This window comes from Magnolia sinica, chromosome 17, assembly GCF_029962835.1.
Source record: "Magnolia sinica isolate HGM2019 chromosome 17, MsV1, whole genome shotgun sequence".
NCBI classification, from domain to species: domain Eukaryota; kingdom Viridiplantae; phylum Streptophyta; class Magnoliopsida; order Magnoliales; family Magnoliaceae; genus Magnolia; species Magnolia sinica.
Window position 1 is genome coordinate 5,161,426 of NC_080589.1, and position 144,179 is coordinate 5,305,604.

A 144,179-nucleotide genomic window follows, 5' to 3' on the forward strand; every position below is an offset into this window, starting at 1 on the left:
TAATAAGATGCTCCTGTGTCAAGTATCTACTCATCTTTATGATTGTCATGTAAGTGACCAATCATGGAAACAGACAGAATTTCACCACCACTTGATTCTTCATCAGATGTGACCACATTGGCCTCCTTGGAAGAAGCCACTGAATTTTCTTTCTTCATTTTAGGATTTCTACAATCCTTCTTCATGTGTCTAGACAATCCACAATTCCAACACTTTAATTTTCCTTTACTCTTGCCCTTGGATTTGGATCTAGGCCTTGAGGATCCTGTACCTCGCTCAAAATCTCTGCCCCTCGTAATCAGTGCATCGAAAGATGCCCCCATGTTGCCATTTAACTTTCTTATAGCCTTCCCTTGAATGGCTGAGATAACGGTGTCAACACTTAGGATTTTATTTGCGGTGCACATCATGTCCCTGAAAGACTCATATGATGCAGGAAGAGAATTTAACAATATACATGCCTGTTCCTCGTCTTTGGCCACTTCCTCCATATCCAGCAATTTGCACATCAATTTATTAAAGTTGCTGATATGGGCTTCTAGATCTCCACCCTTTGCCATCTTGAAGGAATAACACTGTAGCTTCAAGTGTAGGCGATTTTCAGAGAACTTCTTTGCATAGATGTTCTCTAACTTCGCCCACAAACCAGCCGCAGTTTTCTCCCTCAAAATATTATAGAAAACCTCATCCGTTAGACATGAACAGATAGAGGCTAAAGCATTACTATTAAGGTTTTCCCATTCATCATCTTTTATGGTAGATTTTTGCTCATCAAGAGCCTTAATTTCGCCTTGCTTGGTTAATAGGCTAATCATCTTAACCTTCCATAACTCAAAATTATTTTTTTCTGAGTACTTCTCAATATCAAACTTGTTGTTTCCCTTTATTACTAATCCTTCAGATTCAGATCTGTGCCCCAACGATTACTCTGATACCACTTGTTGGGGATTTGTGCTGCGGAATCACACAGATCTAGATCTAGGATAGCAATTCAATAGTAACAAGCAATCACAAGAGAACACAAAGATTTAATGTGGAAAACCCTTGCGGGAAAAAACCACGACACAAAGGGACAAAAATCCACTATGAGATAGAAATTACAAGAAAGAGAACTTACCAGATTCGAACTACCTCGAATCTCACCCTTGTTACACCCTTTGATAACCCTAGAACCCTTTTACAAAGCTTTAGAATACCCTTGAATTACCCTAATCCCGCATACACCCCTTTATATAAGTTTAGAAAGAAGTAGACTTGGAATAGGAAACAAAAAATCACAAAATCTGAGTTTCCGCAGAAAATCTGCGTAACATCTTCGATGTCATCGAAGAGCCATCGATGTCATCGAGAATGGACCAAAACTGTCCAGCGACTAGGGATGAAAAATTCTGTGAATTATCGATGGCATCGAGCAACCGTCGATGTCATCGATGTCATCGAAACCCTGTCGATATCATCGACAGACCACCAGACAGATTTAAGACATTTGTCCATAACACTAAAGCCTTTGGAAAGTTCATGTGCTGCAATGCTATATGGGGCCACCGTGATGTTTATGAAAAATTAGCCCTGTTCATCGACTTTTTCAGATCATTTTAAGAGATGAGAACAAAAATCCGGTGAATCAAAACTCAAAAAGGCCATGCAAAAAGGAAAACCAGAGAAAAAGTTCTCCAACGTTGATACCTTCCTAGGCTCCATCTTCATGTTTATATGCCATCCAAACTGTTTATAAGTTCATTCCCATGGGATGAAGTGAAAATACAAAACTATTAGCTTTATAAGAAAATTTTGTGGCCATACAAATGAAAGAGAAACTGCTTTAAAGAGGTTGCTATAAAAAGAGAGATAGGGAGACGAGAGAGAAGGGAGAAGGGAGACGAAAAAGAGAGAAGAGGGCAGGAAGAGGAAAAAGAGAGAGAGGGAGAAGGGAGAGAGAATGAAGCACCTCGAAAAGGAAAGCCAAGCGTTTATCAAGTGAAATATATAAATGAGGAATAATATTTTTGCCGCCATATGGTGTCTATCATGAAAGAAGTAAATTTCCACAACTAACGGATCTAATATGGCAAAAAAATGAAGTCGAAAGAGCATATGTGTGAATGAGGATATAGAGGCAGAACTGAATATCCATCGCTACTAACTAGATCTCAGGGCAAATAACATAATCGACCTCTATATGGTTGAGTACACAAAAAATAAACGATGGAAATGGTGGTGGTGGTAAGAAGAAGGGGTACAATGGCGAATCATAGAATCCACCACTATAGGTCTGTAACATATAGCCGCAGATAATATGATGACGTGGAAGTTTTGGTGTTAAGTTGATTGACCCCATGTTGGTGGGTACTACACATACCCTAAGACGGTAGCCTCATGGGTTGGGGATGGTGGCCATGGGACACTATGCCCGAGCCGTCGACCTACGCTGGGCCATGCGCTCCCCGTAGTGATCGTGAGCTTATTTAAAAATGGCTGTGTAATTGGAATAATAATAGACTGACTAATCATGCATACATCGCACAAACTAGCATCTATTGCCATCGTACGTGATGTACGTATTGTTCCGATTGGATGATGTACCCAAGTTCGATGATTGTATGGGTGACGAGCCCCCTGTTCGTACGGATGAGCATCCCCAGGGTGATGATTGCATTCTATACATCCATACACCTAATAAGATTGCCTCCACTGTGTTTTGAATTACTTGTATGTTTTTGTTATTTCTTGTTTAGGGTGGCGGTGTGTAATCTTGAGGGGAGATGACATTGAATTAGCCACTCATTCATGAATGTTCAACCGTACAGAGAACATAGGTTCAGGAGCTGATGAGTATGTGTCAGACCTAGAGGATGTGGCGGTCGAGGAGGAACTCTAAGACGAGGAGCCGCAACAGGAGGCGGTTGTCTATTTTGGGCTAAATAGTAGATTACCCATTTATCTTTATTTCAGTACATTCAGGATTCGAGAAACCTGAGATTTTGTAATTGGCCCCCAGCTGAGTGGGCCAGAATATTGTTTGTATGTTGGTTCAAATATATATATTATGTCCCTTTTCCCACTATCTGAACTTTTATTTACACATTGATTACCATTATCCTTAACTAACTCCTGGGTTCTTGGAATTCGGGTCGTGTACTCGGGTTCTGAAAACCAGAGTGTTACACCATAATATTTATTTTCTATCCAATCTATTCATAAGGTCACAAAGACATGGATGAAGAGGAAAAACAAATTTCATAATGATCCAAAACTTTTGTGACCGCTTAAAGGGTTTCAATGGTAAACGTTCAATCCTCCACTGCCTTTTAGAGTGTGTTCCACTTGATAGCTAGATCTATCTTATTTTTCGTCTCAGGCCTTAATACAAGTTCGCCAAATAGATGGACGGTTTGGATATAACACATACCTCATAATGGGACCCACAAAAAGTGGTGGGGATTGCAACAAGGAAAAAAAAACAGCTAACGAATTGGAGTCGACCAGGTTGGGACCTGGTCGACCGGGTCAGTGGATATGGATTATAACCATAACCATAACCATAGTAATCCCCACCGTTACGGTTATGGCTACGGTTATAATCCGTAGCTACTGACCCGGTCGATCAAGTCCCAACCCAATTGACCCCGACTCGTTGGCTGTTTTTTTTTTCCCTGTTGTAATCTCTACTGCTTTTTGTGGGTCCCATTATGAGGTATGTGTTGTATCTAAACCGTCCATCTATTTGGCGAACTTGTATTAGGGCTTGAGACTAAAAATAAGATAGATCTAGCTATCAAGTGGACCACACTGTAAAAGGCAGTGCAGGATTGAACATCTACCATTAAAACCCTTTTAGGGGTCACAGAAGTTTTAGATCATCATGAAATTTGTTTTTCCTCTTCATCCAAGTCTTTATGACCTTATGAATAGATTGGATGGAAAATAAATGTTACGGTCACCGTGAAATGCATGGAAATGACCGTGAAGTGAAGGGGAATCGTTGGGATTGACCGTGAAATGCATGAAATTGACCATGAAGTGATGGGGAATCGTCGAAATTGACCGTGAAATGAATGGAAATGACCCTGAAGTGAAGGGAATTGAACATGAAGTGAAGGGGAATCACTAGACTTGACCGTGAAATGCATGGAATTGACCGTGAAGTGAAGAGAATTGACTGTGAAATGCATGGAATTGGCCGTGAAGTAAAGAGAATTGACCGTGAAGTGAAGGGAATTGACCGTGTAATGCTTGGAATTGACAGTGAAGTGAAGGGAATTGACAGTGAAATGCATTGAATTGACCGCAAAGTAAAGGGAATTGACCATGAAATGCATGGAATTGACCGTGAAGTGAAGGGAATTGATTGTGAAATGCGTTGAATTGACCGTGAAGTGAAGGGAATTGATCGTAAAATGCATGGAATTGGCCATGAAGTGAAGGGAATTGACCATGAAGTGAATTGAATTGACTATGAAGCGAAGGGAATTGACCATGAAATGCACGGAATTAGCTGTGAAGTGAAGGAAATTGACCATGAAATGAAGGGAAATGACCGTGAAGTGAAGCGAATTGACCCTGGAATGTATCGAATTGACTATGAAGTGAAGGGAAATCGCCAGAATTGACCGTGAAATGAATGAAAATGACCGTGAGTGAAGTGAATTGACCGTGAAATGCATTGAATTGACCGTGAAGTGACGGGAGTTGACCGTGAAGTGAAGGGAATTGACCATGAAATGCACGGAATTGACTGTGAAGTGAAGGGAATTGACCGTGAAATGAATTGAATTGACCGTGAAGTGAAGGGGAATCGCCAGAAATGACTGTGAAATGCATGGAACTGATCGTTAAATGAAGGGAATTGACCATGAAATGCATGGAATTGACCATGAAGTAAAGGGAATTGATCGTGAAATGAATTGAATTGACTGTGAAGTGAAGGGAAATCGTCGAAATTGACTGTGAAATGCATGGATGAAATGAATAAAATTGACTGCGAAATGATTGAAATTGACCGTGAAGTGAATGAAATAGATTTTCAACCATCGACCTGATGGAATCTTGGAAAATAACTAGGTTAGTTGGCTAAAGTAGCTTCTCCTACCCCAAAATCATATAGGGTACGTCAAGTAACTAATTTTGTTTTAGAAGATATTCTTGTTAAATGAATAAAGAAAGAAATGAAAAAAGAGAGGAAAAAAAAATTGTATATGCTTATATATACATATTTATATAAATATGTATTAGAGAAGAATGTAGGTAGATTAAAGTTCTCCATGTAGAAAGAAAGAGAAAAAAAAAAGTGCATAAAACAGCTTGACTTGGTTGATCCCGTGGCCCGATTATTGCTACGGTTATAATCCGTAGCTAGAGTGAACACCAGCTTCCAGTAGCCCTTGTTTTTAAAAAACAGGGGCATTTTCGTAACGTGAAAAGGCAGCCCTTGTTTTTAAAAAACAGGGGCATTTTCGTAACGTGAAAAGGCTACCTATACGTTAGAGGAGTACTCTTGGGAGGTAAAAAGCAATTGGTAATTGCCCTGTTTTGCCAGCTTTTGTCATCAGTGATGACGTGGGATTTTCCAGTGCCCACGGAGCGGGAAACGGATTGGCTACTCCCCCTGACACCAACCCCCGGGCTGGTGGTCGGTGCTCTGTGGGCCCATCATGATGTATATGTTTCATCCATTCCGTTCATCTATTTTTCTAGATCAATTTATAGTAATATACAAAATATGAGATATATCCCAGCTCAAGTGGACCACATTACACGAAACAGTGTTGAATGAACTTCGACTGTTAAAAACTTTTTAGGGGCCATAAAAGTATTGGATCAAGTTAATATTTGTTTTCTCCCTTCATCTGGGTCTTTATGACCTAATCAATGGATTGAATGTCAAATAAACAGTACAACGAGCCTTAGGAGGATTTAAATGATGGATATCCAATCACTATTGTTTTCCTATGGTGTGATCCACTTGAGATTTATATCCCTCCCAATTTTGGGATAAAAACATAAAATGATATTTAAAAATGGATGAAACACATACATCATGGTGAGACTCACAAAGCACGACCACTAGCTCTGGGGCTGGTTGGCTACTCCCCCTGACACCAGCCCTGGAGCTGGTGGTCCGTGCTCTATGGGCCCATCATGATGTATATGTTTCATCCATTCCGTTTCCCATGAAGCGTAAATATGGGGACATGGGGAACCTATGTGGGGCCTACTATGATGTTTTTTATAAATCCACCGCGTCCATCCATTTTGTGAGCTCATTTTGGCATCAGAGACCAAAAATGAACCGGATCTAATACTTAAGTGGCCGAAAACATGAGAATTAAATGTCCACAGTTGAAACATTCGTGGGGCCATAGAAATTTTGAATGAGGTTAGTATTTTTGTTTCCAGTTCATCTCAGCAGGAATGACGTATGAACAGTATGGACGGCATGTAAGCATCACTTTTGATCTCAGTGAGGTTTCAACTGTAGGAATTTCCTTGCCCACCTTTTACTTTATTGCAGCCCACCTGAGTATTGGGTCCCGCTTATTTTTGGGCTTTTGTCCTAAAATGAATTCAAAAAACATATAGCCATTGTAGATTAATCAAAACCATCATGGTGGGCCCACGTAGGTTTCCAGTACAGGAGCTTCCTGCGAAAGCCTTTTGCCGGAAATCCGCGTCCTAAATATGGGGAGCGGATTGGGGAACGGAATGGCTACTCCCCTGTCACCAGCCCCCTGGCTGGTGTTCGGTAGTCTGTGGGCCCCACCATAATGTATGTATTTCATCAAATCCGTTCATCCATTTTTAAAGAACATTTTAGGCCTCCATCATAAAAATAAGAGGAATATAAATATTAGGTGGACCACACCACAGTAAAAAAATAGTGATTGGATATCTATCATTTAAATCCTCCTAAGGTCCATCGTACTGTTTATCTGACATCCAATCTGTTGATTAGGTCATAAAGGCCCAGATGAAGGTAAAAAATAAAGATCAGCTTGATCCAATAATTTTACGGCCCCCAAAAATTTTTTAATGGTCGACGTTCATTCAAAACTTTTTCTTGTAATGTGTTCCACCTGAGATTGGGATGTAACTAATTTTTTGTGTAATTTCATAAAATGATCTATAAAAATAGATGGACGGAATGGATGAAATACATGCATCATGATGAGGCCCACAGATCACCAAACACCAGCCATTGGCTGGTGGCAGGGGGAGTAGCCAATCCGTTTCCAGCGGATTGCCTGTGACCTGGACACAAAGGACTGCTTGGGTTCCACATAAATGTCCTTGATAAATCCACTCCGTCCGTATTTTTTAAAAGATCACAATAGAGCAGGATTGTAAAAATTATGTAGATCCAAAGCTCGTGTGGGCCATACCACACGAAACAGTGGGGATTGAACGCCTCGTGGTGGCAAAAGTTTTGTATTGGGATGATATTTGTTCCTACAGTTTATCTGGATGGTAAAAAATCTATGAACGGTTTAGATGGCGTAAAAAAAATCATGGTCAGCTCCAAGAAGGTTTCAACTGTAAATGTTGTTGTTTCCGCTGTTTTGTTGTATGGTATTTCTTAGTTTTGGATCGGATTGAGTTTTAGTATTATCTCCTACTGCAGTCTTTCAAGGACGGAGTGGATTTGTCATCAACATATATGTGGACCTCAAACAGCCCTCGGTGACTGGTTCAGAGGAAATACCCTGAGGTAAATATGCATGCATTTTTATCAGCTTACATGATCATGAAAAATGACGTGGACCAATAAAAGAGGCAGCGATGGAATTCCCTTGCTTCGAACACACGCAGTTCCTAATCTAATGAACGAGAATTGCATCATGCCAACTTGCCAAGCGTAGAAAAAAGGCCTTGACAGGACAGGGGCTCTGCTGGGCCCACCTTGATATTTATTTGTGATCCAACCGGTTTAAAAGGTCACATGGACCGTAAGAAGGAAAAACATAAATATTGGTTTGATTAAAACATATGCAGCTCTCAAATAAGGGGTTTTTATTTATTTATTTTTATTTTTTACCTACAGCAGCATAAGTAACTTATTTCACATAAGTTTATTTATTTATTTTTTTTAAATTTTCTTTTAACAAAGGCACGTGCACACACATATTCATGCCGTAGTGGAATTTCACCACCTATGGTACCCTCAACCAGGTGTTGAAACTCTTAAGAGTCTACCACTGGAGTATGAGTGAGGACCTAGTTAAGTTTAATTTAAAGTAACTGTTTTTACTTAAAATTACTTAATTACTTCACCTTCATCGTAATGAGTAGAAACCAAAAAAGTTGCTTAAGGCATAAGTAACTTACTTCAATCACTACTGTTTTCATATGGTGTGGTCCAAATGAGATTTTGATTTGGCTCATTTATGATGTAAGGTATTAAAATGATGTGTTAAAATGGATGGACGGTGTGGATAAAACACAGATTATGGTGGGACCCACAGAGCACGGACCACTAGCCAATTCATGTTAGTGGCCCCTCAGAACTCTTGCGAGCATGGAAGCACGGGTTATATAGCTGCTGTGGGTACGTATCATGCGAAGATGACTGATTGATGCTCCTCGAGCTTTGAGTTATGCGAACGATTCAAAGGAGATCAAAGTTATATGGCCCCACAACGATGTATTTATTATATTTACACTGTTCCTCCATTTTTTGAGATCAATTTAGAGAATGATTTAAAAAATGAATCATATTCAAAGATCAGCTGGACCACACCACAAATAGCAGCAGAGATCATGATTTTCATCGTTGAAAAATTTGTAACGCCCACCATAACATTTATTTTCCATCCAATTTATTCGTAAGGTCACGGAGATTTGGACGAAGAGGAAAAACAAAATTCATATTGATCCAAAACTTATGTAACCCCAAAAGGGTGTCAATGGTAGACGTTCAATCCTCATAATCTTTACATGAGCTCATAAAACGGTTGAACCATTTGAATATAACACATGCCTCGCCATAAAACTCACAGAACTTGCTAACGCCGATACAGCAGTTATATAACTCTGTGGTACACCAGCCAATCCGCTACCAGCGAGAGCTGTAGCTGTAGCACGAGAATCCTCGTCAAGGAATCCAAAAGGCCTTAAAATCAGAAGCACACCCTGCATTTACGTGTATGTGTTATAAAACTGTCCATCCATTTGTTGAGCTCCTCTTAAGTCTTGTCATGAAAAATAAGATATGTCTAACTATCAAGTAACTATCAAGTGGATCACACTGCAAAAAGCAGTCGGGGTTTGCATTGGGGCATTGGACGTCTATCGTTATAACCTCCTTTGGAGTCACATAAGTTTTGGATCAATATGCAATTTGTTTTTCCTCTCCATTCAAGGTCTTTGTAACCTTATGAAACGATTGGCTGGATAGTAAACGTTATTGAGGGCCTTACGAATTTTTTTAATGGTGAAAATCAGTATCTCAGCTGTGCTATTTGTGGTGTGCTCGAGATGATATTTTGATATGATTCATTTTTTAGATCATGATCTAAAATGATCTCTAAAAATAGATGATCAGTGTAGATATAATAAATACATCACCGTAGGGCTACGTAACTTTGATATCCTTTGAACCGTTCGTACAACTCGGAGCTCGAGGAGCGTCCGTGCTTGTCTTAGAACGTACCTACAGCTGGTGTGTGGTACACCAGCCAACTCGCTTCCAAATCAGATGTGAGGTCACGAGAGACGCTCGCAGGCGGCAAGGACTAAAACCAGTGTATCGGGAATCGTATCATTCGCTGACGATACGAAGGCTGTAGCTGCATCGTTCAGGATGCTTGAAATAGAAGAGGAAGCCTCGAGACAGTTTTCTGACCCCAGGTAGGCAAACAGTAGCCGATCACATGATGAAATCGGTCAAAGCATCCGTTTCAATCGGCCCCACGGTAATAAACACATTCCGACAAGCAAATGAGGTTGCCTATGAGCCTAAGATAGTGTCAATCGGCCCATACCATCACGGCAATAAAAGCCTACAAGGAATGGAAGAGAAAATATGGTTGTACCTACATTCGCTCCTCTCCTAGAATCCCAAACATTGGTTGGAAGACTACCTCAAGGCGATGGAGGAATTGGAGGATAAAGCCGGACGTTACTACTACAGCAATATCGGCCCCAGGTCGGCAACGAGTTTCTGAAAACAATGGTGCTTGTGTTGAGAATAATTCAAACTTAATGGTTATGAACGTCTGAAATTTTACGATTTACTTTCTGCTTGTTGTAACTAAGTTGGATGTGGTCAAGCCATATGTCAGTAGTTGCTCAAGTCTCTTAAGTGTTAGGTGCCTCATCATGTCTATAAAACAGTCAACTATGTGGTGTAAAAGAACTGCAACAAATTGAATATACTCTGTTATCCTACAATTCAAAGAAAACAACCCTTATTGCTTACGTGTGTTATTTGTGAAGTTTGTGTTAAATGTGATTGAGTTGCTGTTACTCCAACAATTTTGGTATCAAAGCCAGGTTCCGCAGCAATCAAGAGCACGGTAAAAGGTAATGGCAACCACAAGTAGCACGGTAAGTGTTAATAAAAAATTTGATCCCGTTTTCAAAGGAGAAAATTATCCATTTTGGGCTATTAAAATGAGAACGATATTTATGTCTCACGATTTATGGGAATTGGTAGAGACTGGTTTTACAGAGTATAATGATCAAGAAGGAAGGGTGACCGCAGCTTAAAAAGCGGAGATGAAAGAAAATAGGAAAAAAGATGCAAAGGCCCTGTCATATATCCAGCAAGCTCTGGATGACACAATCTTCCCAAGAATAATGTGAGCTAAAACATCTAAAGAAGCATGCGACTTGCTTCGAAATGAATTCCAAGGGTCAAGTAAAGTAATCACTATAAGATTATAATTTCTCCGTCGTGAATTTGAAACCTTATTGATGAAAAATTCAGAATCGGTTCAAGAAATTTTCACTCGAGTCAACTCAATAGTAAATCAAGCTAGGTCTCTTAGTGAAGACCTATCTGAACAAAAAATTGTTGAAAAGTTGCTTCGGAGTCTTAATTCAAAATTTGATTCCATTGTTCCTGCAATAGAGGAATCTAAAGATTTAAGCACTTTGCCTTTAACTCAATTAATGGGATCTCTTCAAGCTTATGAAGAGAGGTTACAAAAAGACACGGAAAATTCTGTTGAGCAGGCATTGCAGACAAAACTCACTGCAACTCACCCATTTAAAAAGGGTCATGGTGGTGAAGCTCGGTCAAACCAATCCTTTAAAGAGAAAGGAAAAGGCCACTACAACAACTCTAGAAACTCAAACTCCAATCAAGGTAATTGTAAATCCCCTATTCAATGTTACAAGTGCAAAAAGAAATGGCATATTGAAAGAGACTGTTGGTATAAAAATAAGGATTTCAATGTGCCACATTGCTCAATTTGTAAAAAAATTGGGCATGCTGGAAAAGATTGTTGGTATAAGCTAAAAGATAGGGCAAATTTCCATGAAGAAAAATGTGATGATGAAAAAGCTGATGAAGAAAGCCTGTTTCTTTCATATTTTACTGCATGTACTGAAAATGTTTGGTATCTAGATAGTGGTTGCAGTAACCATATGACAGGTGATAAATCATTATTTGTTGAGATGGATGAGACTATTAAGTCTCAAGTACGGATGGGAGATGATAATCAAGTTCAAGTGCGAGGTAAGGGAACTATTTCCATAGACACCAAATCTGGTAAGAAGTTTATTCATGATGTTATGTATGTTCCTGGCATTGCTCAAAATTTAATCAGCTTGGGATAATTGATGAAAATAGGACTTTATGCTATTTTTGATGAAAATAAATGCATGATATTTAATAAGAAAAACAAGGAATTAATAGTTTCAGTTGAAATGACTGATACTAAAATGTTCCCTCTTAAATTTTCTGATCTCACCATCAATGCTTTTAATGTTGAATCTAGTGATGCCTCTAGGCTATGGCATAAACGATATGGGCATCTAAACTTTGGTGGGCTAAATTTACTACATAAAAATGTAATGGTTGCTGGTTTACCCATGGTGACAAATGATGGAACGTTGTGTGAAGCATGTGTATATGGAAAACATCATAGAACTCCCTTTCAAGTGGGTAAATCTTGGAGGGCAACTGAACCTTTGATGCTTGTACATGCTGATATCTGTGGTCCTATGAGTACATCCTCTTTTGGTGGATGTAGATATTTTCTATTATTTGTTGATGACTTTACTAGAATGTAATGGGTGTATTTTCTTGAAAAAAAGTCTGACGCTCTTTCACTTTTCATACAATTTTGAGCTTTTGTTGAAAAACAAAGTGACTATTCTATTAAAAAATTGCGTACTGACCGGGGCGGTGAATTTACATCCAAAAAATTATTTATGATGTGGCAAGCTTTACCCCACAACAAAATGGGGTCGCGGAACGAAAAAATCGAATAATCGTTGAAACTGTAAGGTGTATGCTGAAAGAAAAGGATCTACCAAAGACTTTTTGGGCTGAAGCCGTCGCAACTTCAGTTTATTTATTAAACCGATTTCCTACCAAGGCTGTAATAAGAAAAACCCCATATGAAACTTGGTTTAGGAGAAAACCAAATGTGAGCCATCTTAAAGTATTTGGATCTATAGCTTATGCTCATATTCCTTCGCAAAAAAGACAAAAATTAGATGATAAGAGCAAAAAATATATTTTTATTGGTTATAGCGATGAAACAAAGGGTTATAGGCTCTATGATCCAAATAATAAAATTTTGAATATCAGTTGAGATGTTATCTTTAATGAAAATGGTGTCTGGAATTAGAAAAATAGTGCCGAAAATACTCATTTGGCTGTTGATCATGAAGAAACCACATCTTGTGTACCACCAAATGAGTTTCATCCACCACCTTTACCACATATTAAATCAAGTGAATCGCCTCCAAGAAGGGTAAGAAGTCTTACTGAAATTTATCAATCATGTGATTTTGCCTTCTTTTCTTCAGAACCCACAAGTTTTGAAGATGCAGTGATAAAAGAAAAGTGGTATGATGCAATGAAGGAAGAAATTGATGCTATTGAAAAAAATAAACATAGAGATTAGTTGATTTGCCCCCAAGAAAAGAAGTCATTGGACTGAAATGGATTTATAAATCCAAATTCAATCCCGATGGATCTTTGAAAAGGTATAAAGCTTGTTTAGTTGCAAAAGGCTATGCTCAAATTCCTGGTGTTGATTTTTTTGAAGCCTTTTCTCCTGTTGCTCAATTAGAAACTATTAGAACTGTTTTATCTTTGGTATCTCAAGAAAGTTGGCATGTTTATCAATTTGATGTCAAATTAGCTTTCTTAAATGGTGAGTTACAGGAAAATGTATATGTAGAACAGCCTACAGGATTTAAACTCAATGGGATGGAAAATAAAGTTTACAAATTGGAGAAAGCTTTGTATAGACTCAAACAAGTTCCAAGAGCATGGTACAGTAAGATCAACAGGTACTTCCTTGACACTAATTTTAAGAGGAGTGAAAGTGAACCTACTCTTTATGTGAAAACTCAAGGTATATGGAAATCCTTATAGTTTGCTTGTATGTTGATGATATGATATATATAGGCAATTCTATAAGTTTGATGAAGCAATTTAGAGAAAAAATAATGTCTAAATTCGAAATGACCGACTTGGGCGTTTTACATTATTTTTTAGACATGCAAATTATTCAAGATTCCAATGGTATTTTTGTATGTCAAGAAAAGTATGCTCATGATATATTAAAAAGATTTTATATGATTAATTGTAATCCTGCAAAAATTCTCATGAATACAAATAATAAACTTATGTTAGAAGATGTGGTAGATAAAACTAATGGAAAAGACTATAAAAGCTTAATTCGTGGACTAATCTATCTCACTCATACAAGGCCAGATATAATGTTTGCGGTGAGCCTTCTATCCAGATTCATGCAAAATCCAAGTAAACAATATATGGGAGCAGTAAAAAGAGTCCTACGATATATTCGTGGCACATTAAACTTTGGAATCATGTATCGTAAGGTGAGTGATTTTAAACTTGTGACTTATACTGATAGTGATTGGGCCGGTTGTGCAGATGACAGAAAAAGCACTTTGGGATTTTCGCTTAGTCTTGGATCCAGAATGATATCATGGGCAACTAAGAAGCAAGAAACTACTGTACTATTAAGTTCAGAAGCCGAATACATTGCTACCATAAGTGCCGCTTGCCAAACAGTATGGCTTAGAAGGATCTTATCCGATTTGAAGGCAAAACAAGAAGAAGCTACGGTAATCTACTGCGATAACAAATCTGTCATTGCAATGACAAAAAATCCCGCATTTCATGCAAGGACTAAACACATAAAAGTACGTCATTACTTCATAAGAGAACTCGTGGCGAAAGGAGAAATCAAGTTGGAATACTGCAACATCGAGGATTAAATTGCAGACATTTTCACTAAAGCGCTTTCCTGGCGCTTTTCGCTGAAGCATTTCCTTCCCTAAAGGTGTGGGAGAGAAAATGATCTAGCCTCTTAACTTTAGCCTATGGAACCTCTTTACCCATGGCTCCAGTACCTTGTGTGTATGAAAGCTAAAATATTTATAACTGGTGTGGCATCTAACAAAGTTGTAAGGGGTGCTGGTGGATTCCTAAATCCACCATGGTGGGTGGCTCCTTGACTTTGAGGCCCACCATGATGTATGTGCCTTACATCCATGACGCCCATTTGTCTTGACAGATCCTTTTTATATAGAGCACAGTCCCAAAATGAAGTAAGTAGATCCAAATTTCAGGCAGAGCTCACCACACCAAAACCGTGGTGAATGATCATTAAAAACTTTTGTGTGCCACTAAAGTTTTGGATCAAGCTGATGTTTGTGTGGTCCTCTTATCCAGGTCTTTGATATGTTATCAACAGGCGGATGGAAAATAAACACTCCGATGACCCCTAGTAAGTTTTTTTAAAGGTGGGTTTTCAACCATCACAATTTCTTGTGGTGTGGTCCACCTAAGATTTTGATTTAATTCATCTTTTATATCATGTCTTAAAATGATCTTGAAAAATGGATGTTTTAACTAAGGTGATTGCCAAAGAGAAACTAAGTCATGCTTAGTTTCTATTGGTCTTCAAGTTTGAAGATCAATAAACATTGGCGTGGGCTTTTATAAATTCACCATTCTCAGTAGGGGATTGCCTAAGATTAGTCTTCAAGTGGGACGTTGTTAGGATCTGTGGAACTTGACCATCAGATGTGTATTGTTCATCCATCCATCACTTTTGTGGGTCGAGCTAAGCTCGCCTAAAGAAAAATTTTGTAATTTCACATGGAAATTTATAAGAACCCTAGTTCATTTGGGTTAAGATATATTCTGTAGTGAGACAAATAGTCGTCATTGTATTGAAAGCCGCTTATTCATTTTTTGCCTTTGAGCATAGTGAATCGGTGTGAATATGTGGATGTATTAAAAGGTAACCATGTAAATCGTTGTAGTGTGGTTTGCCTTTTTTCGCTTAATTTTAATTATGATATTGTTATGTGTGTGGTTGGGAATGGATTTCTTCTCCCAACAGGATGGATGGCATGATATAAGGCAGCTACATCATGGTAGGCCCCCCAGTCAGGGATTTACTGACCTTAGTGGATCCGAGATCCATCGAAAGCCTTGCCCATTTGCAAGATTTTCGCTAATGGTCAGTCATAGAGTTGTACACGAGTCAAGCTTGGCCCAGCTCGACTCAGGCTCAACCAATAGCTAACCCTAGCTCGAACTCGGCTCTGATCGGTCCTCAAGCCAGTTCGGTCAACAGCTCGGGCTAGTTCGAGCCAAGTTCGAGCATATGTGACATTTTCTCAAACACTTAAAGGGTATGTTCAAATTTTCACATAATGCAAAACAGTTGGATTGGGTGCGGGTTGAGTTAGTTAGGTCGGGTGGCGAAGTTGAATCTAGGATTCAGGAGTCTAGGTAAGTAGCATTTTCATAATTATTGTTGATCTAAGAGTTTTGTGAAATCTAATAGTTTTACATGGTTATATGCACCTTTCCAAACAATTATTACAAAAGAACTTACTTATAAATCATTATGGATAAGGACTTATTTGCCAATTCATTTAAATGAAGGTACACACGTCAAATCACATGATGGATGGTCTTGTCTCAAAATCAACGGTCAGATTTGCTGGATCTATGAATGGAGATCATTCCTAATATTTAGATTCATGTCAGGGAATAGATGTAAGGTTAGGATAGCTAGATTGATATCATACACATGTACATTTGTTCACTCCCCGAGTATAGGGTTATGATGTAGTAATAAACTCGGTAAGACCGAGGTCGAATCCCAAGGAATAGAACCTGTACATAATCTGAAAATAATCAGAACTAGAACCAGAATAAGATGGAATCTAAATCGAATGAAATTTAAGGAATAATGGTGAAATATTTATCTAAAATTTAGAGAGATCAGAAGTAGAAAACTAGGGATTCGGAGGATCCACTTGTACAGATCAGAGAGATCTTAAGCTTGATTCAAGAACTCAATTGGACTTATAGTCCCATATTCATCCAGTTGGAGGGTGTAACCATGGAAATCAAGACTGAACTTTCTTTGATGTAGTTTTCAAGAGATGAAAGGTATATATATTAGAATGGATTCCATCACCAAACCATGCCCAAGAGATAAAGTAAACAATAGAATTAAATTAATTACCAACCAATCAACAATGTATGAAGGTTAGGAAGGGTACCGTCATTTGACCATGCCCAGGAGACGATAGTGAACAACAGGGCTTCCTGACGTCATAAACATAAAAAGGAAAGGAACATGCTCAAAGCTATGGCAAATCCATTGTAATTTTAGTCACAACGGACTATTAAAAACTAAAAAATATTTCTTTAATTCAACCAAAATCAACATCGGTTCAATCTAAAAAGGCACAAGTAAAAAGTCTCCCATTACGCTATAAGCTTCACCTCTTAGCCCTAGCTAAGAGGTTTAGTTAACCACGGGCATGATTAACTAAATCTTAAAGAAAACAGGAAACAAAGAAAACCAAAAAGAAAGAAAAAAAAAAAAATCTAAACTACTTCTCTCCCTCTCTGGTATCCATGTTGAAGCTCAACCCAGATTTTTTTCTTCTCTCACGTACCCTCTTTCTTTTATAGGATCTACTGACGGTGGCTGAGTTGGTGGAGTGCGTGACAAGCAAGTCGGTTTTCAAAACTGACTCTGTTTCGCAGCTTCTTTCGTAGTGCGTGCGAAGAAAAAATCGAAAAAGCTTTTGCGTAATACAGAGCTTCCACAAATCACTGCTTGTTGCAAGATCTGATCTGACCAGACTTCTTGGCATCGGTCAGACCCACCTTTAGAAGATTTTGAATGGCTAGGATCATTGGACCGATCCTGGCCATGAATGCAAAGCTGTCTGGATCGTCCGGGTTTCCTTCGGACGCACGTCTGCGTAAGTCCTGTGAAAAGTCTGATTTGCGTTAACTGTGGGACCCAGAATTGATGTCGACAGAAAAATCCAATCCGTCCATTGACCTATCCTAGAAAAACCGGTTGGAAATGGAAGGTTTTGGATCGGATTTGGTGTTGCTCCACGGAATCAATCATGCTGTACTGTTCTGAATGCTGCAAAACAGTCCTTTTGTGACCTCTGCAGTGGGCACGTGCGCGTGTGATGTTTCCCAATGTCAACATGGATTTGACTGGTTTTCGCCCCTCTGCATGATGGACAACTTGGATCATTCGTCCGGATGATGAAGATGGGCCGCTGATGGAGCAGTGGACGGACTGCGCACGAAAGATACAGAGAGCTTCCATCTCTGCTTAGGAAGTCGGGCGGGTGCGGATCAAACGCAGTCAAACTGCGTGTTTGGCTCGGTGTGATGTGAGTGCACATCCAGTGCGTACTCTCTCTCACAAAAATGGATCCCATCTTGATGCATATAAGAAATCCTCTCCGTCCATCTCTTTTCTCACAATATTTAAACGGTTGGGACCAAAATTGGAGCATAACCAGATACTAGGTGGGCCCTAAATCGATGGTTTATAGTCTGATCTATCCATTGGGACACTTCAACAGGGATATAGGGGCTAAAATTTGACGTGTACAGTTAATTTATGATCCTCAAGTCATATATGAAGTTTCAATCCGAATGTATGGTGGTAACTCTATGATCTTGCATTCTGGACCAATTTCGGGCCACTTGAGCTTCAGTTTCTCGATTTTCTAGGATGTCTAGTGTGTAAATCCTTCGATCTTGGTCCCCTGGAGTTCATCCCTTGCCTTGGTGATTCTAGAGTGTCAATTCCATGCATTTAACATATTTTTTCAGTCCACGCTTATAAATCCACCTTGCAACATAAACATGATTAAAACATGCCGTTAAACAGTATCATGTTCGTAAAATCAGGTAATAACTGAGGTCTAATATGCAATATTTGACCCTGAACAATATTTTACATTAAATTTCATTATAACACTTGAGAACTTTCAATACTCGGGTATTAAAAAGTTCGGGGTGTTACAAAAGGCAACTAGTGCCCACCATACAACCAGTCCACCGGACCGCGTAATAGCTTGGACCGCGCAACAGTGCCCATTGCATAATAAGCATATCTACGCAATACATTCCTTGCACAATGGAAAGCCTTCCAGAATTTGTATAAATGAAGCTTTCAGTGGTCTTTTGCGGTATAGTTTGACATGACTTGTTTTCCTACATGCTATGTGCATACGAGTGAAGAACCAAGGATATCAAGTCCGCACAACTCATCTGTCTTTGTGATGGACATCTCATACGCCGGAATGCTGCCGAAATTGCCATTGAATTATTTCTCATTTCATTAATTGCAATATTTCTCACTTTGTTTCAGAATCAAGGGAGAAATGAGGATGTAACGAACTCATAATTAATGAAATCTATAATGATAATTGTTCTTTTTATCTTTTCTTTGTTATTATTAAGTAAGATAATCCCTAAGTTGAATACCTTCATTTCTTGTCGAAACAGGGCTAGATCTCTTTGAATTCATTTAGCAACTACCTTAAACTTGGAGGAATGACTAAAGGCTCCGATTCATCGCCCTTTACCACCATGGTGTACACCTCGTTGATTTTATTGGATTTCTCTACAAAATCCCGAATAGTCAAGAGGGATCTACTGTCCACTTTAGAAGCATCGAGGTGATTCTCTAGTGTCATAAAGGCAATGATCTTCTTTTGACACTCCTTGACGAGATGTAAACATTATCTCATTCTCGGAGGGTCGCATCACAGTATGATTTCCATGGTCAGCCAAATAATATATGACATGCTTTCATGTCAACCACGTCATAAAGTGTTTGATCCTTATAATTTCTACCAAATGAAAATGAGACAGTGCATTGTTCAGTTACCTTGGTCTCGTTCACTTTTTTTTTTATTCAGTCAATTGAGTAAGGGGAATGATGTTTTGTTGTAGGTAACCGCAATTTACCCACCATTACCTTGGAGACAATGTTCTCGTTACTGCCACTGTCTATAATCACAGATCTTGCCATTAATAATACATCGTGTACGAAATATATTGTGCCACTGCTGATGAACCTCCTTTAGAGTGTATAATAATTGTCTCACAATCATTCTTCGTCACCAACTCCTTCCTCAACAACTTGTTCTGTTTCATCAAATCGAGGGCCTTCTTCCGCTCCCTCTTCTTCAGTGTCCCCTTTGTTAATGGTCAAGTGGGTTGCGGGGTGTTGTGCGCAGATGTTTGATAAATGGCCCCAAAATCATATATAATATGTCCAAAATCTTATCATCCCGATTTGTGAGATACGACTGTTTTAAGGTTTTGATGGTCTAGATCATTTCTGCCTCCGATCGGGCCTTTTCTGGTTCATCTTTCCAATAAAATTGTCTATGACCCGCTCTACATCATAACCTGAGAGATATGATGTGCATGTGACATCTAACCTGTCCAATTGGTTGGTCCTACCATAAGAATTACCTTGTACCAAAATTATAGCAAGCCACTCATTAGGTAGGCCACAACTTAGAAAATAAAATAGACGCTTCCATAAATAATAAACTTCAAGTATGGTACATATAATGGATGTATTACAATGATTTTGCACAAGGCATGGCCCTCACGGTGAGGCCAATATATTGGACGGTTTCCACGTCAGATGCACATGACAGGTGTGAAGATATCAGCTTGGATAGTCCAGTTGGTTGGACTAAGACTTTTCTCTCCCGGAATTATTATCTACTAAAGCACCTAAGTCTACAGGTCATCATCTTTCACATGGGTGTGTAAAGCACCCTAGTTTGCTGGGCCACCATTTTGCATAAGCAAAACCAATCCACAACTCGATTACTATATGGAATAATGAGGATGGGGCCAATAATAGGTCTCTTGTGGGGCCAACGTGGTGTCTTTTATCAAACCTGTTAATCACATGAAACTCACTAAGATGTATTAAATATATACAAAAATCAACCTAACATAAAATTCAGCCATATAACCTCCACAGGAAGGGGGAAAAAATAATAATAACAATAATAAACCAATCCAGTCATCAAGTGGGCTACAGGTAGAAAACAAAATAAACAGCCCAAAATCCGCAAATGTGGCCCACCTGATGATTGGACTGCCCTATTTTTTGGACGCCATACTTTGATGGTGGTATACGCCTCTTGGATTGCGTAAGTTTTAGGGTGTGTGCAATTTATAGTTGGGGGTTCTTGTGCAATTTATAGTGGGGGTTCTTACTCATACCTGAGTGATCATATACTCTCAAGAGTTTTAATATCATGTTATAAGTTCCGGTACCCATCGTGGTGAAAAACCATTATGGTGTAAGTGCATGGATGTATACCCATTGTGGTGAAAAACCCAAGTGCATGGATGTATGTGGGGTGTGAGTGCATATGTAAAATAATAAGTGAAAAAAATATATATATAAAAGAAAATTCATGTGGGCCCACTTCTTGGCCAGGTTGGATGTGGTCTATATATAAGTCCCATGGAAGCCACCGGAGAGTACCACTAAAGCACTCTGATTGCTGTGCAATCCGTGGTGTTAATTTGGTAATGGTGAAAGTGGCCGAATGGCTGGACCTCTACTGCAAGTATAGGATGGAATGAGCATGTGTTTGACGTTCAATAACAAATTGGGCTGGCTTTGGGGTGATCGGAGCCATTATCTGGTGGGCCACCACATGCACAAGTGATACAAGCATCAGGCACCATTTGACTGCCCTCTTGCTACTTTATTTATATATACCATGACACCATGTGTCCCAAGCTAGTTACTTCCATCACATAGCTGGGCCTAGCAAGGCTGTAAGTGGGCCGCACTTGGGTGTCAAGTGCTGGCCTGGCGTAACTCATTTAAAATCAGGTGCTAGACCAAGGCCAAGCCATTTAAGTTCTATTACCATAGGTACGGTAGGTACCGCATGTGCCTGCTATTCCATCTGTAGACATGGTACCGTCTCCCTTATCTCCACCACACACGACACAATGTTGCATGTGACCGGAACCATCTTCATAATTATTTCTCTGGTGGGCCACACTTGACAATTCGTAGGCACGAAAAGATAAAAGACCGTGATTTGACAATTTTCACCGGTTGCAATTTTTTAACTTGGAAATCCTTGTCGGACGCGGTTTGGCTAGTGACCTAGCACCTGCAAGCTGGCTGATGTCAAAGCTTTGTGTCCCACCATATGGTGTATCTGTTTTATCCACCACATCCATCTATTCGACAAGCTCATTCAAAGCAACACAGAAAAATGAGGTAAATATAAATCTCCAGCGAACCAGGCCACATGAAATAGTACGGATTCATGGATAATAACAGTGCGTACCGTCCATTGTGAAAAGTTTTGAGGATCAAGCTGACATTTGTCCTTTCCTTTCATCCAGGTTTGTGTCATCCAATCAACAGGTTAGATGGCAAATAAACACTATAGTAGACCCCACTTTGGAAACTTCAATGGTGGTTGCCCAGTCAGGACTATTTGCTGCAATGTGGTCTGATATCTTATTTTTGGGTTGGCGCCCTAAAATGAGCTGACAAAATGGATACGTGAATTAAATACATACACCATGGTGGGTGATGTAGAGTGGGTCGCATACACTTTCACAGTAAAGATGTACTAGATAATGCTCGATTATGTGCACAAATGATTATGACAACCAAGCCCTTAAATCAGACAACCTCACAAACGAGGATGAGCTTTTCAACATATTATATATGATTTTGGGTTAGGAGAACTACTTAAGCCAACTAACCTAGCTATGCAAGGTTGTGATGCTGGATTTGCAATATTCCATTATATCCACTGTGAAAAGTCCTATTTAAATTCATTTTTATTATAAGTAGTAAGATTTAGTTAAGTATAACTTTTGATCCTTTGATTTGTAGTAGTTGTGTCCAACATGAAAATTGTCGAATTGGACACTTAGTATTTCTGACCTAAAACCATGAAGTTTAGTAGGAATGGAGGCCATATTTAAGTATACTGTTTATAGTAATTCACAGGGTGTTAGAGTTGGAGTTGTGGGTTTGAGGGAGCTCTCTCCGGAGTCCAGATAGCTCTGTCTTTTCTTTTCGCAGTAGATATCAGCACTTAGTTAAAGAGAGCTGCGCCATGATGCTGCGTACCATCCACTCCTTCCATCTGTTAATGCCAACTAATGTTACGACGTGTTTATAAATAAGAACATCCAAAACTCAAGTGAGCTATACCACAACAAAGAGTGAAATAAAGATACCTACCATTGAGCCATCCTTGACACAATCATGATGTAGAGTGGGTTGCCAACAGTTTCATGGTCAAGATGGACTAGAAAAGACCTGATTAGAAGCGGAAGTGATCTGGACTGTTCAGAGCTTAAAACAGATGTATCTCACAAACTGGAATGAGTTATCCAATGTGCCTTATATGATTTTGGAGTAGGACGAACTACTTTAGCCACCCAACCCTCCTACACCGGGTTATCCACTCCTAATTGGTGAAATACCATCAGATCATGATCGAATTCCTGTTTTAATTTTATTTTTACTATCTATACTAAGTTTTAGCTTGAATATAACTCTTCATCCGTTGGGCTTTAAGAGTCGCACCCAACATGAAACAAGAACAACTTATCAACTATACTTGAACTGTTAGATAATCATAGTCGATGATAACGTCACTGTTTCCATCGCTATTCTAGAACCGTACATGAAACCTCAGCTTCATACGGCTCCTCGATGGCCACAAATAAATCGAAGGACTGGTTTGGTTTGTTATTACCTCGGTATGTTTGTAGGGTAGATAGAGTAAACATGCATCGCATCGGAGAGTCCTCAATTAGACCAATGAAATTATATCTGCTATAATAACAAATAAAAAGCGCCTTCGAATTGATCTGATTCTTTATATTATAATAAAAAATTTTGCTTAGTAATAACTTAATCCTTTAATAAAATACTCATTGTATCAATAGATATTTCGACCCATATCTTTCGATTACGAAAAATAATTAAACACTACACTAGTTCATGAATCATGATAAAAATTCCATCTGCATGAATATGAATGGGATGGAGGAAAGAATAAACAAGGATCTTTTATCATTAAGTTGTCCTATTGCATTTCATTTCTTTCGTTCCATTCAGCTCAATAGGACACTATTTTTGGCGAAAACCATGCGCACTAGTAGGAAGGCTTAGTATCCCTATTTAATTGGGTGTAAACTCGTTTATTCTTTCATCAATTAATTTTCTAATTTTCTAAAATATTATATATATATTGTTATGAATCCGAGAATCAGAGTTGAGAGAAGCTTGGTAGATTCGAAATAGTTATCCTTGAGGAAGCCGTTGGTCAACCTCCCTGCATCAAAGGGTCATGTCAATATGCGATTTAAACCATCGATAAGGTCCATCTCACCGGATAAAGCTAAACACAAATATCAGCTCGATTCAATATTTCTTTGCCCCCAATAAGTTTTCAATGGTGGGTGTTCATTCCCCCACCGTTCGCTGTGGTGTAGTCTAATTGACCTTTGGATATGCTTCAATTTTGAGCTCATGATCTACAATAAGCCGACAAAACAGATGGACCGTGTGAATAAAATCAATGCATCACGTTGTTCTCGGAGGGACGCGGATTGGATCCTACCCTGTGATGTAAGTGTTTTATCGATGCCGTCATCGCTTTTCTCGTATCATTTTTAAGCTACGATCCTAAAAATGAAGCAGGTCCACAGCTCCAATGGACCACAACGAAGGAAGCTAGCTGCAGTGAAAATGACACCCACACTTGAAACCTTTCTAAGGGTCACCGTGATGTTTTTTTCCCATCCAACCTATTCATAAGGTCATGTAGTTGTGGATGAAGTGAAAAACAAATATCAGCTTGATCCGAAACTTCTCCATCCCCCAAGAATTTTTTTAATGGTGAAAGTTCAATCCCCACTTTGTGGTCCACTTAATCCCTATACCTGCCTCCTTTTTTTGATAATACCTTAAAATGATCTGATAAAAACGATGAATGGCGTGGATAAAAGAATTGCATCAAGGAGGGCCCCACAGAGCCCTCCCTGGACCGATTACTGTCCAGGCGGGGGTAGGACGCAATCCGCGTCCTTCTCAGAGAGTTCAGCGACTACGGAGCTCGGTGGAGGCAGCTTCCCAGCACACTCCGCGTCCCTTGTCCGCACATTCCTAGCCCAAAAAACTCTGGTACACTGGCAGAGTATGATGGTTGATACACAGGCAATGAGGAAATCCAAACGCCTCAAATTCACAGCAAGGACTAAAATCAGTGTATCGGGTATCGTATCTTTTACTACCGATACAAGCTTGTATTGAGTTGTTTTAGGCCGATACAGCCGCATCGTTCATGGGTGATATCGAGATGCAGCAGGAAGTGAACACTTCAGGTAGTCATACAGTAGTCGATTCCCTGAAGAAATCGCTCACAGATGTCGTTTCCAAGCGTAGACGTAGAGATCCGCCCACCATTTACAAAGTCCCACAAACAATCCGGCATGTAAACGAAGGTGCGTACGAGCCCGAGATCCTGTCGATCGGCCCATACCATCACAGCAAGGAGAAGCTACAAGGCATGGAAGAGCACAAATGTTGGTACCTAGATTCGTTCCTCTCCCGCAATCCCAACCGTTAGTTGGAGGACTACGTCCAGGAGATTGAGGTATTGGAGGATAAAGCACGAAGTTGCTACTCGGAGAATGTGGGCCCGGTTAAGGAGTTTGTGAAAATGATGGTGCTTGATGGTTGCTTCATTGTCGAGCTCTTTCTCAAGCTCAACCAGGTCAAGGAAATACAGGAGGAGATGGGTAAGGTAGATGATGGTTTATTCAATGTCGAGCTCTCTCTCAAGCTCAACCAAAAAGAGGAGCTCAAGAAAAAAGAGAAGCTCAAGCAAAAAATGGAGGAGCTGTCTCTCAAGCAACAAAAGCTATACCAATCTTTCGACGGAAGCTATCTTTCGAATCTAAAAGACAATGTGCAAAAACATTACGAGAACAAATGGAACATGTGGTGGGCAAGCTTGAAGCGCGATTATTTCACCAATCCATGGCCTGTCATTTCTTTTATCGCGGCTTCGATCCTCCTCATATTCACTAGCATCCAAACGTTCTACACTGTCTTTGCCTATTACCGACCGCGGTCCTAGTTCTTGATCATCATGTTTTAATGGTTTAGATTATTTTGATTTTTCTCATTTGTGTCTCTACTTGTGTGTGAAAAACATCACTGTAGAATATAAATCTAACTTCATTTTCTTTTAAATCTGCTAACTCATCCCCACTCGTTCAGGTTCAGTCAACTGTACTGATCCCTAGCACGTTCAAATTGACTCAGATCAGTTGCATATGATGACTAGCAATTGTTGAAGTCCCTTCATATACATTGATACGCTATCTCCTGAAGCCTTAATCTTCTAACGAAAGTGATGATTTGACATGGCACTGGCTTTAACATTAAGTGGTTGTTTGATTTAGTATTATAGCCAAAGGTCTTCGTTCAGGTTTCAAGAGCAGCAAATATGCATTGATATTATATTCTCCCATGAGAGGCCAGGAAAATAAAGTCTGGCTAAAGGATCGGGAAATAAATGTTGGGATGTGCAGAAGCAAATACAAATTCAATCAAACAATGCTTAATCAAAAGCAAACAAAATATATAAAAACACACAAATTTTACGTTAAAAATAATAATAATAATAATAATCCTCATGAGAAAAAGAAATGACAGACCAAAACCTTAGCTTTGCTCTGGAATACCTTAAAAACGTATTAACATTCACTTAGAATACCTTAATCCCGATTACACCTAATATATATACTATCACGACCAAAATTAGAAACAAATGACGCACTTATGTAGCTCTGTGTGCGTCGTCGATGGGACCTTCGATTGCATCGATAGCTATCGATGACCAACCAATGACATCCAAGACACATTCAACCGCATCGAGTAGCAACTCTAAAACTATACAGCAAGCAACTCGGATTTTTATTTTTATTTTTTATTTTTCTGGATAGCATTAATTGGTCTATCAATGACATCGAGAGTCCCTTTAGCTCAATCAAATTGAAGACATCTGACAACAAGCCCAAAATAAAACAGACCAAAAACTGCATGTAAGGCCCACCTAATTACTGGACTAGCAAGATTTTTTGGTCCCCAGACATTGACGGTGGGGTACAATTCTTGGATTGCATGAGTTTTACGTTCGTGCACATCATGGTGGGACGCACCTTTTGGGCAGGTTGGATGTTGTCCACATTCCACGCGGGGCCCACTATAGAGTACCACTAGGTGTTATTTTGGTGAGGGTTGGAAGTGAGCCAGATGGCTGGACGTCACCTCTGATTAGCCTGCTTTAGGATGGATTGGGCATGTGTCCGGAGCTTAGGAACAAATTGGGCTGGCCTTTGGGTGATCAAAGCCGTTGATCTGGTGGCCCACTAGATGCACAGGTGATTAATAACCAAGCACTGCTACTTTATCAATGCATACCGCAGCACCATGTGTCCGAAGTTAGCTCCATCATATTGCGGGGCCCGGTAGGGATGTAAGTGGGTCGGGCTTGGACATCAACTTGCGGCCTGGCCTGACCCGTTTAAAATTAGGTCCTGCGCAAAGGCCTGTCGCAGTAACAGTCCTGTCATCATAGGTTCCATCTCTCTTCGGGGCACCACATGCCCCTACGTAGCCATGGTACAGTAGCTCCCACATCTCCACCACACACGTGACACTGGCCCATGTGTCTAGAACCATCTCCAGGGAAATCAAAACTATTTATGTGGTGGGCCCCACTTGAACAAGCCATAAGCGCGAAAAGACTAATTTGACAATCACAACCCATCGGTTGGCGCAATTTTAAACGTGGGTTTCATTCTCCTGATGGCCCACTGGGTCAATGAATATCAGGACTGCTGCCATCAAAGCATGCCACATGTATGGTGATGATGAAGGACATGAACGTACTAAATGTACCTTTGGCCCCCATGGCTCCCCTACCTTGTGTATATGAAACCTAAATTATAACTAGTGTGGCCTCTAGAGTTCTATTTATAAGTGAATGTTAAGTGCATTGTCTTGACATGTGGGAGTGTGTTAAATGTGTAACGGACTGCCTGATTTTGGTTAAACATGTGGGAGTATGTTAAATGTCGAGCGTGCTAGAGTTCCATTTAACTCAAATCAAGTAAATTGAACTCCTTGCAACCCTAGGCATTGAGATCGACAAATTAAAACCAGATTTGAGAAATCATCTGTCTATTCAATCACCGTTTGGCAAGGTGATGAGATGATTTGTGAAGGGGAGAGTAAGTACAGATGAATTCCTTTTGCCTTGAAAGCATTTCTAATAATAATGATAGTTTAGTTGTGTTTATTAATAAAAGCAATATAAATGTAGAAAAATTTAAAAAGAATACATGCTGATTTTATTAACCTGAATATAGATGAAGTATAATTGACAATAATGTTAAAAAAGCAGAACGACGACAATTCAAACTGAAGAAATGACTGTGATTCAAACAGTACTCCGAACATGGATGGTAATGAGATATTTAAATAGTCATGGGTCTAATTAGCAAGTCATGGCTAGAGAATCACTAAGTAAGAATTCAATCAATAATTTGAGGGGATCCAATGGCGAGTTTGTGGGATATTTAAATTGACTCATATACTAGATAGAAATGAAAAACTAAACTAGGTTGAACTATACTACTCAATCTAAGCTCACTGCAGTATGGTGCTGGACAGGAGTTGGGAGATATAATCTAAACTAATTGATATGAGTGTCCATGATGTATGAAAGATAGGCAACATTGAGCTGAAAAGGAGATGGGTAGTGTTGAGCTAAACAAGATTTGTTTGTTAATTATGTTGGTCTAAAAGATTTTTATTATTTTTATTTATTTATTTATTATTATTTTTTTTTTGCGCTGCTTTTATAGGATTAATTGGATGAGGCGGTGGTCGTGCATAGCCCTTTGTAGTTTCCGTGAGTAATCTTCCATTTGAATAGGACACTATTTTTGGCAGAAAACTATGAGGTCTGGTGGAAATCACGACCATCTATAAATAGTAAGTTTATTATTTATAGTAAGTAACGATTTCTAGGAGTTTTGAGTTAGAGAATGATTCCAAAACTTCTTAACAGGGTGTATGTTATTATTTGAGAGGTTGTAAGCTCGTCTTTTCATTATCGATCAATTTATTACAAATTTCTATAAATTTATGAGTAGTTCAGATAAACTCCATGGTTTCAGAGTTATTATGCTCATGAGGAAGATGGTTCTTGACCTCAACATGTCCTTCCCTATGTCATGATGGCAACCGTCCATCTAACCAACTCGATTTCTAATCAGATCCAAATCTGTGAATGCAAACCTGACCACTCATGGACCCAACCTGGATCCGAATTTGTGACCTTTTAAAACAGTCCTGAACTACTCTGCATCCAGATATTGAGGCTGTCAACAGGCCGGTTCGAATTGGATCCTATAATAACCATAACCAGGCTAACCGGTTTTGGATCTCGCTGGATTAGTTCTTGAAGTCCCTGACCGGGATTTAATTGGGCTTAGGTACCATCGAGCCTTTTGATCTAGGTTATAAATATGAGCATTGATATGGTTGGGACTACCCAATGGATGGATTAGACCCCACATTTCTGCTTCTTTTGAAATGCATGATGTATAAACAGGCTCCATTACATGTGTCTGGAGCTTAATACAAAAATTGGGCTGGCCTTTGGGTGATTAAAGCCGTTGATCTAGTGGCCCACGACAGGAATAGGTGATAAATAACCAAGCATTGCTACTTTATCTATGCATAACGCAACACCATGTGTCCCAAGTTAGCTCGTTCATATAGCTGGGCCAGCAAGGATATAAGTGGGCCGAGCTTGTGCATCAACCGCTGGCCTGGCTGACCTGTTTAAAATCAGGTGCTACACAAAGGCTTGGCCCATTAACAGTCCTGTCATCACCCGCCTCTACGTAGCCATGGTACAAACTCTGGCATCTCCACACCACACGTGACAATGGCTCATATGTCTAGAACCATCTCTAGGGAAATCAGAACTATTTATGTGGTGGGCCCCACTTGAACAGTTCATAAGCCCAAAAAGACTAATTTGACAATCATAAGCCATCGGTTGGCGCAATTTTAAGCGTTGGTTTCATTCTCCTGATGGCCCACTGGGTCAATGAATATCAGGACCTCTGCCATCAAAGCATGCAACATGTGTGGTGACGATGAAGGCCACATGAACGTACTAAATGTACCTTTGGCCCCCATGCATGGCTCCCCTACCTTGTGTGTATGAAAGCTAAAATTATAACTGGTGTGGCCTCTAGCATAAGTTGTAAGGGGTGCGGGTGGATTCCCGGATCCACCATGGTTGGTGGATCCGTGACTTTGAGGCCCGCCGTGATGTACGTGCCCTACATCCATGACGTCCATCTGTCTTGACAGATCATTTTATATTGAGCACGATCCCAAAATGAAGAAGGTCCAAATTTCAGGTAGAGCACACCACACCAAAACCCTGGTGATTGACCATTAGAAACTTTTTGTGGCATAATTCCACTACAAGAAAATTGGGTATGGACGACGGTGGAGGATGTGTTTTGCCAGCACTGAGTAACAACGGGCAGCGCTGGCAAAAGATTAGCCATATATACATAACAAAAACTCTCTCGCCCCCGATTCCCTTCCCCCTCTCTCTCCCGCCCCCTACGCCCCCGATTCCCTTTCCTCTCTCTCTCTCTCTCTCTCTCTCTCTCTCCCGGGCCCCCACTCCCCTGATTCCCTTCCATCTCTCTCTCAGCATCTCATTCCTCTCACGAATCTCCCAAAACCCAATCTCTCTATTTGAAATCTTCTCTACCTAAGGCTGCCTGAACTGAAGAGATTGCTCCAGGTTTTGAGAGAGCGGCGAGCGAATAAGGTCTCAATGGTTCTCTCTCTCTCTCTCTCTCTCTCTCTCTCTCTCTCTCTCTCTCTCTCTCTCTCTCTCTTTGAATCTTTAATGGTTTTGTTTACGTGTCTGGATTTGGAGTTTTACAGGAGGAGATTCACTGGATCATTCGCTTCCTTGGATTTCTACGGTTTTGTTGTTTCTATGCTCTGTTTTGCACAGGAGGGAAGGTACCAAGTATACAAGTTTTTCATTTGCTTCCTTTGATTTTTAAAGCTTTGGTACATGATCTATAGTTATCTTCATTCTTATCAGCATCATTTGTTAGATTTCTAGGGTTTTTTCCTTATTTCATTTTGAGCTCTGTTTTTTGTCTCAACACCACAGAAAACATTTCGAACTCGATTTCTGTGGAACTAAATAGTATTAACTAGTATCATAAAAACTCACAAACACTAACTTCTTCTCAACAGATAATTTAGTTCATCATTAGGAAACTCTTTTGGGTGTATTTTGTTGGGGAGAAACCATGATACATTAAACGGTTAGAAGCAACCGGATAAGCAGATGAAAAAATTAGAAGGTTCGAATTCAAGCTTGCTGTTGAAAGCTTGAGAGTAATGAGATGAAGATAATGAAAATCTGAAGGAGTGAAGCAGTGGGTGTTTATTTTTCATTTTTCTTGCCTGCAGGTCTACTCAAATTATCTACTGAGGGAAACACTGCCTAGTTTTGGGCCCCACTTCTTGATTTTCTGATCAGGACCTTTCAAATGTTTTTGTATAGAGTATATCATTTGAGCAATTTGCTAATGAACTCATCTTTTATCCTTGAAAGGATTAATTTTCATCTCCTGTAGCATCTCCGTGGGGCCCAATGGACCCGCCTAATTTTAATGGGTCTGAATCCAATTTTTTGGACCTGTTTAGAAATGAGACCAGGTTTGGGTCCAGCATTTTGGATCCAGTTAAAAGTCAGGTCTAGTCAGGTTTGGGTCTGTCTAGCATCATGGACCCTGTTAAAATTTGGCCGGGTCTAGTTAATTTTACCAGTAATGTTGTGTATATTAAAAGTACTTTATTTATTCTAGTAACAGAATATGGTCCACATGCATGTGAGAAAGCGGAATGCGCATGTGCGTGACGTAACACATCCAATATCCCTTGACCTGTACCCGGCCTGAAAGTAAGGTCCAAAGAGTCGATGGATACCCAAACTTGATCGGTTCCTGGCCCAGGTCCTAGCAAATGACACCCAAATCCAAACAGATCCAGAGTAGGCAAGACTGGAAACTGATCAAACCAAATCTGAATTGTAATAAATTTTAACTGTCTGTGTGATGGGATCTGTTGGGTCAGTGGCCTGCAAGTACATGGTTAAAGCATAAGCCATTTTTTTTGGCTCCTCTGCATTTTTAACCTTGCCAGTCTCTTGATTGAATCTTGGCCAGAGCAACTGTCTTTCATGGTGCACAGCTCATGTGTCCTCTTCTTGTTCAATTGGTCTTGAAGAATATTTCAGTTACTGCCCATCACACTAATCATATGTTTAATCTCCTCGTTCTCTTTATATAAACGCTGTAACTTGGCTTCTAGAAATTGCACCTGAATAAATTCAGATTAAGTGTAATTATGATTCTTTATTTTATTTTACATATGCACTCACCCCACAGTGGGATTTCACCACAATTGGTACTCGAACCAATGACCTCTATTGAAACTCTTGTGAGTCTACCACCAAAGCATTAGTAATTATGATTCGATGAACTAGAAATTAGTGTTCTCCCCAACAAATTCAATTGCCATAGACTTAAGAAGAAAAAAGAAGAAGAAGAAGATAAATATTAATTGTCATAGATATGATATTACTTTAAATAGAACTTTAGCAGTGTGCACTCAAGAGAACAAAATTGACATGGGTACATCTAAGCAATTTCAAGATTTTTTTTATTTTTTATTTTTTTATTTTTTTTCAGAAAGGTTGGAGCACACTGCCAATAACTTTGTTGATAATGAAAAAGAAAAGAAAAGTGCATATTCATATGGGTGGGCTCCACAAAAAAACCAGGCCACGGCTATACATGATTAATCTAGTGAAAATTTTCAAGAAATTTGCATTAATGTGGTGAAAATTTTATGAGTTTCTTCTTCTTCTTTAATGAAGTTTAATCACTCTATTAAAAATTAAAATGCTTTTGGTAAGCTGGTTACATCAATTCCTGCCACTTAGACCAACCTAATGTTGTATTTTATGCTTTGCAGCAAATGGGTGCGTTCTTTGGTTAAGAGAACTAAAATAGTCAACAGAAGAAGATCATCACCAAGGGAAATCTCTTTCTTGGAAAGTTCTGCACTACCACTAGGTTATTTCTATTGTATATAAGAAGTATATCTCGATATACTTGAATTTGTCAAAATTGTTAAACTATCTCTCTTTCTTAATTATTTTTAATCTCTCTCTGTTAAAATTGTTAAAACCTTTATCTATCTATTTATGTTTCTTTCTTTCAGATATAAAAAAATAAAAAATTATCTAATCTATCTATCTATAGGTAAATTAAAATTACTAGCAACAAAACCATTTAAGATAACTTCATATTAATCAAATTAGAACTGCATCTCTCTCTCTCTCTCTCTCTCTCTCTCTCTCTCTCTCTCTCTCTCTCTCTCTCTCTCTCTCTCTCTCTCTCTCTCTCTCTCTCTCTATCTATCTATCTATCTATCTACCTATCTAGCTAGCTAGCTAGCCAGCCACCTATCTACCTAACTTCAGCAACAAAACTATTTATGATGACTGCTACTAATGAAATTAGAACTATCTCCTTCGTGACACACGTGTCAGGATTTTTCTCATGTTATGGTATTTGTTCCCATTGTCATTAGGTTCTATTCTGGCCCACATGTCAGGATGGCGTCTTATGCATTTTATGTTGAGATTAGACCGTTGGTTATTTTTCATCTTGGCCATCATCCGTGTGGCCCACCTGATCATGGGCTTGTGCACATTGATGAATGGCCCTGATCTAAATTTCCTACAACCCTTGTAAAACTTTGTTGGACCATGCAGTTATGCTGGCTAATGTTGTTACAAATGAGAGATGTAAAACTCTAAGATCACTAAATATGAGAGAATATGGGCCCTTTTGGATGGATTGCCAAACCCAGGGTTGAAGATGAAACCCTCGGTTTGTTCTGAAACTAGGTTTTGCAGCATGTTTGGATCGCCACCCACCCGATTGGTTGGTTTCCAAATTGGCCAACAAAGTACAGTTAAAATACAGCTCACCAGAAACCAATCCGATTGTTTTTAGGCTAGTCAGACGTTTATCTTTTAAAAAGAAGACTCTTGCAGAAATTGCATCTAAACGGGCCTAAGGTTATTAAGTTGGCGACTCTAATAAACTTGATTTTTACTTGCTAATTGTCAGCATTTGAAGGCTAGGGAATTAGACTTTCCATCAGCTAGCTAACTATATTGAATGATACATGAGAGAGTAGTGAGGCATCCTGATTTTTCATTTGGGTGGGCTTGACTCGTTATCCATGCCTCGCTAATTTGGCCAGCCACAAGTACTTGGCACAGATGATCCTAACCAGTGATCAGTGGATTGGTAATAGATGGTTAAAAAGTCTCTGCTGATGCAACCGACATTAGGTCTAAAGGTAACCATGGGAAGACATTGGTCCAACTCAATACTAATTTCATCTTCTTTTGTTTCGAATGGTGGAATAATTGACAGTGCAAGTGATGAGATTTGAGTTGAAAAACAAGTGGTGAGATTTTATAAGACAGTGTAAGGACAGAAACGGCAGCTTCTGATTCAGTTTCTTAAGAAAAGTTCATCAGCTTATTTGCTAATTGTGCAATAATTGGAAGAAGATCCAAGATTCAGCTAGACCATTTCTCATTTTTTCTATTTTTTGTTCTAGATGTCCATGAATTACTCAATATAGTGTTCACTAAATCTGTTCTTGATTACCATCGTAGGAAAATGTCATTGCCCTATTTTGAATAGTCTTTACTGAATATGCACACATAATTACTGTCAAAACTATAGTAAACGTGTTTTGTTACGAGGTTTGTTGTTATTCTTGATTGTTGTTCCAAATATCATTTTGTAAGAAGTTTCCTTACTTAACTTGGCTTCCACATCATCGAATTGATTTGAAAAATTTAGCATACATATATTGCCATCTAATAAGTGTGTATGTCACCAAATGTAACATGAAGCGTACTTAGCTACTACAGAGTCATATGGCACACATTGTCCAACAGCTTCTCTCATGATAATTCAGTAAGACAGTAACTAAGAGCTATCCTATGGTATAATGGAGAACAAAAGAATATGAAACATACCTTGTAGGGATACTACACGTCCTCAGGCAAACACTTTAGCAGTGAAAGCTCTATTCACCGTCTAAGCTCTGTGAGTTGGGGTTAATTGGCTGAAATTGATGGATGATAGGATATTATCTGATTGTAAGTTGTGATCTAATTATATCTTGTCAATCTGTAGATCTTATCTGTATCCTTTTAAATCCTTTTAAAACTTCTGATTAATGAATTTACGTATGTAGAAGTTTACAATGTTTATCCTAATAAGAATAGAAAATCTTGTCCAGAAACAACAGAGAATCTTCATGGTCATAGATGTTGAAATGGTTCAAGAGTAATCAAGATAAGTTGGTCCCAGTACTTGGCCATTCGGATGAGTTTTTTAGTTTCTTCTTAACTATGTAATGTCTATAAATCAATTTATACAGCTGCATTCTTGATCATGTTATGTTTTCCTAGGTTTCTCTTGTTCCCTGATTTGCTATAATTCTATTTTTTTCCTCATTCTTACCATTTCTAGTGCAGGGTGTTGACCCAAGAATCAAGGTGGAGGTTTGGCCTTTCCTACTTAAGAGTGTAAGATTTTTCAGCCTTTAGACTTTTACTGCATGTCTGTTTTCAATTAGTGGGGTTTCCGCTGGTGCTATGTAGCTTATAATTTTCTACTATCATTTTGAATTATCTGCCATAGTTTTTATTGTATGTCAAGAATAAGATTTTTAAACCCAAATCCCAAATCGGAGCTGCTCTCCCTTGAAATGACAGACTCGCTAATTGTAATTTCTGAGTTCAAGGGTGAACAACCCATCCAAGAACTAACAACTCCGCAGAAATTTATTTTTATTCATAATATATAACCATTCCGGCCAATCCACTTGCTGTTTTCTCAAGATTTTCAACTTCTAAGAACTCCGGATTGCTAGTTCACTTGATAGGATCTCAAGAAATAAAAGACGTCGTAAACTAAAATTTTTGGCAACCAGAGGATGATTTAGAACTTGCCTAGTGGTGAAAATTCTTTGCTTTGGATGGTTGAAAAGGCTGGTTCAAGCACCACCTATATGAAGCATGAACCAGCAAGTTATTACAGTTTCAATTATCTTCATGCTGTAAGAATTAGTTTCCTTTATCTTTAAATTTTGCCATACATAGATTATTGTTATCACGCATATGCATTTGATCTTAACCAAGAACTGCCACCCAATGGATTTTCATGCTTCTTACATCCAGTAGAGTGCAATCAATTCACATTGATGGTTCTATTTGTATTATTGCGAGAAATCCAACATTCTCATTTAATATAAGATGTTCACACTTTATTCCATCTCCCAGGACCCCACGACAAAGTAGTTTGGACAACTAAATAAAAACTCTGATATAATGTGTTGTTACAAGCAGGTTACATTTATGTAGACTTTTGACAGCTAAATAAAAACTCTGATATAATGTCTTCCAGGTAAGCAAGGGTTGTGGTTATCATTTTTTTGTCACGTAGATTTAACTTGCTTGGGGAAGCATCTGATATGATTGGTGTTGAGAAGCTGATCATCAAGTCCCTGATTTTCGTCCCCTATGCTGACTTATCTACTATCAATTCAGAAAATTTATTGTTTCAGAAAATTCATGTTCTCTCTCTTTTAGATGTTGTCGATGGCTTTCGAGTCGAAACTTAAGATTTTTTAGTTTTCTGGCTCTTAGATTCTCTGAGAACCTCTTTTTTTGTTTGATTTTCCCAGATTCTACAGCGGAAAATCGGAAAATTTTCTTGTAGGATTTCCAAGGTGTAGGGCTCAACAGGAGGCATTTCCAAGGTCTTGTTGTCAGGGCTGCTACCGTTGATGCCCCAGAGGTCTTTCTTAATTTTCCTTTTTATGTGAAATTTTCTGCATTTCTTTTGGATCTTTAATTCGTTGTTGAGGTTGTATTTCTGATTGTAGGTTGTTGAAAGCAAAGTACCTGAAAATCTTTGTAGGTTTCCATTTTGAAGTGAAATGTATGATTGCATTGTATTGAGGAAAAAATAGGGGATATAAATGTAATATTGAAATTATTCTGAAGAATTTATTTGTTTGCAAAATGAGTTTTGCTTGAACCCAAGGCAAGGCAACAATGCAGTAGTGAAACACAGATTTTTGAATTATGGATGAGTAATGTTTTATATAGGGTTACGTTGTCCTTTTTGCTGCATTTCATCTGAATAAACCAACCCCTGTTGTTAAAACCCTACATTAATCAATAACAATGCTATGGGGTTTCAGTGAATCATCATGATGGAAATTAAGTTCACTTTATAAGATATGACTACTTCCCATTTGAAACTCGAAATCCATCTTGAATTGCCACAAATTAGATAATTCACTTCTGTTGCAGCGAAGTAAAGAAGATAGGGAAGAATAATAGGATCATAGGATAAAGAAGGATAAATAAACACATGGAGTCTTGATACAAGAAGCTGGAGGAATTTTGCCCCTAGAGTTAGAAGTGTCCCAATTCTAAGAAATTCCAAATGTAGGAACTGAAAAAAGGTTCTTCATTCAATTGATCTGTCTTCAATGCTTCATACGAATGACAATATATCGCATTAGTACATAAAGCTGCAAAAGAGACCACGACTCAGATCCTATTTGTCCTTGCTCCCCATATCTATTGCTTGATTCAGTCTACCCTACAAGTAGTTAGGATAATGTTAAGAAGTAGATCAAATGAGGAATAATTTCTTCCTTTTCTATATATAACTGGACAGCCAATAGGGGCTGTGCGGCTGTAGGTAGGGTTGTCAATGGGTCGGGTCCTATTGCACCCATATCTGGGCTAACCGAGTTTGGTTCTTGCCGGTCTTGGGTCCTTTCAGGTCTGCATCTAGATCTTGAAGACCTAGACGTGAATCAGATCAGTTTTAGGTACACACCAGTCTTTGGATTGAGGTGTCGGGAAAAATAAGAGCATTCAAATGGTTAAGCCCACCCGATGGATGGATTAGATCTCACACGCGTGTGCCAATTTGAGACACTCATGGTGTGTAAAACCTTATTTCTTTTGCTTGAATTCAACCTCCTCAAATAGACCACGACTCAGATCTATTGGAGGAGCTGAGCAAGTAGAGAGAGATTGAGAGCCTTAATATCTGTGACAATTTGGCTGACCACATGGTAATATACTTAGAATTGCAGTTCTGTAGTATCTGTTCAATTCAATTCTTTCCATTGCTGAACTTCTTTTGGCAGGTGGGTAATGTATATTTCCGTTTAGAGAGGAAGAACATGCTGCTAATGCTTTACTGCAATCTGAGTGGAAGGTTCTATGCTTGTTAGTCTTTTACCTTTTGTCCTTGAATGTTGTATTATTGTCAAATCTGATTTTCCTTGGTTTAGTACCTTTGCTTCCCAGTTTGGTCCTCCGGATTAAATGGCATGAAATTGCATTTTATGGAATTAACACTGTTATCGCATAATAATTGCATGTCTGGAAATATTATGGTATTTACCATCCAATCTTTATGTAGATCATATTCTTCCCATGAAAAAATATTGAATTAAGTAAAACTGGTATTTGGTAGAGATTCACAATTGATATTGGTCACTTGTACACTTGAACGTCACATGTGAAGGGTGCATATGGATGGACAGGCGTGGATAAAATACATGCATCAATGTGGGGCCAGTAGATGTAATGGAATTCAAGTTACAACATTTGTTGCCTTATAGTTTTTTGACTTTTTAAGGATAGGATCAAAAGATTGATTGTTTTCCATGCATCAATTTGTTGAATGCTACTTTTTGACCTTTGTTTTTTTTACTTCATCTTTTATATCATGTCATAAAATGATATGAAAAAATAAATGTGTTGACCAAGGTGGTCACTAAAGAGAAAGTGAAGTCGTGCTCAGTTTTTATTAGTCTTCAAGCTTGAATACCATAAGGAGATTCACATTGAGTTCTCTACATAAGCATGGGCTTTTATAAACGCAGCATGCTTGGTACAAGATTGCTTATGATTAGTCTGTAAGTGAGAGATTGCTAGGATATGTAGAACTTGACCATCAAAGGTGTACTGTTCATCTATCCATCACTTTTGTGAGTCGAGCTCAGCAATGAGGTCGCCCAAAGGGCAATTTCATAATTTCACGTGGAATTTTATATGAACCCTAGTTTGTTTGGGGTGATATATATTTGAGAGAGAGAGAGAGAGAGAGAGAGAGAGAGAGAGAGAGAGAGAGAGAGATGTCATTGTATTGAGAGCTACTTCACTTTTTACTTTTGAGCATAGTGGATTGGTGTGAATATGTGAATGTATTGAAAGGGAACCATGTAAATTTTTGTATTGTAATATGCCTTTTTTCGATTTCTTTTAATTTCATTATTGTTTTGTGTGTGTGTGGGGTTGAGAATGGATTTCTTCTCCCAATAGGATGGATGGACCACCGCCCCCCCCCCCCCCCCCAAATCAAGGATCTACTAACCTTAGTAGATCTGGGAGCTATCAAAAGTCTAGCAAATTAGCACCAATGGTCAACTAATCTCAACAATGTATATGCCAATGTGAAAACCAAGGCTAAATGATTAGGTGGGCCATATATGCAGAAAACAAATCAAAGTAATAAAAAAAAAATAGTTTAAATTCTATGCACATGTGTGGCCCACTCTTGTTGTAATTTGATTGGAACACATGGCCACATGTGTAACGGATTGTCCAATTTCGGTTAAATGTGTGGGATTATGCTAAATGTTAAGAGTGCTAGAGTTCTATTCAACACGAATCAAATTGAACTTCTTGTGACCCTAGATGTTGATATAGACCAATTAAAACTGGATTGGAGAAGATTGGTAATCTATTCAACCATCGATTGACAAGGTGATGAGACAATTTGTGAAGGGGAGAGTAAGTCCCTTCAGATGAATGTTTTTTTACCTTGAAAACAGTCTTTTCTGATAATAATGATAGTTTATTCACTTTTATCAATAAAAGCGATATAAAGATAGAAAAATTAAAAATGAATACATGTTGATTTTATTAATTTGAAAATGGATGAAGTATAATTGACAATAAAGTTTTTTTTTTTTTTTTTTTTTAAAGCAAAATAAATTATTGACGACAGTTCAAAATGGCAAAATGACCTTGGTTCAAATGGTACTCCAAACATGGATGGTAATGATATATCCAAATAGTGGTGGGTTTGATTAGTAGGTCGTGGTTAGAGAATCACTAAGTAAGAATTCAATCAATGATTTGAGGAGATCCAATGATGAGTTTGTGGGATATTTAAATTGACTTGCTACAACGAGATGTTAGACAGAAATGGAAAACTAAACGAAGTTGGACTACTTTTCAATATGAACTCGTTGCAGCATGGTGCTAGACAGGCGGTATAAGGTAAACTAATTGATATGGTTGTCTATGATGCATGAAAGATAGGCGGTAAACTAATTGATATGGTTGTCTATGATGCATGAAAGATAGGCGGTAAACTAATTGATATGGTTGTCTATGATGCATGAAAGATAGGCAATGTTGAGCTAAAAATGAGATATGTAGCATTGTGCTAAAAGAGATTTGTGTGTTGGTTATGTTAGCCTGAGGCCTTGAGCTCTTCTTTTTATGTTGCTTTTATAGGATTAATTGGATGAGGTGTGATTGTGCGTAGCCCTTTGTAGCTTCCATAAGTGGTCTTTTGATTGAATAACGATCTTGTTTTGTGTTGTGTTATGTTTCATTAAGATTTGAAGTTTATTTGGCATTACGTTACTAAGAGTGACAATGCTTCTTTTACAGACGACTTTCTTATTAGGATCTATGAAGCCTAATCATCATAGGTGTACTATTCATCCAGCCAACACTTTCACAAGTCAAGCTCAACATTAAGCTAACTGGGGGTCAAGGGAGCAAATGCCCCTTTGCTTGGGGGTTTGGGTGCGAGCCGTAGGTCCAAAGGGCAATTTTATAATTTTAAATGGAGTTTTATTTAAACCCTAGTTTGTTTGGGGTAATATATATTCTCTCGTGAGAGAGAGAGAGAGAGAGAGAGAGAGAGAGAGAGAGAGAGAGAGACTGTCATTGTATTAAGAATTACTTCTTCATTTTTTAAAAAAAAACCTTTGAGCATAATGGATAAAGCTAGGCAAAACAAATCCAATCCGGTGGATCTGACTAGATCCTGCCCAATCCGACTCGATCCAAACAGAACCGACGGCCTAGATCGGGCAGGTTCGAGTAGGATCAGGCAGATCCGACCGTTAATCGGATCAGGTTCGGGTCAATGGCAAATCGGATTGGACCGATCTGAAATTCGATCCGATTGGATCCGATCTAAGCCCTACATTCTAGTAAATTTTATTTTATATGTATGAACACTGATGAACATATGAGAGATTAGTATTGGGTATTAGAAAGGGAATGGGATTTTTGTAATTTTTTAAAAATAAGTTTTCCACAACTAGTTACAAGTGCACCGATAAGCTCGGTGTTCCAGTGCTGTGGAAGCATCTTCGTCTCTCATGGGATTCCTTGTAGCAGTCGGAAATCACTACACCTCCGTTTGGATGGTTTAGATTTGCATTGTGGTTTCTATTTCGGGAGTTGTGGCGCCATTCTCCAATAATTTCGTGTTCACCGTCCGCGGTTCGAGCATGGTGGGACTCCTGTCTCTCTGAAGTCCGTTGTGGGCAGAGTTTTACCATGAGAGTTGCACACACACACACACAGAGAGAGAGAGAGAGAGAGAGAGAGAGAGAGAGAGAGAGAGAGAGAGAGAGGTTGCTTGATATGCAAGGCAAATGAGACAGAGAGGTGCAGGTTGCTTGATATGCAAGGCTAATGAGACCCAACGAGAAAATATATAAATCTAATAAAAAGTTACAAAACTTCTTCTAAGTAAACTATGTGGGGCCCGCCTTGAATTTTTTTGGTTTATATACACCGTCCATCAGTTTTTCCATATCATTTTATGAGTTGATACTAAATTCTAAGTATATCCAATGATCAAGTAGATCGCACCATAGGAAACAGTGGGAATAATGATTTCCATACAGTTAAAAAAATGGACCGATCCGAACCTTGCCCAATCTGATCCCACTTGGTTTTTCTGACCGAGTCGGACTCGGATTGGTTCAGGCCAGTAGGGGTTCGGATCAGTTCGAGTCAGATGACCCGGACTCGGTCCCGGATCGAGTTCGGGTCAAGCCCTACAGATTTCAGACCGGGTCGAGTTGGACCCAATCCAATCTGACTCGTTCCGATGCCCAGCTCTAATAATGGATTGGTGTGAATTCATGAACATATCGAAAGAGAACCATGTAAATCTTTATATTGTTCTTTGTCTTCTTCTTTTTTCCCTAGTTTCTTTTAATTATGATATCGATATGCATGTGGTTAAGAAGGAATCTTCCCCCCTACATTTCTACTCTCAAAATACAGTTTCGTGGCCTTTTGGATATCATGTATGCTCTCCTAGTACATTCTCAATGCAAAGAGTCCTACCATACTTTGTAAAACTGAAAATGCGGAATTAAAAGGATCGAATAGTGTATTAGAGATGTGTCGAAAATAGGGATCAAGAAAACCAAACTAAAATTTGTCCCTAGTTGAGATGTCATTGTTGTAATCTGAATGTTGTAGCCTTCTGACCTTCCATCCTATGAGAAGTATCGAGATGATAAAATAACTTCAGATGTGTGTAGGCTTGAGATCTAGCCGTGTTTATATACATATTAAGGGAGGAGTTTGAAACCTATCGAAAACTCCTCTTGTAATAACTCCAAATTTTCCAGTTCCTTAAATTTTAAAATTTTAAAATTTTGTTTTTCTTAAAGGGGATCAAATCGGTTGCAACCTTCTTCATCATTATCTTATTCGTGTTATCTGAGTAACTCTCTTTTCTTTATAAGGACAGACATTTCTCGCCGATCATAAAGAGAAAAATGAAAATAAGAGAAAAGATAAAAGGAGAGAGATTAGTGGAAGAACCGCTTGCAAAGGTTAGTACTTATTTTATTTTAATTTAGATTTTTATTTTAAATATGTTATTATGCTTTGGGTTTGCGTGATGGACGGTGTGGATCTACCATGGGTGCAATGCATGTGCACACATATCAATATGTGAGCATACGCATGATGCACCTTGGAACACCTTACGTATGTAAAAATAAATAAAAGGAAACACATGAGTTCTTTTTGTTTATTTTACTTGAATTACATATTTGACTTATTTTGCATGTGGGGCCCGATCAATTTGGCCCATTAGGTTCTAAGGCCCAAAATATAGAAAACCTCCAAAAAATATGCTAAATTAACATTATGGTAGGCCATAATATTCAAAATAGAATTCATGATGCATTTGCCGTTGGAATATCCATCGAGGCCGCAGGGAGTTCCAATGAAGATACTAATTATTTTGACCATTAAAAAATAATTGGGTGGACCAATGAACAACTCGGATCTTACATAGACAGTTAGGAGGGTCTGAAATAAGAAATGTATATGTTTTAATGGTGGAAGAACGGTCGGTATTCTTCATGGTGGTATGGCCCACCAGAATAACAAATCTACCTCATTTGTTTACTAATGTCTTAAAACGATGTTGATAAAATGGTGAATGAGATAGATCTTATGCACATATATTATGTATGGACCATCAGGAAAAAAATATAATAATATAAAATGGGTGTAAAAACACTCCAGCGTGCAAAAGTGAAGTTAATCTATTCACAGTATCGAAATTAGTCCGGATTGATGGGCCTTCTATGCAGGGCTTTCTTGATATAAGTATCAAATTCGTACCATCTAATAATCTTGTCACTTAATAAGAGACACGTGATTGAAAAATTTATTCGAAAGAAAACTCATGTGGACCACAGCGCCTTAAACAGTGAAATTAATATTGTCGCCATTGAGTATTTGTGTGGGCCACAAAAGTGTTGTTTTGAGAAGATTTTTGGGCTCGTCTTGTATGAGGATGTTACCTATCTCACCCATGGTTTAGATTATTATGGGACCTATCAAAAATTTAAATAAATAAATAAGTATTAAAAAATAAAGTTTGGTTTCCAGCGTTGAAACCAAGTGCGGTTTCTAACGTTAGAAACCATTTTGGGTCATCAGATTGTGGACTCACAATGATATATGTATTGTATCCACTCTATCCATTTAATTTGGAAGGTTACTGTGGATTAAGAGTGTAAATTTAGGACATATCCAAAATGTGTGCGACCCATACAGAAAGAAAATAATGGCAATTGTACAATAATCATTTAGGTTATTATAGGTCCCACAGATTTCAGATTTGATTGAAATTTCCTCCCAATGATAATATAGTGTTGTTAACCATGTAATCAGTCCAGATCCCTATAAGTAGGACCTATATAAAAAAGTGTGTTAGATATATATAATTTAATATATTTCAGCATTCAGATGTACGACTAAAACTTATATAAGGTATATGCATGTTTAGGACAATATATACATAGGTTAAATTATGTATCATTATGGCATGCTATTAGAAGATCCAAGCCATCCATGTGGTGGGTCATCTTATAAGATATTTAGCCTGCCCTTTTTGGCTGAGATAAATAAGATAAACCCTATCATTAGGTATGTTACTTTGTAAAACCTAAGTATCACTCCCGTGTATGACCTTAATTAGTAATCAAAATAAATCAAATACTTTATGAACTTAATATATATATTTTTAATATTATGATGTACTGCATATAGATTATTTATAGGTATTATTTGATCTGCTCAATCGGATTTCTTCATAAATTATCAGGTGAGTAATCCCAACATGTTTCCTCTCCATATGATTAAAATAAACTGTTGTGTTGGTTTGATTAATTGTATTATGATTTTTGATATACTAAATATTTGTGCCTTGCATCGTTAACACTCTTATACAATTAGCTAGGGGACAGCCCATTGTACTCACTAGAAGCCCGTTATATGTGGAAGCCTACCCAATGGGGGGATGTAAGCCTTGCCCATGCCTAGGTAAAAGCCTGCCAAGTGCATATACGAGTTGTCGATATCCAATTCAAGCAAGTGAGCGGTTTCTATTTATACCCACTTGATGTATTATCAATATCATTCACAGAATTCGCTTTAATTACATTATTTGCATTGTATTTCTGATTTTTATGCTTTACTTGTATGTATTATTTTAATTGTATCATGCACGAACCATGATGGATTCACTCACTGGACCTGGACAGTTGACGGTTTATTGATGGAAAAGCCATACAGATGGAATTGAAGCAGATACAATGACTCAAGAGAAAGAACATGAAGCCAAACCAGTGGATGATCCACATGATCAATGGCCGTATTTAACCAAAGACGAGTTTACTTCTTTAGATCAGTAGAATAATTAAATGGGACGTGTTTCCTATTATTATTTTGTTTCTGTTTTAAAATGACTTCAAATTTAGATTTATTATTTTTTAAAAAAAATTTGAATCACTTCATGACTCTAAAGACTTGATAAAAGTATCAATTTAGTTTTAACTTGTATTCTTGTTTTTTTTTTTTTTTTTTTCCTTTTTTAATATGTGGTGGTGAATGTTTGTAAATGGATTAAGTTGATATGAATGTATTGATGGAGGTTAATGAGAACATAGAATTTAGATTTATATTGTACCTTTATTAAATAATGTGACTCCTGGCTAATCTGCTCCCTCAGAGAACTTTGAGGGATACACAATCGATTCCCTTTGAAGAGAAAATCGTCCCGTATATGAAGGTCACTGGGGTGTTCTTCTTGGCACTTCATCCAAGAATCTTTGAAGTCCTCATCATTGGCATACAGCTCCTTAAGACAGTCGAAGCCGATCACCTCGTTGCTCATCATAACTAGTGATGCACGACGGCAAAGTGCATCAGTCACCTTGTTCTGCTGCCCTGACTTGTGCTTCAGAACGAACGTGAACTCCTGTAAAAACACAACCCATCTAGCATGCACACGATTTACGTTAGTCTGACTATTAATAAACTTTAATGCTTGATGGTCAGTGTACAGAACAAATTCTCTTTGAATCAGATAATGCCGTCAATGTCACAGCGCCTGAACAACTGCGTACAACTCAAGCTCATAAGTCGACCACTTCTTTTAGGCTTTGCTGAGCTTCTCGTTGTAGAAGGCTACCGGCCTGCCTTCCTGTGATAATACTTTTCCAATTCCGACGTATGAAGCGTTACACTCAACCTCAAACAATTTGTCGAAATTAGGAAGCACCAAAATCGGTGTTGTAGACAAACAATGCTTGATCTCATGAAAGCTCTTGTTAGCTTTATCAATCCACTGGAACAGTCTTTTTTTAATACAATCTGTTATAGGCGAGACTATGGTGCTAAAATCTCGTACAAATCAATGATAAAAAGTCGCCACCCCATGAAAACTCCTCACCTCATGAATGTTTGTCAGGATCGGCTATTCCTTAATAGCTCGCACCTTTTCATCATCCACACAAATGCCTGTGGACATTACAACAAATCCTAGAAACAGCAGACTGCCAATTAAAAAACTACACTTCTTCAAGTTGAGGTACAACTTGTTAATTTGTAGGACCTGCATCACCTGCCTGAGATGTTTCCTGTGCTCCGCCTCATCCTGGCTATATATCAATAAGTCATCAAAATATACTACTACAAATTGGCCAGTGAACGGTTTTAGAACTTGATTTATCAAACGCATAAAAGTACTTGGTGCGTTCGATAGGCCGAAGGGCATGACCAGCCACTCATACGACCATTCTTTAGTCTTGAATGCCGTTTTTCACTCATCACCGGGTCGGATACGAATCTGATGGTACCCGCTCCTTAGATTTAATTTAGAGAACACTTTGGCCCCTTCTAACAAATCGAGCATGTCGTCCAACCATGGTATTGGAAATCGATATTTGATGGTAATTTTGTTGATTGCCCGACTGTCGACACACATGCGTCAGCTTTCATATTTTTTTGGCGTTAATAATGTTGGTATGGCATATGGGCTCATGCTTTCTCTCAAGAGACCCTTACGGATCAATTCCTCCACTTGCCCCTGAAGTATCTCACACTCCTTCGGACTCATCTGATAATGAGGGCGGTTGGGCAGGCTAGCCCCAAGGACGAGGTCTATGTGATGTTGGATGTCCCTTATGGGGGTAATCCATCAGGCAAATCCTCAGGCCAGACTTCTTTGAATTCGTTTAGCAACAGTCTTAAACTTGGAGGGATGTTTGAGGGTTCTTCTTCCTCGCCTTTCACCACTACGGCGTATACCTCACCGGTTTCCTTGGATTCCTCCATGAAATCCCAAATGGTCAAGAGGGAACTCCCCTCCACTTTAGAAGCTTCAGGGTGGTTCTCTAGTGCCATAGGGGTAAGGATTATCTTTCGACTATTCTTGATGAATATGTAGACATTATCTCATCCCCGATGGGTCGCATCACGGTCCGACTGCTAGGGTCGACCGAGTAGCATATGACAAGCTTCCATGTTGACCACGTCACAAAGTATTTGATCCTTATAATTTTTGCCAATTGAAAATGAGATAGTGCATTATTCAGTTACCTTGGTCTCCTTCACCTTTTTTTATCCAGCTAATTGAGTACGGGGAAGGATGTTTCGTCGTTGGTAGCTGCAACTTGTCCACCATCACTCTTGAGACGATGTTCTCACTACTCCACTGTCTATGATCACATCACAGACCTTTCCCTTGACAGTGCACCGAGTAAGAAATATATTGTGTCACTGTGGATGTAATTCCTTTCGTGGGGTATACAGTAATCGCCTCATAATTAGAAATTCGCCACGATCCTCGCCCGTCACTTCATCGCCACCTGCTATTTGTTCAATTGTTAATTTGTTCATGTTCATCAAAGCCATGGTCTTTTTCTGCAGCCTCATTTTTAGTGCCTCCTTCGTTTATAGTCAAGTGTGCCGTGGGACGTTGAAGACAAGTGTTTGATAAGTGGTTTGGTTGGCCACAGTGGTAACAATTGTTTGACCTTAGCCGAACATAAGGATTTGGAATCTTACTCGAGCCCACTGTTGTGGTTGCTGCACGTTGAGGTCTGGATGAGCCGCTCCCCGTATCACGGTTTGCGGTTGTAGGAGGTTGAGGACGTTCTCCTACTGGGTCTTTTCCTCATGCCAGCACTAGATCCTGCGTGGGACCCATCATGGGGGGTCGAGTTGAAGGATATGGACGAGCAGGAGCTCTTGCAAGTTGTGTTTTTGCCCTACCCGCCAATTGAACTGCTTCATCCATGGTCCCGATGGGTACATCTGAATTCAGTCCTGAATTGTCGGCCGTAACCCACTTATAAATCGTGCCACCTTCTGTGACTCAGATTCTGACAGATCATTTCGTGTAGCCAACCGCTGGAATTCTTCCATGTAATCTGTGACGGTTCAATTTTCTTATCGGCAATTTTGATATTGCTGGAATAATATTTGCTCATAATCACTGGGGAGAAATCGTGATCGAAGAAGACGTCTCATCTGTGGCCATGATGAGATGGGCATCTTGTTCTGACGGGCTCGTGAGAGTTATAATTGTTCCCACCATGCAGAAGCACCAGATTTTAATTTAAACGCTACCAATTTTACCCGTTTATGATCTGACATGTTCATATAACCAAAATATCTCTCTACTTCGGTTAACCAATCGAGAAAATCTTCTATACGTAATAAACCATTAAAACTAGGAAGTTCAGCCTTACCTTAATAGTCTCTTTCAACACGATCTAGATGATCACTTCCATGGATTGGTCATCGGACAAAACCCTCATCAAGGTCCTCGTTGCTAGAACTTGAATCATCTGGTGTAGCCCTATGGTTTGTCATTGGTAATGCTCTATGAAAATCGGGGTTGCATCGTACAGCAACCACGGGTGGTGGAGCAACCATAGGTGGTGAAGCACCGCTTAGGGCTCGGGGTGGAAGTAGCGTATCCGCAAAACAGTCGAGGGTTACTTGCAGCCCTTGTGTGGTCAACTGACTCTCCCGATGGAAAGCTTTCATTCTTTTCGAAAGATAACGAATCCTTGGATCACCATCCATAGGATTTTGATTCATACCTTCATTGTTTGCCATCGGCCTGATGAGAATCCTGGCTCTGATACCAATTGACGTAGGGATGAACGTGACGAGGATAGCTACTTCGAATCCACGGAGCTTATCTGGACTCCTCACAGAGACTTATCGAATCCACGAGGAAAGAAAGCAGAAAATATAAATAAATTCTAATAAATTTGAAATTGATTAATTGATGAATAAAAAAGAGTTCACAACCCTTTAAATAGGGGTACCAAGCAATGGGAAAGAAATCAGAATCGAACTACAACTAAAACTCCTACAATCCGCGACTTACTATAAATAGTAAACTTTCTATTTATAGACGGTCGTGATGTCTACTAGTGCGCAAGGTTTTTGGCCAAAAATAGTAAGTGTCTTATTTGGCGTCACCAAACCGTTCTCCTAATTATTCTAAGCTCTTTTCACGTTGGAGCCCAACGGATGAAGAGTTATAATCAAACTAAAACTTACTATTTATAGTAAAAATGAAATTAAAACATGGAAATGACCATCAATCCAGGGGTACTTCGCAAATCCGGGCTGTATAACCTGCCATAGCTGGGTTGGTTGGCTAAAGTAGCTCGTTCTACCCTAAAATCATATATTTTACGCCCGATAACTCTTTCTGAATTGTGAGATACGCCCGATCTAAGGTTCGACAGTCCGGATCACTTTTGTTATCGACCGGGCCTTTTCTGATCCATCTTGGCCATGAAATTGTCCGCGACCTGCTCTACATTAGGGGCCCACCGAGAGGAACAAATTCCAGGCAGGCTGGCTCAATCCGCTTCTTCTGCAAATACTTTTCTCCTAGTATCGATGAATTGCGACGCGGATTGCGTCCCAGCATGATGTAGAGCGGGTCGGGGACAGTTTCATGGCCAAGATGGATCAAAAAAGGCTCGGTTGACGACAGAAGTGATCCGGACCATCGGACCTTAGATCGGGTATATCTCGCTATCCGGAATGAGTTACCTGACGTAAAATATATGATTTTGGGGTAGAACGAGCTACTTTAGCCAACTAACCCTGCTACGCCAGGTTGCGCAGCCCGGAATTGTGAAAAACCCATGGATCGATAGTCGTTTCCCTGTTTTAATGTCGTTTTTACTATAAATAGTAAGTTTTAGTTTGATTATAACTCTTCATCCGTCGGGCTTTAGGAGTTGCGCCCAGCGTGAAAAGAGCTTAGAATAATTAGGAGAATGGTTTGGTGAAGCCAAATAGGACACTTACTATTTTTGGCCAAAAACCTTGCGCACTAGTAGACTTCACAACTGTCTAAAAATAGTAAGTTTACTATTTATAGTAAGTCGCGGATTCTAGGAGTTTGAGTTGTAGTTTGATTCTGATTTCTTTCCCATTGCTTGGTACCCCTATTTAAAGAGTTGTGAACTCTTTTTTATTCATCAATTAATCAATTTCGAATTTATTAGAATTTATTTCTATTTTCTGCTTTCTTTCCTCGTGGATTCGAGAAGTCTCTGTGAGGAGTCCAGAGAAGCTCCGTGGATTCGGAGTAGTTATCCTCATCACGTCCATCCCTGCGTCACAGCAGGGGCAGGACTTGGTCTTGGCAGAGACTCTTTCAAGCCCACCGTGATGTGTGTATTTAATCCGCGTCCAAGGAATTCAAAACGCTTCATCAAAATCAGATATGAGGTCATGGGATATGCCCATAGGCAGCAATGAATAAAATCAGTATCAGGTTTGGTATCGTTCAATACCCAATACAAGAGTGCCTATAGACGCATCGATGGAGAAATTATGAGCATGTAGTAGAAATGGAAGGAAGCAAACAGGCGTTCATGGGTGATATCGAGATGTGCCAGGGAGCGAACACATCGACCAACGACTCAGGTGGGAATGCAGTAGCTGATTCCATGATGAAATCGCTCAACACATCGACCAACGCCTCAAGTGGGCATGCAGTAGCCGATTCCATGATGAATCGCTCACAGATGTCATTTCCAAACCTAGACGTGGAGATCCGGCTACCATTTACAAAGTCCCACAAAGAATCCGGCAAGTAAACGAGAGTGCATATGAGCCCTAGATAGTCTATAGGCCCATATCATCACGGCAAGAAGACGCTACAAGGAATGAAAGAGCACAAAATGGTGGTACCTACAATCTTTCCTCTCCTGCAATCCCAACCATCAGTTGAAGGACTACGTCAAGGCCATCGAGGAATTGGAGGATAAAGCACGAAATTGTTACTCCAACAATGTGGGCCGACAGATGGGTAATGAGTTTGTGGAAATGATGGTACTTGATGGTTGCTTCATTGTCGAACTCTTTCTCAAGCTCAACCAGGTCAAGGAAATACAGGAGGAGATGGAGAAGGTAGTTGATGTTTGCTTAATGCCAAGCTCTCTCTCAAGTTAGGAGAGCTATGCAAGGTGGATCCGATGTTTAGAACGATTTGGATGCTTCCTCTTATAGGGTATGATTTGCTTCTACTCGAAAATCAAATTCCTTTCTTCATTCTGCAGCGTATTTTCAAAATGGTTAGTCCGGTGGATGGTTCACTTACCGAGTTCGCCCTTGATTTCTTCAAAGACTTCTTGCAAAGAAATGAGGAAATTCTGCTCATGGATTCCTACCATCATCCGCTCCATTTGTTACATTCGCATGTGATACCTAGCGAGGAGTCCTTTCCACGCAACCCCAACAAGTGGAAGAAACAGCTCATGTTCTTGCGCTCAAGAGGTTTCTTCCCAAGTTCAAATAAGCCCCATTTGCCCATTAGTAACAATCCATCTCCACCATTGGCACCCAAGATAATCCCTTGTGCGGCTGACCTCCATCTTTGCAGGGGTCAAGTTCAAGAAGAAAGAGATATATAGCAGCATCTTGGATGTGAAATTTAGTAATGGGGTGTTGGAAATCCCTCCGTTGGTGATAGATGACTTCGCCAATACTCTCTTTCGGAACCTCATAGCTTTCGAACAATGCTACCCAAATGCTAAAATTTGCATCACGACTTACCTTTCCCTCATGGATTGTCTTATCGACACGTCTAAAGATGTGGCCTTGCTCCATCGAAATAGGATCATAGATCATTTGCAGGGAAGAGATGAGGATGTGGCCACCCTATTCAACCAACTTGGCATTGGTACCATCGATTCCTACGATGATAATTACCTTTCGAATCTATACAAGGATGTCGAAACACATTACAACACCCGATGGAACATGTGGTGGGCGAGCTTGAGGCGCAATTATTTCACCAATCCTTGGTCCGGCCTTTCTTCAATAGCGGCCATGATCATCCTGGTCACCATCACCCAAACGTTCTTCACTGTCTTTTCATATTACCGAGCCCGCGGTCCTGGTTCTTGATGATCATGTTTGAAGGGTTTAGATGAATTTGATTTTTTACTTTTATTTTTCTCATTTGTGTTTTGCTAATAAAAAGTATCTCTTGTGCGTATGAAAAACATCGGTTTTCTTTTTAATCTGGTAAGTAGTCCTAACTAGGGTTGTACACCAACCAAGTTAGCTCAGTTAGCTCACTCGACTCGACTCAAAAAAGCTCGATTTGACTCGGTTCGAAACTGAGTTAGAACCGAGTTGAGCTGATTTTTTGAGCTCGAAAAAATTTCGAACCAAGTTCGAGCTTGCCCGAGCTCGACTCGACTTAGATCAAACCCTAGCTCAAATCGAACTCGGATCGAACCAATTCAATGACTCGGTTACTTTGATATTGATGTTGCTCACCAAGTTTTTGATGAAATGACTTAATGAAGTGTTGTCTGATATTAAGGAAGGTATGTATATGAAACAAATACTATTTTTTTCTTTATTTTGATGTTGCCTATAAGGTGTTTGATGAAATACTTGTAAAACCATTGTTGTTGTTTTACACGCAACGAAAATTTGAAAGTGCAGTCCATGTATTTGTGAAAATGCTGCACAGGCGAATTCAGCTCGATCTCGGCTCGAACTGGTCCAAGCCGTTGACTGAACCGAGCTGAGTTGGCTAGTTAGGCTCGAGGACCGAGCCGATCCGAGTTGGAGCTGGGATTGGCTAATGGCGGACCCGAGTGAGCGGTGCCAAGCTGAACTTGGATAGACTCGTGTCCACCTCTAGTCCTAACTAGTACAGGTCCAGTAGACTATACTGATCACTGTCAAGTTTATGTTGACTTGGACCATCTGCATGTGACTTAGACCAGTTGCCAACCTTGAGTAGGAATGGTCAAGATCCCTATGGGAACCGTACATCTAACGAACCTAATTTCTAATCAGATCTGAATACGTTGACTCAAACCTGACTAGTCATGGACCCAATCCATGGACCTGAATTCGGGACCCTTCAAACCAGTCCTGAACTTTGCAGAGAGATATTAGTGCTGTCAACAGATTGGGTCCTATAATAATTATAACCGGGCTAACCAGTTTTGGATTGGTGGCGGATAGGCTGGTGTACCACACAGTGTGGGTACATGGCGTGTGAAGACGAGCGCTGAAACTCGAGCTCCAAGTTCTATTAACGATTCAAATGAGATGAAGGTTACATGGCCCGACAATGATGTATTTATCATATCCACACCGTTCATCCATTTGGCTAGATAATTTTAGATCTTGAACTCAAAATGAATAATTTTAAGGCTCAAGTGGATCACGAGACAAATAGCAGTGTGGACAATAATTCTCATCGTTAAAACATTCATAGGACCCACCATAGCGTTTACTTTCCATCCATATTCATAAGGTCACGCGGACCTGAATGAAGAGAGAAAACAAGTATTATATTAATACGAAATTTCTGTGAACCCTAAAAGGGTTTCAATGACGGGTGTTCAATCCTCCACTGCTTTTTAAAGTGTGGTCCAATTGATTTTTGGATTTGTCTTATTTTTCGGCTCAAGTGTTATGAAGATCTCACCAACTGGACGAACGGTTTGGAGATAACTTGTACCTTATGATGGGACCGACAGAACTTGGTAACTTCAACACACCAGCCACATCCATAGTCTGGTATACCAGCCAATCCGCTTACTTTTGGATCTTGCTGTTCAAATGAGATGAAAGTTACATGGCCCGACAATGATGTATTTATCATATCCACACCGTTCATCCATTTGGCTAGATAATTTTAGATCTTGAACTCAAAATGAATAATTTTAAGGCTCAAGTGGATCACGAGACAAATAGCAGTGTGGACAATAATTCTCATCATTAAAACATTCATAGGACCCACCATAGCGTTTACTTTCCATCCATATTCATAAGGTCACGCGGACCTGAATGAAGAGAGAAAACAAGTATTATATTAATACGAAATTTCTGTGAACCCTAAAAGGGTTTCAATGACGGGCGTTCAATCCTCCACTGCTTTTTAAAGTGTGGTTCACTTGATTTTTGGATCCGTCTTATTTTTCGGCTCAAGCATTACGAAGATCTCACCAACTGGACGGATGGTTTGGAGATAACTTGTACCTTATGATGGGACCCACAGAACTTGGTAACTTCAACACATCAGCCACATCCGTAGTCTGTGGTATACCAGCCAATCCGCTTACTTTGGGATGTTGCTGTTCTGGTCTAGCTCTTGAGTGCCTGGCCAAGGTTTAATTAGGCTCGACTAGCCATCAGACCTTTAGATCTGGATGTGGTCCACACGTTACATGGGGCCCAATGGATGGGATTAGTTACTGAAAGGCTTCAGTAGCTATCTTGCTACTGAAGTGACGTCACCAAGTTCTGTGGGGCCCACCGAATGGCTCTCAGGTCAAAGGTGACTCGGACCAGTTTCATATGATTATGTACAAGTCCAATCATGACTAGGAATGTTTAAGTATCCTGATGGGAATTACCATTCATCTAACCAACCCAATTTTTAATCAGATCTGAACCCGTGAAGCAAACCTGACCAGTTATGGACCCAATCTGTAGACCCAAATTCGTGACCTTTTAAACCGGTCCTGAACTCTGCATCAAGATATTAGGGCTGTCAACAGGTCCGGTTTGGATCTAGTCCTATAAGAACCATAACCAGGTTAATCAGTTTTGGATCTTGCTCATTTGGTCCAGTTCTTGAATTCCCACACTGGATTTAATTGGGCTGAGGGTACCATCAGGCCTTTTGATCTAAGTTTGGAGTTGGGTTTGAGACAAATACGAGCATTGACATGGTTGGGCCTACCCATTGGATGGATTAAAGTACCATACATATCTGCTGCTTTTGACGTCTATGATGTATAAACAGGCTCTATTACATGTGCGCCCTCTTTTTCTTTTTCTTTTTTCAAATCAAAATATATTTGTAAAGAGGGAACCATGTACAGAGACCACAGCCACTTTCGGGCTGCCAGAAGAAAAAAGACCTGGGAAGCCTATCATGTAGGGAAAACAGAAAATAAAGCTATGGATGGGCTAGGGCTGCACTAGACTGACAAAATCTCCTCCCTAAGATTACCAAGGCCCACTTTATCCAGAAAAATCAGCCCCCTGACATGAGGAGGAAGGTCCGATGAGTCCTTTGCAAATAAGGAGAGTTGCTGATCGGACCCCATTCGGGCTAAACCATCTGCTGGACCATTTCTTTGCCTAAGAACGTGGGAAAAAATTGACCTGACTTGCGGCGCTCAATCTTTGAATCCTCCGCATCCAATACATCCAATGCCAGCTCAACTTGAGAGCCCCGTTTAGGAGGCCCACCACTAACAAAGAATCCGACTCTATCTCCACGTTGACGAAGCCCAAAGCTCTACAATATGCAAGACCGTTGTAGACAGCTCGAAGCTGGGCTCTAGTATTGGATCCACACCCATAGGCCACCGAGAAAGCAAAAAAGAAATCACCAGAAGCTTCTCTGCACTCGTGTGTGCGCCCTCTTTTATTAGAATAGAATGCCTAATATATATCAAATTAACAAAAATTTAATATCAACACTCCCCGGAACGAACTGAACCCAAGTAGACCTGCCCCACCTGACTTTAACCAGGTCTATTACATGGACCCGACTTGAACACGACTAAGCCTGATTTTTAATTGGGCTAAAAGGTGAGACCCATGCTCAACCGATTTCTCAGTGGCTCTATGAATGGTTGGGTCAATCAGGTACCTTCAATTACGAGTAGCCATCCACCCCTGTGGATATGATTATAAGAGTGCACTCTGGTGGTAGCACCATAAGTAATGGTGGTACCAAGCTACTATGGACGCCTCGTGATGTTTGGATGATATCCGATCCATCCAAGAAGTGCGCCCCACCATGATGAAAATCTACCCCACCCAAAACCAAAATAAAACAGACCAAAGAACTCATGTAGGGCCCACCTAATGAATGGACTGGCAAGTTTTTGGGCGTTAGCTACAGTACTTTGATGGTGGGTACACTTATTGGATTGGGTGAGTTTTGACGTTTGTGCGCATCATGGTGGGACGCACCTCTTGGGCAGGTTGGATGTGGTCCACACATCACGTGGGACCCACTACAGAGTACCACGCAATATGATTGGTAGGTGTTATTTTGGTGAGGGTGGAAGTGAGCCAGATGGCGGACGTCACCTCTGATTAGCTCGCTTTAGGATGGATTGGCTTGTGTCCGGAGCTTAATAACAAATTGGTCTGGCCTTTGGGTGATCAAAGCCGTTGATATGGTGGCCCACCACATGCACAGGTTATAAATAAGCAAGCATTGCTACTTTATCTATGCATACCGCAACACCATGTGTCCTAAGTTAGCACCATCATATTGCAAGGCCCAGCAGGGATGTAAGTGGGCCGGGGCTTGGGCTTCAACCGGTGGCTTGGCCTGACCCATTTAAAATCAGATCGTGAACAAAGGTCTCGCCCATTGACAGTCCTGTCATCATAGGTCCCATCTCTCCTGGGGGCACCACACGCTCCCTACGTAGCCATGGTACAGTCTCCTGCATCTCTATTACACACGTGACTAGGGCTGTACACGAACCGAGTTAGCTCGGTTAGCTCGCTCGACTCGACTCTAAAAAGCTCGATTCAATTCCGTTCGAAGATTAGTTCGAGACAAGTCGAGCTGAGTTTTGGAGCTCGAAAAAATTTCGAACCAAGTTCGAGCTTGCCCAAGCTCGACTCGACTTGGATCAAACCGCAACTCGGATTGAACCAGTTTGGTGACTCGATTATTTTGATATTGATGTTGCTCACCAAGTGTTTGATGAAATGACTCGATGAAGTGTTGGTTAGTGGCAAGGAAGGTATGTATATGAAACAAATATCATTTTTTCTTGATTTTGATATTGCCTACAACGTGTTTGATGAAATACCTGTAAATCAGCAGCTGCCGTTTTACATACAGTAAGAAATTGAAAATGCACTCCATGTGTTTGTGAAAATGCCGCACAGGCTCGATCTTTGCTCGAACTCGGCTTGAACTGGCCTGTGCTGCTCACCGAACCGAGCCGAGTTCGAGTTCAAGCTGGGGTCAGCTAGTGGCAAGCCAAGTCGAGTTGTGCCAAGCTCAACTTGGTTCGACTCGTGTACACCTCTACACGTGACCATCTATAGGAAATTCAGAACTATTTATGTGGTGGGCCCGTGCAAAAAGACTGTGATTTGACAATCATAAACCCATTGATTGGCTCAATTTTAAATGTGGGTTTCATTCTCCCGGTGGCCCAGTAGGTCAATCAATACCAGGACCGCTGCCATCAAAGCATGCCACATGTGCAATGACGATGAAGGACGCGCATCGCGCTAAATGTGCCTTTGGCCCCACCATCGCTCCCTTTACCTTGTGTGTATGAGAACTAAAATTATAACTTGTGTGGCCTCTAGCAAAGTTGCAAGGTGGGTCCATCATCCTATAGTCACCTTTAAGCTTTTTCTAAATGGTTGTTTCACTTTAGGTAGTTAACCACTATTCAACAAACTCTTAAAAAATTATACATTTTTTTTATAAATTCCTGATTAAATATTAATTTAATATCGTGGGAGTTTGCCCTTAAGATTGAAGGGGTTATTTACTTCTTTAGATCAAGTACAAATTAACCGTCCATTGGTTTCCACTTAATTAATTGATTTGAGGAAAAACCAATATGAATTATTTAGATGTAGACAGTCTAAGTTTAGGTGATTGAGACATATTAAATGGATGGTTAGATGATTGAGTGCCTTGGTGAGCTTAGATGAAAAGTTAGGACGATCTAGATCTGAGGGTGGAAGGTATTTCCTAATGATCATATATATTAAAAGATGGGTGGTTGGAAACGACACTTGTTGCGTAGGCAGTCTGATGATTTCTCAAAAATTGAGAAGGTTTTCAAAATGGAAGCGAGAAAGAAAATTTCATCCTGAAGTATAAACTGTGGGGTCCATTATGATAGTTTACGAGAAATCCTATCCGTTCATATGATTTGCAGGGTCTTGATAAGGTAGAGTTTAAGAGATGGAGCAAATCAAATATCCGTGTGGGCGGCATGACAGGAATAACATAGTTTCAATCCTCGGTCTTCAGAACAAAAGAAAGTATTATTGGCTTCTTTGAATTACTAATAGGAGTCGTAGGGTTTTTCAGAGCGGCTGAGATCTAAAGTTTAATATCTCTCTTGGTTTGTGGGTGAACAGTATCTAGTTTTAAGGAGGGGTGAAAATAGTCCAAACGCTGAGTGTCAACGGAAATCTAATTTTTTGAACAGATGATAGTTGGCATGGTCCTTTGGATTTGAATGGTTGAAATTCTTTACGCGGAGGAGTCAAAAACCTCTCTTGAATTGGAAAAGAATCTAACTAAAGGGAAAAACAAAAACTAACGGTCTTGAACACGTTCATGTGCAGTATAAAACAGATTACGGTTTATTGTTTGAAAGTGAAGCGTTGAATAAGCTATATGTGGTCCACTGTTACGTTTATGATAAATCCACTCCGATCATCAGTTTTTTCATGTCATGTTTAGCCATGGACCCTAATGGTTAGTAGATCCAAATCTAAGGTGTGTTACACATTACAGTGCAATGCCTCCGGTTGAAACCCTTCTTTCTTTTCTTTTCTTACTTTTTCTTTATCTTTTTCTTTATCTTTATCTTTATCTTTTTCTTTTTCTTTTATTTTCTCTTTTTGTTTTTTGTCTACCAAATTCCTTCACACATGTATGTGCACACGTGTGAATATGGGTCCAATAGGTGACGTGTGCAGGTGAAACTCAATCAAAATATGTTTAGTTTTTGGGCTCAAGAATCCCCAGTGTGGTCCACTTGAGCCTTGAATCTTCCACGTTTTTGGGTTCATATTTTTATCCTAAAATGTCATGGAAAAATGGACGGACGGAATGGATAAAACACATGCATCACGGTGGGCTCCACAGAGCCCCAGCTATCGGACGCGGATTTCCTGCCAAAGCCTTTGGCTGCGCTGGGAACTTAGGTGGGCCCACTGTGATGTTTGTGAGAAATCCTCCCCCTCCATCCGTTTTGTGAGTTCATTTTAGGACATTTTACCAAAAATGAACCGTTTCCACAGCTCAAGTGAGCCTCGCTAAAGGAAAATGTGTTTAGGAAAATTCCTACCGTTGAAACCTTCCTGGGTTCAACAGTGACGTTTAGATGCCATCCATACCATTAATAACATCATTCCCATTGGGATGAACTGTAAACAAAAATATTAGCATGAATCAAAATTTATGTGGCCCCACTAATATTTCAACCGTGGACATTTAATTATCACTTTTTCGGCTCACCTGAGCTTTGGATACGGTTCATTTTTTACAACATTTCCTAAAATGAACTCACGAAAGGGCTTGACGGGCAGGATTTTTCACAAACATGTATTTTTTATATTTTGTCTAATGTCCTAAAATGATCTCAAAAATGGACTAACGGTGTGAATATAATAAATACATCATTGTGGGCCCATGTAACTTTGATCTCCAATTCGTACAACTTGGAGCTCCCAGAGCGTCGGCGCTCAGCTTTGCACGACACGTATGTACACCAGCTATATCTGCTGGTGTATTAATGTCAGCAAGTTCTGTGGGTCAAATCATGGGGCATGTGTTATATCCAAACCTCCCAACCATTTGGCGAGCTCATCTTAAGGCTTGAGCTGAAAAAATAAGACATATATAAAGAACAAGTGGACCACATTGCAAAAAAAAAGTAGGGGATTGAGCATACGCCATCTAGAGCTGGGCATCGGACCGAGTCGAATCCGATTGGGCCCAACTCGACCAGGTCCGAGTTTTGCATGGCCTGACCTGAACTCGGTCAGATCCGGGACCGAGTCCAGGTCCTCTGACCCAATCCGATCCTAAACCCTGCTGACTTAGACCGATCCGAGTTCGACTCGGTCAGGAAACCGAGTCGGATCGGGTTGGGCAAGGTTCGGACCGTCCATTTTTGCCAACGGTGTGGAAATCATTATTCTCACTGTTTCTTATGGTGAGATCTACTTGATTATTAGATATACTTAAAATTTAGCATCAATCCCTCAAATAATCTGAAAAAACTGATGGACGGTGTGGATAAATCAAAAAAAAAAAAAGAAGATGGGCCCCACATAGTTTACTCAATGGATAAAATATCTCACCGTGAAATCAGCTTCTCGAAGAAGCTTTGTATGAAGGGTAGTGGATTGTGTACTGAGTAACTCAGTACGGTAAGCATACTGAGTAACCTCCATGGGCCCCAGTGGCATTCATGCATTTTATCCACTCCGTCCATCTCTTTTGAAACATAATTTTAGGGCATTATCCCAAAAATGGAATATATCCAAACCTTAGATGGACCACACCACCGGAAACAGTGTGAATTGAACATCTACCATTGAAAAATTCTTGGTGACAACAGAGGGTTTAGATCAAGCTGATATTTGTGTTTTCCCTTCATCCATGTCTTTCTGATCTTATGAACAGGTTGGATGATAAATAAACATCATTAAGGGCCTTAGAAAATTTTCAACGGTTGAAATCAATACTTCCACCTTTTTCAGTGGTGGTCCACTTAAGTTTTGTATATGCATCAATTTTGGGTTGAACCCATAAAATGATCTGGCAAAATGAATGGACTGCGTGGATGAACTACATGCATTCGCGATGGGCCCAACTGAGTTTACTCAGTACGATGAGAGCGTAGTAACTCAGTGCGCAATCCAAGAAGTATTGCCTAATATAGGCTATATAGCTAACCCCAGCTATACGTAACTGCTCTAGGTATGTGTCGTGGGAAGACGAGCACTGACGCTCCTCGAGCTCCGAGTTGTACGAACGGTTCAAAGGAGATCAAAGTTTTATGGGCCCCACAGTGATGTATTTTTTATATCTACACCGTTCATCTATTTTTAGAGATCGTTTTAGAGTATTATCCAAAAAAAGAATTATGTCCAAAGATCATCTGGACCACACCATTATATAGCAATGGAGATAATGATTTTCACCATTAAACAAGTTATAGATCCACATAATGTTTCTTTTCCATCCAATCTGTTCATAAGGTCACAAAGACTTGAATGAAGAGGAAAAACAAATTTCATATTGATCCAAAACTTCTATGAACCCAAAAAGAGTTTCAATGGTGGACGTTCAATCCCCACTGCCGTCTGTAGTGTGGTCCACTTAATAGTTAGATCTATCTTTCTTTTTTCCCTCAAGCCTTAATAAGATATTGCCAAATGGATGGACGGTTTGGATATAACACATACCTCGTGATCAGACCCACAAATCTCACTAACGTTACACCAGCTAATCTGCTTCGTACACCACCCAATCCCCTTCTATCAGTTTGGGTCTGACTGACAAGACGACAGCCTGTAAATACCTGCTTCCGCCAACCATCCTTCAACGATTCGGATTGCGTACTGAGTAAACTTTGTTGGGCCCACCGTGAATGTATATGATCTATCCACGTCGTCCATCCGTTTTTCCATCTTATTTTAACGGTTGAGACCAAAATTTAATCATACCTAAAGATCAAATGGACCATACCAAAGGAAAAAAGTTGGAATAATGATTTCCATTGTTGAAACCTTTTTAGGGCCCACAATGATGTTTATTTCTCGTCAAACCTGTTCATACGATCATACAGACACGGATGAAGGGGAAAAAGCAAATACAAGATTGATCCAACACTTCCGTGGCCCTAAAGAAATTTTCAATGGTAGATATTCAATTCACACTATTTCCTGTGGTGTGGCCCATTTGAGGTTTATATATACTTCATTGTTTTGCTCAAGCCTTAAAATTATCTGGTAAAGTAGATGAATGGTGTGGATAAAATACATAAATCACAGTGGACCCCACAGAATTTACTCAGTACGCTTAGGGTACTGAGTTACGCAGTACACTATCCGCTTCCCTTCTTCAATCAACGCTACTACGACTCTCTTCCGTACACAGCTATACACCATTTCTCAATATATGTACCTCTCTCCAACAATAAATCACATGAAGCTTCTGAACCCAATGGCAGAAAATGAGGGATTTGATCTACCAGAAGATATCCAGCTAGCCTTCTTCTTCAACAGAAAGGGAGAGACGTATATATAGACAAATAAACAGATATAAAGAGAGAGTTGGGTTTTTTGGCGCTGAATGAAAAGGCTAGGCGGTAAAACTTTTTTTTTTCGAAAATATGTGTGGGCGGTAAATCTTTATAGAGAAAGAGAATTTTGCGAAAATAAAGAGATATTTACATCCCAGGTCGAGTCGGGTCAGGTCGGTTCAGACCCTTTCGGTCCGAGTTTTCGGATCAGTTCTGTCCGGATACACCATTATCCAAACCCGACCCGAAAAAAGATCGGATATAGATTTACAGACTCGATCAGGCCGATCTAGGCCGTCGGTTCTATTCGGAACAATACCGAGTCGGGTCGGATTGGGTCAGACCCACCGGATCGGGTCCAACATGCCCACCTCTAGTGCCATTAAAACCCTTTTGAAGGTGACAGAAGTTTTAGATCAATATGAGATCTTTTTTCCTCCTCTTCATCTTTGTATTTTTTAACCTTATTAACAGATTGGATGGAAAATAAACGTTATGGGGGCCCTACGAATTTTTTAACGGTGAAAATCATTATCCTCATTGCTATTTTTGATGTGATCCATTTGAAATTTCAATATGATTAATTTTTTGTATAATGCTCTAAAATAATCTCGAAATATGGATGAAAAGTATAGATATAATAAATACATCATTGTGGGGCTCATATAATTTTGATCTCATCTGAACCGGTCCTGGAGCTAAGGCGCGCCGGCGCTCGTCTCACACAATATTTACACCAGCCTATATAGCTGATCTGTGGTACACCAGCCAATCCGCTTCCCCTTGGAAATGTCCACTAGCAGCAGGGACTAAAATCAGTGTATCGGAAATCGTATTATTCACTGACGATTCATGATGGATGATGATACGCATGAAATAGAAGAAGCGAACACATCGACCAACGCCTCCCCCCGACAGAGTTGCCTAACCCCGCGTAGGCAAGCACTAGCCGATTCCATGATGGAATCGGTCAAAGCATACGTTTCCAAGCTCAGACCTGGAGATCCACCCACCATCTACAAAGTCCCACAAATAATCCGGCAAGAAAAAGAGGTTGCCTATGAGCCTCAGATCGTGTCAATCGGCCCATACCATAACGGCAAGGAGAAGCTACAAGCCATGGAAGAGCACAAATGGCTGTACCTACATTCGTTCCTCTCCCACAACACCAAATATAAGTTGGAGCACTACCTCAAGGCGATGTCGGAATGGGAGGATGAAGCGAGAAGTTGCTACTACGACAATGTCGACCTGCAGGTGGGCAACGAGTTTGTGAAAATGATGGTGCTTGATGCTTGCTTCATTGTCGAGCTCCTTCTCAGGTTCCATCAACTGTTGTTACTTCTCGAGGAACATTGGGAGGAGTTCGAGGAAAACGAGGAGGGTCTCGGTCTTATTTCTGCAATAGATAAGTTCTTTTTACATTCAAATGGCTTCAAAGACCCGGTACTTGATTCGATTAGGATGGTGTTCCTTATAGCGTTTGATATGCTCCTCCTTGAAAATCAAATTCCTTTCTTCGTTCTGCAGCGTATTCTCGAAATGGCTTATCCAAATAAGGAACCACATTTCCTTGCGGAGAGCGCCCTCCATCTCTTCGATCAAATCATGACTAGGAATAATGAAATTCAGATCAAGGATTCCTATCATCATCTACTCCATTTATTCCTCTCGCATTTGAAACCAACACTAACTCATAGTAAGGAGGAGCCCAACCTTTCGTGCAGTCCTAAAATCAAGCTCAAGCCCAACCTTTCGTGCAATCCTAAAATCAAATCCGTCCTCAACAAGTACTTGAAGAATCTACTCATCATCTTCCTCCCATGTTCAAATAAGGCCCCGTCGCCTATTCCTGAACGGGCGAGATGATCCCTTGCGCGACTGACCTCCAACTTGCGGGGGTCAAGTTCAAGAAGATTAAGAAATCGAATAACATCTTGAACGTGAAATTTCGCCACGGGGTGTTGGAAATCACGCCCTTCAAGATACATTACTACAGCGAAGCTCTCTTTCGGAACCTCGTAGCATTCGAACAATGCTACCCAGGAGCAGATACCTACTTCACGACTTACCTTATGTTCATGGATTTCCTTCTCAAGACGTCCAAGGATGTGGCGCTGCTCCATCACAATGGGATCATAGATAATTATTATCACGGAAGCGATGATGATGTGGCCAATCTATTCAACCGGCTCTGCACTGGGGCATTCCATACTTTCGAGGGAAGCTATCTTTCGGATCTACATGACAATGTGCAAAAACATTGCGAGAACAAATGGAACATGTGGCGGGCGAGCTTGAAGCGCGATTATTTCACCAATCCATGGTCTGTTATTTCTTTTATCGCAGCTTTGTTCCTCCTCCTGCTCACCTTCACCCAAACGTTCTTCACCGTCTTTCCTTATTACGGACCACGGTCCTAGTTCTTGATCATCATGTTTTAATGGTTTAGATTATTTTGATTTTTCTCATTTGTGTTTCGCTACTTGTGTGTGAAAAACATTACTGTAGAATATAAATCTATCTTCATTTTCTTTTAAATCTGGTCACTCATCCCCACTCGTTCATGTTCAGTCAATTGTACTGATCCCAATCAGGTTCAAATTGACTCAGATCAGTTGCATATGACTCAGACGAGTTCCCTATCATGACTACCAATTGTTAAAGTCCCTTCATATACATTGATAGGCCTTCTCCTGAAGCCTTAAGCTTCTAGAGAAAGTGGTGATTTGACGTGGTTACCAGCTTTTACAGTAAGTGGTTGTTTGATTTAGTATTAGAGGCAAAGGTCTCAGTTCAAGTTTCAGGAGCAGCAAATATACCTTGATGTTATATTCTCCCATTAAAGGTGCGCTAGGAAAATAAAGTCCGGCCAAAGGAATAGGAAATCAGTGTTGGGATGTTGGGAAGCAAATATAAATTCAATCAAATAATGCGAAATCAAACACAAATAAATCACATAGAGAACAGCCAAATTTTACATTTAAAAACAAAAAAAAAAAAAATCCTCATGGGAAAAAATCACGACACAAAGCATTAAACAATTTACTATGAAAATGATATTATAAGAGATGGGTTGGACTCACCGATTTAAATTACTCCAAAATTATTTTCCAAAACCTTAATTAGCTTTGTTCCGGAAAACCTTAGAAATGTATTAACATTCACTTAGAATACCATAATCCCAATTATAGCCGATATATATACTATCACGACCTGAATTAGAAACAAATCACGCAGTTATGCAGTTCCGTGTGCTTCGTCGATGGAACCTTCAATGGCATCGATAGACATCGAATCCCAACCAATGACAACGAAGACCCCTTCGATTGTATGAGTAGCAACTCCAAAACTATACAACAAGCAATTCAGATTTTCTTGAATTTTCTCGATAGAATTAAGTGATCTGTCAATGAGATCGACAAAACCTTTATCTCAATCAGATTGAAGACATATGACAACAAACCCAAAATTAAACAGACTAAAAACCACATGCAGGGCCACTATAGAGTACCACTGGAGCGCATTATGATTGGTTAGTGTTATTTTGGTGAGGGTTAGAAGTGAGCCAGATGGTTGGACGTCAACTCTGATTAGCTCGCTTTAGGATGAATTGGGCATGTGTCCGGAGCTTAGGAACAAAATGGGCTGGCCTTTGGGTGATCAAAGCCGTTGATCCGGTGGCCCACCAGATGCACAGGTGATAAATGACCAAGCATTGCTACTTTATCTATGCATACCGCAACACCATGTGTCCCAAGTTAGCTCCATCGGATTGCTTGGCCCAGGATGTAAGTGGGCCGGGTTGGACATCAACTGGTGGCTTGGCCTGACCCGTTTAAAATTAGGTCCTGCGCAAAGGCCTGGCCCATTAACAATCCTGTCACCATGGTGCAGTAGTTCCTGCATCTCCACCACACACGTGACAATGGCCCATGTGTCTAGAACCATCTACAGGGAAATCAGAACTATTTATGTGGTGGGCCCCACTTGAGCAGGCCATAAGCGCGAAAAGACCAATTTGAAAATCATAACCCATCGGTTGTCGCAATTTTAAACGTGGGTTTCATTCTCCCGACGGCCCACTGGGTCAATGAATATAAGGACCGATGCCATCAAAGCATGCCACATGTGTGGTGACCATGAAGGACACGAACGTACTAAATGTACCTTTGGCCCTCCATGCGGGTGGATCCTTGACTTTGAGGCCTACCATGATGTATGTGCCTTGCATCCATGACGTCCATTTGTCTCGACAAAACATTTTATATAGAGCACGATCCAAAAACGAAGTAGATCCAATTTTCAGGTGGAGCACGCCACACTAAAACCGTGGTGATTGACAATTAAAAACTTTGTGGGCCACAAAAGTTTTGGATCAAGCTGATGTTTGTGTGGTCCTCTCATCCAAGTCTTTGTGATGTTATCAACGGGCAGATGGCAAATAAACATTCCGATGACCCCCAATAAGTTTTTAACGGTGGGTATTCAACCATCACAATTTCTTGTGATGTGGTCCACCTAAGATTTTGATTTACTTTATCTTTTATATCATGTTCTAAAATGATATGAAAAAATAGATGTGTTGGCCAGGGTGGTCAGCAGAGAGAAACCAAAGTCATGCTCAATTTCTATTGGTATTCAAACTTGAAGGGCCGTGTTTGTTAACACTGAATTTTTGCACTTACCGTGGAATGAGAAAATTTTCCGTATTTAGTGGTGTTTGTTAATGCATTGTTAACGCGGAAGACGGAAAGCGCTAAATAGTTTTTCACTGAATTCTTTCAGTGATAGGAGTCTGGCTTAATGGTGAACATGGAATGCGCTCCGTGATTTTTCATTAAACAAAAATTTTTTTACTTCCAAAAGTATCCCTTTTTAAGTTACTATGAAAATTTTTTTCTTTTAAATTATTCGCGCAGTACAAAATTAACCTTTAACATGTGAAACTTCTTTATGCCCCACCATGATTTGTGTGTTTGATCCACACCATCCATCAACTTTTTCAGATAATTAAAGGGATTGAGTTCAAAATTGAAGCATATCCAAAGATCAAGTGGATCATACCAGAGGAAACAGTGGGGATAATGATTTCCATCGTTGAAACCATTCTAGGCCCCACATTGATGTTTATTTGTTATTCGACCTGTTCATTATATCCATACGGGCATGGATGAAGGAAAAACACAAATATAAGTTTGCTCCCTAACTTCCATGGCCCCCCAGAAAATTTCAACTGTAGACCTTCAAATCAACTGTTTCATGTGGGTGTGGTCCATTCGAACATTCTATATACTTCATTTTTGTGCTCAGGTCCTAAAATTATATGATAAAATTAATGGAAGGAGCGGATCAGATACATAAATCATGGTGGACCTCACAAATTTTAATTACTACGCAATCTGCTTCCGTCGTACACCAGCCAATCTGCTTCCTGGATGGACGTGGATATTCTTTGAAGGCATTCCGCATGAGGTTCCTGCGAAACCTAGCTGAGGCTCAATGTGATGTTCGTGAGAAATCTACCCCGTCCATACATTTTATCAGCCCATTTTAGAATTTTATACAAAAAGTGAGTAGGATCCAGGACTCAAGTGGGCTCCACTGAAGGAAAAGGTGGGTATGGAAATTTCTACCGTTGAAACCTCCCGGGGGTTAACAGTGATGTTGACATGCCATCCATACCGTTAATAACGTCATTCTTGTTGGGATGAACTGAAAACACAAATATTAAAATATTAATCTGATTCAAAACGTCTTTAGTCCCACGAATATTTCAACTGTGGACGTTCAATCATCACCTTTTAGGCCAACTTGAATATTTGGATACAGTTCTTTTTTAGTCTAATGTCCTAAAATGAGTTCACAAAGGGGATGGACGGGGTGGATTTCTCACAAAAGTCAGGGTGGGCCCTAGATAGGTTTCCAGCGCAGGAAGCCTTTAGCAGAAATCCACGTCCGGATCTGGACGGGATTGGGAAGCGGATTGACTGTTGTAACTGCCGTCAGCAAATTCTGTGGGTCCCATCATGAGGAGGTATTTGTTATATCCAAACCGTCCATAAATGTTTTGAGGTGATCAAAAGTCTGGAGCCCAAAAATAAGACAGATCCAAAGATAAAGTGGACCACACTACAAAAAGCAGTGGGGGATTGAATGTCTACCATTGAAACCCTTTTGGGTCATAGAAGTTTCAGATCAAGTGGATATGATTCATTTTTCAGATCATATTCTAAAATAATCTCAAAAATTTGATGAACGGTGTAGATATAATAAATACATCATTGTAGGGCCATGTAACTTTGATCACCTTTGAACCATTCGTACAGCTCGGAGCGGCGCTGTGTCTTCGCACGACACGTATCTGCACTACCTATATAGCTGGATGCGGATTGCGTCCTACCCCTAATTCGTCCGGTCAAGGCTCGGTGGGGCCGACTGTGATTTAAGTGTGTTATCCACGCCGTCATTACTTTTCTCATACCATTTTAATTTTTGATCTTAAAAATCATGTAGTTCCACAGCTCCAGTGGACCACACCAAAGGAAGCTACAATGATAATGACACCCACCGTAGACACCTTTCTTAGGGCCATGATGTTTTTTACCATACAAGTTATTCATGAGGCCACGTAGAACGTGGGTGAAGTTAAAACACAAATATCAGCTTGATCCAAAACTTCTCTAGCTCACGAGAAGTTTTTAATAGTGGACATTCAATCTCCACTTTATGGTCTACGTAAGCCTTAGACTTGGCTAATTTTATTTTCATTTAATAAAAATAATTTCTTTATAATGTAAAGTATTTCCAAACAAGAGATAGATAGGAGCAAATGTGCTAAATTAACATATTTCAAACATTTTAGATGTTTGTTAACAAATAGATTGTTTCAAATTCATTACTTAATTTTCAGACTTCAGCCATAGTTACCTAACAAGTTTCTTGACTTCAGATTTCAGATTCAGTCTTCAGGATTCAGATTCAAGCTTTAGACTTCATATTTAACAAACGGAGCCAGACGAGAAGGAAAAAAAAAACAATAAAACAAAAAAAACTAAGAGGAGATTCACGTCAAGTTATTTACATAGGCATGGACTTTTATAATTGCAGTATTCTTAGCAGGAGATTGCCTATGATTAGTTTCCACGTGAGAGATTTTTAGGATATGTGGAACTTGACCGTCAGAGGCGTACTGTTCATCTATCCATCACTTTTGTAGGTCAAGCTCAACACTGTGCTCGCTCGAAGGGCAACTTCATAATTTCATGTGGAGTTTTATATGAACCCTTGTTCATTTAGGGTAATATATATTATGTCATGAGATAGAGAGCTATTATTGTATTGAGGGCTACTTTTTTCTTCTTTTTTTTTTTTGAACATAATAGATTGGTGTGAATATGTGGATGTACTAAAAGAAAACCATGTAAATTTATGTACTGTAGTTTGCCTTTTTTCACTTTCTTTTAATTATGATATTATTGTATGTGTGGTTGAGAATGGATTTCTTCTCCCAACAAGATGGATGGCGTGATTTAAGGCAGATAGATCACAGTCGGCCCCCTAGTGAGGGATCTATTGACCTTAGTGGATCTGGGATCCATCAAAAGCCTTGCTCATTTACAAAAATTAACGCCAATGGTCAACCAATCTCAACAATTTATATGCTATATGTGAAAACCAAGGCTAAACGATCATTAGGTGGGCCATATATGTAGAAAACAAATCAAAGTAATAAAAAAAAAAATAGTTTAAATTCTATGCACATGTGTGACCCACTTATGTTGCTATTTGATTTGAACTTGTGATCACATGTATAATGGATTGCCTGATTTCGATTAAACGTGTGCAGTATGTTAAATGTTGAGCATGCTAAGGTTCAATTCAATTAAATTCAAATTGAACTCCTCAACACCCTAGGTGTTGAGATAGACCAATTAAAACTAGAGTTGAGACCATCAACTATCTATTCAACCACCGATTGGCAAGGTGATGAGATGATTTGCAATGGGGAGAGTGAGTCCTTCAGATGAATTCTTTTTGCCTTGGAAACAATGACTTTTCTAATAATAATGATAGTTTAGTGGCATTTATCAACAAAAGCAATATAAAGATAGAAAACTAAAAATTGGTACATGCTGAATTTATTAATCTGATATAGATAAAGTATAATTGACAAAAAAGTTTTTTTTTTTTTTTCTTAAAGCAGAATAAATTACGGATGGTAGTTTAAATTGGCAAAACTACCATGATTCAAATGGTACTCCAAACATAAATGGTCATGAGATATCCTAATAGTCATAGGTTTAATTAGCAAGTTGTGCCTGGAGAATCACTACAAGTTCGTGGGATATTTAAATTGACTTACTACAATGATATGCTAGACAAAAATGGAAAACTAAAATAAGTTGAACTATACTACTTGATCTAAGCTCGCTGCAGCATGGTATTGAACAAGAGTTGAGCGATGTGAGCTAAACTAATTGATATGGGTGTCTGTAATGTTTGTAAGATAGGCAGCATTGAGCTGAAAAAGAGATAGATTATGTTAAGCTAAAAAAGATTTGTGTGTCGATTATGTTGGTGTGATGCCTTGAGCTCTTTCTTTTGTCCTGCTTTTATAGGATTAATTGAATGAGGCGATGGTCATACATAGCCCTTTGTAGCTTTCATGAGTGGTCTTTCAAATGAATAACGACCTTGTTGTGTTGTGTTGTATTTCATTAAGATCGGAAGTTCTGTTAGCATTACGTTACTATGAGTGACGATGCTTCTTTTATAGACGGCTTCCTTGTTAGGATCTATGGAGCATAAGCAGGTGTTTGGCGCAGGAATTAGATGGGATTAGGTGGGATATAATTGCATTTGGTTCCATGCAATTCCATCCAGCATTTAGAGATGACGGGAAAGGTTGGGATTAGGTGGGATGGAATTGCATTTAGTCTCATGGAATTGCATTTGGTCCCATGTAGGATTTCTGTGGATTTTGAAATCCACTACACATGTGGGCCCTTCATTGATGCAGGGGTTTATCCATGCCGTCCATCTATATACCCCATTTACATGTGATATTCTAGTTATATATGTGTACAAGTAAACAACATCCATTGTGAATTTGGTTCATTGATTACAATTCCATGGTCCACTAAATATGACTTTGCATAATCTTGTGTTTTCTTGTAACAAAAGTTTTATCCGAAACATGGGATTGGATGGCTACAATACCATGGTATTTCCAGGCATACGATCATTTTGCAATAATGATGTTAATCCCATCTAATACAGTTCAATACCATTCAATTCCACAGACCAAACATGCCCTAATCATCACAGGTATATTATTCATCGAGCCAACACTTTAATGGGTCAAGCTTTGCATTAAGCTAACTAGGGGTAGAGCAACGCCTCTTTGCTTGGGGGTTTGGGAGCATGCCCCTTGTCCAAAGGGCAATTTTGTAATTCAAATGAAGTTTTATGTAAACCCTGGTCATTTGGGGTAATGTATATTTTATTGTGTGTGTGTGTGTGTGTGTGTGTGTGTGTGTGTGTGTGTGTGAGAGAGAGAGAGAGAGAGAGAGAGAGAGAGAGAGAGTTTATTGTATTAAAAATTGTTTCTTCATTTTTTACATTTGAGCAAAGTGGATTGGTGTGAATCCATGAACGTACTGAAAGAGAACCATGTAAATCTTTATGTTGTGTTTTACCTCTTTTTTTTTTTCTTTTTCTTTTTTTAAACTTTTTTTTTTTTGATATTGATGTACTTGTGGTCAAGAATGGATCTTTCCCCCAACATTTCTACTCTTAAAATATGGTTTCATGGCCTTTGCGATATCATGTATGCTCTCTTGGCATGACACTCTCAACGCAAGAGTCCTATTGTACTTCATAAAATTGAAATTACATAATTAAAAGGATCAAACATTGTATTGGAGATGTATCCGAGATGAGGATCAAGAAAAGGGAATTGAAATTCCTACCTACCTATTTGAGATGTCATTGATATAGTCTGAATGTTGTAGGCTTCCACATGATGTAGAGCGGGTCGCGGACAGTCTCATGGCTAAGATGGATCAGAAAAGGCCCGGTCGACGACAGAAGTGATCCGGACCATCGGACCTTAGATTGGGCGTATCTCGCAATTCGGAATGAGTTACCTGACGTAAAATATATGATTTTGGAGTAGAACGAGCTACTTTAGCCAACCAACCCTGATAAGCAGGGTTATGCAGCCCGGAATTGCGAAAAACTCTTGGATCGATGGTCGTTTCCCTGTTTTAATTTCGTTTTTATTATAAATAGTAAGTTTTAATTTGATTATAACTCTTCATCTGTCAGGCTTTAGGAGTTGTGCCTAACGTGAAAAAAGCTTAGAATAATTAGGAGAACAGTTTGGTGAAGCCAAATAGGACACTTGCTATTTTTGGCCGAAAACCTTGCACACTAGTAGACATCACGACCGTCTATAAATAGTAAATTTACTATTTATAGTAAGTCGCGAATTCTAGGAGTTTTAGTTGTAGTTTGATTTTGATTTCTTTCCTATTGCTTAGTACCTCTATTTAAAGGGTTGTGAACTCATTTTTATTCATTCATTAATCAAATTCGAATTTATTAGAATTTCTTTCTATTTCCTGCTTTCTTTCCTCGTGGATTCGAGAAGTCTCTATGAGGAGTCTAGAGAAGTTCCGTGGATTCGGAATAGTTATCCTCTTGAGGAAGACGGTGCTCGACCTCACGTCCTCCCCTGTGTCACCGCACCATACACCTTAAGAGAAGTATTAGGATGAGAAAATAACTTTGGACGACCTAACTGTGTTTATAAAGTTATTAGGGAGGAATTTGAAACTCCTCTCCCTTAAGCTCCACACTAATTTAGTAATCCTATTCCAGTTATGACACCGTGCATATAACATAATAATAGTGCACCACCCCTATACAAATTTAGATTGATCACAACTTTAGTCAGATCTATCAATATGCCCAACCACGTTATCCAACCTTCAAAAAATCCAGACCGTTAATCAATTAGGCTCATCTTAAAAAAATTCTTCCATATTTCTCCTAAGTAAGAGCCCATTAACAACAATCCTTTAGCAAGGCTTTTCTCTCGTTGTCAAATATGCTTTAAGTTTATGGATCAAGTGTTATAAAGCAAACGACTACCTTCGGGGCTTTGGATACTTGTAGGGTCGGTGTCATTTAACTCCCGCTCTCTCTCTCTCCGGCCATGCGCGTGTATCTTTGTTTCTTAGTTTCAGTACAAGTATGCCTAAATGTGATGGAATTGTGTACTGAGTCTATGACGTTCAACATGATTTATGTATTTGATCCACTTTGTCTATCCATTTTATCGGATAATTTTAGGCTTGAGACCAAAAACGAAGCATATGCAACACTAAAATGGACCACACAACAGGAAACAGTGTAAATTGAATATCTACCGTTGAAAAATTCTTGGGGGCCACAAGTTTTGGATCAAACTTATTTTTATGTTTTCCATTCATCCATGTCTGTCTGTATGATCTTATGAACAAGTTGAAGTTGGATAACAAATAAACATCACTGTGGAGTCTGGCAAAATTTCAACGGTGGAAATCATTATTCCCACTGTTTCCTATGGTATGATCAGCTTTATCGTTGGATATGCTTCAATTTTGGGCTAAACCCCTTAAATTATTTGGAAAAACGGATGGATGGCGCGGATAGACTATATACCTTCACGGTGGGCCCAACTGAGTTTACTCACTACTACAATAAGAGTGTACTAAGTCCGATTTCAAATGTGGTAAGCGTATACGAAGATCATAATCATGCAATCTTCACGCTCTTTTCATTAAATGCGAACCGGTGCTGTATTTTTTATTGCAACCGTCTAATTCCTGGCCACCAACTGAAAGAGAACGTCCACAGGCCGTTCTCAATTGTTGCAGGAGCCCGGGTAACAGAAAGCTCACTTGGCCCACCGAAATTTGTCTGACATCCATCCATCCATTTCTTGCGCTGACTAAGACGGGAACCCAAAAAATAGGGTGGATCCAAAACTCAAGTGGGCCACGGCACAAGGAAGGGACGGGGACGCACCTTCTTCGGGCCCACCGGAGTTCTGAATCGGAAGCGGATTGGGTACTACCCTGCATGTTCCTAGCTCAGAACAGGCAGCGCTTTGAGGGGCCACCGTAATGCTTGGGTTTTATCGACACCGTTCATTCATTTTTTTCATATTATTTCTGAGTACAGACCAAAAAATTGAGGCAGATAAAGTTCAAGTGGACCACACAGTGTGGGTTGAACACCAACCGTTAAAAACGTATAGTGAGCTGTAGAAGTTTTGATCAACTGTAATATTTGTATTTTCCCTTCATCCATATCCATGTGACGTTATGGATAGGTTAAATAGCAAATAAACATCACAGTGGGCCCTAGAAAAGCTTCAATGGTGGGCGTCGCCTGCTTCCTTAGGTGTGGTCCACGCGAGCCTTATATCTGTCTCATTTTTGGACGGCGTGGATGAAACCCATATATCATGGTAGCCCTCGGATCCCTGCCTGTCCCGAGCTTGGGGCAGGCGGGGGTAATACGGAATCCGAATCCGATCGGGCTGAAATTTGGCTTTCCCTGCATCAGTGTGAGACGCACTTTATGAACGGCTTGGATGGCATTGAACGTAAAGTGGACGCCACAGATATTTTTGTTGTACGGGCTCCAAACAAGAGATTACCATCCACCGATTCCATCCGATCAACGGTTCCGATTGCAGAAATATAACCTTATTAACAGATCAGATGGAAAATAAACGTTATGTTGCCTACCAATTTTTTAACGGTGAAAATCATTATCCTCGCTGCTATTTTTAGTGTGGTCCATTTGAGATTTGGATATGGTTAATTTTTTGTCTAATGCTCTAAGATAATCTAGAAAAATGGATGGAAGGTATAGATGTAATAAATACATCATTGTTGGGCTCATATAATTTTGATCTCATTTGAACCGTTCGTACAACTTGGAGCTCGAAGCGCGCCGGCGCTCGTCTCGCGTCTCGCACGACACGTACTTACACCAGCTAACCCCGGGTAGGCAAGCACTAGCCGATTCCATGATGAAATCAGTCAAAGCATCCGTTTCCAAGCTCAGACGTGGAGATCCACCCACCATCTACATAATTCCACAAACAATCCGGCAAGTGAAAGAGGTTGCCTGTGAGCCTCAGATCGTGTCAATCGGTCCATATCATCACGGCAAGAAAAGCCTACAAGATTTGGAAGAGCACAAATGGTTGTGCCTACATTCACTCCTCTCCCGTAATCCCAACCATCGGTTGGAAGACTACCTCAACGCTACGGAAGAATTGGAAGATAAAGCGGGAAGTTGCTACTCCGACAATATCGGTCCCCAGGTGGGCAACGATTTTGTGAAAATGATGGTTCTTGATGCTTGCTTCATTGTCAAGCTCTTTCTCACGTGCAATCCGATCGAGCAAATTAAAAGAGGACTTGCCCGGTCTTCATTCTGCAATGGAGTTCTTTCTCCATTCGAAAGAATTCGAAGACCCGATACTTCATACGGTTGAGGTGGTATCGACTCTTATAGGGCATGATATGCTTCTCCTTGAAAATCAAATTCCTTTCTTCGTTCTGCGGCGTATTTTCACAATGGCTTGTCCAGTGAAAATACCATGCTTACTTACGGAGATGGCCCTTCATTTCTTCGATCAATTCATGCCTAGGAATAATGAAATTCAGATCAAGGATTACTACCATCATTTACTCCATTTATTCGACTCGCATTTGATACCAACACTAACTGATAGTAAGGAGGAGCCCAACCTTTTGTGTCATCCTACAATCAAATCCATCCTCAACAAGTTGAAGAATTAATCTACTCATCTTCCCTCCATTTTCAAATAAGTCTCTGTTGCCTATTGCTAAACAGCAGATGATCCCTTGCGCGGCTGACCTCCAACTTGCGGGGGTCAAGTTCAAGAAGAATGAGGAATCGAATAGCATCTTGAATGTGAAATTTAGAGATGGGGTGTTGGAGATCCCGCCGTTATTGATAGATGACTACAGCGATACCCTCTTTCGGAACCTTGTAGCATTCGAACAATGCTACCCGGAAGCAACAATCCGCTTCACGACTTACCTTGTGTTCATGGATTTCCTTGTCAATGCATCCAAGGATGTGGCGCTGCTCCATCGTAATGAGATCATAGATAATGGGTTGGGAAGTGATGAGGATGTGGCCCAACTATTCAACCGTTTCTGCACTGGGATATTCCATGATATGGATGAAAACTACCTTTCGGATTTACAACAGAATGTCCAAAAACATTTCAAGAACAAATGGAACAAGTGGCGGGTGAGCTTGAAGCGTGATTATTTCACCAATCCATGGTCTGTCATTTCTTTGATCGCGGCTTCGATCCTCCTCTGCTCACCATCACCCAAACGTTCTTCACTGTCTTTGCCTATTACCGACCGCGGTCCTAGTTCCTGATCATCATGTTTTAATGGTTTAGATGATTTTGATTCTTCTTATTTGTGTTTCGTTACTTGTGTGGGAAAAACATTAACGTAGAATATAAATCTTCGTTTTCTTTAAAATTTGGTAACTCATCCCCACTCGTTCAGGTTCAGTTAACTGTACTGATCGATATTAGGTTCAAATTGACTCGGATCAGTAGCATCTGACTCAGACGAGTCATGGCTGTGATCAATTGTTAAAGTCCCTTCATATACATTGATACGCCATCTCCTGGATCCTTAGGCTTAGAAAGTGGTTATTTGAAACGGCAGCTTTTACATTAAGTGGTTGTTTTAAGTGGTATTCCTTAGGCTTAGAGAGTGGAATGTCCTGTTAAAATTTTAAGAGTAACAAATATGCCTCATTGTTATATTCTACCATGGGAACACCCAGATCCATGGCTCAACTGGCAGACTGAGTGGAGATACCTCGTTTCAACACTTGAGGTCTTGGTATATATGGATCCCTAGCGGGGGTGGCTAACATGGAGTATGTGTACTGACATGGGTGTGTACTAAACCCACCCAGAATATATATATATATATATATATATATATATATATATATATATATATATATATATATATATATATATATATATATATATATATATATCATGGGACGTTTACAAGGTCAAAATATTCCAAGGATCGTAAAATCAATGTTGGGTATTATGCAAAAACAAATACAAATTTAATCCAATAAGACGAAATCAAATGCGAGTAAAATAAATAAAACCCACTATCAAAATTTATGTTTAAAAAAAATTAAAAAATACTCTCATGGGAGAAAATCACAGCACAAAGCGATAAGAATCCACTATAAAAATGATATTACAAGAGATAGATAAACTTCATGATTTTCGGCCAAAAATAGTGTCCTATTTGGCTTAACCATATGTTATTCTTCTAAATTTACTAAGCACTTTTCATGTTGGACACAACGCCTAAAGCTCTGATCGGACCTTCTCTGGTCCATTTTGGACGTGAAAGTGTCTGTGACCCGCCCTACATCAGTCACCACTTATTAGGCCGCTTTAGGATGGATTGAGCATGTGTTGGATCTTAATAACAAATTAGGCAGGCCTTAAAGTTATTGATATGGTGGCCCACCACATGCACAGGTGATAAATATCCAAGTGTTGCTATTTTATCCATGCATACCGCAACACCATGTGTCCCAATGTTGCTACTTCTTATAGCTGGGCCGAGCAGGATGTAAGTGGGCCGGGCTTAGGCATCAACTGCTTGCCTGGCTGACCTGTTTAAAATCACGTCCTGCACAAAGGCCTGGCCCATTAACAGTCCTATCATCATGGGTCCCATCTCTCTTTAGGGCGCCACACCCCCTACGTAGCCATGATATAATTTCCTGCATCTCCACCACACGCGTGACAATGGCCCATGTGTGTTTAAAATCAGGTCCTGCATAAAGGCCTGGCCCATTAACAGTCCTATCATCATAGGTCCCATCTCTCTTTGGGGCATCACACCTCCGAAGTAGCCATGATATAATTTCCTACATCTCCACCACACTTGTGACAATGGCCCATGTGTGTAGAACCGTCCTAATGGAAATCAGGACTATTTATGTGGTGGGCCCCATTGAACAGGCCATAAGCACAAAAAGACTGATTTGAAATTATCATAACTCATCAGTTAGTGCAATTTTTAACGAGGGTTTCATTCTTCTCATGGTGTTGTACCTTATTTCTTTCTAATATGGGAAAGTTAATATGAGAGCAACACATGGCATTGTACCAGGAATAGGAAGTGAGGAAAAGATCTTCGAGATGTTTGGACCACTTTTTGTGGGATTATAATCCACGTAAAATCAATTTTTCATGTTAGTGGATGGTCGATGGAGTGTTGTAATTGAGTTATGGGTGAAGAGAAAAATATGGTTAAGGTGTTCAAGATACAAAATGTGATAGAGAGGAACAAAGTCTTAACCGACAGAAGTGAAACCGTTACAAAAAGAAATGTACCAAAAGAAAGATCTAGATAGAAGAATGATCTAGAAAGGCTTTTTTAATATTGTAACCCTCTCGCAGTAATGAAAGAACGATATAGAAGAACAAGCTGCCACAAAGTTCTATAAATAGCAGAAGAATGCAACAAAGAAAGACTCGAACCAACAAATCTCAAAACCAATCAAACAATAAATCTATCAATTTATCTTTTATCTTAGTTTATCTTAGAAATAGTGGTAATTCTTAGCTATAATCTTTAGTTGCAATCTAAGTTTATACTCATATATTAGATTGGTTCTCTATTCAATATTACATAGTTCTTTCATAAGATGCATTTTTACAGTTGCTTCTAGTGACTAATTGTGAGTTTTTTCTTTTGTTTGATTACACCGGCATTCTGAAAGTCTTTTCTTATAAAAGGCATAAAGCAACCCATCTTTGGAGGAAGAACCCCACCATCCAATTATCACATAATCATTATCAAATTTTGCAAGTGGTTGAATAAGCGACTCATCTTCTCAGAATCTAGTCATATACATTCATATTGGACTTTTTTACTTATTTTGGTGCTTGGGGTCGAAGTTAATCGGTTTGGATTGAGCTAGTATATCGATTTTGGCATGCCTACACACACCATGTGACAGGAATCAAACTGAACATCCAATAGGTGGCCCACTAGGTCAATGAATATTTGGACCACTGCCATCAAAGCATGCCATGTGTGGTGATGATGAAGGACACGATCAGTCTAAATGTGCATTTGGCTCTGTCATGGCTCCCCTACCTTGAGTGTATGAAAGCTAAAACTATAACTAGTGTGGCCTCTAGTAAAGTTGCAAGGGCCGAAGGTGGATCCCTAGGTCTAGGAAGGTAGGAGTATCCCTAACTTTGAGGCCCACTATGATGTATGTGCCTTACATCCATGATGTCTATTTGTTTTGACGGAACATTTTAGGGTACAATCCTAAAATTGACGCAAATCCAAATCAGAGGTAGCCGCAACTTGTCCACTATCACATTCAAGACAATATTCTCACTAATGCCATTATTTAAGATTACATTACAGACCTTACTGTTGACGGTACACGGCGTGCAGAATATATTGTGCCGCTTTAGGTGTATCACTTTCCTTAGAGTGTACAATAACTACCTCACGACGAAAGATTCTCCATGATCCTCAGCCAACCATTCTCTGTCGCCAACTCCTTTTTTAGCGGCTTATTCATTCTCATCAAATCTAGGGTCTTCTTCCCGTGCCTCACTTTCAACGCCCCCTTCATTAAAACCAAGTGGGTCGTGGGGCGTTGAGGGTAGGTATTCGATAAGTGGCTTGGTTGGACATAGCGAAAAAAATGGATTGGCCTTGGCCAATCATAAGAATTTGTAAACCTTCTCGGACCCACTACTGTGGGCGCTACACATTCAGGCCTAGATGTACCGCTCCTCGTGTCATGGTGTGCGATTGTAGGAGGTTGAGAACACCCTCTTATTGGTTCATTTCCTTTGGCCATTAGCATGGGGACCTGAATCGAAGGATAAAGCCGAGTAAGGACTCTTGCAAGCTGAGTTTCTACCCTGCCAGCCAACTAAACCACTTCATCCACGGTTAGAGGTGTACATGAACCGAGCTAGCTCAATTAGCTCACTCAACTCGACTCGAAAAAGCTCGATTCAACTCGGTTCGAAGCTGAGTTCGAGCCGAGTCAAGCTGATTTTTTAAGCTCGAAAATGAGTTCAAGCTGGCCCCAGCTCGACTCGACTCGGATCGAACCCAGCTCGAATCGAACTCGGATCGAACTAGTTCGGTGACTCGGTTACTTTGATATTGATGTTGCTCACCAAGTGTTTGATGAAATGACCCAATGAAGTGTGGTTGGTGGCAAGGAAGGTATGTATATGAAACTAATGGCCCTCTTTTTTTTTCTTTTTTTTAAAAAATTTTTTTATGTTGCTAAGAAGGTGTTTGATAAAATACTTATAAAACCATTGCTGTTGTCTTAAATACAATGATATTTTGAAGGTGCAATCCAGGTGTTTGTGAAAATTCTACACAGGTAAACTCGGCTCAATCTTGGCTTGAACTTGGCTCGAACTGGCCCAAGCTGCTAACAGAACCGAGCCAAGCTGGCCAGTCAGGCTCGAGGACCAAGCCGAGCCGAGTTCGAGCTGAGGTCGGCTAGTGGCCGAGCCAAGTCGAGCCAAGGCCAGCTCGACTCAGTTCAACTCGATGTACACCCCTATCCACAGTCCCAACCGGTTGCATCTAAACTCGGTCCTAAATTGCCGGTCGTAAACCGCTTATGAACCGCACTATACCTTCTGTGATTCGGTCTTTGACAAATTATTTTGCATTGCCAACCACTATAATACTTCCGTGTAATCTATGATGGTCTGATTCCCCTTCTGACAATTTTGATATTACTAAAACAACACATGCTCGTAATCATTGAGGAGGAATCCTAATCGAAGAAGGTGTCTCATCCACGGCCATGATCGGATGAGCGCCTTGTTTTGTCAGGTACGTGAGAGCTGTAATTGCTCCCACCATGCAGAAGCACCAAATTTCAATTTGAACGTAACCAACTTCACTTTCTTTTATTCCTGCATGTCCGTATAATCAAAATGCCGCTCTACTTCGACTAATCAATCGAGGAAGTCTTCTACATGCAATCGGCCATTAAAACCGAAAAGCTCGGTCTTACCTCAATAGTCTTTTTCTGCACAATCTAGTCGATTGTCTTCATGGACCAGTCGTCGGGCAACAATGCCACCAACATCCTCGTCCCTAAAGCTCGACTCATCTGGGATAGCCCTACGATTTACCTCCCAAAGCATTATCCGAAAAATGAGGTTATGTCGTACAACGATCCCGAGTGGTTGAGCGTTGCCTTAGGCTCAAGGCAGAATTAATGCATTTGAAATATGGCCGAGAGTTGCTTACAACCCTTGTATGGTTAACTAACTCTTCTGGTGAAAAGTTTCCATTTTTTCCAATAGATAATGAATCTCTTGATCATCATCTACAGGATTTTAGTCAATTCTGTCATTAGTTGCCATCGGCCCGATGAGAGTCCTTATTCTGATACCACTTGGCACAGGAAGGGACATGATGAGATCGATTACCGTCAGTTGGAGGACTACACCAAGGATAGTGAGTAATTGGCGGATAAAGCTCGAAGTTTCTCCTACAACAATGTGGGCCCCTACATGGCAACGAGTTTGTGAAAATGATGATGCTTGATGGTTGCTTCATTGCCGAACTCTTTCTCAAGCTCAAGCAGCTCAAGAAAATACAGGAGAAGATGGAGAAGGTAGTTGATGGTTGCTTCAATTTCGAGCTCTCTCTCAAGCTAGCAGAACTATGCAAGGTGGACCCGATGTTTAGAACGATTTGGATGCTTCCTCTTATAGGGTATGATTTGCTCCTACTCGAAAATCAAATTCCTTTTTTGGTAATGCAGCGTATTTTCAAAATGGCTAGTCCGGTGGATGGTTCACTTACCAAGCTCGCCCTAGATTTCTTCAAAGACTTCTTGCATAAAAATGAGGAAATTCTGCTCATGGATTCCTACCATCATCTGCTGCATTTGTTACATTTGCATGTGACACCTAGCGAGGAGTCCAACCTTCCACGCAACCCCAAAAAGAGGAAGAAACTGCTCATGTTCTTGCGCTCAAGAGGTTTCTTCCCAAATTCAAATAGGCCTCAATTGCCTATTAGTAATCATTCATCTCCACCGTTGGCGCCCAAGATAATCCCTTGCGCGGCTGACCTCCATCTTGCAGGGGTCAAGTTCAAGAAGAAAGAGAAGTATAGTAGCATCTTGGATATGAAATTTACTAATGGGGTGTTGGAAATCCCACCGTTGGTGATAGATGAATACACCAAGTCTCTCTTTGGGAACCTGATAGCGTTTGAACAATGCTACCCAAATGCTATAATTCACTTCACGACTTACCTTTCTTTCATGGAATGCCTCATGGACACGTCCAAAGATGTGGCCTTGCTCCATCGAAGCAATGTTCAAGATCCTGATGGGAACTGTCCATGTAACCAACCCAATTTCTGATCAGATCCGAATACGTGGACCCAAAAACCTTACCAGTCATGGACCCAATCTGTGGACCTGAATTCGTGACCCTTTAAACCAGTCCTGAACTCTGCATCCAGATATTACGGCTGTCAACAGATCGGGTCCTATAATAACCATAACCCGGCTAACTAGTTTTGGATCTTGCCAATCTGGTATAGTTCTTGAGTGCCTGGTCAGGATTTAATTGGGCTCGGGTACCCATCAGACCTTTAGATCTAGGTTTGGAGTTGGGTTTGAGACTAAGAGCACACACCGGTGGTAGCACCATAAGTAACGGTGGTACAGAGATATTGTGGACGTCACGTGAGGTTTGAGGTTTGGATGATATCCGATCCATCCAAGTGCACCCCACCGTGATTGAACTGCCATGATTTTTGGGCGCCATACTTCGATGGTGGGGTACACCTCTTGGATTGCTTGAGTTTTGAGGTGTGTGGACATCATCGTCGGATGCACCTCTTGGTCAGGCTGGATGTGGTCCACACGTTACATGGGGCCAACGGATGCGGATTAGTTACTGAAAGGCTTTAAGTAGCTATCTCGCTACTGAAGTGACATCACCAAGTTCTGTGGGGCCCACCATGATGTATGTGTTGTATCCACACCGTCCATTCATTTGGTGAGATCGTTTTAGGACACAAGCTCAAAAATGAGCAGATCTATAGCTCAAGTTGACTCCCTTAGCCGTTGAAACCTTCCTATAGCCCACCATGATGTTTATTTGAGATCCAACCTGTTCATAAGTTCACACAAACATAAATGAAGGGAAAACACAAATATCATCTTGATCAAAAACTTCTGTGGCCCTCAAGAAAATTTTAATGGTAGGCATTCAATCCTCAGTGTTTTTTTTTTCGTGGTGAGGTCTACTTAAGCTTGGGATCTGCCTCATTCTTTGGCTCATGTCTTGAAATGATCTCTCCAAATGGATGGACGGTGTGGATACAATACATACATCATGGTGGGACCCACAGAACTTGGTGACGCCACTTCAGAAGCAAGATAGCTACTGAAGCCGTCAGTAGATAATCCGGGTCCGAGTCCGGCCCACTACAGAGGACCAGTGGGGCGCACTACCATTGGTAGGTGTTGTTTTCGTGAGGGTGGAAGTGAGCGAGATGGCTGGACGTCAACTCTAATTAGTCCCCTTTAGGATGGATTGGGAATGTATATTGGGCTTAATAACAAATTCAGCTCGCCTTTGGGTGATTAGAGCCATAGATCTGGTGGGCCACCTCATACACAGGTGATAAATAACTAAGCATTGCTACTTTATTTATGCGTACCACCACACCATATGTCCCAATTTAGCTCCTTCGTAAAGCTGGGCCGAGGCGGGCGGACCCGTTTAAGTGGGCCAGACTATGGTACAGTCTCTTGCATGTCGCTATGGTACAGTCTCCTGCATCTTCACCACACACGTGGCAATGTCCCATGTGTCTAGAACTACCTCTAGGGAAATCAGAACTATTTATGTGGTGGGCCGCACTCGAACAGGTCATAAGCGCAAAAGGACTGATTTGAAATCATAACCCACCGGACGGTGCAATTTTAAACGTGGGTTTCATACTCCTGGTGGCCCCCTAGATCAACGAATATCAGGACCTCTAACAGCAAAGTATGCCACATGTTTGGTGAGGATGAAGGAGGACACGATATATGCAGGAGTACCGAAATTATAATTGTTGTGGCCAGATCCACCGCGTTGGTAGATCCTTGACTTTGGGGTCCACCGTGATGTATGTACCTTACATACACGATGTCCATCCGCTTCGATAGCTCATTTTAGGGCATGATTCCACTGTGTGTATTCAATCACCACTATTTCATGTGGTGTGTTCACCAAAGATTTGGATCTACTTCATTTTTTAAATATGTCCGAAAATGATCTATCCAAACAGATGGACGGTGTGGATGTAAGGCAGATACATCACCATGGGCCTCACAATCAGGGATACATGGAAACCGTGCCAAATTGCAAGATCTCCACTTGTCAGGTGATCTCAACAATGTATATGCCATATGTAAAAATCAGGGCTAAATGATCATCAGGTGGGCCATATATGTAGAAAATAAATCAAATGTTATTAAAAAAGACTAGTGGTTCAAATTCTGTGCATATATGTGGTCCACCTTATAACCATATTTTCCTAATTTTGGACATGTACCATATACTAAAAAGCTATGGGCTGATGAACGAATCCAATCTTCAATACGTATCACTCGTTGTCACGTGTGGAGTGCACTTGAATGAGTGCAATTTAGCATTTCTGGCGCCAAATCCTATCCACCGGATGCTCTGGATTGTACAAGCACGGTCATTTTTCACAGCTTAAGTTATCCATGATCGACCCACCACCAGAAGAACAATTTCAATCACGAAAGATGGGTCATTTGTACAACAGTTATCCCGTGCGGCACGCTGGAACAACGTGCTCTTGGCCTAGAACAAGAAGCCAACCGATCACATACAGGCAACGGTATCCCAACTTGTACCACCATACTCTCTTTCCCACTAACAGGCCACTTGATGATCTACGGTTGGCCATGCGGGTCACGCAAGAGTTCGAAAGAGATGTGATCAAAGTAAGTAACCATTGTAAATTAGCTGCCTTTCTCTCCATATGTGTCAATGTAACATTTGTGCAAGATACCGGGGGTGCACACGGTTCGGTCCGGTGTTGGGGTGAAACTGGAACCAAACCATTTCCAACTGTTTCAGGAAAACCAGAACCGGAACTGGACCATTTGCACCCAAGAAGCGAATTAGAAGAGGACTGTAGAAAATCAGTTCGGTTCTAGTTTAGTTCCACGATTCTGCGCTTTTTATAATTCAATTCAATTGCATGTTTCATTTTTATAATTCAACCCAATTGTATGATTTTTTTATAATTCAGTCCAATTGCATGGTTCTTGAGAAACAAAAAGAGATAATGAAAGAGGGGGAGAATAAAAAAGAGTAGGTTTTAAAAAAAAAAAAAAAAAATTAATATTTATTGACTGAAGGGTGTAGTTCCAGGCCTGGATTCAAGGTTCGGCTCTACAGTCCTGTTTGTTTCTACATAACCTCAAACCAAGAACCGAATTGGACTAATCAGTTCTTTGATTTTCGGAACCAAAAGCGAAACCGGTGCACTTTAGAACCAGACTGTGCGGTCTGATACATTCCAGTCTGGTTTACCGGTTCCACCAGTTCCGTGTGCACCCCTACAAGTTACGGGCCATTTGCAGGTGGGTCTCACCATGAACACTCAGCCCAGAAACCAAGTTCATCCATATATTAGTTGGGCCACATTTGTGTGAGAAAAATGAAATGTTGGAAATAAAAAATGACCAATCATCCATGCAGCTCCTTTCGAGTTTCCGCCTCTCTTTTTCTTTTTCTTTTTTTTCCGATGCAACCCACCCTCTGCACGGATAAAAAAATTGTACAAAAGGAATGCATTAGAAAAATTAAATAAGAATATTATATGTTAACATACAACAGGGATGCAGATTGCACGGTGGGCCATGCACCACGATGTAGGGACGAGGATTGCATGGTACTCGCACCCACTATGTATGTGTTATATTCACACCATCCATCCGTACTGCAAGATGATTTTAAGGCATGACATAAAAAACGAAGCAGATTCAACGCTCAAGTACACCACCCTATAGAAAACAGTTGGGATCGAATGCCTACTATTGAAAGCTTTTTAAAGTTATAGAATTTTTAGATCAAGCTAATAGTAGTATTTTACCTTCATTCAGATCCTTACTCTTGCTGCCGTGGTAGACTCTCACGAGTCTCAACACCCGGTCAAGGGTTCGAGCATCCATAGGTGGTGAAATTCCACCAAGGCGTGAGTTTGTGGGGTTGTGTGTGGGCGTGTTTTTAAAAAAAAAAAAAAAAAAATAGGAGAAGATTTGTGTAACATTATGAATAAGTTGGATGATAAATGAACATTATAGCAAGCCCTAGGAAGGTTTCATAAGTGGGCATCATTGTTCCTGGTGTGGTCTACTTCAAGTTTGGATTTACCTTATCTTTTGAGCTCATTCCTTGAAATAATCTTGCGTGGAGTTGTGGTTAGCCCAACCCTTAACTCTAAATGGGCTAAAAATGCCTTGGAGCCAAGCCCTAGAAGTAAAATATGAAATTACTAAAGATTTGAGATAGTTGTTTAAGATCTTTTTAGGAGGGTTTTTTTAAATATATATATATATATATATATAATGATAGATTTCAAAACATGTTATGTTCATTGCATGACCTCAAATCTGACTTGTTTGGGAGTGTGGATTTATAACCCTCCCGGATTGGGAATCCTTTGGATTTGAAATCATACAATTGTGTTTGGCACCCTAAATTTAGAATTCCCTGTAATCCAAAAGTAGCTATGCATAGTATCAAGGGGTTTGAATTTATTTACCAAATCAATTTTATTATCTCTCATTAGTATACATATGTAATATTTGATACAGTAGTTGTAATAAGCCCATTGAAATATATATTTTACCCAAAAATGATAAAATTCCATGTCTCGAATGTGCCACAAGCACAAGATCACATCTAAATGATTAATGAACGATTTTTTAACCTTTGATTTACATGGACAATGTTTGGACGACACGGATCATCATATTAAAATAATTATAGTGATGCAATTGACAATGTAATTATTTTGGTATATCATTAGTGGGCCATGTGCCCATGTTACACATGCGAATCTTGGAAGGATTTTAGATGTAAGCCAAGCCTTCACCTTTGGTTTCAAACCCCTCTTTGGGTGGATTTGACCCTAGATCCGAAACTCTCGTTACTTTATGGTGCCAAACATACCAGGAAATTTGAAATTTAATCAAATCTCCTCAAATCCCTCCAAATTCATGGCGCATCACCTTGTGAGCTGAAGCCCTGGCCCTACACATGGCTAGGTCAAGTTGCGCAGCCCAAATGTTATGTATATGATCATTTCTCATTAGAAATTGCTAGAGATGTTCATGTAAACATTGTATGTGAGCTTAGCGTTGAAACTCTTTTGATTCCACCACTAAGCCCTGAGTAGGATCCACATAACATTTTCTTCTTTGTCAACGTGTTGCTTGTGTAAACCGACCTGTTGACAGCCCTATAATCTAACTACAACGGTCGTGGTTGTGCCTTATCGATTACAATTCAAATCCATAACCATCTTTCTATCTCCGCCGTTCGTAGGTGGGCCTCATGTTCTACATTTGCATATATTAGACATCCACATCCATATTCGGAGCGGCGTGTCTTCCCATTCGAGAAGATCTACCTGGTAAAAGAGCGGAAAGCCGACATGTATCGGCTCAGCGTCTACTACGTCTGCAGCACCAACTGATATGGTGACCCACCTGCTTCACCCTACCATTTTCATGACCATCATCTACTTCATAGCCGACTTCAAGAGAACCGTCCCTTGCTTTTTCATGACATTGTTGGCAGTGCAGGTGATTGTCACCACCAGCCAAGTAAGCTGAAATTCCAAATCTCAATCCAAACAGATTGCAATTTGCAATCAAAGACGTTGATACTCTGGTAGAGTGGGATGGATGATACACGGGCACTTAGGAATTGCTTATAAATCGCAAATGTAGCACACGAATTAGGGATGTGAGTTCCACAAATTAGTCGATTAATACGAGGTGATGTATGCTACGTGTACAATTTCTGAGTGCCTGCGTATACATACTTCTGCCAGACTATTAAATGACTCCTTATATACGAGATGGTATGGTAGAGATACATCTCTACGGAACAGCTGGCAGGATAATGTGGCCATCGTGACTGTCCACCTAGTGGGCCTCGCTATGGATGGTCTATGATTCTAACATAACGTTTCTGACGATCATAGAATTGGTAGTTTTCCTTTTGAAGGCTGAGATTATCCGATCCATGTGTATCTTGAAACAATAGCCGTCCATAGTAAGGAACGCTGGATGGACGTTCATGGTTGACGGATCACCATTCCATGGGTAGAGTGTTCTTTTTTTAATCTTGGCGATGGGACAGGTGGGCCATGTTTTAGCAATCGAAGCCGTTCATATGGTGGACCAACTCATGGGATGGCCATGCTGCAAAATCTCCACCCTCTGGGTATATTACCCATATAATTAGCGGTTGGAAATGGGCAATCACTGCCGTTGGTCCTCATTTATTTGGATGGTTAAGATCATCCAATAAGCGAGATTTTCCGGAGTAACTGCCACCAACGGTGGAGCTCATCAAATGTGGGTCCCACATGCACTGGCCAAACAAATTTCTCTTATGAATTTTCTCAGTCTCGTCTGAGATGCATATGTGATGCTCGAGCGACTGAGAGGGTGTTCGTTTTTTCGCCGGGGCAATGTTATAGGTGGGGTCCACATTATAGCAATCTAAGCCGTTCATTTGGTGGGAGACATCAGGGATGTTCCATGCCGCTGTATCTCCACCATTTGGCTACGTATTAGCCATCTAATTAGCGGCTTGCAATTTGGCAATGGCTTTCAGCCGTCAAAGTTTAACTGGATGGCCAGGATCATCAGAAGAATGACATTCTTTTCCCAAGTAAATGCCACCCGTGATGGAGCCCACCATATAGAAGGATTATCACGAGGTGGGCCCCACCGATTTAAATAAAAATTTGAAGGGACTGGATTTTGTACTTCTTCAGGGTGGCAGGTGAACTTCTCGGAGCTGCGGTAATGAGCGTAAAGAGGGCAGGGATGATCGCTTCGGTGTTTCTCATGTTGTTTCTACTGACAGGAGGATATTATGTCCAGGTAATCCTTTCCATATTTTCATTCCTTATGCCCCACCAATCAACTTCTTGGTGTGTCCCACCGGATCAAACGGTTCTGATCATCGATGGTGAGCCTTATGCTGGGTGGAATCCAGAAAATTCAATTCTCCGCAGCGTTCTATATGGGTAGTCCTCCCTTTTGTAAGGTTTGGACAATGACCTAATACCAGGATCCCACCGTTGGTGATCGAAACCGTTCATTTGGGGCCCACCACCTTGGACGACACGTGTTGAAGATGTCCAGCTGTTCGGGTGATCTCAAGGGGCTCATTGTGGCCCACCAACATTTCCCATGGGATCTGGCTCCTCCCCTAGTCCACCTCCATTAGTGGAAGAGAAAAGTCTTGATACTCTGGTAGTGCGTATGGATGATACACAGGCACTTAGAAATTACTTAAAATTTGTAGATGTGGCGTAGAAGTAATTCAAACTATACTGTCCAAATGATGGTAATCTTAGATGTACCAATAACCAAAAATTAAGTTTATTTGATAATCTGACCATCCGATTGGTGGACATTTATCTGACGGTTAAAAAAATAATCAACGGTCTCATTTCAACAAAGAAGTGTCCACGGATCAGAGTTCAGGTTCTTAAATTAATATGATTTTCGGAGTGAAGCTTAGCATCGATGAAGTCCACGATTTAATTTGAGCTAATATATGCCTTATCTAGCATTTCTAAGTGCGTGTGTATTAAGCATGACACGCCAGAGTATCAAATAACTCATCTAAATGGACCGCCTGATCAGTGAAATTTCTAAACGGTGGACCATCCATGACACGATCCATCAGAGATGAACAGTTCCAGCTAGGAGCTGTGCCTATCCACACGTAACCATCATTCCAATATGGAATGAGCGTGTGAGATCTGAGCTTTCAATATGGTTGGAAAGGACGCTTGGATCTTCTGCCCAAAAACTCAGCAACCTCCACTCCTCAGGTGGGCCACGATTTACAAAATAAAAGAACCGTTAAATCAGTTTTATTCTGGCCATCCATTTGTTTGGCGTGCCGTCGTCGTGGGATGTGAACTGTCACTCTCTTTCCAATATGCCAGCTCACAACCACTCAATTCCCACCTCAAGAAGAGAGATGTGAGTTTGCAAAAGCCCTTCCTAATGAGATGGATCTATATTGATTGCTCCCCTCCCATATATTAGGCTAGCCAAAAAAGTATGAAAGAAACAGAGAGATTAAATGTACAACAGTGGTACACGTTATTGATTAAAGCATTTCTTAACTAACCTGCAGATGTCAGCGGCCATGGACAACGGCGGATATGGCTGCCGTTGCTTGATAATCGAAAGGGGAAGAGAGAGAGAGAGAGAGAGAGAGAGAGAGAGAGAGAGAGAGTACCTTCGATTTTCTCTTCTTTCTTCAATTTTCTTCGATTGTTGGAGAGAGATCAAAGAAGGAACAACACGTTGAAGAAAACGAGAGAGAGAGAGAGAGAGAGAGAGTTGAGATGGGTTTCAGTAGAAATGGGAGAAGAAGAGGCGCGATGGATTTGGGATAGGCGCGCGTATACGTGGTTTTGGAAATTTGGGGATAGGGCGCCGCGCGAGATTGGCTTTAATTTGGGTTTTTTTTTTTTTTTTTTCAAAACAGCGGCGGTGGCACTTTTTGTACACGGGCGGCCACATAAAAGCGCTCCTCATTTCATCTACAGTGGCGGTGGCCTGTTTTGTACACGGGCGGCCACATAAAAGCACTCCTCATTTCATCTACAGTGGCGGTTTGTTGTGGCCGTCTGTGCTAAAAACGCCCCTAATAGCCATATTTTTTGTAGTGAGCATATGATTGAATCAGAAAATCTTTGAGAAATATCATCCACATCTGTTGTATTAGAAATCCTGATACATCCATTTTGCAATTCGTAAAATCAGGCGGATGCTTCAGATCCATTCATTGGGTGGGCCACTTACGTGACACTTGTTAAGTTGGTTTGCTTGACTTTCATATCAAAATATCATCATGGTGTGGCCCACCTTGTGAGCACTTTTGCGGGGAAAATGGCTGTTTGGTAACTTGTAATACAGCCGTTGTAGCTGATTAATTCTTTTTTCAAAGAGGTTTTAAATAAAATAAAAATTAAAAAAAAAAGCCACTTTTTAGTTATTTTCACTTCTGAATGCATTAGCATGAATGCATTTCATCCATGTGGGGCCCACCTTCATGAATGCATTTCATGTACGTGCCGTCCATTCATTTTTTTTAGGTCATTTAAATACATTATCCAAAAAATTAAGCAAATCCAAATCTACGTTAGACCACACCACAGGAAAAAGTAATGAATGACCATTGATAGCTTTTTGTAAGCCTCATAAGTTTTGGATCAAGCTAATATTTGTATTTTCCTTTCATGACCTTATAAACAGGTTGGATGGCAAATAAACATTATAGATCTACTTAAGATGGGCCTTGGGAAATTTTTAATGGTGAGCTTTCAATTATTACTGTTTCCATGGTGTGGTCCACCTTAGAGCTGGATATGCTTAATTTTTGGGACATTGTCCTATAATGAGCTGTAAAAATTGGTGGATGGAGTGGATATACAACATATGATCAAGGTAGACCCCGCAAGTAAGGGCAACACCCACTTAACTCTCGGCCTAATAACATGTAATTTGCACCCAACGCTCACAAGTCACACCCATATACTATGTGCACTTGAGCCTGAGACTCCTGTATAGAGATGGACGCCGTTTGACCAGTGACTCCAAAACCAGCCATCTAGATGGTGTTAAAGTTATGTGGGCCGACTTTGATGCGTGTGTTTGATCCACGCCGTTTATACACTTTGCCAACTCATTTTAGTGCATGAGCCCAAAAATGAAGTATATTTAACCTTCAGGTAGACAACACTGTTTTACCATAGCAAACAGTGGGGATAAAATGCTTGCCATCGAAAACCTTTTTAGAGCTGGAAAAGTTTGGATCAAGCTGATATGTGTGTTTTCACGTCATCTACGTCTATGTGACCTTATCAACATGTCGGAGGGCAAATAAACATTACAATAAGCTTTAGGAAAATTTTAATGGTGTACATTCGGTAAACGCTATCACCTATACTGTGGTCCACCTGCAATTTAGGTTTGCCTCGTTTTTGGACTCATTCTCTAAAATGAGCTTGAAAAACTGGTTAGATAGGGTAGATAAAACACACACACACACACACACACACACACACACACACACACACACACACACACATATATATATATATATATATATATATATATATATATCATTGGTGGGGCCCTTTGACGCTAGCTAGATAGCTAGGTATCTAGGTCACTAGCCAAACTGGGTCACGTTGAAATGCACTTCGCCTACTATGGGTCCCATTTTAGACATCCCATTAACAAATTAAACTGGGAGTATAATTGCATACTCGGAGTATAATTAATTCAAATTAAACTGTCCAAATTATGGATCCTATTTTAGACATACCATGAACAAAATATTAAGTTGTTATTATTATTATTATTATTATTGGACTGCTGGATTGATGGAGACTAATTGGACATTTAAAAATGAAAAATATTCATTGGTCCTGTTTTAACAAACAAGCTTCCACTAATCGGAGCTTTGAATTGCTCAGCAAGTCAATATTCGAGAATTTTACTTGGCTACGGTGAGTTTCACAATTTAATCCACTACGCCAAAACTGCGAAAAAAGGACGGTCCAAAACCGTCTCAAATGACCAAAAAGGATGGTCATGGACTGTCGCAAGGGCCGTCAAATTTTGACATGTCGTATTACTTAAAGGATGGTCGAAAACCGTCATTTTTATTGACGAAAAAAAGACGGTCATGGACCGTCTTAAAAAAGGACGGTCGTGAACCGTCCTTAAAAAGGACGGTCTCGGACAGTCTCTTATGAGCCTTTAAAGGACGGCCATCGACCGTCCTTTAAAAGGACGGTTATGGACCGTCCTTAAAGACTATCGTACACCGTCTCTGATGAGCCTTCAAAGGACGGCCATAGACCGTCCTTTAAAAGGACGGTCATGAACCGTCCTTAAAAAGGACTGTCATGGTCCGTCTCTTATGGGCCTTCAAAGGACGGCCACAGACCGTCCTTTAAAAGGACGGTCATGAACCGTCCTTAAAAAGGACTGTCATGGACCATCTCTTATGGGCCTTCAAAGGACGGCTACAGACCGTCCTTTAAAAGGACGGTCATGGACCGTCCTTAAAAAGGACTGTCATGGACCGTCCCTTATAAGAGGGTCAATATACACCTGTTAAATCATCATATTCTTCCAGATATACACCTGTTATATAATATATTTCATCATATTCACATTCACATCCATTAAACCTAAACTACATAAATCCAACATAAACTACATTCATCCAATATAAACTACATCCATCTAAACCCAAACTACGTAAATCCAATATAAACTACATTCATCCAAACATAAACTACATCCATCCAAACACAAGCAATCTTATCCACATTACATTCATCCACACATAAATACATATAAGTTTAACATCATAAATAAAAAAAGAAAAAAATCAGCAACAATTTTCTCTGTCTTTCACCTGAAAAAAAAAAAATTTAAACCAACAAAACATTATAATTCAGAATCATGAAGAATTGCATAAACTTCTTCAAAAAAAGTGAGCACTTTTTAAAAATAAAACTGATCATTAAAATAGGTTTAGGTTTAGGTTTTAGGTTTTAGGTGTTAGGTTTTAGGTTTAGGTTTAGGTTTAGGATTAGGTTTTAGGTTATAGGTTATAAGTTTAGGTTATAGGTTATAGGTTATAGGTTAAGGTTTAGGTTATAAGTTTTGGTTTAGGTTTAGGTTTAGGTTAAGGTTTAAGCTTAAGTTATAAGTTTAGGTTAAGGTTTAGGTTTTAGTTATAGGTTATAATATATAGGTTATAGCTTTAGGGAATTGAGAATAGGTTAAGGTTAAGGCTTAGGTTTAAGAAATCGGGTCCGAGTTCGGGATCGGGTTTAGGTTTGGGTTATCAAGTTTAGGTTTAAGTTTAGGTCAGGGAGTTGAGATTAGGATTAGGTGTAAGTTTAGATTCAAGGATTTGAAAATACATTTCGATTTTAGGTTTAGGTTTAGGTTTTAGGCTTATGTTTAGGTTATAGGTTTAGGTTATAAGTGCAGGTAATAGGTTTAGGTTTATGTTAGGTTATAGGTTAAGGCTTAGGTTTAGGAAATTGGGTTCGGGTTCGGGATCGGGTTTAGGTTTGGATTAGGAAGTTGAGATTAGGATTAGGTGTAGGTTTAGATTTAGGGATTTGAGAATACATTTAGGTTTAGGTTAAGGTTTAGGTTTAGGTTTAGGTTTAATTTATAAGCAATAGGTTTTAGGTTTATGTTTAAGTTATAGGTTACAAGTTTAGGTATAGCTTTAGGCTTAGGTTTAGGTTACAAGATAAAGGTTTAGGGAATTGAGAATAGGTTAAAGTTTAGGTTTAAGAAATCGAGTTCGGGTTCGGGATCGGGTTTAGGTTTGGGTTATCAAGTTTAGGTTTAGGTTTAGATTAGGGAGTTTAGATTAGGATTAGGTGTAGGTTTAGGGATTTGAGAATACATTTAGGTTTTAGGTTTATGTTTAGGTTATAGGTTATAGGTTTAGGTTTAGGTATAGGTTTAGGTTTCGGTTTAGGTTATAAGCAATAGGTTTAGGGAATTGAGAATAGGTTAAGGTTTAGATTTAGGAAATCGGGTTCGGGTTTGGGATCGGGTTTAGGTTTAGGTTCAAGTATTTGAGATTACATTTAGGTTTTAGGTTTAGGTTTAGGTTATAGGTTACAGGTTTGGGTTTAAGTTTAGGTTTATGCTATAGGTTATAGGTTTAGGTTAAGGTTTAGGTTTATGCTATAGGTTATAGGTTTAGGTTAAGGTTTAGGTTTAGGTTATAAGCTATAGGTTTGGGGAATTGAGAATAAGTTAAGGTTTAGGTTTAGGAAATCAGGTTCGGGTTCGGGATCGGGTTTAGGTTTTGGTTTTGAAGTTTAGGTTTAGGTTTAGGTTAGGGAGTTGAGATTAGGATTAGGTGTAGGTTTAGGTTTAGGGATTTGAGAATACATTTAGGTTTTAAGTTTATATTTAGGTTATAGGTTACAGGTTACATGTTTAGCTTAAGGCTATAGGTTATAGGTTTAGGTTAAGTTTTAGGTTAAGGTTTAGATTTAGGTTTAAGGATTTGAGAATACATTTAGGTTTTGGGTTTAGGTTTAGGTTATAGGTTACAGGTTTAGGTTTAGGTTTAGGTTTATGCTATAGGTTATAGGTTTAGGTTTAGGATTAGGTTTAAGTTTAGGTTATAAGCTATAGGTTTAGGGAATTGAGAATAGGTTAAGGTTTAGGTTTAGGAAATCGGGTTCGGGTTCGGGATCGGGTTTAGGTTTGAGTTTTCAAGTTTAGGTTTAGGTTTAGGTTAGGGAGTTAAGATTAGGATTAGGTGTAGGTTTAAGTTTAGGGATTTGAGAATACATTTAGATTTTAGGTTTAGGTTTAGATTATAGGTTATAGGTTATAAGTTTAGGTTTAGGTTAAGGTATAGGTTTAGGTTTCGGTTTAGGTTATAAGCAATAAGTTTAGGGAATTGAGAATAGGTTAAGGTTTAGGTTTAGGAAATCGGGTTCGGGTTTAGGTTTGGATTTTGAAATTCAGGTTTAGGTTTAGGTTAGGGAGTTGAGATTAGGATTAGGTGTAGGTTTAGGTTTAGGGATTTGAGAATACATTAATGTTTAGGTTTAGGAAGTCGGGTTTGGGTTCGGGATCGGGTTTAGGTTTGAGTTTTCAAGTTTAGGTTTAGGTTTAGGTTAGGGAGTTGAGATTAGGATTAGGTGTAGGTTTGGGTTTAGGGATTTAAGAATACATTTAGGTTTTAGGTTTATATTTAGGTTATAGGTTATAGGTTTAGGTTTAGGTTTAGGTATAGGTTTAGGTTTCGGTTTAGGTTATAAGCAATAGGTTTAGGGAATTGAGAATAGGTTAAGGTTTAGGTTTAGGAAATCGGGTTCGAGTTCGGGATCAGGTTTAGGTTTGGGTTATCAAGTTTAGGTTTAGGTTTAAGTTAGGGAGTTTAGATTAGGATTAGGTGTAGGTTTAGGTTTAGGGATTTGAGAATACATTTAGGTTTTAGGTTTATGTTTAGGTTATAGGTTATAGGTTTAGGTACAGGTTTAAGTTTCGGTTTAGGTTATAAGCAATAGGTTTAGGGAATTGAGAATAGGTTAAGGTTTAGGTTTACGAAATCGGGTTTGGGTTCGGGATCGGGTTTAGGTTTGGATTTTCAAGTTTAGGTTTAGGTTTAGGTTAGGGAGTTGAGATTAGGATTAGGTATAGGTTTAGGTTTAGGGATTTGAGAATACATTTAGGTTTTAGGTTTATGTTTAGGTTATAGGCTATAGGTTTAGGTATAGGTTTAGGTTTTGGTTTAGGTTATAAGCTATAGGTTTAGGTTTAGGAAATCGGGTTCGGGTTCGGGATCGGGTTTAGGTTTGGGTTTTCAAGTTTAGGTTTAGGTTTAGGTTAGGGAGTTGAGATTAGGATTAGGTGTAGGTTTAGGTTTAGGGATTTGAGAATACATTTAGGTTTTAGGTTTAGGTTTAGGTTATAGGTTACAGGTTTAAGTTTAGGTTTAGGCTAAGGTTATAGGTTATAGGTTTAGGTTTAGGTTTAGGTTATGGTTTAGGTTTAGGTTATAAGATATAGGTTTAAGGAATTGAGAATAGGTTAATGTTTAGGTTTAGGAAATCGGGATCGGGTTTGGGATCGGGTTTAAGTTTAGGTTAAGGAGTTGAGATTAGGATTAGGTGTAGGTTTAGGCTTAAGGATTTGAGAATACACTTAGGTTATAGGTTTAGGTTTAGGTTTAGGTTAGGTTATAGGTTAAGGTTTAGGGAATTGAGAATAGGTTGAGGTTTAGGTTTAGGAAATCGGGTTCGGGTTTAGGATCAGGTTTAGGTTTGGGTTTTCAAGTTTAAGTTTAAGTTTATGTTAGGGAGTTGAGATTAGGATTAGGTCTAGGTTTATGTTTAGGGATTTGAGAATACATTTAGGTTTTAGGTTTATGTTTAGGTTATAGGTTATAGGTTTAGGTTAAGGTATAGGTTTAGGTTTCGGTTTATGTTATAAGCTATAGGTTTAGCGAATTGAGAATAGGTTAAGGTTTAGATTTAGGAAATCGGGTTCGGGATTTGAGAATAGGTTTAGGTTATAGGTTTTCGTTAAAGTTATATGTTAAGGTTAAGGTTATAGGTTTGGGTTTAGGTTATCGGTTTTTGGTTAAGGTTTAGGTTATAGTTATAGGTTTTGGGATTTGAGAATAGGTTTAGGTTATGAGTATAGGTTTAGGTTAGGTTATAGGTTAAGGTTTAGGTTTAGGAAATCGGGTTCGGGTTCAGGATCGGGTTTAGGTTTGGGTTTTCAAGTTTAGGTTTAAGTTTAGGTTAGGAAGTTGATATTAGGATTAGGTGTAGGTTTAGGTTTAGGAATTTGAGAATATATTAGGTTTTAGGTTTAGGTTTAGGTTATAGGTTATAGGTTTAGGTTTAGGTTTATGTTTGGTTTTGGTTTTGATTTAGGTTATAGGTTATAGAATTAGGTTAAGGTTTAGGGAAAGGTAATATGTTTTTATTTAGGTTATAGGTTATAGGTTTAGGTTTTAGGTTTAGGTTTAGGTTTTGATTTATGTTATAGGTTATAGGTTTAGGTTAAGGTTTAGGTTTAGGTTATAGGTTTTGGGATTTGAGAATGGGTTCGGGTTTAGGTTATAGGTTATAGGTTTAGGTTAAGGTTTATGTTTAGGTTATAGGTTTTGGGATTTGAAAATGGTTTCGGATTTAGGTTATAGGTTTTGGTTTTGGTTTAGGTTATAGGTTTTGGGATTTGAGAATGGGTTCGGGTTTAGGTTATAAGTTTTGGTTTTGGTTTAGGTTTAGGTTATAGGTTTTTGGATTTGAGAATGGGTTATGGTTTAGGTTTAGGAAATCGGGTTTAGGTTCGGGATTGGGTTTAAGTTTGAGTTTTCAAGTTTATGTTTAGGTTTAGGTTAGGGAGTTGAGATTAGGATTAGGTGTAGGTTTAGCTTTAGGGAATTGAGTTTAGCTTATAGGTTTAGGGAAAGCTTAGGTTTAGGTTATAGGTTTTGGGATTTGGGAGTAGTTTTAGGTTATAAGTATCGGTTTAGGAATTTGAGTTTAGGCTATAGGTTTAGGTTTAGGTCTAGGTTTAGGTTTAGGGAATTGAGTTTAGGTTATAGGTTTAGGGAAAGGTTAGGTTTAGGTTATAGGTTTTAGGATTTGAGAATAGTTTTAGGTTATAAGTATAGGTTTTGGTTAGGTTATAAGTTAAGGTTTAGGGATTTGAGTTTAGGTTATAGGATTAGGTTTAGGTTTAGGTTTAGGTTTAGAGATTTGAGTTTAGGTTATAGGTTTAGGTTTAGGTTTTAGGTTTAGGTTTAGGTTTAGGTTTGGGTTTTGGGATTTGGTTTTGATTATATGTTTTGATTTAGGTTATAGATTATAGGTTTAGGTTTTAGGTTTTGGTTTTAGGTTTAGGTTTGGTTTAGGTTATAGGTTTTGATTTAGGTTATAGGTTAACGGTTTAGGTTATAGGTTTTTGGATTTGAGAATGGGTTCGGGTTTAGGCTATAGGTTTTGGCTTTGGTTTAGGTTATAAGTTTTGGTTTTGGTTTAGGTTATAGGTTATAGGTTTAGGTTTAGGTTTAGGTTTAGAATATGGGTTATAGGATTTGAGAATGCGTTCGGGTTTAGGATATAGGTTTTGGTTTTGGTTTTGGTTTTGGTTTTGGTTATATGTTTTGATTTAGGTTTAGGTTATAGGTTTAGGTTTTAGGTTAAGGTTATAGGTTTAGGTTAAGGTTTAGGTTAAGGTTAAGGTTAAGGTTATAGGTATAGGTTAAGGTTTAGGTTTAAGTTATAAGATATAGGTTTAGGGAATTGAGAATAGGTTAAGGTTAAGGTTTAGGTTTGGGTTTGAGATTGGGTTTATGTTTGGGTTTTCAAGTTTAGGTATAGGTTTAGGTTAGGGAGTTAAGATTAGGATTAAGTGTAGGTTTAGGTTTAGGGATTTGAGAATACATTTAGATTTTAGGTTTAGGTTTAGGTTTTAGGTTTTAGGTTAAGGTTGAGGTTTAGGTTATAGGTTAAGGTTTTAGGTCATAGGTTTTGGTTTAGGTTAAGGGTATGGTCCCTGCAAATACAGATATAAACACGGCCATCCGACTCAAATAGCCAGGCCCTTCCAATGCTGTCCATAAAAAATAGACAGCTTCATCATGGTCATAATAGCGGTTCCCTCTTTCCAGGGAACCCCGCTCTTCCGAATAGCTCCGACGCACATCCGGGTTTGCTCCATTAATTTCGATCAAATACATAAACATGGAATGTCCAAATGGCCAGGCCCCTCCAATGCTGTCCATAGGAAATGGACAGCTTCATCATGGTCATAACAGCGGTTCCCACCTTCCAGGGACCCCCGCTCAACATCCGGATAGCTCCGACGCAAATCCGGGTCTGCTCCATCAATTTTGAGTTAATACATAAACATGGCCTGTCCAAATGGTCAGGCCACTCCAATGCTATCCATAGGAAATGGACAGCTTCATCATGGTCATAACAACGGTTCCCACCTTCCAGGGACCCCCGCTCAACATTCGGATAGCTCCGACGCACATCCGGGTCTGCTCTATCAATTTCGATCTAATACATTTAAAAACAACATAATTATATCTAAAAGCATTTGGATACTTGGGGAAGGCCTCCCATATTCGTATCGTTGGTTACTCATCCCTTTGTCTATAAGCCACAATCGACCAACACTTTCTATTGCTACCTGTACTCTGAAACCAACACAAGTATAACTGGAAAACAATATAAGGAATTAAAAAAATGAATTTACCATGGATGATATTACTAATATTACATTTGTTCTACATGATAGAAAAGAAAACCAATAAACAATCAGCACTAAAAATGAAAAAATGAAGAAAAATTGTGTTTTGATCTATATAACATGTTAAATTCATTGGCATTTTGGTTTCCCTGGTGGTTCAAAAGAATTTATTTTGTACCATCCAACAAGTATTTTCTTGAATCAATTCACCCTGATCATAACTAGCGGAAGGAATATACCTAATTCACATTCTACATTGGCAAGCTCAACAAAAAGAATTTATTTTGTACAGACCAACAGAAACCAGCAATCCTCATTTTATCCAAAGCTTAGCTGGACCACAAACAGGAAAGAGTGGGGTAAGTTGTTGTGGTGGTGGTGGCTGAAAACGTAATGTATCGCTATTAATGGTACATGTGCCTGTAGGTGATAAGTTCTCTTTCTTTTTTAATGCTATGCAATCTAACAGCTTAAATCCAAATAGGGAGGCCAGTGTGATTCACGAATAGGTGAGAAAAGACATCATACATACACAACTTATCTTAAAACTTATCTTAAAACAGGCACAACATGTTTAGAACCAAAATAGGTAATATGTATCATTACGTGATCATGCTATATCCAATATCCAATTAGCTAGGCCACATCATTTGAGAAAAGATGATTTATCTATACAGGTTATCTGAAAGTCATGTGGGACCCGCTGGTTTGGAATTTAAATGGGTAAAGTGTGTGATTATATACAAGCAAGTTACATCCATGTGAACAGGTTATACCATATGATTATATGAACAGGTTATCTAAATCATGGGTTGATCAATTGACAGGCCCACCATGTCCAGTCGGCCAAAAATTAGGCCAGTTGGCCATCATGTGTATGGCACATGAAGAAACAAAAATTATAGCTTAAAAGGTTGACTAACAAATAGGCCCTAAAACGGATAGAGAGGTTGAAAACTCTCCATAAGAAATGCCATGTATCTCTTTTAAAAAAGCACACGAAGTTGGCATATCTACAACCCGCATGCCAAGCGGCACGCTTGAGATGGGCCACATATCAAGTTAAGCCAAATAATAATGTAAGATTATCCAAAGGGCCTTGAATCAAAATTGCTATTTAGGCCAATATATACCAAGTAAATTAATTCCATGAAAATATGTTAGCCAAACAAGAGAAACGGAAATTAAAACCAATTTGCAAGAAACTTTTCTGTGAAAACAAATGGCAAAAATATCATTTGCTTCCACCCCATTTCTTGGAAATATCATTTCTAGGAAAACATTGTTTCCTCTTTTTTCATTCTACAGATCCAAACAGGCCCTTAAGGAGCTGTAATGGCTAGAGAGATGGCAATGAAGAAAAATATTAAGTTCGTTTAAGGTGGATGATCACCCACCCAAGATATCGATTTCTTCTTTCCTTTATTTATTCATTTTCCCCCCTTTTCTCCATTTTAACACCTTTATGTTATGGGTTTCTGAGAGGGCCATAACAAATTGGTATCAAAGCCATGGTTGATGAGATGTGCTTCAGAAATTAGAGATGGAGATGAGGCTATTGCAGGAAGCTGTGGAGAACAAGAGCAAGTCACAATGGAATAGCTTGTAACAATGGCAACTCATGTCTGTCAACAAGGAAAAGTTGGATTGGTTGCTGAATGAAGGGAATCCGGTCCATGATATGGAACATCACTTCTCAATGTTCATAGAATATTCCCAGCATGAAGCAAGCAATTCAAGAATGTCGGATTCGACTATTGATCAAAATGGGCAGCTAATGCTATCGATGGAAACATTGAAGCACCAATCGGGTAGATGAGAAACCTTAAAAGAGAATAATTGTTATTAAAAAAAAAAAAACTTTCGAGGGAGATACAAAAGAACAAAGATTGGTATTCACCATCCATTGATGGAATTTAGTAGAAGGTGAAATTTTTATGGAGACAAATTGTTTATATAAGGATTACTTGAAAACAAAGGATTTGAGAGAGGCAAAGAATAATATTAAGACACCATTTGATTACCTATGTACATTGTTCCTTACGCATGTCAAAATTTATCTATTTTAGTTGAAGGTTAGTATGTCAACACAAGTGCATATATAACCGTTTTCTTTTTCATTCCATTTTTTGGAGTTGAAATCATAATAAACCTGAACTTCCCATTCTCTGATTTTTTTGGTGTTTCCATTTCTTTGACTAAATTTTTTATAATCTTTTTAACAATTGAAACCCAGCTAAATGTAAACACCTGCCGTTAACTTCTTCTTTTTTTTCATATGGTGTGTTTTGAACTATGGGTACAACACCGTCAATCATGAGCCCAATAAGCAAATGGCATGCAAGGTAGTACATTAACAAAGACAACCTACACATTAACTGACACCACCAAAATGACTCCAGTACATTAGCAGGCTAAGAGTGGCAAGTCCATGATCAGGTTGAATCCCTTCACAAAGAAAATCTCCAGTGGTCCTAACTCCTAGGTATGTGGGAGGCCAGAAGACAACAAAAAGCACACTGAACATGAAATCCAAGTTGATGACAAGGTTTATCTTCGGTTTCACACATATCAGCCATTGCTGGATGGTGTGACATGAGAACCTGGGCATTGTTGCCACGGCAGTTTCCAACTTCAACACATGAGAATAAGGGTTGTCTAAAGCAAGAGGAATGCCAAGTTTCACTTTAGGAAACCCCCAGCCCCCCAAAATTTTATTTTAGTAACTGCATTAATCACGCAGCAAAGTATCAACAAATTCGAGTTTCAAAAATGTAGCAAGCATAAACAGCTAAGAAGCAGGAGCACAAGCACAAAGCATGATTAAAAGTGGGAGCAGCACCTGGTTAGACAGTTTGTGCAACTAAGCTTCCTTCCATCTTTCCTCTTTTTCTCCCTTTCCTTTCTTCTCCCTTTCAACACCCTTCCACAATGATACCCCAGAGGTTCTTAACAATATGATAGGCTAATTCAACCGAAAATGTTCAAACATCTGACCCTCAGCTCATGACAATATGATAGGCTCAATGAAAACATCAATAACCTCTTCGTTCACACCTCTTCGTTCACACTCAATGATCCGGCGAAAACCTTCCAATCTGGGAGATTTTCATGAGTCAGTGATCCATGTCGGGCCCATGATAACAACAGTTAGGATTGCTGAACCATTGGCTCCATAACTGAAAGTACAAATCGCCCAAATCACATGCTCACACAAATACATGTAGAAGAAAACATGATGACAATGCATTTGGCTTCAAATACCATGATTTGATAATGAAGCATCACATATTTGAAACATTTCTTAACACAGTAGAAGGAGACTTTTCTGCTCCAACCAACACTTTGAATTGAGATAATAAATAGATGTTTCAAAACCATGGTTTTCCTGGCAGTTTCAGAGTGCAGACTCGCCTGGAGAATGAAGTGGGCACAACTCGCCCCAACTCATTTCATTTCCATCTGGTTTCATCCTGTCTTGGTCTGGTGACACATTTTGCTGCCCACTGAAACTGAAACAACTAGGCCGAGTCAGCTCAGTTTCAGATGATATTTAGAACCTTGGTTAAAACCACAGCTAAACCCAAACCCACTTTTGCTGGCAGTTCACTCCAGACCAGTTCAACCCAGGGCATATACCTAATTCACATTCTACATTGGCAAGCTCAACAAAAAGAATTTATTTTGTACAGACCAGCAGAAGCTAGCAATCCTCATTTTATCCAAAGCTCAGCTAGACCACACATAGGAAAGAGTGGGGATTATGACATCCACCATTGAGACTTTCGTAGGGCCCACATCGATGTTTATTTATCACCCAACTTGTTCATAAGCTGACACAGACAGGGAAAACACAAATATCAGCTTGATTCGAAACTTCTGCTGCCCTAAGAAGTTTTCAACAGTGGGTCTTCTATTCCCACTGTTTCCTGTGGTGGGCCCACTTGAGCACTGGATATGCTTCCATTTAGGCTCATGCCATAAAATGAGTTGAAAAATAGATGGCCTGCACGGATAAGACACACACATCGCAATGGCCCCATAGAGTTTACTCGCATGCTTGAGTTGCAAAGTATGCAATCCACCTTCTCCCGCAGAGACATTTCATCAAACACATGTTGTGCACACCTTAAACATTCACAACAAATGATGAATGGCAAGACTATTCTATGTCTGCATCCATTGTATACATGGTATACATCTATAGCAACCCAGGCCATCTAGATCATTGGTCCCATTGTTTACCAGACATGGCCAACGAACCCCCACTGCGGATTTACAAATCTGAAAATTAAAAACCTAAATAGAGAAATGAGTACCTGGACGGGGAAGAGATGAAGGGCAGGGGCTGCTGGCCACACCAGATCTGGAGATGATGCAAGTGAGGAAGAGAGAGAGAGAGAGAGAGAGAGAGAGAGAGTCGGGGGTGGGAAGAAGCTGGGACTCGCGCGGGGCTGGGACCGGGACGGAGAGAAAGAGAGCGGCGCGGGTCTGGGAGAGAGACCGGGACAGCGAGAGAGAGAGAGAGAGAGAGAGAGAGAGGTTGGGCGGGCGGAATGTTGAATTGGGGAGGGGAGGGCAATTGGGCGCGCGGCTCTGTTTTGAGCGCGCGCCCAAATTTGGGTTAGGGGGACCTGGCTGGTGGTCGATGCTTTGTGGGCCCCACCATGATGTAAATGTTTCATCTATTCAGTTCATCCATTTTTACAGATCATTTTAGTGCTTGATGCAAAAAATGATAGGGATATAAATCCTAGGTGGGCCACACCACAGGACAATTAATGAATGGATATTTACAATTAAAATCCTCTTAAGGCCCACTGTACTGTTTATTTGACATCCAATCTGTTTATTTGGTCATAAAGACCCAGATGAAGGGAAAAAAAAATATCAGCTTGATCCAAAACTGTTATGGCCCCCAAAACATTTTTAATGGTCAAAATTCATTCAACACTATTTACTGTAATGTGGTCCACTTGAGATTGAGATATAACTCATCTTTTTTTATCATCTCATAAAATGATATATATAAAAATAGATGGATGGCATGGATGATACACATACATCATGGTGGGCCCCACAAGCACCGACCACCAGGCATTGGCCGGTGTCAGGGGTAGTAGCCAATCTGTTCCCCACCATAGCAAATACATGTGATTTAATCTCCATGTTTCCTACCGTATGGTCCACTTTAGCCTTCGATCTAGATGATTTTTGGTTTCATGCCCTATAATAATATTTTAAAATATATAGACAACTTAGATAAGACATATTTTTAGGCCCTATAGGGCCCCTTATACCCTAAGCATCCTGTGGGGCCCACTATGATTTATTCAATTTATCCACTCCATCCATCCATTTTAACATATAATTTTATTACGTAAGGTCAAAATTGAAGCCTATAAAAATCTGAAGTGGACCACATCATGGAAACAATATAAATTGAACGTCTACCATTGAAAATTTTTAGGAGGCCACTAAAGTTTTGGATCAAGTTGATATTTTAGTTTTCCCTTCATCCATATATTTGTGATGTATTGAACAGGTTGGATGACAAATCAAAATCACTGTAGGCCATAGGAAGATTTCAACGGTGGAAATCATTATTCCCACTGTTTCCGTGGTATGGTCCACTTGAGCTTTAGATATACTTTAATTGTGGACTCAAACACTAAGGGCTTGTTTGGATGGGTGGATTGGAAGGGATTGAATGGTTTTAGGGTGGATGGCATGGATTTCAAGGTAATGATGGTGTTGTAAATGGATTGTCTTAAGATCCATGGAATTGCTATATTCTCTCGGATTGCTACATCAAGTCTGTTTGGCACACTCGGCCAATCCCAGGATTAAACCTTCCCATCCCTTCCAATCCCTTGAACCAAACATGTCCCAGGCAAATTTGACTGGATTAGGGTGGATTGGATGGGATTTAAAGGTAATGATGGTGTTGTCAGTAGATTGTCTTAAGATCCATGGGATTGCTATATATCCCAGGATCAGATCACCTAGTTTGTTTGGTACGCCCGGCCAATCTATAGGGATTTAACTTCCAATCCCTTCCAATCTACTTGTCCAAACGGGCCCTAAAATGATCTGGAAAAATGGATTGACGATGTGGATATCATAAACCGTGACTTTGGGCCACGAGCTTAAAAATAAAGTAAATCCATGACTTGGGTGGGCCACACCACATACTATAGTTGAGAGGGTTACCCTCCCATTAAAACATTCATAATCATTTATTGGGCCCACCTAGATGTGGTTCATAGATCCAGCCCATTCATTATATACGTGTGTCCTACTTGGATGAGGAGTCAGCCCAAGTTTCACACACATCCAAAACTCATGTGGGCCCCACCAATTGAATGCTTTTATATGTTTTAGGGATGTCTTCACATAGTTTTAGATGCTATGGCTCACCTGATTTTTGTATACGACTGATTTTTGGACTTAAATGGGATACATCAAATGCATGGTGTTGATGTTCTACATACATCATGGTGGGGCGCACACAGATTAACCTCACATGGGAAGTTCCCAAGAGGTGACCTTATAGTACCATTTCACTATTTAGATAACTCCTTCATGGGTGTTACTCTAACCGTGTATGGCCCACCTTGATATATTTTATGTATATCGATATCGTCCATATATTTTTCCATCATATATTTAGGATGTGATTTCGAATCATAAGAACTCAATAATCTCAGGTGGGTCATGAAATCGCTCTTATGATGATTTTTTCACCTTTGGATTTTGCTGTTTTGATGAGGCTGTATGTTGAATTCTAGGGGTTGTAGGGCTTGATTTTGTTTTCTTATTAAAGATTGTTCGATTCTACTAGTGGTGTTTGGAAACTAACCTCTGATATTAATTTGATTCCATTTGAGAAAAATTCTGTCTGTGTCAATGTCTTGTGTTTCTGCAAGTTCTAGGGTTTCTAGTGAGACTTATGTGTTGTGTTTTACTGTTTTTGAGTCCTTAGAGCTAATATGTGGGGGCCGACTGTGGATGAGTGGAGAGCTGGAAATGCCTTTCATGGAACAATCTCTGCCACCTGATTGGTGGACTTGGTACGATTGGATGGATGTCGGTCGTCTTTTTTTTTTCTTTTTTTGAGATTCCATTTGGCTTAATTAACTATATTCCAGTTCCTTTTTAATTAACAAGCAGCTTAAATTATATCTAAGCTATGCAAGTTTACATCTCATTGCTTTGGAGACGAGTTAATAGCCGAAAAATGATAACATGAGAATGGCCTATACTAATGTATGCATTTGGTACCAATTCTTAATGTTGGCAACACCTGGCATACCTGTACCCTCTCCAAAGGTCACACTGATTGGATGATCTGAAATTGCCGCTGGATTAATTTGGACCATTTTCTTTTTAACTATCCTGAGGAACATTGACTTGTACTATTCTTTTTAAACATCTATATGCTTCACTTGTGTCGCTGGATCTTAACCCTGTCCTTTGGTCTGCACTTGTGTTGAAGGGCACATCTATTCTGTTGGGTAGAACACTTATTTGAATACACAATGATTGGATAGTCTCAACCATCTGATATTACCGTTGAATTTAAACCATTTTCTTTTTTACCAAGGTATTAAGGAACTTTGATTTGCACTCCTCTTTCTTAAACGTGTATATTTTTTTTTTAACCTCGAGTTAACACTCTTCTTCTTTTTCTTTTTCCTTTTTCTTTCATGTTTATATGTTTTTAATCCCACCTTGTGTATTGTAGGCCACATCCATTCAATTTGTTATATATCTCTTTTTTTTTTCGATTTTTCTTGTCAAAATACAAAATCTAGTTTTCTTTTTTAAAATATTTTTTTTTTTACATTTTTTCAATTTTTTCACAATTTTGTTTAATTTCTTATTTTTTTTTTCAAAATATCATTTTTTTAATCTCACTTTTGTTATATAACTTTTAAATTTTTGTTGTCAAAATACAAAATCTAGTTTTCTTTTTCAAAAAAAAATATTTTTTTACAATTTGTCAATTTTTTCACAATTTCATTTAATTTTTAAAATTTTCTTTTTCAAAATATCATTTTTTTTTATTGAAATCTTGTTATATAACTTTTTAATTTTTCTTTTCAAAATACAAAATCTAGTTTTCTTTTCTAATACATACATACATATATGTGTGTGTGTGTGTGTGTGTGTGTGTGTGTGTGTGTGTGTGTGTGTGTATGTATATATATATATATAATTTACAATTTACAATTTGTCAATTTTTTCACAATTTTGTTTAATTTTTTAAATTTTCTTTTTCAAAATATCGTTTTTTAAATATCACTTTTGTTATATAACTTTTTAATTTTTCTTGTCAAAATATAAAATCTAGTTTTCTTTTTTAAAATATATATATATTTTTTTACAATTTGTCAATTTTTTCACAATTTTGTTTAATTTATTAAATTTTCTTTTTCAAAATATCATTTTTGTTATATAACTTTTTAATTTTTCTTTTCAAAATACAAAATCTAATTTTCTTTTTTAATATATATATATATATATATATATATATATATATATAAATTTTACAAATTACAAATTGTCAATTTTTTCACAATTTTGTTTATTTTTTTAAATTTTCTTTTTCAAAATATCATTTTTTTAAATATCACTTTTGTTATATAACTTTTTAATTTTTCTTGTCAAAATACAAAATCTAGTTTTCTTTTTTAAAATATATATATTTTTTTTTACATTTTGTCAATTTTTCACAATTTTGTTTAATTTATTAAATTTTCTTTTTCAAAATATCATTTTTTAAATATCATTTTTTAAATATAACTTTTTAATTTTTCTTTTGAAAATACAACATCTAGTTTTGTTTTTTAAAATATATATTTTTTTACAATTTGTCAATTTTTTTCACAATTTTGTTTAATTTTTTAAATTTTCTTTTTCAAAATATCATTTTTTAAATATCACTTTTGTTATACAACTTTTTAAATTTTCTTTTCAAAATACAAAATCTAGTTTTTTTATATAAAATATATTTTTTTTTTGCAATTTGACAATTTTTTTACAATTTGACAATTTTTTTACAATTTTGCTTAATTTTTTAAATTTTCTTTTTCAAAAAATCATTTTTTAAATATCACTTTTGTTATACAACTTTTTAATTTTTCTTTTCAAAATACAAAATCTAGTTTTTTAAAAAATATATATATATTTTTTTTTTGCAATTTGACAATTTTTTTACAATTTTGTTTAATTTTTTAAATTTTCTTTGTCAAAATATCATTTTCTTATCGATTTTTTTTTTCAAAATTATCAACATTATTAAAAGTTCTTAACTTTTATTTCAAAATCTAGATTTTTATAAAATTACATTTTTTTTCAAAATCTAAATTTTTTTTTTCAACATTGTTAGTTATTTTTCCAAGTTTTTTGACCTTTTTTATTTTCGAAATTCATAATTTATATTATTCTTAATGTTTGACTTGAGCATTAGAGACGGTTTAGGACCGTCTCTAATGCAGACAGTCCTTGACAGTCTCAAATAACCATAATAAGACGGCTAAGGACCGTCTCTAACAGAGACGGTCATCGACAATCTCCAATAGAGACTGCTAAGGACCGTCCCTAATCCAGCCTATTTTTTCCTCACTTCCAGCACTAATAAAAAGATGGCCATCAGCCGTCTGTAATTGAGACGGTTAATGACAGTCTCAGATTACCAGTATGAGACGGCCAATGACCGTCTCTAATAGAGACGGTCCTTAACAGTCTCAAACAGAGACAGCTAAGAACTGTCCCTAATACAGACGCTCTTAGACAGTCCCAAATTACAGGAAAAGACAGCCAACGACCGTCTCTAATTGAGACGGTCCTTGACAGTCTCAAATTACCAGATAGGGACGGTCTTTGACCGTCTCAAATTCCACTATATAAGACAGTCAGGGACCGTCTCTTATTTCCGACAGTCAATAGCCATCTTTTATCTGCAGATAACGACGGTTTTTGACCGTCTTAAATGATTTTTCAACATTCAAATTTTTAGGACAATAATAAGGATGGTCAAGGGCCGTCTAAAAATTTAGAGACGGTTTATGGCCGTCTCTAAAGTGTCTTTAAACCATGCAATTTTAGAGATGGTCCAAAACCGTCTCTAAATCCGTCATTTTTTCCCATTTTTCACATAGTGATCCGGCTAAGTTTGGTAATTTCTTTCCACGTACAATTTTTGAATGCTTGCTTATCAAATGCCACGTGCAGCCAGAGTATCAAATGTCATCTGCAGCCACACCTGATTTTTAATTATGGCACACATGGTACATGCGAGGTAACTGGAAACTGTGGTGGTACGTGTGGCACAAGACATGCATCTGCACCTTGTGCAACGGCATGTGTGTGATGCTTTACACATGTAGGATGTAAGAGAAGATGAATCGTTACACATTTCGTACAACGTCCTGTATGAGGCATAATCAGAGATGGACAATAAGTTACCCGACGCATAAGCATATATGGCACATGTGAGGTGGTTGGAGGTAGATAATGACACAGGTAGATTAACTTTGAATAAATTTATTTTCTTTTATAATGGGAAAGTGTATTTTTAAGGTGAAGGTTGAAAATTGACTTTTCAGTTTTCAACGAAGGAAGTGTTTCCAAGAGATTTTCAAGGAGAACCACTTAGGGTTTGTATGATTTTACATTTTACGTGTAAGTCCTAATAAATAACTAATTATTACTTTTTCACCCCTTTGAAAATGTGAGAGTGATTCTACCTCGAAAATCGAAATAAAAGCGTTGATTTAAATATGCGACCCACCGTAATGTATATGAAATATCCGCACCGCCTATTTATTTTATTAGAATATTTTGGCAAATGAGTTGAAAAATAAGCAAATCCAACGCTCAAATGGCCCACACAAAAGGAAACAGTGGCCTTAATTGGTCCACTGTTGAAAGTTGTTTCCTTCATCGGGCCCACATTGAGGTTTGTTTTTATAATCTAATTTGTTCATGGGGTCATATAGACATGGATTATGGGAAAAATCTAATCGATATAATTATTACCCATTTACATGGTAATAACAGTTGAGCTGAAAAACCAAACAACCCTTAGATGTAATTACGGAGCAGTCTATTTTTCCAACTTAGTTTAATATATAGACCCAAAAATATAGGGGATATAAGTTTAAGTGGACCATACCATAGGAAACAATGATCATTAAATCTCCCACCATTAAAAGCTTCCTAGTGTCCATCTTAATGTTTATCAACCATCCAACCTATTGATAAGGTCACGTAGATCTAAATAAAATGAAAAAAACAAATAAAAGCTTGATCTAATAAACCATTTGTTTCCCACAAAAGGTTTTCAATTGTCATTTACATTGTTTCATGTGGTGTGGTTCACCTTAAATTTATATTTACTTCAATTTTTGCATCATAGCATAAAATAAAGCTGTAAAAACAGATCGTAAACGGTGTGGATATATAATTCATGCATCAAGATGGGCCTCTGCTGTCAGGGTCTCACCCTCATAGCTTGTTGAAGGGTCTAACCTAAGTTGGGCTCATTTTCAGGATAAAAGCTTACAAACAGTGGATTTATTGCTTGCTTTACATGAATCCATGAAAAAACGCATTGGAATTCGACGATCGGATTGTGTCACTCGCACAAGTAATAACTTATGCCATCTTTCTGTTGTTTTGTCACAATTGCAGAGAATCCAGTCCACTAAAACGGTGGGCCTCATTATTAGGATCATTTGGTTCAAATTTTATGATGGTCCACTGATCAAACACACCACGCGGCGAGAATCAGTGCTCTGCCAATTTTCAGATTCCACTTGCATCTTTGGACCATACAATTAATGAATCAGGATGGTTTTTATGAAAAATGACCTACATGGTGGGCCCAACCTTCTGAACGGTTCAGATGTCCTACTTATATGATACTTTAGGGATAAAGAGGGTGTCACGTGCCTAATTTAGGTGATCGTTTCTAATCGAAATTATACCGAAAGGCTAAAGCAAAAGCTCCCTTTTCCGAAGTAACATGCAATGACACGAAAAGAAGAGAATCCTTACGATGAAGAGGAATTATAATGTCCACGTACATCCGACCGTGAATAGAGCTCGTGGTTCGTTGATCGAAGCTGTTGATTTTATGGGCCTCACCTTGGATTGGAATCCTGGAATAATCTCCACGATAGAAGCTTCTAGCCCTTCAATTTAAATAGCTATGCAGCAGGGGTCTAGAATAAAGATTCAAGGATTTCAAAGATAAAATCACCCTACTATGAAGAATTTTTTACCAACCTGGTGGGTCTGATAAGATCAACGGTCTGGATCAAAGAACCATGGCCCTACTGGTAAGAAATGATTACATCAGCAAACACTAACCAGGTTCTTATGCATAAGAGAGTCATCTTAACCATAGTGACAAATCTTATTTCAGGCAATGTCTCCTAAGATTTCAAAATTTGAGGGTTTTTTTCAAGATATTATGATATTATCAAGAAAATCTAGCAGTAAATAAAAATATTTAAAAGCTTTATTTTAAACTATTAGATAAATTTTAAACATAAACATGTATTCCATGATAAAATTATTAAATTTTAACTAATTTAGAAGGCAAGGGTTCATTTGGATACCACCAAATTAATAAGTTATTTTTTCCTACTTACAACATTAGATAAGTAACTTATTTCACATAAGTTTGGTTTATGATTATGTAAAAGTAACTTTTTTATTTAAAATAATTTAATCACTTTAGTTTTTTTTTTTTTTTTAATAACTTTTTGACTTTTCCTAAGCTGTTGAAGAGAAACATGAGGAGAGAAGAAAGATTGGAGAAGCTAATAAGTATGTTGTTTATGATACATATACAAACTCTTTAATAAGTAGAAACTAAGATAAGCTACTTGCGGCATAAGTCTTAAGTAAATTACAATCCAAACACCCATGAAAGACCCTTATATCTTCTGTCAAAAGGGCCCACTACCCAAATAGTACAAAGGGCAACATCCAAACGGAGAAGAAAAGAAAAGAGAAAAAGTACCCGTACTACTTTATGTGGGAGAACTAGGGATGTCAATTGGCCAGGATTGGGCCTGAAAAATCAGAAATTTGAGTAGGGTCAGCCAAATGTCTCAGCCTGAAACAATTCAAAATCCAGGCCGAGACCTACACCGAAGGCCGTCTGGCCCATTTACAGCCCTACTAGTGGGGTCCACCTGATGACCGCACAAATGCATGTGATTTATAAGCAGGCCACATCATTTTAATCTGTTTGGGTGCCACTATAAAAAAAAAAAAAAAAACTAGTTAAACTCATTTTAATTTACCATCACTAGGCGTATGGTATGTTTGATCCATGAGATGCATGCTAGCACAAGAACAATGGACACGGATTGTGTCCTCCGCAGCCCGTCTCCAGCTAGGAATGGGCAGAAGCTTTGAGTGGCCACCATGATGTATGAGTCTTATACACAGTGTCCATTCATTTTTTCTGTATCATTTCAGGTTATAAGCTAAAAAAATAAGGCACATCCAAGGCTCCAGTGGACTGCACAATGGGTATTAAACTCTTACATTTGAAAACTTCCCAATGCCATCGCCGTTTTGGATGGAGCTGATATTTGTGTTTTCTCTTCATTCAGGTCTATATTACCTTATGAATAGGTTAGATGGCAAATATACATCATGGTGGGCCCTAGAAAAGTTTCAACGGTGAGAATCATTATCTCCGTTGCTTCCTGTGGTGTGGTCCACTTGAGACTTTGATCTGTCTTATTTTTCAGCTAATAACCTAAAATGATACGAAAAAATGGATGGACAGTATGGATAAGACCCATACATCACGGTGGCCATTTTAAACTCCTCCTCGTTCCCAACTGGAGACGAGCGGGGGTAGGACGGGCGGGGTAGGACGCAATCCGTGTCCACGCACAATGGTGTTGTTTTGCAAAATCATTTTTTACACACATATACACAGGCCTCCCAAACGAGCACTTCAAACCCATTAGTGTTGAAACACACTCTATCAACTACTAAGTCATTGGTTGGAGGTCATGGTTATTTTTGGATCACATGAGCTTTCAATTCTTACTCTCGGATCCACAGATGTGAGTAGCCATGCTTGTTGCCTGATGCAATTTAGCTGGTGACCCCAACACCAGCCAACTAGCTAGTGTCAAAACTCTGTGGGCCTTACCATGATGTATGTGTTTCATTTATGTTGTCCATCCATTTTGCCCTCTCATAAGCCAAAAAAAAGAAGGGGGAGAAAAAAAAAAAGAAAAAAAAAAGAAGGTAAATTCAAAGCTTAGGTGGGCCACTCCATATATGGTTGAAAACTTATTTGTATAGCTCATTGCAATGTCTATTTACCATCCAACCTGTTCATAATAGTAACATAACCCTGTGTGAAGGGAAAACACAAAAAAATATCATCTTAATCCAAAAAACTTATATGGCCGTCAAGAAGTTTTCAATGGCAGGCAGTCACTCAATCATATTGTTTCCTATGATGTGGTCCACTTGAGCTTTGGATTGCCTCTTTTTTAGGCTTTGGAAGAATGGATAGATGGTGTGGATAAAACACATATATCATGGTGGGGCCTAGGAGCTTTGACACCAACAAACTGGATTATTTTAAGGCATGAACACAAAAATGAGGCATATCCAACGCTCAAATGGACCACACCAAATAATAATCTTGGTTGCATTAAAATGCACAAAGCATTAAATGTCTATTGCATTAAATGCAAGAGTCATCTGTGGTGTGGTCCATTTGATTGTTGGATCTACCTCATTTTTGTTTTGATGCCTGAAAATAATATTAGAAAAGGGATAGACGGTTTGGATGTACAGATACATCACGGTGGGCCCGCCCACAAAACTCCGTTCGGAGCTAGGGACGGGCAGGGGTAGTATGCAATCCGCATCCATTGGAGCAGATGTGCCTTTTACACACACACACACACACACACACACACACACACACACACATACATGTCTTTCCATCAAGTGGGCCAACAATATAAATCTATCTGATACGAAAAGTCAAGTCACTTCTTCTCTCCTTGATGGGCCAGTTTATCATGGGCATGGGGGTTGAGGGCGCAGATTGGGTACTACCTCCACCAGGACCTGGCTAGAGACGGACAGTCTATCAAAAGATATGTAGACCCTTTATGATGTATGTGCTTGCCGACTAATCGTTTTGATAGATCAATTTTTGACATGAGCCCCCAAAAGAGTCAGATTCAAGGCTTAAGTGGACCACACCCAAGGAAGTAGTGGGGATTGAATTCCTACCATTGAAAACTTCCCATGGCCTACTATGATATTCATTTGCCATCCAACAGTTCATAAGGTTACTTGGACCTGTATGAAGCCAAAACATAAATATCAGTTTGATCCAAAACTTTTGTGCCCCTAAAAAAGTTTTTAATGTTAAACTTTCAATCCCACTGTTTCCTATAATGTGGTTCATACCTCCTTTTTTCGATCATAGTCTAGAATGATCTTTCAAAATGGATGGACAATGTGAATAAAATATATACATTACCGTGGGGCTCACGTAGCATGTGATGGTATCGTCCGTCTCTAGCTAGGTCCCAGTGGGTGCAATACCCAAAAGTTGGTGTAATACCTAATCCCCTTCTTTGGGTGTGGATTAAGTGAGACCCGGGATCCACAAGGTGGAGTGTGGCGCTCACATTGATATATGTAACTTAAATTCAAACAGGCAAACCATTTTCAAAGGTCATTTTAGGGCATGATCCCAAAAATCAAGGTGCTCAAGTCTTCGGTGGAACGTACCACATGAAACATTGTTGATTGAATCCTCACCATTAAAAGCTTAATAGATTCCACCTATATGTTAATTTGCCATCAAAACTATTGATAAGGCCACAAACACCTATACGAAGAGACACAAATATCATATTACTCCAAAGCTTTAGCGGCTCCAAGAAGTTTTTCATGCCAATCACCACTGCTTCCTTCGTGTATTATGGTTCACATGGGATTTGGGTAAGCTTATATTTTGGATCATGTCATAAAATGAGCTTTCAATACCGATGGACTGCCCCTAACACCCACAATCAGGGGTCCCACTCCACTCATACCTACGGTGCTCTATGAGCCCCACATGATATATATATATATATATATATATATATATATATATATATGTGTGTGTGTGTGTGTGTGTGTGTGTGTGTGTGTGTGTGTGTGTGTGTTATCCAAGTTATCCATCTATTTTTTCAAATTATTATAGAGCATGATCCCAAAAATGAAAGAGATCCAAAATATAGAGTTGATCATACCATAATGAAATAGTGGACATTGAATGCCCACCATTAAAAACTTCCTAGGACTCACTATAATGTTTATTTGTCATATACAACCTGTTAATCACGGATGAAAAGAAAACACAAATATCAGCTTAATCCAAAACTGTTGTGGTTCCTAAGAAGTTTTTAATAGTGAGTGTTCAATCACCACTCTTTCCTGTAATGTTGTACCCATATGAGATTTAGATCTGCCTTATTTTCAGGTTTATGCCATATAAAATAGTCTGAAAAAATGGATAGAAGGCGTGGTTAGGACACATACATTATCATGGGGCCCACATAGAACAAAACTGCGTCCTTCTTCTGCTCCCAGTACATACGAAAGGCTTGCATGCAGCGGAAGATTGCACAGGAACTTTTTTTAATTTTCCTAACATAAAGATCTTATGAAATTTCAGAGTTCTCTATAAATTTTTGATAACTAAGCATGTGTGGTGTAATCTCAGCCATTGGGTCAATGTCACACAACAAAATTTAAATCATTAATGTGACATACGTGTGGATGTTGGAAATTGTACAGATTGATATAATTTCTGTATAATGTGAAAACCAAAAATTGCAAATAAATCTGAAATATGGACAAGCTGAAGCACGTCTGAAACGCTGTACTTAAAGCGTTATTTGCCCCTACTCAAGTGAATTGAATATGATGATAGGTTACAGGTGAATCGCTTCTAGGATACGACGAGCCTGGTGTGGGTCTGCATTCAGTAAACACGAAGGCCCACCTATTGGAACTCTATTACACTCAGTCTGGCAGAAATACAATAAAAGAAAAATCCTAGAAGAAAGAAAAAGAAGAAAATTATGATTTAGACCATTGCACTGGTCAAGTCTTCAGCTACTGGTTTAGTTGAACCGTTCTAAACCACACCGTTGGTTTGTTCTTCTTACAAAGGTTTAACCGTTGCTATCTTGTTGGAATTACTGGAGTATAGAGAGAGGAGTAGTGAGCTATCTCAATTCGTATGGTAGTGCTGGATTGGGTTGTAAGATTGGTTTGAAAACCCATCTAGGCTCTCCTTTTATAGGCTATGGTGGCTGGGAGTTATAGTCCAGGAAAATAAATCTCATGACCATTTTCTAGCTGTTGGAGAAAACTAGCCATTTTATGGCCGTTTTCTGACTATTGTGCATGGGCCATTAATCTGCTACATGTTAATTATTGTGAGACAAAGGCTAGCCATTTTCTAGCTGTTGGGCTAATCATGCAGCAGTTTCAGCTAGACCTTATACTTATGGCACAGCTGTTACAAATTTTCTGCAACAGCTCTTTTTTCAGCCCTCTATATATTCTAGAGGACTCTCATTTAGTCCTCTAGTCTCTCCTTCACCCAGCCATCTGCCTTAGCCACTTAGTCGCACCGCGACTCACACACGTCTCGCTCCGGATCGCGAAGGGAGCGACCCTCTGTGATACGATGCGCACGTGCGAAGTGCGAAGTGCAAAGTGCGCCACTAGCGCCTCTACGGCAACACTGCCTCACATGCCCACGCCCTCTCACCGATTCCGTGCTCGTGACCGATACCGATACCGAGACCGATACCGAGCCTGTCACGCCCCAAACTCAGAAAACGGGCTCACAAAATTTCCGATCGCCGAATCCGATGCCGACAGCCTCCGTAGTACCCCATTTTCGGCTCCTAGCACCCATACGCCAGATTCCGATCCTGGGATCCTATAAGGAGGATTTTCAGTGTGAATTTTTTTTTTTAATGGAGCATAACCAAGTCACAAAACAACATCACCACATATCCATTATATCAAAAACTTTAAGTAAAATGCGTATGAAAGGGAAATACAATATAATGAAAGTAACAGAAACTCTGGAAGCTCGGCTGCACGCTCCAAGCTCAACGCTGCTGCAACCTAACGCTACCTGCACGCATCTATCGTGCATAAGCTTATAGAAAGCTTAGAGGGTGGTGAAAGTGTGTGTAAGGCGAGTGTCAAGTGTACGATATCAGAGTAATGCAAAAATATGCGGTAAGTCTATGAATGTTATCAACTATACCAAAGCTATGTGATGCAAGACATAAATGCTATCAGCCATACCAAGGTTATCCGATGCGAGGCCTATGTAGCCAAATGTCATATGCGAGATGCAAAGTAAGCGTGCCAGTACTTATCAAGTACACATATCAGTACAGTTCCTCTCTGGATATCATCGGGGTCTAATACACCTCACACTAACTGCCTCCTCCCTAGCTGCACAGTCAAGCAAGTGGAATAGAACACACTATCTGCCTGACCAGTGGTCTGCCAATACCTACCCGGCTTGTCGATAGCGGACTCATTTGCGAGCTGGTCAAACTCAGCCTAGCTTATAGCCCCCTCACTCGAGCGGATAAGGCCACACCCCCTTCCAACCGACCATGACACAGTGAGAAACGCGGCCTACTGGTATTCGGCACTCGGCCGCTCGTGTATCCACTCGGTCCAGACGTTGGTGCATCTCCTGGTACCAAAAAGATCCTGAAACTTTCACCCAAGGACATCCTAAGTGCCCACAGTGCTAGAACCAAGCATTTCCGGTATTCGATACGGCCATCCATGATGTATCTGTGGAGCCACGACCCAGATGTCACTAGGGCGTGCAGTGATCAAGTCACACATATGCAAGATTCATGAGTCACACCGTACAATCATGCAGCAATCCTACGCGTACCACGCGATCATGTGGGGCACTCCGTCTCATAAGGAATCTCGTAAATGTCTCAGCCCAACGGCTTATACTATGGTCAAACATTCCTCATATTAAGCATACATATGATGCGTATGGGCATGAATCATGGAACTATACTAAGCATGTTATAAAGTGATTAATTATCAACAAGTATGGGCCTATCAATGGGCCTTATGGAGAGTTACAATGCGGACATTTAACCAACATTGCACTTACAATGTGGACATCAAACCAACATTGTTCCCTAGGCACGGCTCGTCATAAATATCATTACATAAACCAAGGGGGAATCACAAATTGCAATGGACCCTAAGGACATCCCGTTGTGCCTCGACCCATGGGCCTTGGATACATCAAATGGGCCGCCTCATATGGGCCTTATATAAATCAAGTGGGCTGCATCAATAGGCCTTATGTACATTGTAATGAGCCATATCCCATGGGCCTTTGAAAACATCACAATGGGCCTTATAATATGGGCCTAATGTACATCAGATGGGTCACATCAATTGGGCCCCATATGTACATCAAATGGGCCACAACCCAAATAAGAGTGGTGATAATGATTTCCACCATTTAAAGTTCCTAAAGCCCACCATAACATATGTTTCCCATCCAACCTATTCATGAATTAACATATTGATATATGAAGTGGAAACAAATAATAGCTTAATAGGAAACTTGGCCCTTAGAAATTTTAAACGGTGGACATCCTTGTCCACAACCTTAGATGGTGGGGTCCACTTGAACTATGGATCTGACTCATTCATTAGCTCATGTCATAAAATGAGCTCTCAAAATGGGTGGACAAATTGGATGCAACACAAGCATCATGGGGGGGCGGGTGATTGGTTTCACCGTCCACTGTCAGTGGACGGTAAGAATGAACACATACATCATTGTGGGTCCCATGTGGGGCCCACCATAATGTTTATTTGTAATCTAACCCGTTGGTAAGGTCACACGACTCTGGATGAAAGGGAAAAACAAATTTCATCTTGATCCAAAACTTCTGTGGGCCCAAAAGCGAGTTTCAATGGCAGACAATTCAACCCCATTGTTTCCTCTAATGTGGGCCACCTGAGTTTCAGGTCGGGCCGATTTTTGGAGGGGACTTACTTCAAGCAAGGGCCCACCTAATGAACGGATTGGATGACAAATGTACATCATTGTGGGGCCCACGGCTAGGACCGTGGGTCCCTGCTCGTCCGCTTGCCCATCAGCAGCAGGCGCTGCCTGCGTCTCTGAAAGCAGCAACGTCAGCTGTCGCATGCTCCCTTTTTTTTTTTTGAAAACCTGTATTCTCAAGGTTTTTCGCACGTGGGGCCCGCGTCAAGGAAATCCGACCCCGCTATTGATTCCCATATCTTTAGACAAGCAGGACGAGCCCAATATTCAATATATTTTGATGAATAAAAACAGCAGTTGAATTTGTTCAATGGTAACAACCACAGTTTCTCATGTTATGGCCCACCAGCTACTTGGATCAGCTTCATTTTTTGGCTTAACGCCTAAAATGAACTCGAGAATAGAATGGATGGCGTGGATTAACAACATGCATCAAGGTGGGGCCTACACAAGCAACCCACCCAAGAAGCTTGTGAACCAAGCTAATATTTGTGTTTTCCAATCCACGTCCAGCGTCCAAGGACGCTGGACGGTCTGGCCGTGCAAGGTGGGCCTGCTCAGGTGGGCCACCAATGATGGATGGTGTGGGTACAACACATACCCCACTTATAGACAGCTTAGACAAAATACATACTTCATGGTGGGGTCCAACCGAGTAGGCCATACAACCACATCATCATCACTAAAAAAAAACATAAAAAGGGAGGGAGAGAGAGAGAAAAAGAGTGGGACACGAGTGATGGAGGGACCCCGACACTATGGGCCCTCCCTTGCATTCAATCATACATCAAATGATAATCAAGGTGGGCCATCGGCCACATCTTAGGGTCCAAAGTGAGATCCATACCATTGATCGGTAGGCCTCACTCAGCCCATCATAAAAATACAAAATCTAGCCTATAGAAGCACCCACCGTTAATATTCTCGGTCCGTTGGAACGCCGGTCTCCTTGTGCTTCACTTTTACGGTGGAAGATGGGAAATGAATGGCTAGGACAAAAGATTTTGGGAGAGGAAAGTAGGCCACGAAAAATCACTTTTCTCTCACTTGGGATGGCTTGGACGTGAGCACCTCTTTTGCTTGGAATTTGTTGCTTGGGAAATGAGGGAGAGAGAGAGTTGTAAGGAGAGAAGTGATGGGAGATGGGTGATGGCTGTGAGTGATGGGTGAGGTGATGGATTGGTTAACTTTGGTGGTTGCTTAACTTGTGGAGAAAGAAAACATGGGTGCTCTTGTACTTGACATAAGATGATTGATGGGATTGATTTGACATGTTATAGAGATTCTCTTGGGATTGCAAATGGATGGCATTTTCTTCGAAATAAACGCCGGCTCACCTCTTCCAACCCGGGTATCGCATCAGTGTGTGAGTCGCGGCATTGGAACCGGGGCGACGGTGTGGTCGCAATGGTACAAGTCTCGAATTAAGCCGACTCAAATCTATAGCATACGACTTAGGGTCGATCGCAAACATCGATTACCGATTGCAGGTTGCCAGAATTCGACGGGAAGGATCTCAAGATTTGACGGAACAGTACGGACTAGGATACGGGTCTTACAGAGCCCATGCCCATGCCCGAGCCCGAGCGCAAGCGCTCGCGCGCGGGTGTTCCGGTGCGTAAGGTCCATAGTCCTTGGAATATGTAAGTAAATATTATAATACTCTACTATTTTCATTTAAACTACTTTTTCTTCTCTTCCCTTTCCCATGTGAGACTATTCTTAAAAACCCGCAAAAGGTGTTTTTCAAACACTTTATATATTATATTATATTTATTTTAAAAATATATATTTTATATAAAATCAACATTTTTTGTAACAATCCTCCACTTGATTTTTATAAAATATATTTTCTCGGTTAAACATTTTTTCTAAAATAATCAGCTTATATGCATAAAGAAATATATCTTTCGATTTTAATCTTTTCTTAGTATAAGCATCTCAAAACTCTATCGAAATGACTGGTAGCCGTAGCATTAAACTAGTTATTCCTAGATAACAGAGTCAGAGAAACCACACACATATTCGCTATGTGTTTGTTAGAGTTTCCACAATCTTGCTCAGCACAATTAATGGTCATGTGCTTATCCTAATTCATGAATGATCCCGAGAGAAAACTCCTAACTCTCATGAGAGACGACACCATCTCTACGTTCATATAGGTGAAATCCTTCCAGTGTCTCTGTTACTATAAGACACTTGTCCTATATACTAGATTTCATTAAGAGTTCTAAGACTCAACCCTCTTTCGTAACGCTCAACACTTATCTATTATGGATGAGGTTTTATAATTTATTTATAATTTAGTGTTGAAAACTTTTCACATATCAGTGACTTGTTCTTACCTATTAAACCTAAAATTAGAGATTTTCTGACTTTAGGTTGGGTTACCATCACTGGTGGAACTTTGGTTGAAGAGTTTTAACCCCATTCCTCTAGATGTAGCCTTTACTACCTCTCTCGGTAGAGGTTTAGTAAAAGGATCTGCCAAGTTATTGCTTAATTTCACATAGGAAATAGCTATGATTCCATCTCGAATCAATTGTCTGACATAATCATGTCCAATACTGATATGTCTAGACTTTTCATTATATGTGCCGCTATAGGCTCTAGCTAATGTAGCTTCACTATCACAATGTAGTGACACAGCCGTATAAGCTTTACATAGAAATGAATTTCTAATAGAAGATCTCTTAGCCACTCAGCCTCTTTGCCTATTGCAGCTAGGGCTATAAATTCAGACTTCATAGTTGAGTGCGTTATACAAGTCTATTTCTTAGATCTCCAAGATAGAGCTGCACCTCTTAGGATAAATATCCACCCTGTAGTAGACTTGTTGTCCCCTGCACTTGATATCTAACTCGCATCGGTATATCCTTCCAATATGGCAGGAAACTCTGAATAAAATAATCTTAAGCCTTTGGTTGCTTTTAAGTAACCAAGAACTCTACTAATTGCATTCCAGTATTCAGTACTGGAGTTACTAGTAAACCTACTAAGTTTACTCACAGCATATGTGATATCAGGTCTAGTGCATTGCATAGCATACATAAGACTCCCTATAGCACTCGCATATTCTAATTGTCCAACTGTTCTTCCAGTATTTTCTTTTAGCTTGATACTTGGATCAAATGAGGGTTTTGCTTCCTTTATATTTAGATGGTTAAACTTGTATAGTATCTTCTCAATATAATGAGATTGACACAAAGCATAACCCCCACAATGTTTTTTAACTTTGATACCTAGGATGGTATCAACTTTTCCAAGATCCTTCATTTTAAATATGGAAGATAGAAACCTCTTTGTTTCAGTCACACCTTCCATTTTATTACTTATTATTAACATGTCATCAACATACAGACAAATAATAACGATATAGTTACCATCTACTTTAGAATATATGCATTTGTCAGCTACATTATGCTTGAAACCATGAGATAGTATTTTTGAATCAAACTTCTCAGGCCACTATTTTGATACTTTTTTTAATTCATACAAAGATTTGATTAATCTACATACTTTGTTTTCATTTTCTGGTAGAACGAAACCTTCAAGTTGTTCCATGTATACCTCCTCATTGAGGTCACCATTCAGGAATGTGGTCTTTACATCCCTTGGGTGGATGAGAAGATAATGTATAGAAGCTAGCGCAAATAATATCATGATGGATGTTATCCTAGATACAAGAGAGTATGTGTCAAAATAATCATCCATTCTTTTTGTTTAAAACTCTTAGCTACTAATCGAGCTTTAAAGGTTTGGATACTCCCATCAGTGTGATATTTCTTCCTAAATACCCACTTACAACCTATGGGTCTAGAACCTGGAGGTAAGTTTACTAGTTCTCGTGTTTGATTTGACAGTATGGATTCCATTTTATCGTTTATAGCTTTTTTCTAGAAAGCTGAGTCTTTAGAGGATACAGCTTCTTTATATGTTTTAGGATCATCTTTTATAGTCATCACTATAGGTATTTTTTAATAACATTTTCTCTATCCCTTTCTATAAGATGGAAAATGACACGTTGTGAGTCTATGTAGTCATCTCCTAGACTCTTCTCTATTCTTGTCATTTGACTCCTACGAGGTTCAACAGGAGCTTCTACTATTTGTGGAGTTGTACTGTCTGGTTCTCTGTCAGAAGTTTGGATTTCATTATTCTCTGATTCCAAGGATAGTGAGTTCTCAAATAACTCAACGTCTCTTGATTCTATTATTGTATTAGACTCTATATCTAGAAGTCTATAAGCTTTACTATTTTGTGCATACCATACGAAAACGCACTTATTAGCTCTTGGTCCTAACTTAATTCTTTTTGGATCAAGAGTTCTGCAGTATGCAAGACATCCCCACACTTTTAGATATCCTAGGTTAGGTTTTCTACCTCTCCATGTTTCATATGGAGATATTTTATATTTTTTAGATGGAATTCTGTTTAGTATATGGCATGCTGCAAGCAATGCCTCACCCTATAGATTTAGTGGCAACTTTGCTCTTATCAGCATTGAGTTGACCATTTCTACTAATGTTCTATTCTTCCTTTCAGGTATTCCGTTTTGTTGAGGTGTGTATGGCGCTATACATTGATGTATCAGTCTATATTCTTCGCAGAAGTTATCGAATTCATTTGAGAAGTATTCTCCTCCTCTATCACTACGAAGAATTTTTATCTTCTTATTTAGTTGATTTTCTACTTCTGCTTTATATATTTTTAAACATGTTCAATGCTTCGTCTTTGCTCTTTAACAGATAAACATATACATATCTAGAGCAATCATCTATAAAGATTATGAAATACAGTTTACCTCCATGAGTAAGAATGCTGTTTAACTTAGATATCATTATGTATAAGATCCAATACTTGAGACGATCTTTTAACACTTGAAAAAGGTTTCTTCATCATTTTGGATTGTATGTATACTTCATATTTATCGATTTCATTATCTGTGTATGAGATTAAACCATTCTTAGCCATGAACTTCAAGGTATTATACCCCATATGGGCTAGTCTATCATGTCACAGTCCAGCGGATTCAACCATATATACAGAAGTGCTACTTTCATTGAGAGAAAACTTAATCATTCCGTTACAAGCATATCTCTTTCCGACAAAATTTTGATTTTTAGACAGAATCAGTTTACCTGACTCGTACACCACCCTTATGCCTGATTTTCCCAGAAGATCCCTAGAAACTAAGTTTCACCTCATGTCTGGGATGTGCAGTACATTAGTCAGAATCACTTTCTTTTCAGAAGTGAATATTAGTTCGACAGTTCCTTTGCCGACGACCTTCGATCGGACTTCATTACCCATTTGGACTTCTTGACCATCAGTCAATTCCTCATAGGTTTTGAAGGCTGATTTGTCGTAACACACATGTACTATAATGGCAGTATCATACCACTAACCTGGAACTTTGCCTTGGATAATATTCACCTCAGTGATCATAGCCACAATATCGCTTTCTTCTACTGCACTTGCATCTTTTTTAGACTTGCGATATCGGTATACTCAAGCATAGTGCCCGATTTTCCCACAGATATGGCATGGGCCTTTGAACTTTCTGTTCTTCTTTTGGGCGTTTTTCTTGAATTTCTCTTTATTGGGTTTCAGGGAATCGTCCTTCTCGGAATTTTTGTTATTAGTGTTCTCTACTGTATGTACCTTGGACGAGGGATTCTTGTTATCATTCTTTCTGTAGCAGTTACGAGATTCTTCCTCAATTCTAAGGTGTTTCTGGATTTGTTCCAATATGTGTCCTTAATTTTATGCAGCAACTTCTTTCTATAGTCTTTCTACATCGGAGGCAATTTAACGATTATAGCCCCGATTTGGAATGATTCGGGAAGATCAATTTTTATCGCTTTGATTTTGTTTACTATTAACTGCAGTTCTTAGATTTGGGGCAGCAGCGGTTTATTATCTACCATGCTGAAGCCAAAATACCTAGCGATGAAAAACTTATTGGTACCTTCTTCTTCAATCTTGTATTTGAACTCCAAAGCGGCCTAAATCTCCTTTGTTAATGATGTCTGTTGGTACAGATCGTACAGGCGGTCAAAGAGCGCGTTCAGAATGTGTCCTCGACATAAGAGTTCATCTTCGGCTCGTTTGGTGCGGACAACCACCTGTTCGGGTGTGTTTATGTCGGATGCTTCAGGTAGCACTTGCAGATTTGGATTTAATATGTAATAGATCTTCAGCGCCGTCAGGAGAAATTTCAGCTTGTCTTGCCATCTTGTAAAATTGGTTCCATCGAACCGATCAAGACGTATCAAGTCCTAATTCATCAACTTGATGGATGAAACACTGTCGGCTTTCATCAAATAACACTTTAAGATTGTGGGAAATTATACAGATTGATATAATTTCTGTATAATGTGGAAACCAAAAATTGCAAATAAATTTGAAATATGGACAGGCTGAAGCACGTCTGAAACGCTGTCCTTAAAGCATTATTTGCCCATATTCAAGTGAATTGAGTAGACTGATAGGTTACAGACAAATCGCTTCTAAGATACAATGAACCTGGTGTGGGTCTGCGTTCAGCAAACACGAAGGCCCACCTATTGGAACTCTATTACATTCAGCCTGGCAAAAATATAATTAAAAAAAAATCCCAAAAGAAAGAAAAAGAAGAAAATTATGATTTAGACCACTGCACTGGTCAAGTCTTCAACCACTGGTTCAGTTGAACCGTTCTAGACCATACCGTTGGTCTATTCTTCTTGCAAAAGTTTAACCGTTGCTATCTTGCTGGAATTATTGGAGTATAGAGAGAGGAGTAGTGAGTTGTCTCAATTCGCATGGTAGTGCTGGATTGGGTTGTGAGATTCGTTTGGAAACCCATCCAGGCCCTCCTTTTATAGGCCATGATGGCTGGGAGTTATGGTCCAGGGAAATAAATCCCATGACCGTTTTCTGGCTGTTGGAGAAAACTAGCCGTTTTATGGCCGTTTTCTGACTGTTGTGCATGGGCCATTAATCTGTTGCATGCTGACTGTTGTGAGACAATAACTAGCCGTTTTCGAGCTGTTGGGCTAGCCATGCAGCAGTTTTAGCTGGACCCTGCACTTATGGCACAGCTGTTACAAATTTTCTGTAACAGCTCTTTTTTCAGTCCTCTTTATATTCTGGAGGACTCTCATTCAGTCCTCTAGTCTCTTCTTCACCCAGCCATTTGTCTTAGCCACTTAGTCGTTCCGGATCGCAAAGGGAGCGACCATCTGCGATATAATGCACATGTGCGAAGTGCAAAGTGCGCCTCTAGCGCCTCTACAGCCACACTGTCTCACATGCCCACGCCCTCGCACCGAGCCCGTGCCCGTGCCCGTGTCCAAGCGCGAGCGAGCGCGTGCAGGTGTTCCAACACACAAAGTCTATAGTCCTTAGAATAAGTAAATAAATATTATAATATTCCATTGTTTTCATTTAAACCACTTTTTCTTCTCTTCCCTTTTTCATGTATGACTATTCTTAAAAACCTGCAAAAGTGTTTTTCAAACACTTTATATATTATATTATATTTATTTTAATAAATATATATTTTATATAAAATCAACATTTTTTTTGTAACAGTGGAATTCTGGCTAGTTTTGCAAGCCAGCCATATATGGATGAGTCTGAAAAGTGGTATTTGCTTGTTGAATTAATGACACGTGGCATAATTAATGACGTTACCCTCACTCTAGTCATTGCAATCGTAATATTCTATAGATAGTGGAATTCAAGCATCACCACACGACTTTCAATATATAAATAAATGAAGAGCTGCAAAGGAGTCTTACGTGGCCATGCACTTCTGTTGTAATTCGTGGATATTCAATGGATGGGTACTGAGTACATCGATACTTTGAAGGCCCTCCATGATGTAAGACGTATGTGTGGAAACGGATTGGCTACTCCCCTGTAGACCCAACATAATGTATTCGTATCATCCATGCCGTTCATCCAATTTTTTAGATAATTTTATGGTACGAACCTAAAATTGAGGTAGATCAAAATCTCATGTGGGCCATACAGTGGTGATTGAACTCTCGACATTAAAAACTTCCTTCCTGGGGATACAAAAGTTTTGAATCAAGTTGATATTTGTTTTTTTGCCTTCATCCAGGTTTGTATGACCCAATCTACAGGTTCGATGTCAAATAAATATTACAGTGGGCATTAGGAGGTTTTTAATGATAGACGTTCAATCCTCACTGTTTTCCCATGGTGTGGTTCACTTAAGATTTTGATCTGGCACATTTATGGGGTACGTTATTAAAAGTATGTGTAAAAATACATGGACGGTGTGGATAAAACACATAGATCATGGTAGGGCACACATAGCACTGACCACTAACCACCTGGGTAGTGGCAGCGTCACTGGCCATGCAAACCGCATCCTGTGTGTGTCTTATCCCTGCCAATTGCCTAACGCCCCGCTAGGACCGGCTGGAGATGGTCGGTGATGTCAGGGGCCTTTGTGATTCGTAAGTTCTCATTCAGGAATTCACGCCGTTCGTCTATTTTGACGCATCATTTAAAAATGTGAGTCTTAAAAGGAAGAAAAGATATATCAAGGGCCGAAGTGGACCACATTACATGAAGTAATGGGGATTAAATTCTTACAGTTGAAAACTTCTTAAGGCCCATGGTAATGTTTATTTGCCATCCAACATATTCATAAGGTCATACGTACCTATATGAAGGTAAAACATAAATATCAGTTTGATCCAAAACTTTTATAGCTTATGAGAAGTTTTTGACATATACCTTAAATCTTTGATGCTTAATGTGGTGTGGCCCACTTGAACCTTCCTATCTATCTCCTTTTTTAAGCTCCATCCTTGCATTGATTTGTCAAAATCTCCACTACTTCATGTGATGTGATCTACTCTGTCTTAGATTTATCTTCTTTTTTGTCTAATGTTCTAAAATGATATGTCAAAATAGATAGATAACGTGGATAAAAACACATGAATCATGGTGGGCTACCATGACTGGCTATATCTAGCTAGGTCTTAGTAGGGTGGTAGATAATCCACACCTTATATCCGCCCCATTTATCTATTTTTCGAGCTCAAAAAACAAGCTTAACTCAGCTCGAACTCAGTTTCGAACCAAGTTGAATCGAGCTTTTTCGAGTTGAGTCGAGGGAGCTAACAGAGCTAAGCTCTATTCGTGTACATCCCTGATGATACCACATGAAGTGGTGTGCGCTAGACCGATACCATTGAAAATTTCTTGGGAGCTACAAAAGTTTTTGATATATATATTTGATTTTTTCACTCATCCATATTTGTGTGACCTCATTAAAAGGTTTTATGACAATTTAACATCACCATGAGCCCTATAAAAGTTTCAACAGTGGACGTCATCACCCCACTTTTCTTACACGTGTGATTCACTTGAGCTTTGGATATACTTTCAATTTTAGCCTCATGCCTTAAAATAAGCTGGTAAAATGAATGGACTGCGTATGTAAGAGACACACATCCACAGTAGGCCCCACGGTACGCAATAAATGAACCGGATGCATCAAAACTGAGGGGCCGGCCTGCAGGGAATCTCATGATCCTTCACACGTGTGTAGCTTTGGCACGAGCGTTGACCCGTAGAGATTGGTACTGCTCCACAAGCGCGTGGGCTCAGCTGCTCGCAATATGTACTGAAATGCTGAGTATCTTGTATGCCCGGTTTGCACACGTGTGTCCCACTGTCCATATATTACAGACCGTCGATCTGATGGGTCCCATGGTGGAGGCATAGTCACCAACAAAATTCCAATCCCCAAAGAACCTGGTCATCTGCTTCTAGCAACTGGACAATCATTTCTTACAGTCTTTCAACAGTGGGGTCCATTCGGTGACCTACATGAATCATTGGAATGTGGGTCCCACTTGGATAGACGATGTCCCAAATTTTGGCTGGGGTTGCTGGCGACCATTGGAAGACGCGGTTTGGCTGGTGAACCGAAGTCAAAGCTCTGTCTCCACCATGATATATCTGTTTTATCTACCCTTCCAGCTTATGTTAGGGCGTGATCTAAAAAATGACGCTGATTGAATTCTAGTGTGGACAGCACTATAGGGAAACAATGTTGATTGAATTTTCGCCATTAAAATTTTCTCATGGCTTAATATGATGTTTATTTGCCATCCAACTTATTAATAAGGTTATATAGACTTGGATGAAGGAAAAACCCAAATATCAACTTGATCCAAAACTCCTGTGATCCTAGTAAGGTTCCAATGATAAATATTCAATTCCCATGGTTTCTTATGGTGTTGTCCACATAAGATTTGAATTTGCCTTCTTTTTGAACTCATGCCTTAAAATGGATGGATGGTGTGGATAAAACGTATACATCATGGTTGGGTGAATGGATCTTCCACATTACTTATTTGGGTGTGTTGGTTCACTAGCTAAGGCTCATGGAAGCTTAATGGGGTTCAATGTGATATCCGTGAGAAACCATTCATCTTTCCTACTCATGCTTAGGATATGTACCTACAAATGAGGCATATTCAAAACTTGAGTGGGCTACGAGATGGAAGAAAAATTGGAGAGGATAATGTAAGCCTCATTAGTTTCCTTTCATATGCCATCCAGAGCATTAATAAAGCTGCTCTCAATGGGATGAATTAAAAACACAAAAATATTAGCCTAATATAATACTATTTCAATGGCTTATTCAAACCCATTGTTTCCAATTATGTTGCTCACTTGAGTTTTGGATTTGTCTGAGAATTCGAGGACATGTGAATTTCTAATAAACATCAGTGCGGCCCACTTAGCTACTGATAATAGATTATTACTATTATTATTTGTTCAGTTGAGGCTGTCAGCATTGGGCTTCCTCAAATTTTCATCTAATAAGACAATCCAAACCCTTTCATCAATTGTCCACAAAATAAATGCGCAGTACCAAAAAACACATCAAAAATCGCCATTAAACTGAAAGTCGCTGTTCTTTAGATTTTAGAGATTTTTGGGCACAATTTATCAACAGTCAACCGCATCACATCAATGGCCTGTATCATTTAACCATGAGCCCCACACCTAGAATTATGTCCACCATGATAATATAATTTTATTACATATAGAGGTGTACACGAGTTGAACCGAGTCGATCTTGGCACAACTCGACTCGGCTCGGCCACTAGTTAACCCTAGCTTAAACTTGGCTCGGCTTGGTCCTTGAGCTTGATTGGCCAGCTCGGCTTGGCTCGACTAGTAGCTCAGGCTAGTTCGATCGGATTTCAAGCTGAGTTCGCTTGTGCAACAATTTCAAGAACATATGGATTACACCTTCAAATTCTCGTTGTATATAAAACAGTAGCAACGATTTTACAAGTATTTCATTAAATGCCTTGTAGGCAACATCAAAATCAATAAAAAGGGAATTTGTTTCATATACACACCTTCCTTGCGACTAGCCGACACTTCGTTAAGTCATTTCATCAAAACTTGGTACGCAACATCAATGTCAAAGTAACCGAGTCACTGAACTAGTTTGATCCGAGTTGGATTTGAGTTGGGTTCAATCTAAGTCGAGTTGAGCTCGGGTAAGCTTGAACTTAGTTCAAAATTTTTTCGAGCTCAAAAAATCAACTAGACTCGGCTTGAACTCAGTTTTAAACCGATTTGAATCGAGCTTTTTCGAGTCGACTTGAGCGAGCTAACCTAGCTAACTCGGTTCGTGTACAGCCTTAACTACATAGGTAGGTACGTTAATCGAACCTAATAAGAGCCCATCCCTAAAAACATTCAAAATAAAGACCGTCACGTGAATATTCATATCCCCAATCCAAGCCCTGTCACCGCCACTGCCCGGTAAAAATCCCGTACCATCGCAGATCGGCTGGGACGCGGATTGCGTCCTACCCCCGCCCGGACAGTAATCCGTCCGGGCAGGCCTCTGTGGGGTCACTTTGATGTAATTGTTTTATCCACTCCTTTCAACACTTTTCTAGCATCATTTTAAATTATATCATTAAAAATGAGGCAGGTCCACAGTTCCAGTGGACCACACCAAAGGAAGCTGCACTGATAATGACACTCACCGTTGAAACCTTTATAAGAGCCAACGTGATGTGTTTTTACCATCCAACCTAATCATAAGGTCATGTAGACGTCGATGAAGTGAAAACAAAAATATCAGCTTGATCCGAAACTTCTCCAGCTCCCAAGAAGTTTTTAATGGTGAATATTCAATACCCACTTTGTGGTCCATTTAAGCATTGGAACTGCTTCATTTTTTTAAAATTATATTAAAATAATCCTAGAAAATATTTTAACGGCGTGGATAAAAAACTTACATCATGGTGGTCCCTACAGAGCCATGTACGGACGGATTACGGTCCAGGCGGGGGTAGGACGCAATCCCCGTCCGATCGGCTGAGTCGACCACCGGATAAGCCGGTAACCCCGCAAACAGGCGACGCCACGATGTAAACCGCTTCCATTTGCTCTCAGCCATTTTCCGCCCTCCGAAATCCGCTCGTCCATCTCCTTCCGATTCTCCTACCCATTTCTACTTCGATTTTCTGCGATTTTGCCCTTTCTCGACATCTCTGTCGCTCGGAGGATGGATTTCTCTTCATAACGAACTTAAGATCGAGCTCGAATCTCAGACGTGGATTTGTTTCGAAGATCGGCGTCTTGTTTTCACGAGATTTTTGAGAAACGGAACTGAATCGGACTTAAGAACGCTCTCAATCGGCCTCGAAACGTGATTTCATATCAAATAAGCTGCGATTCGAGCAGTCCGGCGTCCAAATCCAAGTTATCTGTAGAGTTCCGGATCTCCTGTGATTTGAAACTGGAGTTCTGTTCGAAACGAGCTCGACACCGAGAGATTTCTCATCTGGCTTCGGAACCTTCAGATTCTACTCCGGAGATGATGATCTGAGAGGATTTTCCATGTAAATATCAATTGCAGTCACACGATTTTGATACGGAGTTTTTCTCATTTCTTTTCGCCTGCAGTAGTTAGGGTTGGGGGTGGATTTCTCCATAAATTGACCTGATTGGAGTTTTCTCAAAGCAACAATTCGATCTTAGAGTCAGATCCCGTCTGAAATATCTTCAGAGTCCTTCCAATTTCACTAGATTTGGTCTTTTGTTCGGGAAGGAGTGTTTTCTTGGATGGATTTTTCTTGGGAATAGAAGCTTGATCTGACAATGCAGGGTTTTAGAGAGAAGTGCAGAGTAGTTGCTGTGGTTATCTTTTCGGTGTGGCTAGGTCTTGCTTCTCTATACGGTCTACTAAAACCCGTTCCAAATGGTTGTATCATAACCTACATGTACCCGACATATATACCGATTTCTATGCCCCCAAACATTTCCTCTGAGAAGTATGGCTTGTTCTTGTACCATGAAGTTTGGAAAAAGATAGATTTCAAGGAGCATCTTAAGAAGCTAAGTGGTGTTCCGGTTCTCTTCATTCCAGGCAATGGTGGTAGCCACAAACAGGCAAGGTCCTTTTCATCCATCTTACTTATGATACATGCAAGCTCTGCTGTGATTTTAGAACTAGGAAACTGTCAGAAACTGCTGTTGTACTATGTATATGCACACAAATATGCACCTGACAGGAAGGAGATCTAGTCCACCTGGGTGAATGGAAAATTTGTCCTTGTTCACACCATACTTGTGGTATATGATGATCTGAAGAGTTCATTATCATATATAAATAAAAAATCACAAATATGGGACAATTCAAAAATACTTAAGTGAATTTTCTACCATTTTAATGACTAGGATTGTCCAATCACCATGAATTTAGGCCCACGACCTGTTTATGATTGTCCATGATGGAAGAACAGTTTGGATTGTCATATGCATATGCTACACATACACATCTATTCTTTTATATCATTTTGCAATCAGTGTAGACTGGGCACCCCTGCAATTGCCCTAGCTAGGAATAAGGTGCTTGCAGACATGAGAACATAGATAACCTTTTGGCACATATATTACCTTAGCGTTGGTACACACAAGTATGATTGTAAGTGCAGTTTGTCATTAAATAAAGAAAATCCTAAGTCGTTTATTTGTTTGGAAATAGATCTATAAAGGGTAGGGGTGATGAGTTGGTTTCTTCCTTGTGTTGTGGGTGGTTGCTTGACCTTATGTGATGCACAGGTGATCACCTAACACCTTGTGCTCTCACCTGGGCATATAGAAAGCCTAGAGCTTTACCCTAGCCAACAGACCCAGCTCTAGTTGCCCGAGCAATCACATAAGTGCCTATGCTAATTGCCTTGACTCCATTTTCTAGATTACCAGATTTTTATCGATCTGCTTGGTTCAGGTTGTACTTGATAAGCAAAACAATATACTGTGCAGACGAACTCTACTGTCTACACTCTACAGCTTAGTTGCAGGATCCTTCTAACTAGGTGCAACTCCTGCTTCGAATCATGCTTTGGACTCATGCTCCTGCTTCCTGGCATTTTTATACTTGATGACATTTTGACACAAACAGCTTCCCCGCTCCTGCTTCCTGGCATTTTTATACTTGATGACATTTTGACACAAACAGCTTCCCCGCTCCCGCTTCCTGGCATTTTTATACTTGATAACATTTTGACACAAACAGCTTCCCCGCTCCTGCTTCCTGGCATTTTTAGACTTGATGACATTTTGACACAAACAGCTTCCCCGCTCCCGCACCCAAATCCGTTTCCGATTCTCTTCATGCTTTGTGCAGCTATACTCTACACCACTCCTTCATGACGTTCATAACTACGGGCCACTACATCTTCATACCTCTCCATGTTTTTCTTGTCCTGGAAATTGGAAATGCAGCCCGAAACTCTAGTTCTGCATGGGTTTCTCATGTGATTCATGTTTAGGGTATTGCAAAAATTATTCCTGGCTGGGTCCAAAATTGTGGTGTTTCCTTGTCTAACTTGAATTTATTTATTTATTATTATTTTTTTTTAATAAATAAAGTGGACGAGGCCACTGCCTTTTTTATTTTATTTTTTATTCTCCATGAAATTTTTTTATTCCATCCCTTGGTGTTTCGTTAAAGGTTGTTTATCACATAATCTTTCTTTGATTGTTTGTTTTTGATTGGTAACAATAAAACTTCACAAAGAGGAAAATGGAAGTAAATTATCTATAAAGATTATGGATAAAATGAGAGAAAACAGGACCAGTAAGTCAAGAAAACTAACAGAAAGGCATCCCTATGTCAAGCACAAGGATAAAAACCTGTTACTTCTGTCCATAGTTATTTCAAGGATCAACGTACTTGGATTGAGGTGGTGAGAGGGGATATAAAGGAAAATGAGATTTAAGGATCACCTTTTGCTTTCTTGGTTTCCTTTAAACTTGTTCAGGCACTAACTTCTTGGTAGTTAGACCAAGGAAGGAGTGACATGGGGCTCTTTATAGTTTGGGGACACCCTTCCATTGCCTTGTTGGAGTTTGTTGCTTTGCCTTTTCTTTTATTGAAATTGTTTTCTATCAAAAAAGAAAAAAAAGAAAAAAAAAAAAAGACAAAAGAAAAAAAAGAAAAAAAGAAAAAAAGAAGGGAATTGAGGGATATGATTTATATTTTTCACTTGGCGTAGGTATGGCCTTAGGAATTTTGGCAAGTGTTTGTAAATCTGACCCAAATAGTTAGGACAAGACCTTGACGATGATGGTGGTGCTGATATGGTCCTCTGTTTTACCATGAGAAGAGCAGCATGATTTGATTTTGACTCAGAGAGAGCTTGTTGTTCGATTTTTTTTTTGTGATAAATGGACCAGGCTGGTACTTAAGGGGAACTCTACATATTTTCTTTTAGGGCTTGCCTGGATACCACTCAATAAGTTACCTTTTAAACTTATGTTAGTCAATAAGTTACTTTTTTAACTTAAGTTAGTTTGGTAAGAGTCATTGCAAAAGTAACTAATGCGATAAAGGTTATTTATCTCCATAGTTTTTTTTTCTTGCTTTTTTAACTTATTACCTCTCTCTCTCTCTCTCTCTCTCTCTCTCTCTCTCTCTCTCTCTCTCTCTCTCTTTGTGATGGACAACCATATCAAAGGAGGCCCCACATGATGGACGGTTCACATTGAAGGTCGGGGCCACATGATGGACGGTTCACATAAAAGGTGGGCCCACATGATGGATGACCCAATTAATGTAGGCCCACATAATGGATGGTCCACATCAAAGCTCGGCCCTTAACGATAAATGACCCACATCCAAAGCAGGTCCCATATGATTGATGACCCACTTCAAAGGTTGGGCCCACACGGTGGACGGTCCACATCAAAAGTGAGCTCCATATGATGGGTCGCGGATATTGAAGGTGGGCCCCAAATTAACATGGGCCCACATAATGGACAATCCACATTAAAGGTTGGCCCTTAACGATAAATGGACCACTTCCAGTGCGGGCCTCGTATGATGGACGACCCACTTCAAAGGTGGGACCCACACGATGGATGGTCCACATCAACGGTGAGCTGCACATGATGGTTAGTGGACATTGAAGTTTGGCCCCACATGATGGACGGCCCACATTAAGGTGGGCCTCACATAATAGATGGTCCACATCAAAAGTCAGCCCCTAATGATGAATGGCCCATATCCAAGGCAGGCCGTACATGATGGACAACCCACTTTGAAGGTGGCGCCCACACGATGGACGGTCCGCATCAAAAGTGGGCTCCACATGATGGGTGGTGGACATTGAAGGAGGACTGCACATGATGGACAATCATTGATGGTGGGCCCCACGTGATGGTTGGTTAACAATAACATCAAAGGTCGGCCCCTTAAGATGAATGGCCGACATCCAAGTTGAGTCCTGCATGATTACTATCCCTTTTTCTTTGATGGAAAAGTTACAACTAGGGGTGTTAATGGGCTAGGCTCAGGCCTGCCAAAAGCAGAATTTTGAATAGGGCTGGCTCGACAACCCAGCCCAAAACAGTTCAAACTCCAGTCCAAGACCAACCTAGGCCCTGCCCGTTGACAGCCCTAGTTACAACTAAGAAAAATAAATAAATAAATAAAATCCAAGTTTTCTGTTTATTAGCCTTGCCATGTGGGCCCCACTTATTCTACTTCCGACTTCTACTTTGCGGCTTTTTCCTTGAATTGCTCTGCACTGGTCTCACATGGGGGATGAGGCACACTCGTGTGATATGGGAGCCCTTGGTAAGAAGAACCCATTATGTAGACATGGGTTTTTAAAAATATGCGAGTATCAAAATCTGGTGGTCCGCCGTTGTGTAAAACTAATGAACGGTTGAGAAAAGTCAACCAACATGCAATATTCCATATATGGTGTCCTTATTAGCCCACTCGATGATGGGCCTAACTCTTGATACATGGCATCTAAGCAGTGGGGCTTCAATGAGGAGCGGCTTTGATAGAATACGTGTGCCTAGTTTCTACTTTCTACAAGTGAAATGAGTTCAGTTGAGGAATGTCGGAAAGCCAGGTCACCAGGCCCAACCCCATCCAGTTTACTTTACGGGCCTAAAAGATTATTTCCAAGCTCGGATGATTATGTAGGAGAAATGTGGAATTTTGTATCTAAGAATGGACTGGGCTGGGGTATGCGGATCATTATACCATAAAAAGGGAGAAGGTGGTCCCAACATAACTTGTCCACATCAATGGTTGGCCCCACATGACCGATGGTGGATATTAAGTGCGGACTAAACAAAGTTGAATGATAAGTACTTATGTGATGTTTGAAACCAAATGTACTTCTCTACTTTTTGACTGATAAGTATGTTGTTCACCAAACATACTTATCTGCTGAATAAGTAGAAACCAAGATAAGCTACTTGAGGCATACGTAGCTTATCTGCTTATGTGAAGTAATGACACATCTAATTGATGGGGAGGATCCGTCCAAGTGTAGGCACCTACAAGCTAAGCCCAAGAATTACACAAAATAGAAAGAAACAATTTATAATTTTTATTTAATTCAAAGGTGCCTTGATACTACTCATTCAAGACCTTATATAAGCTTTTGAAATGTACGTATAAGGAAAACTCATAATGTCATTGATAGCCAATATTGAAAAGAAATAAAAAGGATAAGAATACATTTAAAAATATTTGACTAATGAATTATTCGTGGCTAGCTGATTGATTTCCGCTAGCTAATTACCTAAATAAACTAGCTTACGCAAATAAAATGCTTGGGCCTCCTCATTGATGGGCCAGCTGTTGGGCTTGGGTTTGGCCCATGGATTGTGGGCCCTTATTAGCAGGCATTAAGTAACTTACAATCCAAACGCCCCCTTAGGGCGTGTTTGGCCGGGCGCTGGATATCGACTATCCAACGCTATATGGCGGTTATCCCGACTCTTCCCATCCCACCTAATGTTTGGCAAGTCCGTGTACGGGCGATGGCGCCGCCCTCGTAAACAGTGCATGGGATTGCGATCGAATTCGGCGAATCCGTCCCCCTCTTTTCTCCATCCCAGCAAATCCCATGGGATTCGTGATGGGATTGAAGAGTCTGCTGCAGATGGCGGGCGTAGGCAACTCGAAAGGGTGATGGAAGAAACGCGGCACTGCGACCGGACCAGTGCTGCTCGTCCATATAAGGTTCATGGCTGCAGTGGGTAGGGGGAGGAGAAGCTTCAGGGTTTTGTCGCCTGACTCCCTCATCGGCGTTGAGGTGGGGTTTCTTCGGTCGTCTTCATCATCCACATTATACAGCCACGGTCGGACTACTTCGAGAAACGGCGTGACCAACGACGGTGTACCTTGTCCCTGTTGCAGAAACTGAGGTGAATCTTCACACTGGTCTTCATAACGCCACAAGTTCACGGTCATTGATTGCGGGTAGGTACCCGAACCCAAACAAAAATATTGGTGATTTTTTCTAGTGGTGTGGTGTAAGGTATTGCAATCCTCTGCTTCAATGTCTGTTTGGGTGTGTGTGTGTCTGTGTGTTTTCCTTCTTTTATTTTTTCCATAATGGGTTGTTTGGGGAGTGTTTTTTCTTGGACGGATTCTAATGGGTCCGATCTGTTTTTGGTTGATGAGTTTTGCATTCTTTAATTTCTTGAATCTTGAATGGATTTGGATACTTGATTGTGAGGATATACAATATCATTTTCGATGATTAAGAACAACACTCAAAGAAGGAAAACAAGTTTCTGTGGGGTGTCTGTGTTTTTTTTGGATGGTTAGTTTTCGCATACATGCACGTCACACCTACCTGGATGGGTAGGCACAATTTCAATAAATTGTGACAAACACACACAATAAAATCTTTATTTGGACTATTGACCGGCTGGGCAGAAGAATCTAAAATCTTTCTTAGCTGTTGACCTAACACTGTAACGTCCGAAAGTAAGAGGGGTACACCAAAATAGAAAAAGGAAAAAGGTATTTGCTGCCGCACAATTACACACGCCGAAACAAGCGCCATACACATGTGTAATTGCATCCATGTGTGAGATCTCTTCCGTTCATCGCCCTAGCCCATGTGTGTAATTACACACGCTGAAATGGCCTGATGAACGTTCTGGTTCTTACGTTTCCAAAGACTGTTGGAGGGTGGAAAAAGATGGCATGGGTGTAGGTGAAAAAGCAATTGGAGGATAGGTCTACGTGGTGGTTTCTTGCACATGTGTAGCCACACACATGTTTAAAAATAGATCGACGGCATGGATGAGACACAAACATCATGATGGGGCCCACATAGCACGGACCCACCCGTTTCCCTCGTACGGTCGATTACTATACAAGAAGTGGGCGGGCGTTGGATACGGCAGAGGTCTAGTCCCATGGGATTGGTCCGGCCATCCCAAACACGCCCGGCTGCAAATCGACGGTCTACACCGAAACCCACCGACATCCCAAACACGCTGGCCATTCATCCTGGTATTCCTTCCATCCCATGGGATCGTCCGACCGTCCACTGACACCACCATCATTACCTTAAAAACCATTCCATCCCACCTAATCCCATGGGATCGGTCTGGCCAAACACGCCCTTAATGTCTATGGACTGGCACACTTCCTTGTATGGGATATCTTCTCTTCCAGAAAGGTTTCTTGCACAAATAAACTCTATTAAGAAATTCCACCTTTGAATTGAAAAGAGGTTTACTTGCTTATTGATGAAGGGGGAGCAGGTATCAGACACTTGGATGCATTTAATGAGGCGTTGATAGGTAAGTGGACTTGGCGTTTCGGAGTGAAAAGCTCTAGTCTTTGGAGGAAGATCGTCGCAACTAAGTATGGCAGGGTTGGCTCCGACAGGTTGGTGATCTAAGAGTTTTACTTTGTATTGTTCCTCTTTTATTTGGAAAAGAATTTCTCGAGTGGCTCCTAAAACCTTCGAGGGAGCCCATTTCAGTCTTGTACCCAGCATCTTTGTGGCTAAGTGTTTCTCGATTCTGAATATGTTGATTTCCTTTCTCTCTTGTCCTGTCTACAAAGTTTGTCCTTCTGCCTAGAGTTGAAGGCTCTCTTTTGGCAGTTCAGCAAGTCCAAAGTTTTTTTTTGTTCATTCCTTCTTCGCGATCCTGATCCAGGATGAGTCTGGGAGTTCTATCTACCACACAACACTACTGTGGTCCTATAAAGTTCTTCCAAACGTTTCTGCCTTTGCTAGGCTCATTGGAAGGAATAAGATCCTTAATATCAATAATTTACAGAAGAGATCGATGGCTGTGAGCCTGTGACAATTGTGCGCCTATTGTGCATAAAAGTGGATGAGTCGATGGATCATCTTTTTATTTACTACTCGATTTCTAAGATTATATGATCTGGTATTCTTGGATATTTGGGTGTGGATTGGGTGATGCCGGCTTCGATTGAAGGGCTATTTTGCATTTGGCATGCTAAGGGGGTTGCTAACTGTGCAAAACCAGATGAAAATTTGTGTTGCTTGCTATTCCTTGGTCCTTGTGGCATGAGAGAAATAGCCGTTGTTTTTGTAATGTCAGTGGGTCTGCTAAGAGCATTATGGGTTGGGTTCATTTGTATAAGGGATTGGATGCCCTGGTTATTGGTGTGGCTTTTTCCCTGTGTTGAGGCGTCTAGTTTTTGTTTCTTTTTTATTTTAATTGTTTTTTGGCTTTTTAGGTTTTAGTTTTTCTTTCTTTTTTCCTTTCTCTGTTTGTCTTGTCTTTTTTTTTGGTTTCTAGCCTTAATAAAGTTTCATCATCATTTTTTTAAAAGAACAAATAGATTGATAGAGAATTGTTGATGCCATCAACGAAGGCTCAACAATAATTAACCACAATAACATTGATTGGCCTCATTTATCAAATGATCCTTACAAATGAGGTGTGCTTTTGAATATCGGTTTTGGAGGGCTTATCGGCCGGCCCAAAACCAACATGGTAGGGCCGAATCTTACCAATATTGGCCATTTCTTTAACAAAACAATGCAAAAAGAATATTAGAAAAATGGAAGGAAAAAAAAAAAAGAGAAGGGAAACACATGAATCTATCTTTTCTTTTTGTATTTTGGATGTGTATCCAACGGTGTACCAAATGATTCTCAGGTAAGAACGCTGTTTGTCAGCCTGAATTGTTGAAAATCTGGTGTTAAAGCTTAAGAGAATTAGAAATTCGTTGGTTGTCAAGTTCTAGTTTTTTTGCGTTATGGGTTTTGTTGGATATTTTAATCGAACATCAACGAAATCACCACTCAACACAAATTATCCAAAATTATAACATATGTAATCAAAATAAATAATCATGAAGTAGTTACATATGTGTTATCCCAGCTTAATCCGATAACATAAAATGTAATTATCCAATTTTATTGCATAAAAATTGCAATTTATCTACATAATTTTAATTGATACCTTTCCAAGTTTCCATTATGAAAGTAACTATCGAATGAGTCCCTCTCTGCTTTGACTTGTTGAATCACACTTAAATCTAGTGTTTTGATCTCCAAAATAGGCCTAGACTTGGTCAAAATTGAGTTGCTAGCCTTCCTCTATGTTTGAGTTTTGAAATAAAGAGAATAAATGAGAAATTGAAAAAAGGAAAGAAAGATGAAAGAAAATGGCCTCCTATAGGTGTATTGGCCCTTATCGGCCAATACAGGCTTTATCGGCTAATACGGTCTACAGAGACTGTTTTTCCCCTTAAGCCATTTTAGACCCATATCAGTTTCACACAATGGATCAGACAGCCAATCTGATATGGATTCCAATCCATGTTATGAGGATGGTTTGGTAGTATACCCCAATACCTTTCATGGAGTCCAATAACCATTAGTAGAAGTCCAAAAGCTCAGTGGAGCAGAAATCCCATGCCACTTTGAACTTCCAAACCGTTGGAAACAAAATTGGCAAAGAGAGAGAGAGTGTGTGTGAGGACAGATGATGAAGATTTGCCAATGCCATAAATGAAAACTCATAACATAGCAAAATGATATTGATTGGCCTTGTATAGCAAAATGATACATTATAAAGAAACAGAAGTACAAGGATAGTTTGCCCAAACTAACAGAATACCCCAATACCTTCTCATGATATCCATCAAAAGCCACAAGGAGAAGGCCAAAAGCTACTACTAGAGTACTCAAAATCATAAACCAACAACCCTTTGTGAGAGCATATACTATTGATTTATTCACATACTCCACGGTAGCCAAACTGAAAAGTTTTAATGTCTTGAAGGGTTGCGCTGCCAATGTCAAATTTTTTAGTTCCAACCGGTGCTTCTCATGAAGTCCTGCAAAAGTAAGAAAATTAATCAGCTGAGGGAAATTGAGAGAGCATCTTCATACTTAGATCTTCTTAGTTTGTGTTTCTTCTAGCACTCCAACAATGGGATTTTGAGTATCAAGCAAGGAGAAACCCCTAGGAGAGCACAAGGATGGATGGAAGTTCCAACAGTCAAATTGTTTCTTACTACATCCTGAGCTGAAGTGCCAGGCAAATAACTAGCCATCAATGGAAATAGTGGAAGAATAGCTATGGGAGCACACACAAAATTCAATATCTCCACTACTCTCAAAGGAACGTATCCTAACAACTCACCTATCCGGTATTGTCTGAGGGAGTCAGTTTCCACTAAGGGAGCACCAAACCTTGGACCCAACCTAATGGCCTGCCCCATTTGAATAGGAAGTGGCCACAAAAATGGGTGGGTCACAAAACGGCCAACTTGGCAGTGAACTATTTTCTTTAGAAAATGCAAGAACACCAGGTGAAACTCAAGCCACAACCTCAACCTGCAAACCAAATACCCTAACCACTATCCTAGAAGCAGTATCAGTTAATTCCTTTAATTTTTATTCTTCTACATCAAGTAGACTAGGGTTTATGGCACACACCATGCTCGTGAAGACAGGGCAGAGAGAGAGAGAGAGAGAGAGAGAGAGAGAGAGAAGGTGCACCTACATGCAAAACGAGAGAGAGAATGGCACCTCAATGATGGCCCACTCAAGTTTGAGATCTGCCTTGTTTTTGGGCTGACGTGGTAACACGATCTGGCAAAACATATG

General features: G+C 39.5%; 5 protein-coding genes across 5 annotated transcripts; all 5 read left to right on the top strand.

Annotated features, from left to right (window-relative positions):
• Positions 1–24,876: 24,876 nt before the first annotated feature.
• On the top strand, positions 24,877–52,167 carry LOC131231779 (UPF0481 protein At3g47200-like). Its single transcript, XM_058228085.1, has 5 exons — positions 24,877–25,026; positions 25,162–25,644; positions 50,986–51,168; positions 51,318–51,534; positions 51,641–52,167. Exons 1-5 carry the CDS (start codon positions 24,877–24,879, stop codon positions 52,165–52,167), a joined length of 1,560 nt encoding a protein of 519 aa, XP_058084068.1.
• Positions 52,168–63,143: 10,976 nt separating this feature from the next.
• On the top strand, positions 63,144–64,157 carry LOC131231781 (UPF0481 protein At3g47200-like). The gene has a single exon (XM_058228086.1). The coding sequence runs from the start codon at positions 63,144–63,146 to the stop codon at positions 64,155–64,157; it is 1,014 nt and encodes a 337-aa protein (XP_058084069.1).
• LOC131231782 (UPF0481 protein At3g47200-like) lies at positions 64,154–64,711 on the top strand. The gene has a single exon (XM_058228087.1). It carries the CDS (start codon positions 64,154–64,156, stop codon positions 64,709–64,711), a length of 558 nt encoding a protein of 185 aa, XP_058084070.1.
• An 11,254-nt stretch (positions 64,712–75,965) lies between these two features.
• LOC131231718 (UPF0481 protein At3g47200-like) lies at positions 75,966–76,951 on the top strand. Its single transcript, XM_058228016.1, has one exon. The coding sequence runs from the start codon at positions 76,218–76,220 to the stop codon at positions 76,776–76,778; it is 561 nt and encodes a 186-aa protein (XP_058083999.1). The 5' UTR covers positions 75,966–76,217; the 3' UTR covers positions 76,779–76,951.
• Positions 76,952–82,004: 5,053 nt separating this feature from the next.
• On the top strand, positions 82,005–82,847 carry LOC131231783 (UPF0481 protein At3g47200-like). Its single transcript, XM_058228088.1, has one exon. The coding sequence runs from the start codon at positions 82,005–82,007 to the stop codon at positions 82,845–82,847; it is 843 nt and encodes a 280-aa protein (XP_058084071.1).
• Positions 82,848–144,179: the final 61,332 nt, after the last annotated feature.

Coding starts and splice junctions, on each gene's coding strand:
- LOC131231779 (XM_058228085.1), top strand. CDS start 24,877: ATGGGTGATATCGAGATGCAGCAGGAAGTGAACACTTCAGGTAGTCAT. Junction 25,027..25,161: donor TCCCACAAACAATCCGGCAT/GTAAACGAAGGT, acceptor CCCAACCGTTAG/TTGGAGGACTACGTCCAGGA. Junction 25,645..50,985: donor GCATCCAAACGTTCTACACT/GTCTTTGCCTAT, acceptor CCCAACCATCAG/TTGAAGGACTACGTCAAGGC.
- LOC131231781 (XM_058228086.1), top strand. CDS start 63,144: ATGGATGATGATACGCATGAAATAGAAGAAGCGAACACATCGACCAAC.
- LOC131231782 (XM_058228087.1), top strand. CDS start 64,154: ATGATCCCTTGCGCGACTGACCTCCAACTTGCGGGGGTCAAGTTCAAG.
- LOC131231718 (XM_058228016.1), top strand. CDS start 76,218: ATGATCCCTTGCGCGGCTGACCTCCAACTTGCGGGGGTCAAGTTCAAG.
- LOC131231783 (XM_058228088.1), top strand. CDS start 82,005: ATGATGATGCTTGATGGTTGCTTCATTGCCGAACTCTTTCTCAAGCTC.